The sequence below is a fragment of the Musa acuminata genome, chromosome BXJ1-7 (assembly GCF_036884655.1).
Source record: "Musa acuminata AAA Group cultivar baxijiao chromosome BXJ1-7, Cavendish_Baxijiao_AAA, whole genome shotgun sequence".
Taxonomy (NCBI): domain Eukaryota; kingdom Viridiplantae; phylum Streptophyta; class Magnoliopsida; order Zingiberales; family Musaceae; genus Musa; species Musa acuminata.
In genome coordinates this window covers 18,069,064-18,213,242 of record NC_088333.1, presented here as the reverse complement: position 1 = coordinate 18,213,242, position 144,179 = coordinate 18,069,064, and the positions used below count along the sequence as shown (strand labels likewise).

General features: G+C 41.4%; 3 protein-coding genes and 1 pseudogene across 6 annotated transcripts; 3 read left to right on the top strand and 1 right to left on the bottom strand.

The window, feature by feature from the left end:
• Window positions 1–31,676: 31,676 nt before the first annotated feature.
• LOC135678956 (uncharacterized) lies at window positions 31,677–35,646 on the bottom strand. Of its 2 annotated transcripts, XM_065192235.1 has the most exons (4): window positions 34,930–35,646; window positions 33,512–33,535; window positions 33,313–33,427; window positions 31,677–31,887 (listed from the first exon to the last, which is right to left on the bottom strand). In XM_065192235.1, the coding sequence occupies exons 1-3, from the start codon at window positions 35,169–35,171 to the stop codon at window positions 33,352–33,354; spliced, it is 342 nt and encodes a 113-aa protein (XP_065048307.1). In that variant the 5' UTR covers window positions 35,172–35,646; the 3' UTR covers window positions 31,677–31,887; window positions 33,313–33,351. The 2 variants fall into 2 exon arrangements, with proteins under 2 accessions (XP_065048307.1, XP_065048306.1); XM_065192234.1 differs by lacking the exon at window positions 31,677–31,887 and having other exon boundaries at window positions 33,222–33,427.
• Window positions 35,647–36,306: 660 nt separating this feature from the next.
• On the top strand, window positions 36,307–50,561 carry LOC135585844 (ABC transporter I family member 19-like). 2 transcript variants are annotated; one of them, XM_065192233.1, is made up of 6 exons: window positions 36,307–36,541; window positions 38,579–38,739; window positions 39,220–39,271; window positions 48,703–48,839; window positions 49,783–49,869; window positions 49,956–50,561. In XM_065192233.1, the coding sequence occupies exons 1-6, from the start codon at window positions 36,412–36,414 to the stop codon at window positions 50,250–50,252; spliced, it is 864 nt and encodes a 287-aa protein (XP_065048305.1). In that variant the 5' UTR covers window positions 36,307–36,411; the 3' UTR covers window positions 50,253–50,561. The 2 variants fall into 2 exon arrangements, with proteins under 2 accessions (XP_065048305.1, XP_018684911.1); XM_018829366.2 differs by having other exon boundaries at window positions 36,329–36,482.
• Window positions 50,562–51,192: 631 nt separating this feature from the next.
• LOC135679678 (pyruvate kinase isozyme A, chloroplastic-like) lies at window positions 51,193–99,694 on the top strand (annotated as a pseudogene).
• Window positions 99,308–125,701, top strand: LOC103992009 (folate-biopterin transporter 1, chloroplastic). 2 transcript variants are annotated; one of them, XM_018828401.2, is made up of 9 exons: window positions 99,308–99,695; window positions 100,997–101,238; window positions 101,487–101,551; window positions 101,622–101,784; window positions 101,980–102,128; window positions 102,211–102,462; window positions 115,182–115,350; window positions 115,422–115,514; window positions 125,217–125,701. In XM_018828401.2, exons 2-9 carry the CDS (start codon window positions 101,122–101,124, stop codon window positions 125,508–125,510), a joined length of 1,302 nt encoding a protein of 433 aa, XP_018683946.2. In that variant the 5' UTR covers window positions 99,308–99,695; window positions 100,997–101,121; the 3' UTR covers window positions 125,511–125,701. The 2 variants fall into 2 exon arrangements, with proteins under 2 accessions (XP_018683946.2, XP_009409836.2); XM_009411561.3 differs by lacking the exon at window positions 99,308–99,695 and adding an exon at window positions 100,062–100,355.
• Window positions 125,702–144,179: the final 18,478 nt, after the last annotated feature.

Genomic DNA, 144,179 nt, shown 5'->3' with positions numbered 1-144,179 from the left:
ATGCATCAAGCAATATAAAGTGAGAAAATACAATAATAATAATAAGCAAAAAGAGTGCATGTAATGTTACATGTGCCACCACTCATGTGATTAGCTTACGGGGCACTTATGCTTATTGGAGAATAAGTTTACTAATTGATCCGCTCCCAGAATGTCGGATGGTTGATGATACCTCATTGTCAGATAATGATTCCATCGTCCCAGTGGTGTCTCTAGTCTTTAGACTTGAGACACCAAAAATGTCATATATGAGTACTCCACTCTTTAATACCGAACTTATAGGTCTAGAAGTTCCAGATCTAGCACAACCGATCACCGAGAGTGGCAACCAACCTTATGAGGGCTATTGAGTATCAATAGAGGATTATCCGTTCTCGAGGTCATGAGAGGAATATCTGATGTGTTCTTGCTCGGGCAAATCCCTAGCCAAAGTCATTCGGATTGAGCGAGAAAGAGTTCTTCGGGAGAATCCGATTAGAGCAAGACTCGAGCAAATTTTGTGTGGGCCTAATAGCACCATACCTAGTATATGGTCTCTGAGATATTAGATAGATGATGGACTATAGATATATGGTAATTGAGGATAGATATGTCCAATAGATTAGATTCCCCTATATCGTTTGGGGAGTACGACGTAGTGGCTTAGTACGTTCGTAGTTGATGTGTCGAGTGAATCATTATAAAGATAATAATTCACTAAGCCAGAAGGAGTCCTGATAGGTATGACTCATGATCAGCTCAATATTGAGCCCAAAGGGTCACACACATATGATAAGTGTTACGACAAGTAAATGTTCGGATATAAGATATTCGCTAGAGCCCCTATCTTATTTGATATCCAATAGGCCCTTGAATTATTGGATCTTATGGATAAGATCCAATAAGAGCCAATAAGAGATTATTGGGTAGACATCTACTAATCCAAGAGGCCATCCGTCATTGCTCCTTCGAGACCATCATCGAGGTTTGTCCCAATGCTGTCCCACACAACCTCATTAGGACCTTCTTTGATGGCTACTGCAGAGCCTTTTGCTAAACTTGTTATGGGACCACTTAATGATGCTACCCTTGGGTTGTTCGGGGAAGTGGTTGCAAAGCCTTCACAACTTAGGACAAGGTATAAGGTGGTCATACGGAAGATGCCTAGGCTCTCCGAGGTGGATCTCATGGGCAACTTGATCCATGCTAGGGCACCTGGCGTCGGACTGGAGAGCCCGTAGCGAAGTTGTGGACCTTTTGTTGCTCGAGAGGAGGTGACTATTCTAGCTACCGAAGTGTGTCATCATTCACCGTAGGGTTCATGAGGTTTCGAGTCTTTAAATAACTTTTGTTTCTGCTAGCCAAGGTTATTCATGGCCTACAAAATGGCTGACCAACTTGCCCCAAACCCTAGTGCTCCTCTAACGGCTCGTTGGGAAGGACTCACTAAGGACCAATGGGTGTGGGAGCAGGCCACAATTGTGGGTGATTTTTGCTAGGGATCCCTCAGTTCTATGGGAATCTTCATAGGTATTGGCTCTTTTAGGAATCCCTTTTCTCTTATTTGGAGGAAGAACTTTGTTCTTATCATATTGAGTGGGATCAGGCCGGTCCTTCGTTAGGGTGGCTCGGGCCAAGGGGGTCTCTTCCCTGGTGAGTCTAAGGTTAAAGTCCGAGGGGGTCTTGGCATGGTCTTTTATGGGACTTCACATCAGTTGGAGATCATAGCCTCTATGGCCATATACCGGTTCACTCTTTAGAGCATTTTGGGATGGTTGCTAGTAGCTTTTCAATCAGTGACCAAAAGAAATAGGAGGGTCGTATACCCATCATGAAAGCCTATATCACTAACGATGGGTGGGCATCTTGAACCCCTCGGATTTCATTGGCAAATTGGGAGACGAAGCAAGAGAGAAGCTTATCCTCCTTTTGCGATAACCTAAGTAGCATGGTTGTTGAAGGTCTCAAGCACACATTAGCTAGGAAATAAAGCTTAAATTCCTTCATGAGCTATAAGAAGGAGACTAAGAGTGGCTTCAAATGACTAAATCACTCGCAAGCTAACCCCCTTAATATTGTTGGGAATGCTTGGCACATCAAGGCATCCGACATCCAGTATAGTGACATTTGGGTCCTAAAGGACGTAGTGTGCTTAATCGAATCGGAGCTGCCATTAAATCCCTTCAACATGGGGAGTCAAAAGTTGGTGGGGAGAGGCTCTTCCTGGATACTTTAGGCAAATGGGGAATGATGTGAGGTCAGGTCTGTAGGAAAATCTAGGGGTGACATCACATGCGCAACAGAAGAACAAAAAATAAAAATCTCAAATTTTTCAATGATGTGTTCATCGTCATGCGAAGATTGGTGCGCAAAATCTATAAAATCGAAAACTACGTATATGAAAGATTGTGTTTTACCTAGGGAGATCGTATATCCCTGAATCCCTAGAGATATATAGGAAAGGATGAAGGAGGTCAAGCGTCCTCCTCTCTATTGGTGATCCACACAGTAGGGTTGTGATGACGCTCCTCCAATCGCTGGCCAAATCTCCACACTTGTTATTTGTGGAGGAGAAGGGGAGAGTGTAGATAATGAAGTCAATTGTAAATTGTTTGATCTAATCTATATGTTGAGAAAAGTGTGCAGGATTAACTATGATAGCAGTAAGACATAAAACAGGGTTTGTGCTAGAGTCAAGATCGAGGTCTCATTGGGAGTTCGAGAGTTCAACGGAAGTCCGGACGTTCATCGAAAGTTCTGCCGGAACCAACCGAGAAGTCCAGGAGCTTGCCAAAGAAGATCATCGGAACTCACCAAAAAGATCGTCGTAAAGTCCAGGATCTTATCAGGAGTCCACCGGAACATTGCTGAATGTTTGCCGAAAGCTCGCTGAAAGAGCAATTGACGCACCGGAATAAGTAGCAATTTAATCATGTCTTAGTTATCGTAGTTAGAGCATAAATTAAGTTAGGATTGGGAGGTGATTTCACTAACTTAATTAGGGGCCAACTTGTCACGGCCTTAGCTGAAATTGCCTAAGGCGTGAGGCACCCTTGCGGCCAAGACGCGAACTTAGCTTGCGTTGCCTAAGTCGCGCTTCGCCCTTGCGATATTGCGCCACAAAGATCCGCCCACTTGCAACCTCTCGCAAGTCTCGAAGGACCTGTAAAAGAGAAAGTTGATTTGTTCAAAAGAACGAGCGATGGACAAGTCCCGACGTCTCACGAAAAGAGGGGAAGCTTTACAAGCAATTCAGCGAGCACCTTTCGTGCATAAGAGAAAAGAGGGAGAGGGGGAAAACAAGGGCTTTAGAAGGTTGAACGAACAGCTGCAAGCCCACAAACAACTGCTCACCAAGTCCCGGGCGCGACAACAAGTTCTTGTCAGGGCAACGTGCGAACTTGCGAATGAGTGTTCAACACTCGGTACTATACCGAAGCCCCATCCTGCCCTGTGTCACTCGGGGGGTTCCAAGGGGCTGAGATGGCTAACATTTTGGTGAGCGGAGGCAGATTCCAGAAATCAGCCCGCGGCACACGAAAACGGAGCTGATTTGGGTTGTTTTACTCGATTCGGTGAGCGGTCACTTTGTAACGCTGCAGCTTGTTCGAACTTACATTTTTACAAGCAAAATGACCCAAAACCAAGAGAAAACATGCTGTCAAGCAGCTATACATGTAGGTGTGAAAGACGAACGGTTCGTTGAATGGAGTTGTTGCGAGTGCACGACGACCGTTCGTGATTTCACTAACTTAATTAGGGGCCAACTGGGCATTTAATAGGGCTGAATTGGGCCAAATTGAGCACCCAATTCAGCCCCTGAATTCTTGGCCGGTGGTGGCACCGCTTGGAAAGCAGTGTCCCCTAGGATTTCTGGTCAATGGTACCGTTGGCAATTATTGCTGCCAACGGTGGTACTGCCCCGGTCAGGCGGTGGTACTGCCAAAGCTCGATCTCCGAGCTTTGTCAGGCGGTGGTGCCACCCAGTGTCAGGTGTTAGGCAATGGTACGGCCCAATAATGGCGGTGGTACGGCCAGGACCCCGAAAACCCAGGATTAGACACTTTTTAGCTCCATTTTTGAAGCCATTGGGGCCTATAAAAACCCCATCCTTTTCTGCATGAAAGAAAATGAAAAGCATTGAGATAATCTTGAGTTGTTGGGGTGTAAAAGTGTTGTAAACAAGTAATAGAGTTCTCCTCTTCCCTTTCTAAGTTTTGAAATCATTCAAGAGAGGTGTGAGACTTGTAAGGGTTCTCTCTTAAACCCGTGAAAAGGAAAAAACACTGTAAGAGGTAGTTGGTCTTCGCCTATTAAAGGAAGGTCTTTAGTGGACATCGATGACCTTGACGGAGGAGGAATCCGAAAGTGGATGTAGGTCACAAAAAATGAACCACTCTAAATTCTGGTTTACTTTTCAATTTTTGCAAGTTTCATTACTATAAGCTACATTACCTTTTTACTGCCTTCTCTACACTCACATGCGCTTTCAAGTTAAACTCCTTACGAAACGATTTTCGTCGGAATCGATTTTAATCGAAACGTAGACTTTTGAAATTGAATAAAGTTTTTCGCTGCACTAATTCACCCCCCCCACTCTTAGTACCACTCTTGATCCTAACAATTGGTATCAGAGTAATGTTCACTCTCGTTTGGTTTAAAACACAAGAGAGATGGTATTTGCCGGCAACTAAGAGGGTCATTCAATTACATGTCCGTCCATATTCAATGAGACGGATTACACATATTGAAAGACTCGAATGAGGATCTTCCTAATTTCAATGGATTTTGAGCTTTGGAACATTGTCGAAAACAGTTTTCAAAAGTTTTCTCTTCCAATGAACGATTGGAATGAGTTGGAGAAGAAGACTTTCACTTTAAATGCCAAGGCTATGAATGCATTGTGTTCTGCATTAGATAAAAACGTGTTTAATCGAGTGTCGATTTGTGAAACGACTTTTGATATTTGACACACACTCGAAGTGACTCATGAAGACACTAGTAGAGTGAAGGAGTCGAAAATTAATCTTTTAGTGCACACTTATAAATTATTTCGGATGAAACCGAGACCATTGGAGACATGACATGTTCACCCGATTTACTGATGTCGTCAATAGTCTAAAAGGACTTGGTAAAGGTTTCTCGGATTTTGAACTCGTTGATAAAGTTTTAAGACCCCTTCCAAAGAGTTAGGACCCTAAAGTCACGGACATTCAAGAGGCCAAAGATTTAAATAACTTTCCTCTCGAAGAACTAATTAGGTCATTAATGACCTATGAGATGACTTGTAAAGCTCATGAAGAGCTTAAGGACACCCTTCCAAAGAACAGGAAGGATATGGCACTAAGAACCCAAGAAGATCAATTGAAAGAAAACTCAAGTGATGAGGACCTTGATGAAGACTTGGTACTCTTAACAAGGAAATTCAAAAAATTCATAAGAAGGAATAAATTTAAAAATGATACTAAAAATAAATTTAAACCCAAGAAAGATCAAGTAATATGCTATGAATACAAGATGTCGGGACACTACAAGAGAGAATATCCATAAGCCAAGAAGAGGACACCAAAGAAGAAGGATCTCAAAGCAACATGGGATGACTTAAGTGAATCCGAAGAAGATGAGCCTACCAATACCGAGCAAGTTGCTCACTATGCACTAATGGCCATTAGAGATGTGGTGAGTAGTTCATTTGATACAAATTTATCCTTTGATGAACTTTTAAATGATTTTCATGATTTATTTGATGAATGCAAATTGATTAGTAAAAATTATACATTGTTAAAAAAAGAGCATGCTTCTCTTGTTAGTGATTTTGATAGATTAAAAGTTGAGCACAATGATAGTTTAGCTCTATGTACGAAATGTGATGAACCAGAAATACTTAGAAAGGAAAACTTACTACTTAAAGAAATCTTAGAAAAATTTGAGATTGGTAATAAGTCCTTGAACATGATCCTTGCCAATAAGGGTCACGTTCGTTCATAAAAGAAGTGGAATTGGATTTGTGAGTAGCTCTCACCAATATCCAACCACCTTTGTTAAAGGCCCTATCTTGCATATTTCACCCCAAAATAAATGTAATTTTTGTTGCAAACTTGGACATATAGCTTATCATTATCCATTTAAGAAGTGTAGTCCACACAAATTAATTTGGGTTCCTAAAGGAACCGTAAAGAACTCCATGCAAAATGATAAGTTAAGCCGATCGGTTTTAAGGCACCCAAGGTCAAATGGGTACCTAAAAAATCATCCTCTTTTTTAGAAACGTATACCATCACAAGCTAGGAGCAAAAGATGGTACCTTGATAGTGGATGCTCAAGGCATATGACCGGTGATCCATCTCAATTCTCTAAGCTCACTAGCCTAGACGAAGGATATGTCACCTTCGGAGACAACAACAAAGGTAAAATCATTGGCAAATGAACTATAGGTAATACATCTAACTTTTTTATTGAAGATGTGTTGTTAGTTGATGACTTAAAGCATAACCTTTTAAGCATTAGTCAATTATGTGATAAAGGATATATTGCTAGATTTGAATATAATGCTTGTATTATAGAAAAACTACACAAAAACATATCTATGATTGCTCTAAAATAAAATAATATATACACTATCAACATTAATGATCTTTATAATGAAATATGTTTTTCGGTTTTAAATGACGATGCTTGGCTTTGGCATAGGAGATTAGGTCATGCTAGTATGAAACTAATCTCTCAAATTTCATCTAAAGAACTTGTAAGAGGAATTCCTCATATCAAGTTCGTCAAAGATAATGTGTGTGATGCATGTCAACTAAGAAAACAAATAAAAGGTAGCTTCAAACCTAAGAACCAAATAAGCACCTCTAAACCATTGCAATTGATCCATATGGAATTGTTCGGACCAATTTCTACATCAAGCCTAAGAGGTAGCAAATATGCATTTGTCATCATGGATGATTATAGTAGATACACATGGACTTATTTTTTGATACAAAAAAGTGAATGCTTTAGGTATTTCTCCAAGTTTTGTAAACTTGTTCAAAATAAAAAGGTTTTTATGATTTCGTCAATTCGAAGTGATCATGATAGTGAATTTCAAAACCGTGATTTCCAAGAATTTTGTGAATCTAATGGATACAACCACAACTTCTCTACTCCAAGAAATCCTCAACAAAATGGAGTAGTAGAAAGAAAGAATAGAAATTTACAAGAAATGACAAGAACCATGTTAAATGAACATAGTCTACCCAAATATTTTTGAGCCGAAGCCGTAAACACGCCATACTATGTCATGAATAGAGTTCTAGTAAGACCCTTACTCACCAAAACTCCTTATGAGTTGTAGAACAACAAAAAACCCAATGTTTCATATTTTAAAGTTTTTGGGTGTAAGTGTTTTATCTTGAATGAAAAAGATGCCTTAGGAAAATTTGATGCTAAATCTGATGAAGGAATTTTTCTTGGCTATTATTCTATTTCTAAAGCATTTCATATATTTAATAAAAGAACTTTGATTATAGAAGAATCTATTCATATTATTTTTAATGAAGTTTCCAAAGTTAAGAAAAATAATTTTGATGATGATGTTAATTTTGATGCCTTGAATTTAAATGAAATAATTTCTCTATCTAGCAACTTGGATGCATCTACTTCTGAAACATCCTTACCCAAGGATTGGAAGTATGTAGATGCTCATCCTAATGAGCTAATCATAGGAGACACATCTAAAGAGGTTCAAACTCGTTCCTCTCTTAAGAATTTTTGTGCAGACGTCGTTTTTCTCTCTCAAATTGAACCTATATGCATTGACGATGCCTTGAAAGATGATTCATGGGTTATCGCAATGCAAGATGAGTTAAATCAATTTGAGAGAAATAAGGTGTGGAAGCTTGTTCCTAGGCCAAATGACCATTTAGTTATTAGTGCGAAATGGGTCTTTAGAAACAAGCAAGATGAATTTGGTATCATGGTTAGAAACAAGGCTAGATTATTGGCCAAAGGTTTCAACCAAGAAGAATATATCGATTACGAAAAAACCTTCGCTCTTGTAGCTCGATTAGAAGTCATAAGGATGCTCCTTGCCTATGATAGTAGTAATAATTTTAAATTATTTCAAATGGATGTTAAAAGTACTTTTCTTAATAGCTTTATTTCCAAAGAAGTTTATGTCGAACAACCTCCCGGATTTGAGAATGATGATTTTCCTAATCATGTGTTTAAATTGGCTAAAGCTCTCTATGATTTAAAACAAGCCCCAAGGGCTTAGTATGAGATACTTAGTTCATTTCTTATTAAAAATAATTTCTCTAAAGGTAAGGTCTATACTACATTTTTTATTAAAAATTTTAAAAATAATTTTCTTATTGTTTAAATCTATGTTGATGATATTATTTTTGGTTCCATGAATAAATCTATTTGTGAATCATTTGCTAAAAGTATGAATCTTGAATTTGAAATGACTTTGATGGGGGAATTAACTTTCTTTTTAGGCTTACAAATCAAACAACTAAGTAGTTGTATTTTTCTTAGTTAAACAAAATATACTTTATATTTACTAAAAAGGTTTAACATTGATAGCTCAAAGGCTATCAATACTCCCATGAGTACCTCCACTAAGTTAGAAATTAATGAAAGTGGAGAAAGCTTTGATCAAAAAGGTTATAGGGGTATAATAGGAAGTTTATTATCCCTCGCTACAACTAGACCGAATATCATGTTTAGTGTAGGTCTTTGTATTAGGTTTCAATCTAATCCTAAGATATCTAATCTTAAAGCAGTTAAGAGAATTCTTAGATATCTTAAATGTACCATTAATCTAGGATTATAGTATCCAAAATATGAAAACTTTGAACTAATTACATATGTTGATGCGGATTTTGCTGGATGTAAATTAGATAGAAAAAGCACATCCGGAACATGTCAATTTTTAGGGCATGCACTTGTTTCTTTGTCTTCCAAGAAATAAAACTCGGTTGCACTATCTACAACTAAAGCTGAGTACATTGTAGCTAGTGCATGTTGTGCACAAGTTGTGTGGATGAAAAATACTTTAGAGGATTATAAGATTTATCTTAAAAACATTCTCATAAAATGTGACAACACAAGTGCAATATGTTTAACAAAAAATCTCATTCAACACTCTAGAACTAAACATATTGATATTAGGCATCACTTTATATGAGATTATGTTAATAATTATGATGTAATCTTAGAGTTTATTAATACGAAACATCAATTAGTCGATATCTTTACAAAACCTTTAAGTGAAGAACAATATGATTTTATTAGAAGAGAGTTAGGAATGTTAATTTGTCCAAATATAAGAATTTGATGTATATGTTTTCCGGACTATCTTTTTGTATCTCATAAATGGAGCTTTCATGAACTTATTTCGTTTTTATCTTCCTTGGTATCAAGTTTACTTCATACCCTTGCTCCATCACTTAATTATTTTTTATACACTCAATCACTCCATGGATTTCAGTGACAAATGCATCTCTCACCGATTTATCTCTTGTGAATTTTTAATGAGAAATATATTTGATGTGATGCTCCTCTCATTATGAAGATTTATTCATGGAATTTCTTTTATCCTTCATATGATGATTCTTTCACATGAATTCTTTCTTAATAAAGGAAAATTTTTTATTTTTTTTATGAGATGAACACTTACAAGAGTGAGGATTTGATTTCAAATGAATATCTTGATCCTTATGAAAATTGAAGCATGATTTAATGAAACTCTATTATCATTTTTGACTTGATTCAAATCATTTCACAAAATTGGTTCTTAATAGATTTCCTCCTTACTTTCGTTCTTAATGCAAAGTTTTGATGATAAAAAAGGGGAGAAGTTGAGGGAAGCTATCTCTTTAAATGTTTATAACTTTTAATGTGAGAACTTTTGAAAGATACCATGTCATGAAAGCTTGAATATGATTGGTATCATCAAATACAAATTGAAATGTGGCACGAATTTTTACCACACGTGCATTGTTGAATTGTTCTCCTTTTTATTGATGACAAAATGGGAGAAATAATATCAAAATATGGTAAATTAACAACAAATGCATGCAATGTATTTCATCATATATACTTGAAATGTTTGCTTGATAAATTTCCTTCATTATAATAAGGTATCTAGAGCTTAATTTGCTATTTTACAATTAATATCTTGCCATACAATGATGAATTGCTATCTTTGTCATCTTTCATATTTGAAATATCATACTTGAAAATGGATGTCGTGCCTTGACATCATTTTTTAGAATATTAGATCATGATAGGAATCATGATGTGCATGTTGATAAGTTTAATGAACTTATTTTACCAGTTTGTTTCTTGAATTCAAAGGCCTTGAATTAAAGAACATCTTTTCTCTAGTGTAACATATAGATAGGGGGAGTTAAGGTTAACTCCGTCATCAATTGATTGTCATCATCAAAAAGGGAGAGATTGCTGAATCTCATATTTTGATGATAAAATCAATTGTAAATTGTTTGATCTAATCTATATGTTGAGAAAAGTGTGTAGGATTAACTACGATAGTAGTAAGACATAAAGCAGGGTTTGTGCCAGAGTCAAGATCGATGTCTCATTGGGAGTTTGAGAGTTCGACGAAAGTCCGGACATTCGTTGGAAGTTCTGTCGGAACCAACCGAGAAGTCCAGGAGCATACCAAAGAAGCTCGTCGGAACTCGCCAAGAAGATCGTCATAAAGTCCAGGAGCTTGCTAGGAGTCCATCGGAACATTGCTGAATGTTTGTCGGAAGTACGCCGGAAGCTCGCCGGAAGAGCAATTGATGCACCGGAACAAGCAACATTGTAATCATGTCTTCGTTATTGTAGTTAGAGCGTAAATTAAGTTAGGATTGGGAGATGATCCCACTAACTTAATTAGGGGCCAACTGGGCCCTTAACAGGGCTGAATTGGGTGCTCAATGGATTAGGAGATGATCCCACTAACTTAATTAGGGGCCAACTGGACCCTTAACAAGGCTGAATTGGGCCAAATTGAGCACCCAATTCAGCCCTTGAATTCCTGGCCAACGGTGGTATCGCTTGGAAAGCAATGCCCCCCAGGATTTCTAGGCAGTGGTACCGTCGGCAGTTATTATTGCCAACGATGGTACCGCCCCTATCAAGCGGTGGTACCACCAGAGCTTGGCCTCCGAGCTCTATCAGGCAGTGGTACCGCCCAATAATGGCGGTGGTACCACCAGAATCCTAAAAATCTAGGATTAGACACTTTTTGGCTTCATTTTTGAAGCCATTGAGACCTATAAAAACCTCACCCTTTTCTGCATGAAAGAAAACAAAAAGCATTAAGATAATCTTGAGTTGTTGGGGTGTAAAAGTGTTGTAAATAAGTGCTAGAGTTCTCCTCCTCCCTTTCTAAGTTTTGAGATCATTCAAGAGAGGTGTGAGACTTGTAAGGGTTCTCTCCTAAACCCGTGAAAAGGAGAAAGCACTGTAAGAGGTGGTTGGTATTCACCTATTGAAGAAAGGCCTTTAGTGGACACTGGTGACCTCGACGAAAGAGGAATCCGAAAGTAGATGTAGGTCACAAAGACCGAACCACTCTAAATTCTGGTTTGCTTTTCAATTTGTGCAAGTTTCATTACTACAAGCTACATTACCTTCTTACTGCCTTCTCTACACTCATATATGCTTTCAAGTTAAAACTCCTTACGAAACGATTTTCGTCGGAATCAGTTTTAATCGAAATATAGACTTTTGAAATCATGAAAGTTTTCCGCTGTACTAATTCACCCCCCCCCCCCCCCCCTTTTAGTGCTGCTCTTGATCCTAACAGAGAGGAGAATAGGAGATAGCAACCAAGAAACCTCTGGCCTATGAGTGTTTGGTTCCCTCTTATTTATAAAGGCTCCTTGTCAACTTAACTCTAATGGATCATGCCCTATTAGGTATTAGATCTCCATCCAATTACCCAAGCCTCTTAGATTAATGGATCTCTATTCAATAATCTCTCATTGGCTCTTATTGGATCTCATCCATATGATCTAATAATTCATGGCATATTGGATATCCTAAAAAATAGGGGGGCTCCAACGGATATCTCATCTCTGAACCTCTACTCGTCGCAACGGCTACCATATATGTGTGACCCTCTAGGCCCAAGCCATGAGTCATACTTGTCAGAACTCCTTCTAGCTTAATGAATTATTATCTTCATAATAATTCACTCGACTCATCGATTACGGACATACTAGGCCACTACTGTCACGGACAAACTTCTAAACAAGGTGTTTGATGTAATGCTTATGTATGTCCGTGTCTTTTGGCATGTTCATGCCTTGTACAGCATGTAGAGGGGCGGCCGAAGGCTTAATAGTCCCATTTTAGTTGGGTTGGTGGCCTCTTTAGGCTTGTAAATAAAGGTTGTGTCATGTGGACACGTGCAAGAGATTCTCGGTCTGTAATGGACCATTTTACCCTTTGTTGTGCCACTGTTCAGAGCTTGTAAAGTTTGTTTGTAATTTGCATTGTCTATGAAGTGTTTTTCGGAAATGTTTGCTTGTGGATCCCGATTGAGGCATTCTCTCTAACCCGTTCTCTCTTTTGTTGGTCCTAAGGGACAATGGGAGGCTTCGGGGAGGCTGACCTTTGCGGACGGACATGCAAGGGTGCCACAAGACTTAGGCAAAACCAGCTAAGTACGTGACAGATGGTATCAGAGCGGGACAAGCACTCATAGAAACACTTAGCATGCAAACGTGGGGGACCTAGCGGGGCTGCGTTGAGGGCAGTCAGCACACGCGCGACCGTTTGGGGGAAAACGGGCATGGAGATGTAGGGAAAAGGAGTCGCTCAGAGGAGCGGGCATCTGAGATTAGCATTCAGAGGAATGGCCAACCCTTCGCGCAAGAGGCACCACGAGAACATGCAAGCTTGGATGAATGTGGAGCGCACAAAGGTTGGGATGGCTGAGTTTGAGCTACGGCTCAACGTTGACAACCATACTTGATGGTGCTTAAGCCAAGCGAGGCGCTTGGTAAAGGATGAGACCATGCAAGGTGGAATGAGTTCCTCAACGACCAAAGGAGTTATGCAAAGCTCACAGAGGTGAGGGGAATTGCTAAGTCGAAGAATTTGGTACTCATGCATAGGCTTGTAAGCGGACGATGGAATGTTCGCGGCCATCCCAAGGCGATCGAAACTCGGCGCCATGGAGCATTGAAACTTTCTTTTCGGCATGTGAAGGATACGTCCGTAGGAAGCTGAAGTGTGCAACGAGTTTAGTATGTTGCTAGGCCTTGAGGGGTGCAACGGGGGTTGTATTGATTGGGAGTCGCAATCTAACAAGTGCGTTTGCAGAAGGCAGAACAATGCACAGTTTGTTCAGCAGATCGGAGTAGTCCAAGGGGATGGTGGTCTCCGAAACGAAGAGAGATGTTGCTCCAATGGGACAGTTATCCAGGAGGGATAAGTCCCGGCTCTCTAGAGGGAGAATCATGTGAGACGGACCTCACATGTTGAGGAGGAGTACCTCAACAAACAACAACTCCACGAAGCTCGATGGACTGAGCAAGCGGCGAGGAGTCGTCGTATGATCTCGCTTGAGAGAATGCATTGGTGGATGCATTGCGAGATCAAGTGGGGGAGCGACCCAAAGCAACACAAATGAAGGCACACTTGGAGTCGATGTGGAGATCGGACTCAAGGGAGGGCTGACCCGTGGAATGGTGGGCACGAGGACCACCATCGACTCAATGTGAAAACGAGGAGCAGAGCAACTTGGGTGTAACTTGGCGAAGTACCCAAGCCGCATGAAGGGAGCCAGCATAGAAGTTGGAACGTGGAGTAGAGGCACAGTGCTTTCCTTAGACAGAGGTCAAGGACATGAACTCTTACAGAGGCAAGAGTAGGATCATGTTGTTCCATGGGTCCTTCATTCTGACGGAGCGGACTCATCTTGCATGGTGCCAAAGACGAAGGGAGCTTCGGGGTACATGCACTTTATCTCGAAGAAGCATTTGATGGAGGAACTAAGGCGACTCAATTTGCGGAGGTGAAGTTGGGTTCAGAAGGCCTTAGCACGGGGCAAGAGGATGCAGAGGCAGGTACTCTTGAAGAATATGCCATAGTGTTGCCATTCAAGTTGCCATGAAGGAAGCAGTGCGCAGCGGAGATTGTGCTGGTAGGGGCAGAGGCCCAGGATCCAGACAATGGTGCACAAATTACAGTGAAGTCTGTGGACTTCGGGAGCTACTAGGCGACGGACTGTCCTAGAGCAGTGCTTTATCTAGGTGTGACCCAAGAGTGGGTGGATGAAGGTCGATTGCCAAAGGAGCGAACAAAATCGAAGGTGGAGGAGTCCCTGCGATGTATTGGCAGAGGCCACACATATGGAGGGTTCACAATTTGAGTTTATTCCATAAGGATTAGAATGCAATGGAGATGTCACCAGGAGGCGACATGGTGTAGTGGATCGTGGTGGAACAGTTCGATGGCAATGTGATACACACGACCTAAACCCGTGAGGGACTAGATCATATGGAGGTATGATCGGGAGCTACTGGAAGCTCCACTTCGGTGAACAACACGACGACAAGAAAGGCTATGGATTCAAGGAGTGAAGGCCATGGTACCGCAGAGGCGGGTCTTCCGTACGTGCATCGAATTTTGTAGCGGATGAAAACCTTGGTCATCAGCATATGGGGACTGGGTTCCACCAAGGGAAAAGTTCGAATGCAAGTACTAGTGAGTCTCATGGGAGGGACTCGATCATGCAGAGGTATGATCGAAGTAGCTAGAGAGTTGGACTACTCCAGAGCTCATATTTGCTTAAGGGAGCCCGGTAAGTCAGAGGACAAGGCCGAGTAAGCGAACGTTGCTACAAAGGAAGCTAAGGAGAATAGAATCGGTGCAAACCCTACAATGTGATGGCGGAGGCCATGCATGGGAGTTGCAGTCTGTCTTTCCATCGACTAAAGGGAGCTGCTTGGAGAACACATAGGTGTTGAAGTAGGGGGTCGAAAGGGGCGAGGAAGCGACGACGAGTCCAGAGGGACTCAGCTACCCAAAATCAAGCATCAGTTAGAATGGAGGTGGACTCAGAGGAGTGCTACGGAGACATATCTACTGATCGTGAAGAAAAGGGATGCAGATGCGAGGCAACGGATAGTAGGGCCATGGGCATGGCAGCGCCATGGTACCGTAGAGGCGGGACTTTCGTGAAAGTCATTGATCCCTTGCTCTCATGGAGGGAGAGCGCTTGGTCGTGAAAGGGGCCGAGGAGGTGGAGCATGAAAAGACAATCTCCAAGTATCGAGACAAGGCTGAAGGGCAGAGGCCGAGGAACTTCGTAAGACCGGTGTCAATGAACTTCTCATCAAGATAGCCGAAAGTGAAGGACTTCGGGTCATGCAAGAGTGCATAACCAAGGAACGAAGCAGGCAGCACGCAGTGTTGTACCTTTACTACTCAATGGAGTAGGCGGCAGGACTGATGGAGAAGACGGTACAATCCTAGAGGCGACCAAACCTATAAGAGAATTACTCCAAGTTAGGGTGAAAACTTCCCACATTCCAGAAGTTCGATGGCATTGAGAAGGTGAATCATAGTAACTAACTTAACGCAAGGAGTGCAAACACTTCAAGTGCTTCAGAAGTGTGAGCAAAGAGCAGGCGAAGGCTAGTAACCAGCTCGATTCATGAAGTATAACCTCGAGGAGGCGGGCGAAGTCAAGTAACCTTTGTCTTCTCAACTCTTAAGAGAATGGGCGAAACCGAGTACCCCAATTCTCTTATCTATCCAGCAGAAGAGCTCTACACAAGTTCAAAGACCCTTCGAAGATAATGGAAGATAATAGTTGTCAAATCCAAACCAATGGTGATCAGTGCTATTGAGAGTAGATTGTCCGCTTCATTTCCTAACGAAATGCCAATCGAAAGCGGAAGTGATGCGAACCTACTTGGATGTGACAACTAAGTGAAAGAAGAGTCAATGAGCAAATTTTGTGGAGGAAGGACTCAAAACTTCAGAAGTTTGCGAGACGATGCTCGATAAAGCTCCAACAAGCATCCACCTAGTTCAAGCAGCATGAGGAATTTGAGAGACTGGCGTAGTAAGGATGGTATTTTCCTTCATTTGGGGGATCCGCAGGAATCAACAAGGATCAACACAACTTAGCCAACCCCACACCAGAGTCAGAGTCATTGGTGAGTTGAAGTAGCATGGCGAATCAAAGGTTCGACTACTTAAAAACAGCATCGGAGAGCAGCAAGGAGCCAAGAGGCGCATTGTAGCTAGAGTAGAAGATTGAAGACTCAGCAAAGGCGAGGAGTTGCAGTGTCGACAAAGGCTTCAACGAGGACGTCGAAGGAATAAGTGGGGGAGAATGTCACGGACAAACTTCTAAACAAGGTGTTTGATGTAATGCTTATGTATGTTCGTGTCTTTTGGCATGTTCATGCCTTGTACAGCATGTAGAGGGACGGCCGAAGGCTTAATAGTCCCATTTTAGTTGGGTTGGTGGCCTCTTTAGGCTTGTAAATAAAGGTTGTGTCATGTGGACACGTGTGAGAGATTCTCGGTCTGTAATGGACCATTTTACCCTTTGTTGTGCCACTATTCAGAGCTTGTAAAGTCTGTTTGTAATTTGCATTGTCTATGAAGTGTTTTTCGGAAATGTTTGCTTGTGGATCCCGATTGAGGCGTTCTCTCAAACCCGTTCTCTCTTTTGTTGGTCCTAAGGGACAATGAGAGGCTTCGGGGAGGCTGACCTTTGCGGACGGACACGCAAGGGTGCCGCACGACTTAGGCAAAACCAGCTAAGTCCGTGACACTACGCCGCAACCCCGAGATGATACAAGAGAATCCAATTCTTTGGACCTATCTATCCTTAGTTACCGTGTACCTATAGTCCCTCATCTATCTAATATCCCAAAGACCATATACCGGGCATGGTGTTTTCAGACTCATGCGGTTTTTATTCGAGTCTCGCTCTAATCGGATTATCCCGGAGAACTCTTTCTCCTAATCTGAATTACCTTGGCCATGGATTTATCTGAGCAAGAACACATGAGATATTTCTTTTATGATACAGAGAGCAGATGATCCTCTATCGACACTCAATAGCCCTCGTAAGGTTGGCTACCACTCCCGATGACCAGCAATGTTAGATTTGGAACTTCTAAACCTTTAAGTCTGATATCAAAGAGTGGAGTACTCATATAGGACATCCTTGGTGTCTCAAGTCTAAGAACCAGGTACAACACTAGGACAACGGAATCGCTATCTGACAATGAAGTATCATTAACCATCCAGCATTCCTTGAGCAGATCAACCAGTGAACTCATTCTCCAATGAGTACCTATATTGTAACCCTAGTGTCCCCATACAATTAGCTATGAGACCAACTGCCTCCATCATATGGATGGGTGTATAGCACACCAATCTATTCGGTTATCTCGATGTCCCTCTCGAGTAACCTATGACCAAGATTATTTAGGGTGTGTTTAAAGGTGAATCGATCTTATTATTGTGATCTTATCACGATCTGATTCTCATTGCACAGATCCATCGACATCACAATATATATACGCATATATGCAACAAGCAATATAAAGTGATAAAATGCTAAAATATAATAAGCAAAAAGAATACATATCATGTCACACGTGCCATCACTCATGTGATTGGCTTATAGGGCACCTATGACTAGCAAGGTCATCAGCTTCCCCTTTTGAGTGCTAGAATTCTCGCTAGACCTCATCCAAGCATTGGTTGAGTCCTCGATTGAGTCGACGAATTGGGTATCTGATTTGAGTTGAACGGATTCCTAATGAAGGGGTATATTATGCTTTGTCGCGAGAGATAACCCCACTCATGGTGGCACCTCCCTTTGATGAGGGCTGTCGAAGAGGACTTGCTACTAATCCGCTGGAGATTCCTCCAAGGGGGGAGGGGTGAGGGAAGGTAGAATATGTGGCTGCGACTAGGCCAATTGTGGTAGTAGAGGGGTAATAGTTTGCATCATTCTGGCCGATGTTTGTACTTGGTGAGTGAGATTGAGAAAGGCATCGGCGACGACGATTATGTGCCCTATGCTTGACCCTGAAGGAGAGAGACTAGGATCATTGAGTAGATGCATATAGCATCCCAATATTTATGTTAAGGCAAAAGCATCCACCTATGGGAAGGGAGGCAATTGTCCTTCCTGTCCGGAGGGATTAAGTATAGGTGATGGTGCTTCCTCACTAGAACGTTCATTATGGGAATCCACGAGCAGGTGTTATTGTGATATTTAGGCCTTCCTTCTAGCACCAAATGTTAGTTCTTGGACGCTATTGATTAGAAAGTCAACACAGCCTAGTCCAGTCCCTAAAGCACGGACCCATCTTGGAAACCAAAGTGATTTTCTTGGGAGTGATTTGGACATGTGGTTGAGATAATGAGTTGGCTTCTAAGGCTACGCTGGCACGTGACAACCGACCCACGATCTTTTCCAAGTTTGGTTTACCTACTAAAGGATGTTCGGAGTCATCCTGAAGTGCTACTTGTCCCTGCTTGGTGATGCTCTGGATCACCTCGAGAAGCTCCTTAGATGCACCAGGGTCCTGCACAATTAGTTAATATCGGGGGGTTTCCCAACCCCACTCGTCCAATGCTGAAGTTAGTAAAAGAAGATGGAGAAGGTTTAACAAAGCTTCAGAGAGTTTTTTTCCCTCCTTTATTTGGTTTTGGGGGTTGGCTTTTATACCTAATTTGTGGGAGGAAGATGGTTGATTGCTCATCCTCCCCTTTAGCTTCTTGAACCGTTAGGGGTTCATGTTTAGATGTAAACATTGATATTGGTGACAAAATAGAGAAACTAAAAGATTGATCATTAACTTATATGACCACTATGATGCTAACTATAGTAGAGAATATAGTACTTATTGAATCCCAGATTTTAATGATGAAATTAATTGATGAGTTTATGGACTAATAAGTATTTGAGATAAGTTACGTAGGAGAAACTTTGATTATGGACTTGAACCATCAAAAGGTAAATTATTAAAGCAGGAGAATCATACATTGGGTTGGAGAGCATCATGTCAGAGATTGGACGTTAGGCCGAAGGATTGATCGACGTGTCGGATGATGGACTTCGTGCCATGAGTTTGAGCATTGAGTCGAAAGGATCGGGTATTGCACCAAGAAAATTGGATATTGTGGGAGGTCAACATATCGATGGATTGAACAATACGCTGAAGGAAAATAAGATGCGTTGGAGGTTCTAACGAAGTGTCAAATGAACATATGACATGCCTAACAACTTGCTGAAGACTTCATGATTATAATTAGAGTTGTTAAGTTTTGACTAAAGTCATTTAGAGTCTAATCAAGTTGGTTTTGGGGCGTACCATGCCAACTTGATTAAGAACCCATTGGGCTTGAACCAGGGTTGAATTGGACTTGTTGGAAGGTTAATTCAATGACATGGGGTTGGGTTAGGTTAGGAGATGGCACCACTAGGCTCAAGTGGTGGTACCTCTCCTTGAGTGTAGAGGTTATACTAACGAGGTGTGAAGTCTTGTGTAAAAGAGAGGTGTAAAGATTCTCTCCTAAGCTTGTTAAAAAGAGAAGAGATGTGTAAAGGTTCTCTCCTAAGCCTATGAAAAGGAGAAGGGTTGTAACAATGGTAGTTGATCTTCGTTCGTTAAAAAGAAGATTGGTAGTGAAAGCCGGTGGCCTCGAGGGAAGAGGAATCGAGAGTAGATGTAGATCAAGATGATTGGACCACTATACATCGGTTTGCATCCGTTTCTTGCTTTCCTTTGTCATTACTTACTGATTTACTTACTTACTACCCTTACTCATATTTTTAGTTAAACACATTTCTGATACGAGTTTTATCGATCGAAATTTTATTTCGATAATACTAATTCATACCCCCCCCTCTTAGTGTCTTCATGATCCTAACAATTGGTATCAAAGTCTAGTTCTCTCAATTAGTTTAACACCCAAGAGAGATTAAATGGTTTTTTCTAGTAATCAAGAGTGTCACTCTATCACTCATCCTCCTATATATAGTGGGATGGACTACACTTATTGGAAGACACGAATGTGAATTTTCTTGATTTATATGGATTTTGATTTGTAGAATGTTGTTGAATGTGGTTTTCAAAAATCTTCTAAACCGATAAATGAATGGAATGATCTTGAAAAGAAAATATTTTCTTTAAATACTAAAGCTATAAATGTTTTACTTTATGTTTTAAACAAAAATGAGCTTAATCATGTTTCTACATGTGACACTGCATATGACATTTGATATACACTTCAAGTTACTTATAAAAACATAAATAGAGTAAAAGAATCTAAAATCATTTTTTTAGTACATAGTTATGAATTATTTAAGATGAAACCAAGTGAAACCATTGGTGACATATATATCCGTTTTATGGATATTATCAATGGTTTAAAAGCTCTTTGTAAAAGTTATACTAATCTTGAATTAGTAAATAAGATTTTAAAATCTCTTACTAAAAGCTGAGATCCAAAAGTAACGACTATTCAAGAAGCAAAGGACTTGAACAACTATTCTGTTAAAGAACTCATAAGATCTTTAATAATATATGAAATGACATATAAAATACATTATGAAAAAGAGAAAAACCTTCCTAAGAAAAAGAATGATATTAAGAACAAAAGAAGATTATTAGAGCAAAAGCTCAAGTGATGATGATGACATGGTGAATTATGCATTGATGGCCTTTAACGATGAGGTATGTGACTTACCCGAAATATCTTTATCTTATAATGAATTACTTAATGCATTTCATGGTTTATATGATGAACTTAAAATAATTAGTAAAAAATATAAATTGCTATAAAAGGATCATGTATCTCTCTAATGAATTTAATAAATTAAAAAATAAGTATAACAATTACATGTTAACATTTTGCACTAAATGTGAAGAGTTAGACTTATTCAAAAAGTAAAATATGTTATTACAACAAACATTAAAAAATTAAAAATTAAAAATAAATCATTAAGCATGATTCTTGCTAACAAATGTTATGTATATGGAAAGGAATAAATCGACTTCATGAGTAGCAATACTCAACAAAAGCAAACAAAATCCGTAAAAGGACCCACACTACATGTTCCCCCTAAAGTTCAATATAATTTTTGTGGAAGATTTGATCACTATGCTTATGCATGCTTTTTTTTTAAATATAGCCCTCATAAATTAGTTTAGGTTCCTAAAGAAACTATAAATGATTTGATGTCAAAAGTCAAGAAAGGTAGATATAACCACGAAGGACCCAAAGTTAAATGGGAACCTAAAGCAAACCCCTCTTTTTTGTCGGTATGTCTCTAAAATAAAAACTATGAGCAAAAGATGTTATCTTGATAGTGGATGCTCGAGGCATATGACCAGAGATGAATATATCACTTTCAGATACAACAATAATAGAAAATTTATTAGTATTGGATATTTGGTAACAAATAGAATCTTTTAATTAAAGATGTTCTTTTAGTAAAAGGTTTAAAACATAACTTACTAAATATTAGTCAACTTTATGATAATGATAAAGGGATAAAATGTTAAATTAAAATGTAATGCTTGCATACCAAATAAGAATAGTTATATTGATGCTTTGAGAAGCAATAACTTTTATCTTGATGATTTTCGTAATGAAACTTACTTTTCAGTTTTAAACGATGATGCATAGCTTTAGCATAGGATATTAAGACATGTAAATACGAAATTAATCTCATAAATTGAAACTAAAGAACTTTATTTTTTTTTAATTTATAGGAATCTATCTATGTTGTTTTCAATGAATTTTCTGAAGGTAAAAAAAATGATTTTGAATTTGATAATTTGAATTTGAATTCTTTTCTGTAGAGCAACTTAGACACATTCACTTCTAATGAACCTTACCCAAGGAATGAATATATATATATATATATATATATATATATATATATATATGCACGTCCTAAGGAGCTAATTATTAGAGATATATCAAAAAGGTGTTCAAGCTTGCTCTTTGTTGAAAAATATTTATTTAAATACATGAAACGAGAACTTTTACTATTTGTTCTCATATCATTATATTTTTTTATTAAAGAAAATATTTATCCAAATGAATCATAATCTTTTACCTTCTTGAGATTCATGACTTAAGATTTATTTTGTATTCGATCACTTATAATTCTTTCTTTTCGCTAATGACTAAGAAGGAGATTTATCCAAACGAATCATGATCTTTCATTTGATATTTATAACTTGAGATTTATTTTATATGAATCAAGATTTTTTATTATTTGTTCTCCTATGATTCTTTTTGCTATTTATTAAAGTAGAGATTTATTTAAATGAATCATGGTCTTTCACTTGACTTCTTGATATTTACGACTTGAGATTTATTATGTATGATTCTTTTATATTTATAACTTATAAACTCAATTTTGTTAATAACAAACAAGAAGAAGAAGCTCATATTTATGTTGATAACAAAATAGGAGAAATAGAGATTATATTAAGTAAGGAGACTTATGATGCGTTTATAACTTTTCATTAGTAATGACTCATGCCTAAATTTTACTAGTTATTTTTTGAATTTTGATTAAATATTTGGACTTTTAAATTTTACTAGTAAATATTTTACTAGTAATTTTACTAGTCATTCCTCAGTCTCATTTCCGTTCATACATATGAAATACATATATACATTCCATGTGATTCAATAAACAAAATATACATTCCATCATTGCTAGATCGATCCGTATGGTTCGATAAATAGTGAGCTAACAATGAGATTTTTCAATAAGCAGAAAACTTAAGATTAAGATGCTTCGGAATGATGGAAATAAGGGAATGTCCACAACACCTGGATTTAGTCAGATCCAATTTAAGGGATTTCGTAGGTTCATTAATGAGGGCTTGACATATCAATTTGAATTTATCTCAACATGAATTCAAAAATACCATTAAAAAAGTTTTATTTTGGATTCAAGATAATCATATTTTTAAGATGATATAAAAAAAAAGAGTTTTGTCCATCAATTGACCTCTCATATCTTGAACTTATCTTTAATATTAATATCTTTTGTGTTATAATTGGAACATTAATGTAAAGGGAGAGAAGTAGCACCATGATACCATGGTATCCATCTCTTCTTTTTTATGATGACAAAGGGAGAGAGAGAGTAGCTTGCACATTTCAAAGAGAAATAGTAACTTGCACATTTCTCGTTTTTATTGATGACAAATGGGGAGAAATTAATTATACTCTTTGATGACATAAAAAATTATGATGTTGTGGAATTATGCATATGATATATTGTTAGGACTCTAGCTAGGAGAGTCCTAATTGAGAGGGATATTCATGTAAAACCTACCTAAGCCGACCCCTATTAAATAGGTGAAGAGGCCGGCTAGGGTTAGGAGGTTATTTCTTAGAGAAGAATAGGGAGTTGTAAAGGAATAAGAGTCTTGAGTAGGAGTCCTATTAGGAGTTGGTTAGAAGTATGAGTCTTGAGTAGGAGTCCTATTAGGAGTTGTTTAGAAGTAGGAGTCTTAAGTAAGAGTCCTATTAGGAGTTAGGGTTTAGAAGCCCTATAAATAGTCATGTATTCCATCTCTTTTCATAAGCAATAGATGAATCTTTTCTACAGCCTTTGAGCAGCAACTTGGAGGGAGAAACCCCTATAGAGTTCCAAGGAGGCCGATCCCTAAAAGAGATCAACCCCAAGTTTAGAATCCGCAAGGGTTCTAACACCTAGTATCCGAGCAGCATTCTTGGCATCTCGCTGCCCTTCCACTGCCATCCATCAGCCCTCCACAACCTCCCAAAGCAATTCCCACAATTGCTTAAAAGATCGTCGCCGAATTCCGCCATCATCTCCATCACCGTGGATCATCCTTTGATCTCCCCGTGAATTGCAACAAGTTCTGGTTTCCTACCTTACTGCTGCTGCAATTTAGTTATCCTTATTCAAAAATCCAAAAAAAAAAAATGTTCCTATATTGCTGCATAACCCTTTCGTCACAAAGTTTTCATCTCTACGACGAAAGATACATTGCAGAATTCCAACCGCATAGCACCATCTATTTGATCTTGCTACTGTGCTTTTTCTATCCAAATTTCTATGAATTTTTTATGACATCTTTGACACTTCCTAACAGCATATTTGCCTTTGATTTTTTTAAAAAATTCTCAATATAAACCATTGATCTTTTATGTCTAATCTGCTATACTTGAAAATCTACATTGTAAAATTTCAGCCGCATACCACTATTTGTTTGATCTTGATACTATATTGTTTCTATCCAAATCTCTATGAAATTTTTATGATAGCTTTGACACTTCCTAACAGTGGATTTCCCTTTGGTTTCATCAAAAAATTCTCAATATAAACCACTGATCTTTTACGTCCAATCTGCTATACTTAAAAATCTGTGCTGTAGAAAATTTCAGCGGCATATTGTTGCCTTAACCCATCTATTTGTAATCTTTTTTTAATGAAATTTCTTATACACTTCATAGATCATCTTTTCCATCTAAGATTGATATATTAAGGAATTCATCTCTAAAAATAATTTTGTGTTGCTGCAAATTTTCATCGTAACCCGTTGAAATTTTTCGACGACAATTCTGCTATCTCAACTTGCACCAATTTTCTTGTTGTTATACTACCGAAATTCTCTTGATTAAATTAGACATCCTTGCTGTCATATAATCTGTGATTTTGCTATCAATTCCCTCCTCAATTCTCTTAAGTTTTTGGTAGAAATTACATCGAGAAACCATTGTTTCTTCGACGACAATTCTACTCTTACAAGACAGCACATACTTGCTGCAATTTCCACTGATTTCTATCAAACCTTTGCTACCATCAACCACAGATCCAAAACTTTCATCCATAGCCCTAAAACTCCACTAAACCACACCCTCAAACTGCACCCAAAACTGCCACAAAACAAGCCAAAATCGTAGCCTACATCCACCGATCCACCAACCCTTTCGACCATCACTTCTCTCAACCTATACATGCCTTTAACCTAACAACAAAAGAGAGATCTTAACATCATAGATTTGGAGGCATATACTATGGTATCTAAGGAGGCAATCAATGCTAAATTCAAAGCCTTGGAGGCGCGAATGAAGGATAAGATTCGGACGCTCTTTACCGAACTCAGATTGGGCCGACCACTAAGCCCGAAGAAATCATATCAATGAGAGAGCTTTGCCCAATCACACCAAGCCCAAAGATATGACTTCCAAGAGAGGGGAAGCTCTATGACCAACCCCAACTATCCATGCATGAGAGTGGACTTCCCTAGATGGGAAGAAGGAGACACAATTGGTTGGATCTCGCGCGCGGAGTGATATTTTCGGTACCATAAAATCGCGGATGCATCTATGGTGAAAATTGTAGCTATAAATCTTGAATGTGATGCTATACAGTGGTTTGACTGGTTTGAACATACTTATGGAGTCCTTTCATGGCGATAATTCAAAGAAGGACTGCTGATCCGCTTCAGACCAACCGATTACGAGAATATTGACGGACAACTAGCAAAGATCTGACAAACCTCTACCATTCAGGAGTACCAAACCAGGTTTGAAAGGTTATCAAATCAAACTCATGATTGGTCTCAAAAACATCTATTAAGGACCTTCATTGAGGGCTTGAAGTCGGAGATCCGAGGAGAAGTTAAAGCGCGACAACCGTATACGCTTATGGCAACCATCTCTTTCGCACGACATCAAGAGGAGCAATTGAACCATGAAGCTCGGAGGATTAGGGTCGCTCCTCAACCAGTAATATTAAAGCACTTAGCCCCCCCTACTGTCGACCAAGTCCCTACACCAAAGAGGTTAACAAGAGAAGAGCTTCGGGAGCGATATGCGAAGGGGTTATGTTAGTATTGTGACGAGCCGTGGAGCCGTGAGCATCGCTGCAGTAAAGGGGGACTTCTTATGATTGAACCGATAGAAGAAGAGGTCATTGAACATCCAAAAGAGAGCCTTGAACATGAAGAAGAAGATGTAGAAGAAGAGCCACAACCGACCAAAGTTACGGTACATACACTAGTTGGCTACTCAATCCCGCAAACGATGAAAGTTGGAGGCCTTCTCAAACAACAACCGATCACTGTTCTCATCGACACGGGCAGCACTAATAACTTCCTAAACAGTAAGGTTGCTATCTATATGAACTTACCTATTGAGAATTGCAGCAGGTTTGTCGTTAAGGTCGCCAACGAATGGATTTTGAAGTGTGATCATAGGTGCCCGCAGGTGAAACTGTTGCTGCAGGACCAAGAGATAATTGCATATTTCTTCCTCCTCCCTCTTGGTGATCATGAGGCCATACTTAGAATTAAATGGTTGATGACATTAGGTGATATTTCTTGGAATTTTATGCAACTAATTATGAAATTTTACAGTAAGGAGAAACAGGTGATACTGCACAAGAAACGTGAGGGCGACGTAACGACGATTTGCACACAACAAATGGAGAAGGTTTTGCATAAAGCATGCAGCAGCTTTTTGGTACAACTTGAGCAACAAACTAAGGGAGAGCCAACAAAATTTGAATATCCAAATCTACTTCCTTTGCTTGCTGAATTTTCAGATATATTTGACGAACCGCGCAACCTACCTCTTACCCGTCGGCATGATCATTGTATAACGATTCTTCCAGGCAAATCTCCAGCAAATGCTCAGCCATATCAATATCCACATCTCCAGAAGGATGAAATAGAAAGGATTGTAAAAGACATGCTCAAAACAAGAGTTATTTGGCCATGTTGCAGCCCCTACTCTTCACCGGTGCTCCTCATACGAAAGAAGGATGGAATATGGCGATTATGTGTTGATTACCGAGCTCTCAATGACATAACCATCAAGGATAAATACCCTATTCCAATAGTAGATGAGTTGCTAAGGGAGCACAAATCTTTACAAAGCTGGACCTTCGATCCGGGTATCATCAAATACGAGTATGCGAAGAAGACATACCGAAAACCACCTTTTGAACACACAACAACCACTATGAATTTTTGCTTTCTTCAAAAGAAAGTGGAATATCTTAGGCATATCATATCAGAGGAAGGTGTGGCAGTAGACCCCTTCAAAATTGGAGCAATGCAAAACTGGCTGACCTCGAGGAACATAAAATTGCTACATGGCTTTTTGGGTTTAACAGGCTATTACTGCAAGTTCGTGAAAAACTATGGAGAGATCAGTGCACCACTTATTTCCTTACTGAAAAAAGATGTCTTCCAATGGTCGGACAGAGCCTCCACTGCCTTCGACAAACTTAAGGCAGCCATGACGACGACATCGGTGCTAACACTACCAGATTTCAACCGACCCTTCATTATTGAGGCCGATGTATCTGGAGTCGGAATTGGAGTCATTCTCATGCAAGATGGTCGACCACTCACATACACTAGCAAGGCATTATCTCCCTCCCATCAAAATAAGTCAACATATGATAAGGAGATGCTCGTCATTGTGCGCGCAACAACGAGGTGGAGACCCTACTTGATTGGCCGACGATTTCAAATTAAAACCGACCATAAAAGCCTCAAGTACTTTTTGGAGCGAAAGATACCATCCCCTGAGCAGCAAAAATGGGTAACAAAACTTCTTGGATTTGATTTTGAAATAACTTACAAAAAGGGGAAAGAGAATGTTCTTATAGATGCGCTTTCGCAACTACCCGAGCAAGTTGAAGTTTCGGCCGTTTCACTTCCGACCAGCGACTCCTTGAGGATATTAAGATGGAATGGTAGGAAGATTCAGATACTAGTAAGATTATAAAAAAATTGGAGGAAACACCAAGCCCCATGGCTCATTACAATTGGGACTCAAAAGAATTACACTATAAGGGACGCATTGTGCTTATGATAAATTCTACTTGCATCTTCACGAGCAGATTTTGGACAAAGTTACTCCGTATGTAGGGTACTAAATTGAAAAGGAGTACGACATATCACCCACAGACCGACGGCCAAACGGAAGTTGTAAATAGGTGCTTGGAGATAGCCCAAAGCCACCCACCAAATACGACTACCCAAGGAGAACTTCAGACTCAGCCAAGTGCTATTATTGGTCGACAGATTGTGACTCAACGACGATGATCCACTACTGAATTGCTAATACAGTGGGCAAACCTACTAACAAAAGATGCCACTTGGGAGAATTATGATGACTTGAAGATCAAATTCCCAAAATTCATGAATCGTCAACCTCGAGGACAAGGCTGATTTGAAGAGGGCGGGTCTGTTAGGACTCTAGCTAGGAGAGTCCTAATTGAGAGGGACATTCATGTAAAACCTACCTAAGCCGACCCCTATTAAAGAGGTGAAGAGGTTGGCTAGGGTTAGGAGGTTATTTCTTAGAGAAGAATAGGGAGTTGTAAAGGAATAGGAGTCTTGAGTAAGAGTCCTATTAGGAGTTGGTTAGAAGTAGGAGTCCTATTAGGAGTTCTTTAGAAGTAGGAGTCTTAAGTAAGAGTCCTATTAGGAGTTAGGGTTTAGAAGCCTTATAAATAGTCATGTATTCCACCTCTTTTCATAAGCAATAGATGAATCTTTTCTGTAGCCTTTGAGCAGCAACTTGAAGGGAGGAACCCCTATAGAGTTCCAAGGAGGCCGATCCCCAAAAGAGATCAACCCCAAGTTTAAAATCTGCAACGGTTCTAACATATATGTAATGATTACTTTGACATTTAACTATGTATAAAAGTGTGCAATGATTATTTTGATATTTTAACTATGATGTTTTACATATGAACTTCACAATAATTATTATTAAAACTCACTATGATTTCTTATTAAAATTCTTTTGACTTAATTCAAAGAGTAGCATTAAAAGGTTATCATTTTTTTAAATTTTGAGTTTATTTCAAAATGACATATAGATAGGGGGAGTTTAGTTAAAACTTCGTCATCAATTGGTTGTCATCATCAAAAAGGGGGAGATTGTTGAATCCCGAATTTTAATAATAAAATCAATTGATGAGTTTATGGACTAATAAGTGTTTGAGATAAGTAACGTAGGAGAAACTTCGACCATGGACTTGAACCATCGAAAGGCAAATCGTTGAAGCAAGAAAATCAGACGTTAGGCTAGAGAGCATCATGTCAAAGATTGGACGTCAGGCCGAAGGATTAGTTGACGTGCCACAGGATGAACTTTATGCCATGAGTTCGAGCATCGGGCTAGAAGGATCGAGTATTAAGCCAAGAAGATCATGTGGAAGGTCAACATGCAGATAGATTGGGCAATACGTCGAAGGAAAGGACAATGCATCGAATGTTCGGATAAAGTGTCAAATGAACAAATGATATGTCGGACAACGTACTGAAGGTTTCATGATTGTAATTAGAGATGTTAAGTTTTGATCGAAGTCATTTAGAGTCTAATTGAGTTGGTTTTGGGGCATAATTATGCTAACTTGATTAGGAACCCATTAGGTTTGAACCAGGATCAAATTGGGCCAATTAGAAGGCCAATTTAGTGACCTGGGGTTGGGTTGGGCGGTGGCACCATCAGGCTCAAGCGATGGTATCGTTTAAGAGCTGGAAAGCACTATTTGTGCTTTTCCTGGAATCCTAGCGGTAGTACCGTTAGTGCTGATGGTAGTATTGCCCAAGTGATGGTGGTACTACCTAGGTCAGTGGTGGTATCGCAAGAGCCCTGATTCCAAGTTTTATTCGGTAGTAGTACCACTAGTACCTTGAAAACTTGAGGATTTGAATTTTTGACTCTATTTTTGAAGCTTTTTAGGTCTATAAAAACCTCACTCATGCTTGCTTGATAGAGTAGAAATTCTTAAGCGTAAAAGTGTTGTAAACTCTCTTGAAAAGTGGTTGAGTCTCTTCCTCCTTGAGTGTAGAGGTTATACTAAGGAGGTGTGAGGTCTTGCGTAAAAGAGAGGTGTAATGGTTCTCTCCTAAGCCTGTTAAAAGGAGAAGAGAGGTGTAAAGGTTCTCTCCTAGACCTATGAAAAGGAGAAGGGTTGTAACAATGGTAGTTGATCTTCACCCATTGAAAAGAAGATCGACAGTGAAAATCGATAGCCTCGAGAGAAGAGGAATCAGGAGTGGACATAGGTTGGGACAACCGGACCACTATAAATCGGTTTGTATCCTTTTCTTACTTTCCCTTATCATTACTTACTGATTTACTTACTACCCTTACTCATATTTTTAGTTAAACATATTTTTGATATGGGTTTTTTCGATCAAAATTTTCAAATCGAAACTTTATTTAGAAAATAGTAATCTCATCCCTCCCCTCCCTCTTAGTGCCTTCACGATCCTAATAGTACTTACGAAACTTCTACATCTACGGATCAAGCTAGTGAGGATAGTAAAATCTTTAAGAGAAAAAAATATTATTATAAAACATACTAAAGGCGTCATCAAGCTCGAACTCCGAGCTTAATATGCCATATGATAACTTCTTGAGTTTGGTGATAGTACAAGTATAGTAATAAGTATAGTAATGGTGGGTGCAATACACAATAATATTTCTAATTTTGACAATAATTACAAGATAAATACTAACAACTTCAATGTCAATGATAATTGTGGAGTAGGCCTTTTATCATGATAAGATGCATCCTAGATGAAATTGAATCAAGAATGACCCTCAAATCACTTGAAGCTCAAGCATAAATCGATGATTAAACAAAGATGATGAGACGAAATTAGGAGATCTTCCCGGAAAATGGTAACCTCGTATTCCACATATCGATTGAAGGAATGATCAAAATGTCCAACACTAAAGTGATTAAAAATTTATAATTTTGCACAATCTGATATCAACTTTTTTATATCTACTTTTCCAAATTTTAAAAATAAAATTATAATATATATATATATATATATATATAATTTTTAAATTAAAATAATAATAATAATAATACTATCGATTCAAATCGAAACCAAACCGAGATCAATCGAACCGGAATGAAAACAGGCTCTTGCCGGTTCAGTTCCAATTTCTTGGAAAACTGAAAATTACCTATTTCGAAACCATAGTCATGGCTTTTGAAGACGGTGGTCAAAGGTCGTACTTTTGTTAAGTATTAAGACAAGTATAATTATTTGAATTGGGAGTGAAAAGGGTATTTATCATGATCATGATAATTTTTGGATAGATAATCTACTAGGGTGCAAAACAAAGCAATCATCTTATTTTAATTGCAGGGGAAGGATGTATGACACAAGTCAAACGCGAACGTTTTTGCATCTTCACATTAACACCACGACCAGTTGACTTTGTATTTGAGAGACGTAACAAATCATAACGTTTCGACAAATCTGGACCAAACTTTTCTTAGAAAAAAGAAAAAAGAAAAAAGTCAACTCCTATACGAGAGACGTGACACATCATAATGTTTCGACAAATCTGGACCGTACTTCTCTCAGTAAAAAAAAAAGAGGAGGGACAACTAAATACTAACCTTTTCCCAACCAAGGCATTAGGGGAAACTCTCCTCTATATTATACTTCACTCTTCTCTGTTTCTCTTTCATTTTAGGATGTTACATAGCTCGTTCTATCTAATTCGAGCATCGAATAAGATTGTTAGTTGGTCGAGATGGGTGCACATCGACAACCTCAAGTTATGACTAAATTGATGGAAATGGACCCACCATCTTATAGATGGATGATATCTACCTGATGCGATGGATCAAGTGACGCCCCATCACTACTAATATTGTTTTTTCAATTGATGCCAAAAGTTAAAACATACTTAATGGTACCTGTTCCTTGATGCACGTGGGACATGAACCATCCGCTACTAAATTTCTCACTTTGAAGCCTTCCTTTTCTCCACATGATACCTCTAGTAGTACTGTAGGCCTTAGAAGGCCTAGCAAATGATTCTCCTTCCAGTGAGGAGCCATACCTAATCATCCTGCATTAGGTGGGACATTATTTCCCATATTATCAAGTTCCAATAGGATTTTGATGATCATAAACTCAGTTGATGAGTTGGTTAACAATGGTTTGTGGAGTGCTTGACTTTAGACTTTCATAACCATTAAAATTTTGTATAAAATTTCAATATGATCAAGCTTAAATTTAATCTACTCTACCAATGCTGCGAAATAAGATGGACCATCATGCTCATCCTAAATGCCTAATCATTTCACCTCAACTTTGAGCTCGTGGTATTAAATTAGTTGCATTGAATTATGAGCATATAAATGGCACATCTCATGTATGACAGTCAAGAAGAAAATGACAAAAAGAATACTGCCTTGTGAGCCAGTGTGTAATTATAAAGAACAAAAGCACTGTAGAATTTGAAGTTGACTAATTAAGTTGCCAAGATTCTTTGTGGACTTTTTGTGTTATAGATCAAAAAAGCAAATCAAATCAAGTGTAATTTGGCAACTGTAGCAACCATGGCAAGTGTAGAAGATGACTTTCCCTACGCCTCTTAAGGTTTCTTGGTTTGACCATAAAATGCTAGATGACCTTGGGTCATCGATAACATGAATGAGGATAAAGGTGATCTGTCACCATACTACAAAATCTTCTATGAGATTGTCTTCTTCATGCCCTTATTCCTTTAGTATTTGGTACTACATATAACTTGTTTTTCAGGAACAGTATGGGAAAAGGACATGAAAAGTTAGTCGGCAGTACAACTGTGTCGGACATAATTGCTAGTATAACATAGTTGCAACCTAATGGGGCACAAATCTGCCACAGCTACAAATTGTCAGGGACTAAATCAATCAGAGATGTGCAACTTCCTACAATTACAATGTTTTGGTTACTTGCATATTTCTCAGCACAGATTTGCTAGTTCTTCAACTATTTCCAAGATGAATTTTCTGAAGCATGCAATGGAGCCAAAACTCAATACTCTACCACTAACAGGTAACTTTTACAGAGGGAATGGACCCTCTTAGGCCCACTCAATCAACAACACCATAACCTTCATTCTTCCATTGACATGCATACTAACAACTTATCGAAGCAGATAAATAAAACAAACTACCTAAGCATTGTGATAATCATAATCAGGCTATCTAAATAAATTCAGATACGATGGCTTGTGCAAATGAAGTTGTTCTAAGTTATATGAATTGCTACCATGTAATGTAAAGATGTGATTTATATTAAAAAGACTTGTATGTCACCATTTTTCAGTTCTTCAAACATACACAACCTCAGCTATCATTTTCCTGTTCCTACTGTTCATCCAATCTCAGTCACCAGTGCATTCACAAGACCAAATGATAAATTCAAATCACCAATTAATATGAATGTGATGACAAAAGGGCTCTTAACTTAAGAATCTTCCATGTAGGAATACAAAAGGAATCACCTTGAGAGGAATGATGCTATTACTTCATGAGTGAGACCATCAGGAACCCAGGCAATAGCACAATCGAAAGCAACAAGTAATCAGCTTCTCCATAGTCGAGATATTGTTGCTGGAGCTGTGACAACAGTAGATCGCCAATTATTATGACACATATATGCAAGAGTTCTACATTATATTACAGATACAAGAATCCCCATACTCATCCTCTGAGTCGCTTGAATCACTGTGGACAAGAAAATAAAACAAACAGAAGCAATTCAGAACAGACGGATAGCCAAAAGTGTTCTTTTTCATAAATCTCTACAAGAAATGTAAAATTCAGGACTAATGGAAGGAAAAAATTATCAAAATATGCTACCAATACAATCAAGACATCCTATTTTCGATTACATAATGCATCAAGTCAGAATAAGAGAGAGCACAATGTCAGCAGATAATTGAGAGGATGCTGTCTCTGACTTCTAATTAATGAACAAGCTGAAGAGTGTGTTACTATGTCTTCAAATTATAAAAAAGATGGAGAGCTACTGCCGATTGATACTATTGTTGCAGAAGTACAAAAAAATATTGATTATTAAACAGGTTGCATATCTGAAGGTGGGAGATTTCCAGAATTTTTAACTAACAAAATAAGGAGTTTGCCTTTTATTGGGAACTAAAATTCTTCCAGAATTTTTAACTAACAAAATAAGGAGTTTGCCTTTTATTGGGAACTAAAATTCTTGTCCTAGAAGCCACTTTAATTCTAAGGCTATGACATTATTCTTTTGCAGGTGGTGCAAGTGATCATCCTATTGTTATTGATGAAGCGACGATCATCCAGCAACAGATCCAAGTTGATGAAGGGATGTCGTTTATCATGTTCATAGTTTTGATCAATTTTAATTTCTTCTTTGGAATGTATTATGTATTGTTTTTTGGAATGATTCTTCATTAGGTCTATCCCTTCTTTTGGACTCGTAGCAGATGTATCTGAAGTGGAAAGTTTCCTGTTTCTTGTGTTATTTATTCCATTTCCTTTTCTCCTTGTTCTTCTTTTAATAACTCATCTTTGATGGCCAGTCAATTAATTTTACGGTGAGATATACAGCTCACAAAAGGAGGAAAATTATCCATTATCCAGAAACAAATACAGAAGATGATTTATGCTTTGACTTATATTTAAAGAGCTCATTGAATGTTTCAAACTGAAAATGTTTTCAGAAATAAGATCAAGAAAATATATGCATCAGGAAAATGACTTATCCTGCAATTTTATGTTTCAAACAAGTCATGAGTGTCTGAGAAAGAAGTTTCGATGCATTACATACAATAAGTTTATCATAAGAAGTCATATATGCATGTGTAGCAAAGAGAATTTTAGTTTAATTGACATCTCAGCAAGGACAAAGAATTATAAGGGAAAATGTCGTACAAGAGAATCTCATGTACATATAGGATATGCTTGTTCAACCAAATACAATGAGATGGATGAGATAGAAGGCTTTGATCAAGCAAACCAAATTTGCTAGATCCTTTAGGCATGCATATAAAGCTATCACGAAGGCACAGTAATAGGGTAGGAACAACAAGGATCATGAAGTGTTAAGAGGAAATGAATATGAGAGGATCTCTAACCTTGGCTCGAATTCCAGCACTTCGACGAGCTTGTTGCCATTGCGATCATTCCACTGGACTTTCCTCCTCGAACTCTTCTGCTGCTTTCCTTCTAAGCCTCCATTCACAGACGATGACGTTAGAAGAGAGTCCGTCTCCCTGTCCTCCCCCTCCTCATCAGAAAGTCCCTCGTCCTTAGTATCCGGAACAGCTGACGGCTTGATTCCATCGCAGATATCAGCGTCCACTCCACGCACATCCATCTAAATCCACAACACCCTTTTCTGGAACTCAATCCACCCACCAAGGCAACAGGAGCTCGAGATCTTGATCTATCGGCCGGGAAGAACGCAAGAAATTCACCAAGCTATAATCTTCTTCGAACATCAGCGAAACCAAATCCAAGAACAACACAACTTCAACTCCTCGTCGCCTAAACAAATAAGAGGAGCCCAAAACAGTCTGACCCAGAGGCGAATTCGGCACAAGGGTTAACATGAAAGGGCAAAACCGATGCTTTTGTTCAGGAATGAGAGGGATTCGGAGAAAACATCATTCGTGAAGCCCACAGTACCGCGATGAGAAATCAGAAGGATTCGATTCTTGGGAATCCACGAAGGAAATCGACAGAAAATGGAGGAATGAGGAGGCGACGCGGGAGGTGGAAGAAGTTCTCCGCGCACTCACCCTTGTGTACAGCTACGCACGCAATCCAGCGACGGCCACCGGAACCAAAACTTCCCCTTTTGTTTTCTCCTTCTCTCTAGAGTGGGGTCCATTTACCTGCATGTTCTGGGCCGTCCGATCGCCATCAGGCCCAAATGGTGCGAGCGTCGAGTTTGTCTTTGGCGTCCATCAACAATTTAGAATTTTTTACCACCGCCAATGGAGTTCACTAGTAATATGAAGTTGAATAATAAGTCCATTAATTTTCGTTATCCTCGGTTGACTTGACTTCCGAGAAATGGAATCTTGCTCGCTTGTTTGTGATAAAGTAGCCTACCATCGAAATGTGTCTCCTTGTTTTTGGACGTTGATTCTGACTAGAAGTCCAATCTTTTTTTATACTGATATTAATGAAAGTCTTTTTTAAAAGAAGAAGAAAAATTTTAATTATTTTTTTATTACCTCCTCAATTGGTGTAATTTGTGTAATTAAAAAGGGAGAACAACATAATTTGCACCTTTTGATTAATGTGCTATTAATGGTGTCGATTGGATCGAACTCGAGCCAGATTACATCATTGCTTACATCGAGAATGGCCCCCACTCCTCCTTCCCGGTAATCCAATCGACCTTAGGTCATCTTGATAGGGATGGTAGTTACGACCATCTGGTGTGGGGTGGGGCCACGATGTGACCATATTGAATTTTCCGGTTTTGAAGGGTACACAACCGAACACACACGGAGCAAAAAGTGTGTTTTGCTGTGCGTTTGTCCGAGGCATTCGCGGGTGTAGTTTTCCTTCTCTGTGTCGGCAAAGAAGTCAGTCGCGTGGAGGAGATGGACGGCGGTGGCATAGAGGTGTCGAGCCTCAACTTCGCCTACGAGGGCCTGCCGCCTCTTTTCACCAGGTTTAACCTCGACGTCTCTCCCGGATCTCGATGCCTCCTTGTTGGTGCCAATGGATCCGGTGATTCTTCCCTCCCCCACCTTCTCTTTTACCCTTTGAACCCTAAAATTATACCTCAAGGTTTCGCGTCTTTTTTGTTCTTGTTGTTGTTTGTTACTTTAGATATGCAGGGTTCTCGCTCCATTCGTTTTGATGATCCCTTTTTGATGAGGTAAATCGAGCGCCTATTCTTGGAATTTAGACTCAGTTATTTCCGAAACTTTATTGTAAAAGAGAAATTCGGTTGATCATCCTATATAATCAATTGATTGAATTGAATTCGTCATTGTCTTGTTTATATGCTATGATGGTTTGAAGCGACTGGTCACCATTAGGTCCAGTAGTACGTGCAATTGAGAAATGGGATTATAAAAATTGGATTTACTATGCATCTTGTTTGGGTCGATAATCGATACAATTATCAAATTCAAATTCACTGTTATAATATGGAAAAAAATGTATTACTTACTTTTGATAAAAAAAAAAGTTGAATTGTGCTTTTCTGAATTTAAAAGTTAGAAAATAGAGGGAACTAGAAGAAAGGTAGGAGACAAGGAGGATGAGCAGGAGTGAAAGAGAGAACAAGAATTACATCAACTGAGGGCCAATCAAGATTTCTAATGATCAAAGCCTCCAGTCTCCACCAATCTGAGTTCGAACATTCTGAGAAATTTTTTGGTTGTTCTCGTTCTAGAAGTGGAAATCTAAACCTAAGAACAATCATGTTTCTACTAACATTTCTACTTGTTTAAATTCTCGGCTTCAACTTATTTAAGGACCGAATGCCTTAGGCAGGTGATCGGTGATTTTCTATGGGAGGAACAAAGACCATATTTGCTTTTGCACTTTGATTTCTCTTTTTTAGATTTGTCTTTCAAGGTTTTTGATGAACTGCTAATGTATGAAAAATTCTAACTCTGCCACTTGAGGAGGTTTCTATAACTGCTTAATACAGCCTGAAATTGCTCTGCTGTTACATTGAAACAAGCAGAAAGAACATGATGCTGAAGCCTTAGGCACTTCCTGCCCTCCAAAATTTGCTATTAGAAACATAATCTCCTCATATGAGCTGAGAATAGTTCTTTAACTGGAAAGCATACAAGGTGGATTTATTTATCTGATGATGAGTCGTTAATTAAATGATCCATTAAAAACCAGCTGAAAGGTGATCTTAGACCAAATGCTAAAGAAACAATCTCACTAAAGATATTTGAAAGAGTGAACTTTGAAACAGTTGGTCTGTATTTTTGAAACTTTAATCATTTGCCATTTTATTTAGAGAATTAAGTGCTGTGAATAGCACTTTACATAAGTCCTTATTGAGAACATTGTGATTAATTAATGTGAAAACACAGATGCCTCCATTCCAATAATTTGATTGAAAGGAATAGCTTGTGTAGGTTAAGCTGTCAGGAAGTATCAATTCTGTTACTTTCTCATCATGCAATATATAGATCCGAGTTTGTCAAGCAAAAGCACCAGTTGTAAGATTGCTTATATCCTCATTTGTCATGATCTTAGTATCTTCATGTGACTAGTGAATTAAATTAATTAATAAACAAAATTTATGGTGGTATACTTTGCTGACATAAGACAGAAAGAACACCTCGAGTACTTCTAGAGTAGTGTTGAAAGTGCTCTGTGACAAGCTTTACATCAGCCTCAACGAGTGCAAATTTATGATGAACCAACTTTAATATCTGTGCTTTATTATTACTGTATGTGCATTGAGGTGGTTGATGAGAAAGTCAAAGCGATTGAGATTAGTGTTCAACCATAACTGTAAGTGAACAATAGAGTTTTCATATGATAGGAATTTTTTTATCAGCAATTTATCTGTAACTTTAGGAGCATAATGGACCCATTGGTGAGTGTTTAAGAAAGAAAATTCAACTATACCATTTTAGTCCTTCCCAATTTTTAGTCGTTGAGTGCAATGCATGAAGTGTATCATAATATCCTATGCACTTTCTCGATATGCATGCTAATCAAGAGGTCATCCAACTGTTAGTAGTGGCTGGTGTTTACCAACCTCATATTTCTTTCATACTTCTGCAGGTAAAACTACACTTTTGAAGATTTTGGCGGGAAAGCACATGGTTGGAGGAAGGGATGTAGTGCGTGTTCTTAATGCTTCTGCATTTCATGATACACGGCTTGTCTGCAGTGGTGATCTTGCTTATCTAGGGGGCTCATGGAGCAAAACTGTTGGATCTGCTGTGAGTTCATAATCTTTCTTGATATCATCAAACAGAAGAATATTGGAATATCATGATTGTTTTTTATATGTCTTTTAACCTTATGACATTATTCCCATAATTTATTTTAATCAGAGACCCTTATCAATTAGAAACAGGGAAATTTTTTATGTAGCATTCTAGTTAATTAAGCTTATATTATCTAAATTTAACTTGGAAACTCCTGGTATTTGACATATGCAGTCTGGATGACTCTAGCAATTAACAACATAAGTATCTTGTTAGATGGTAAACATCTTATCGAAGTCCCTGATTTACAAATACTTGGACATGTGACACAAAATTCAAGTTAGTAGAATGATAAAGTAACAGATCATCTGTAACAATATTTGCTAAACCCTATACAAACTGATATATAGGCATGGATTAATAAATTTATAAAAATAGTTTGGTTTAAGAGGATAGATTATCTCACTCAAAGTTTTCCTGTCATTTACCCAGGGAGATATTCCACTCCAGGGTGATTTTTCTGCCGAGCACATGATTTTTGGAGGTATGATACTAAATGGGAATTTGTATAATGAGAGATAAACAGTTACGTACTTGTTAGCCTTGTGCTTTTCCAAATCTTTAAGAATTTATGTGTACTATTACGTAAATATTTTTAAATTATAAAAAATTTATGCTAAGTTGACCACCATAGTAATTGCCTATAGAAGTGATATATGTATATGTTGAATCTTGGATTCTGATGATGAAACTAATTGATGAGTTTATTGAACTAATTTGCTTTTGAGATAAATGACGCAAGAAATACTTCGATCATGGACTAGGATCATCGAAGGGCCAACTGTTGAGAAAGAGAGTTGAATGTTGCGTCGGAAAATTATCATGTCAAAAATTGAATGTTGAGCCGGAGGATTGGTCAACATGCCAAAAATCAAACTTCGAGCTAAAGGTTTGGGCATCATGCTGGAAGGATCGGATGTTGCACCAAAAGATTGGATATCATGAAAAAATCGACATACCGATATAATGGGCGATGTGCTAAAAGAAAAGGCGATGTGCCGAAGGTCGGATGAAATGCTGGAAGATCGGACAACATGCCAGAATAGTGTACAATGTGTTGAAAGCTTCGTAAATGTGTTGTATATGTAGTTGATTTATCGAAGTCTTGATTGAGGTCATTATGGGTCAATTTGAATTGGTATTTAGTCGAAACCAAGGATTTTAATTTCGAATGATACCGCTCGTACTGAGCAGTACGTACCAGTTCGCTAGCAGATCGGTACACAGACTGCCCATTACCGGGTGGTATCAGCCTAACTGCGGCGAGGGAAGAAGAAGCATCGAGGGACAACCTGGTTGCGGCCTGGTTGCAGCAAGGGAAGAAGAAGTTGTTAGGACTTTAGCTAGAAGAGTCCTAATTGAGTTTCATTGAAAGGGGCATTCATGTAAAACCTACCTAGCCAATCCCTATTAAAGAGGTAAAGAGGTCGGCTAAGGATATGATTAGTTTGGAGGTTGCTTCTTAGAGAAGTATTAGGAGTTGGTTAGAAGTAGGAGTCTTGAGTAGGAGTCCTATTAGGAGTTGGTTAGAAGTAGGAGTCTTGAGTAGGAGTCCTATTAGGAGTTGGGGTTTAGAAGCCCTATAAATAGTCATGTATTCATCCTCTTTTGCAAGGAATAGATAAATCTTTTTGGTAGCCTTTAAGCAGCAACCTAGAGGAAGGAACCCCTATAGAGTTCCAAGGAGGTCGATCCCATAAAGAGATCAACCCTAAGCTTAGAATTCGTAAGGGTTCTAAAACTTGGTATCAGAGCAGCGTTCTGGGCGTCTCACTGCCCTTCCACAACTATCCATCAGCCCTTCACAACCGCCCAAAGCAATTCCCACAATTGCTTAAAAGATCGTCGCCGAATTCCACCATCATCTCCACCACCACGGATCATCCTTTGATCTCCCCGTGAATTGCAACAGGTTCTGGTTTTCTACCTTACTATTGTTGCAATTTGGTTATCCTTATTCAAAAATCCAAAAAAATTGTTCCTATATTGCTACATAAACTTTTCGTCGTAAAGTTTTCATCTCTACGACGAAAGATGCACTGCAGAATTCTAGCCGTATAACATAGTTTGTTTAATCTTGCTACTGTGTTTTTTCCGTCCAAATCTCTACGAATTTTTTACGATAGCCTTAACACTTCATAATAGCGGATTTCCCTTTGGTTTTGTAAAAAAATTCTCAATATAAACCACTGACCTTTTACGTCCAAACTACTACACTTTCGACGTAAAAACCTACTGTAGTACCTTTCCGTGATCCTCAATTTTTTCGAACCTTCCACCACCCCATGCCATTAACCCGTCAACAGAATCAATTTAAGAACACATGTTCCTGGACCTCCTCCTCCATGGGGCTTCGACGTGGAATCAATTTAAGAACACATTGCTGAATCGTTTCGGACCTATGAAATATGAAAATATCGATGGCTAACTCGCAAAGATTCGACACACCTCTACGATTCAAGAGTACCAAACCAGGTTTGAGAAGCTATCCTACCTTGCTTTTGATTGGACTGGCTGTCAATTGTTAGGAACATTCATCAAAGGACTCAAGCTAGAGATAAAAGGGGAGGTTAAGGCGCGACAACCCCGTACCGTGACAGCTGCGATTTCTTTCGCCCGAATACAAGAAGAATGACTCAACTAAGATGCTCGGAGGATGAGAACCTCTCCTGCCCATGACATATCAACCTCCTTCTGCTACCAGCTGTCATTCGTTGCCAAAAAAATTGACAAGAGAAGAACTACGTGACCGATCAGAAAGGGTCTTTGTTGGCATTGCGACAAGCCGTGGAACCACGATCATTGCTGCAAAAGGGGCCGCCTCCTACTGATTAAACCTCTTGAAGACATGGAGGAGGAGGTCCAGGAACATGAGGAAGAGGTCGCAAATGAAGAACAGCAACAGGTTGATATTACGAAGCATGCCCTTGCCGGTTACGCGAACCTGCAAACGATGAAAATGGGTGGACTTCTGAAGCAACAACCTATCATCGTTCTTATTGACACCGGGAACACTAATAATTTTATGAACAGTAAAGTTGCTGTCCGGATGGCCTTACCTATCGAGAATTGTAGTAGGTTTAACGTTAAGGTCGCCGACGGACGAATTTTGAAGTGTGATCATAGGTGCCCGCGGGTGAAACTATTGCTATATGAGCAAGAGATAACTGCAGATTTCTTCCTCCTCCCTCTTGATGATTATGAGGCCGTGCTCTGCATCGAATGGCTGACGACATTAGGTGATGTTTCCTAGAACTCTGTGAAACTAATTATGAAATTTTATAGTAAGGGGAAACATGTGATATTGCACGAGAAACGTGGGGCCGACGTAACGACGATTTGCACACAACGAATGGAGAAGGTTTTGCACAAAGCATGCAGCGGCTTTTTGGTACAACTTGAGCAGCAAACTAAGGGAGAGCCAATAGAATTTGAAGATCCAAACCTACTTCCTTTGCTTGCTCAATTTTCAGATATATTTGACGAACCACACAACCTACCTCCTACCCGTCGGCATGATCATTGTATACCGATTCTTCCGGGCAAACCTCCAGCAAATACTCGGCCATATCAGTATCCACATCTCCAAAAGGATGAAATAGAAAGGATTATAAAAGAGATGCTCGAAACAGGAGTTATTCGACCAAGTTACAACCCCTACTCTTCACCGATACTCCTCGTACGAAAGAAGGACGGAACACGACGAATGTCCGTTGATTACCGAACTCTCAACGACATAACCTTCAAGGACAAATACCTTATTCCAGTAGTAGATGAATTGCTTGATGAATTAAAGGGACCACGAGTCTTCACAAAGCTGGACCTTCGATCCGGGTATCATCAAATACGAGTGTGCGAAGAAGACATACCGAAAATCGCCTTTCGAACACACAACGACCACTGCGAATTTTTTATAATGCTCTTTGGTCTCACCAATGCTCCCTCCACCCTCCAGAGCCTTATGAATGATATTTTTCGGAATTATCTTTGTAAGTTTGTGCTGGTTTTCTTCGACAATATCCTTATTTACAGCCCTTCTCTTGAAAGTCATTTTCAACACTTATGACTTGTTTTTATGATTTTGCGAGAACATGTTCTTTTTGTCAAAAAATTGAAGTGCAGCTTTCTAAACAGAATGTTTGATGTAATGCTTATGTATGTCTGTGTCTTTTGGTATGTTCATGCTTTGCACAACATGTAGAGGGATGGCCGAAGGCTTAATAGTCCCATTTTAGTTAGGTTTGGTGGTCGTTTTAGGCTTGTAAATAAAGGTTGTGTCATGTGGGCACTTGTGAGAGATTTTCGGTCTGTAATGGATCATTTTGACCCTTTGTTGTATAACTGTTCAGAGCTTATAAAGTTTGTTTGTAATTTGCATTGTCTATGAAGTGTTTTCGGAAATGTTTGCTTGTGGATCCCGAGTAAGGCGTTTTCTCTAACCCGTTTTCTCTTTTGTGGGTCCTAAGGGACCATGAGAGGCTTCGGGGAGGTTGACCTTTGCGGACGGACACGCAAGGGTGCCGCACGACTTAAGCAAAACCAGCTAAGTCCGTGACAAGAAGGTGGAATATCTTGAGCATATCATATCAGAGGAAGGTGTGGCGGTGGACCCCTCTAAAATTGAAGCAATGCAGAACTGATCGACTCCGAGGAACATAAAATCGCTACATGGCTTTCTCAATTTAACAGACTACTACCACAAGTTTGTGAAAAACTATGGAAAGATCAGTGCACCCCTTACTTCCTTGCTGAAAAAAAATGCTTTCCAATGGTCGGACAAAGTCACCACCGCCTTCGACGAACTTAAAGCTACAATGATGACAACGCCCGTACTAGCGCTAACCAACTTCAGCAAGACTTTTGTTATTGAAGCCGATGCCTCCGGAGTCGGAATTGGTGTTGTACTAATGCAAGATAGCCGCCCCCTCGCTTATACCAGTAAGGCATTATCTCCTTCCCATCTCAGGATGACTATTTACGACAAGGAGATGCACGCGATTGTGCATGTAATGACCAAATGGAGATCGTACTTGATCGGGCAACGCTTTCAAATCAAGATCGACCATAAAAGCCTAAAATATTTCTTAGAGCAGAAGATATCTGCCCCCTAGCAGCAAAAATGGGTAACAAAGCTTCTTGGATATGATTATGAAATAACTTACAAAAAGGGGAAAGAGAATGTTGTTGCAGATGCGCTTTCGCGGCTACCCGATTGTTGGTGAACCTTTACGCCGTGGTCGAGATGTCAGCACGGCTCGGTCCGGTCCCGGATGCACAAGGTCGCCCACGCGGATGCTCGGGTGATGAGGGCGAGTGTCGGGTCGGGTCGGGTTCGAGCCTCGTCCCCTGAGCACGGTCTTCTCTCTTGGCAAGTGGCATGCTTCTTCGTCGCTGAGCTCCTGCACATAGGTCAAGGTCGGGAGGGGGATTTCTCGACTTGACCCCTCTGAAACTTAAGTTAGCTTTTGGTGGAATGAGAGAGAGTTCAGTGTTCGAAGTGCCTCCCCTTCCTGATTAGGGAGGGTTAGCTTTTATACCTGCGAGGATGAGTTGGTCGTACGGGGTCAATTTACTGTGGCCGGCTCCTCAGGCAGCCGACTTAAGTTTTTGTACGAGCGTCGACCGACCTGCACGGATTGGCGTCGCTCGGCGTCGACCGACCTGCACGGATCGGCGTCGCTCGACGTCGACCGACCTGCACGGATCGGCGTCGCTCGGCATCGTCCCGAGCTTTCCGGGGTGGCTGTACTGTGATGATGTCGTTCATATGGAGGGGGCGGCAAGTGGTTGCCCGCCACGTGTGTGCTGCATGCCACATCGTACTTGAGGTTTCATGTCTGCATTGTCGTGTCTGCTTGCTTGGGTCCACGTGGGCGATGCCAAAATATGCCATATCATTCTCTCCCCCCCCCCAAAGAGGCGTGCCCCGGGTTCCGTATAGGGGGCTCGGGGTATGGCTTGGTGCCTTTTGTTGGCTGGGTTGGTTGTCGTGTTGGGAGTGGTGGTTCGATCGTCGGTTGATCATGAGTTTCTATTCAGGAGATGGACTGGTTGAGCAACACTACTTGGGCGCTGGACTTGCCGAGATGTAATTTGGACATTGGACTGGCCACGAGGCGTGGCTTGGGCATTTGACTAGCAACGAAGCGTGGCTCGGGCGTTGGATTTGGCCGAGATGCGACTCGGGCATTAGACTGGCCTCGAGGCGTGCCTTAGGCATTGGATTGGCTGAGATGCGACTCGGACATTAGACCGGCCGCGAGGCATGGCTCGGGCGTTGGATTTGGCCAAGATGCGACTCGGGCATTGGACTAGCCGCGAGGCGTGGCTCGGGCGTTAGACTGGCCGAGATGCGACTTGGGCATTGGACTAGCCGCGAGGCGTGGCTCGGAAAGCTGCAACCTTTACCCGTCTTGGACTCAATATGGACTGATATATCAATAGACTTCATCGAAGGGCTTCCCTTATCACAAGGAAAAAGGTACAATTTTTGTCGTGATGGATCGCCTTACAAAGTATGCTCACTTTTGCGTTGTTTGTACTCCCTACACTACTTCTAGTATGGCTCGAATCTTTATGGAGAATATTGTAAAATTGCATGGGATGCCGAGATCTATTGTAAGTGATCGTGATAGGGTCTTCACGAGTAGATTTTGGATAGAGTTAATCCAGATGCAAGGCACTAAATTGAAAATGAGTACGGCGTATCACCCACAAACCGATGGCCAGACTGAAGTGGTGAACAGGTGCTTGGAGACATACCTCAGATGCTTCACTAGTGACTGGCCAAAAAAGTGGACAAAGTGGCTTCCCTAGGCCAAGTGGTGGTATAATACAACTTATCATTCATCCACAAAATGTACTCCCTATAAGGCTATGTATGGTTGACCTCCCCCTGTGATCTCAAAATATGTGTTGGGCACCTCTAAAGTAGAACAAGTAGATAGGGAACTACAGGACAGAGACAAAATGTTGAAGTTGTTAAAAGATAATCTCACTGCAGCTTAAGCAAGAATGAAACAACAATATGACCAACACAAAGGTGAAAGAGAATTTTCAGTAGGAGATTGGGTCTTCCTACGGCTCCAACCATACAAGCAAACATCAATCCAGACTAAGAGCATCTATGAAGCTTTCACCTCGGTTCTATGGACCTTACTAAATTTTGGAGCGCATCGGAGCGGTAGCGTACAGATTGAACTTACTTGCCAGCTCCCGAATCTATCCAGTCTTTCATGTGTCATGTTTAAAGCTCAAGCTGGGACAAAACGAGACAACCCAAAGCCATCTACCAAATATGACTACCTAAGGAGAACTCCAAACCCAGCTGAGTGCCATTATTGATCGACGGATCGTGACTCGACGACGATGACCCACTACTGAAGTGCTAATACAGTGGGTGAATCTACCGACAGAAGATGCCACTTAGGAGAAATATGATGAAGATCAAATTCCCAGAATTCATGGATCGTCAACCTCGAGGACAAGGCTGATTTGAAGAGGGCGGATCTATTAGGACTCTAGCTAGGAGAGTCCTAATTGAAAGGGGCATTCATGTAAAACCTACCTAGCCGACCCTTATTAAAGAGGTGAATAGGCCAACTAAGGATAGGATTAGTTTGGAGGTTTCTTCTTGGAGAAGCATTAGGAGTTGGTTAGAAGTAGGAGTTTTGAGTACGAGTCCTATTAGGAGTCTTGAGTATGAGTCCTAATTGAGTAGGAGTCCTATTATGAGTTAGGGTTTAGAAGCCTTATAAATAGTCATATATTCATCCTCTTTTGTCAAGAAATAAATGAATCTTTTTAGCAGCCTTTGAGCATTAACTTGGAGGAAGGAACCCCTATAGAGTTCCAAGGAGGCCGATCCCCTAAAGAGATCAACCCTAAGCTTAGAATCTGTAAGGGTTCTAACACATTCATGTAAAACCTACCTAGCCGACCCCTATTAAAGAGGTGAAAAGGTCGGCTAAGGATAGGATTAGTTTGAAGGTTGCTTCTTAGAGAAACATTAGGAGTTGGTTAAAAGTAGGAGTCTTGAGTAGGAGTCCTATTAGGAGTTAGTTAGAAGTAGGAGTCTTGAGTATGAATCTTGTTAGGAGTTGGGGTTTAGAAGCCCTATAAATAGTCATGTATTCATCCTCTTTTGCAAGGAATAGATGAATCTTTTTAGCAACATTTGAGAAGCAACCTGGTGGAAGGAACCCCTATAGAGTTCCAAGGAGGCCGATCCTCTAAAGAGATCAACCCCAAGCTTAGAATTCGTAAGGGTTCTAACAGAAGTGTCGAGGGAGAAGAGGGAGAAGGCGTTCAAAGAAGAGGGGGGAGAACCTCGATGCTTTTCGATCCGGCGTCGCCCTCCCTCGATGATCCCGATCCAGGAGGTAATGGAGAGGCAACTGCTCGACTTCTTTACCATATCCTTCGCCGAAGGCCAGAGACGCCTACGACCTTCATCGCGTTCTTCGCCAAAGGTCGAAGATGTTTGCGACCTTCGACGTCTTTGCCAAACGCCACAGGTGAGGAGAAGATTGCATTCTTCTCCTCGTCGTGTCGCGCCAAAGGTCGGAGGCATTTGCGCCCTTTGACGTCTTCGTCAAACGTCGTAGATGAGGAGAAGATTGCGTTCTTCTCCTCTTCACGTCGTGCCGAAGGCTGGAGACGACTGCGGTGTTTAACGTCTTCGCCAAACGCCGCAAATGAGGAGAAGACCGCGTTCTTCTCCTTATTTGACACAACGAGGAGAAGAAAAGGAGACAACATCGTTGAGGCAGTGTTCGCTTTCTTTTTTTAATATTATATTTATATATATATGTGTATATATATATACATATATATATACATATATATATATACATATATATATATATACATATATATATATATATATGTATATATATACGTTTCGAGCGGTATACCTTGGCGTACCGCTCGGTATGCCCGTGCCGAATAAAGCTCAAAATTAAGAACCTTGGTCGAAATTATGCTAACTTGTTAAGAAAACCATTGGGCTTGAACCAGAGCTGAATTAGGCCTATTAGAAGGTCAAATCGATGGTCTAAACTAGGCCTGGGCAGTGGTACCATTAGGCCTAAGCGGTAGTATCGCCTGAGTCAGCTGACAAATACTATTTATGTTTTGTCAATGTTTCCGTCAGTGGTACTGCTTATGTTAGTGGTAGTACCGCCTAGGCTACAATAGGACTGTCAAAGTCGATATTTGTAGCTTGGTTACGACGGTAGTATCGCCCAGTGCCGGCGATAGTATCATCCGTACCTTGAAATTTTGGATTTGAATTTTTAGCTCTATTCTTGAAGCATTTTGGGTCCTATAAATACCCCACTTAGGCTTGGTTGATGGGGCATCTATTCCTGAGCAAAAAAGTGTTGTAAACGCTCATTTTGAGCATAGTTTGAGTTTCCTTCTCCTCTTGAGTTTAGTATACAGCCTGAAAAAGGAGGAAGTTGTAACAAGGGTAATTGATATTCACCCATTGAAAAAAAAATCGATACTGAAAGCTAGTGGCTTTGAGGAAAAAGGAACCGAAAGTGGACGTTGGTCGAGAAGATCGAACTACTATAAATTGGTTTGCCTCTCTTTACTTGTCCTTTATTTGTGACCTAGTTTTATTCTCTTTGCTTGCAACTTTAACTTGATCAATCAAGTTTCTGAAAGATGTTAATTTATTGATTGAGTTTTAAAATCAGTTAAAAACGCTATTGCATTAATTCACCTTCCCTTTTAGTGTCATTAATATATATATATATATATATATATTTTTTTTTTTTTTTTTCTTTGCTGATGTCATTTCATATATCTTAATATATGTAGTTTTCCCTTTTTAGTGCGAATTCTGCTGATTGTTAAAACAAATGAAAATATAAATTATTCTTTTGCCATTACTTTTTTCTTGAACAGTTGAAGGGATTGATCCTGCCAGGAGAGAGAAGTTGATTGATCTTCTTGATATCAATCTGCAGTGGAGGATGCATAAAGTTTCTGATGGACAACGCCGCCGTGTCCAGATATGCATGGGTCTTCTCTACCCATACAAGGTTAATTTCTTTACTACTAATAATCTGCAAGTGATAGTGCATGCCATAGATATCACCAGGCTTATAGTTATATGGCTTATGTGGTAATAAGTGAATTAGTCGAAGATTTTTTGCTTAACATGATTTAGAAATCTATACTATTTTTTATACTGTTCTGCAGCACATCGGCTCTTAAATACTTTTGGGCAGAGAGGAGATAACATGCAAATTTTTTATTGAATAGGCCTTAATTTTCTGTTCTTTGACCAGTGAACTATGAAATAGCAATTTCCTTTTTTTTTTTGAACGAACGATAAAGAGCTATTGTATTAAGGAATCAACAAGAAAAAGCATCCAGATATGCTGCATTACATCTGAAGGAAAATCCTTGGGACCGACCACAGATCGTGAACCTATAAGCAGTGCCATTGAGTTCTCTAGGCAGGTGGCAAAAAGACACTATGGAGAAAAGGTTGCATTGCTCTAATATTAAATATTATAGCCTGACGAAACCATGGGCCTTTGGCAAAGTCAAAGATTTGTTAGGCGTCTAGCGGAATCAAAATTCTGGAGATGCTGCAACACAATGCCTCGTTTATCCCCTCCAAAAGAGCAATACCCTGGGCCATTGCTTCATTGGATGCTTTGCAGGGGCCTCCAAAAATGGAAGCATTGGTTTCATTTCTGATGATGAAACCATACCCTGCAGAGGCAGAATTAGCCAAATATGAGCCGTCACTCTCTAAAACAGTCATGCTAAGAATCATCAGCATAGGTGTTAGTCATTTCACTCCTTCGCTTAGCAATTTCCTTGTTGATTACATGACTTAGCCATGCAAACTTTCAGATTCTGTGATTGTTTTATAAGAAAATCGAATTAGTGATAAGGATTATATAAATCAATTTGATGTTAAATCTTATTCATAGCCATAATATTGCTTCTTAAGATCTGAAAGGAATACAGGTTCTTCTGCTTGATGAGGTTACAGTTGATTTAGATGTTGTCACAAGAATGGATCTCCTCGAGTTCTTCACGGAAGAATGTGAACAGGCATGGTTATCCAAACAACAACTTGCATTGGTCATTCTTCTTTTTCACTTGTTTTCATTTCCTGATGTACTACAATCTTGTTGTAGAGAGGAGTTATCATTGTTTATGCAACCCATATTTTTGATGGACTGGAAACATGGGCAACGCATGTGGCATACATCCAAGATGGTGATTTGAAGAGGTCAGGAAAACTTTCAGACATCATTGAACTGAAAAGTGCCAACAATTTGCTATCAGTTGTTGAGTCATGGCTTCGATCAGAGTCAAAACTCCCAAAAAAGGAACTCATCAAACCTATCAGCGCTGTTGCCAGATCAAGTACGCTCTCTCCTTTTGATTCATCTCCTTTTAGATCATCTCGGCATATGGCATACTACCGCTGATTATAGAAAGCTAGTGTTCAGTTCATCTATGGCTATTTCACTATTTCCATCTCATTTCTTTGCTATATGATGTGGATTTTTTTTTTTTTTTCCGTTCTCTTCTGAGTTCTTCCCACTGAAAGAATCCAAGTAAGATGGACCATGAAATACTGATGTACTTGAGAAATTCTGTGGTAGCAAGATATGCTGCGATGATGCTTCAGATTGTCTTTAGTGAGTAAAAAAGATTATCTTATTTTAGTTGTCAATTTTTACTATGAGTGAAAAATTGGATGATATGGTTTAAGATAATATAAATTTTATTCATCAGCTTCTTGAGTCAATTACCTCTGATTCTGTCGTGTGTTGGAAAATTGCTGCTGCTAGTCAAGATTTTTTTACCTTTTACACCTGTGTCATCTTGCATGCTGTTGACGATGATGGCACATACTAAATATTTTCTAGGAAATTCGCCCAAACACCAAATAACAAAACATATAATACCTCCCACTAATAGTCACAACATATATTCTATATATATTGTCACTATATATATTCTATATTACTCCTGTGTCGATGACTTTCATATTTATTGATATAGTGGTGTTACTAACCAGAATAATGAGGGTGGTGTTATGGTTAATATATAAGAATAGTGACCATCAGAGATGATAGTAATATTTGTGGAAGCATGTAGTTGTCCCAACAAGGACAGGAATGAAATACCCATGTTATTACGAAGTATGCCAAATCGGGAAGAAGTTGACATTTATTTTTTTTTAAATGTAATAATTCTTTTGTAAAATTTTCTCAATTTACGAGTATTTTTCAAAAAAATATATAGTATAATTTTAACGAGAAGAAGAATAGATTATAGAGAAATAAAAAATAATACCCACAATGCGTCAACAATAAAGATATAATGAGGAAAATTGATGACGACGGTGGTGTCAAGCATGATAAAATGATGAGGAAAATAAAAGTCAATTAAATTAAATAAATTACTTTAAAATTTATTAATGATTTTTATATCATAAATCCTTTTTTTTATGATAAGCCAGCGATGAATACAAGTGGAAGCCTCCAAAAAAAACCCTCTCGTCGTGTGCTTCGTTATCTCCGTACCCCGCCACTTCCAACTCCCGACAACCGCCGGAGTCCCGCCTCTCTCGCCGCCGCCCCCAGGGCTTCTCCAATCGAAGTAGAGAATGGCTCAAACCGTCCACCTTCTCTCTCCTCCGACGCCTTCCCGGCCCCTCTCCAATCTCCTTCTCCGCCCCCCTTCTCCCCCTGTCCTCCGCCTCCTTCCCCACTTCTCATTCCACCGCCACCTTTGTCGCTTCCATCCTTGTGGCGCCTCCACCACCCCTTCCTCACCGCTGGATCTCAGCCTCCGTGCCTCCGACAACGGCGCCAGTAACCTCGCCGCAGCGGCCGTGGCATCGGCAACGATTGATGTCGACGCCGTGACCGAGGCCGAGCTGAAGGAGATTGGTTTCCGGAGTACTAGGCGGACGAAGCTTGTGTGCACGATTGGGCCGGCCACCTGCGGGGCTGAGCAGCTGGAGGCGCTCGCCACTGGTGGGATGAATGTGGCGAGAGTAAACATGTGCCACGGCACTAACGAATGGCATCGACAGGTCATTCGCCAGGTCCGACAGCTTAACAAGGAGGTTTGCGGTCGCTGTGATGATGGATACTGAGGGCAGTGAGATCCACATGGGTGACCTTGGTGGCGCTGCCTCTGCTAAGGCCGAGGTGAAGTTTCCTGACCCTGTAAAAATAAATCTGCTTCCTCTTTGATTGTTATCAATTTGTCTAAATGATGTTATTGCCACTTTTGATAGTGCCACAGACCTAGATCCTTTTTCTTTTTTAATGGGTGCAAAAATGTTAGTTGATGACCTTACCGTATGATTCATGATGTTTATCTTGTTTTATATTTTAATCATTACCACATGCAAGTATATATATATATATATGTATATATATATATATATGCAAATATGTATGTATATGTATATGCATATATGTATGTATATATATATATATATATATATAAATGGGCGATTGCTTGGGAAAATATCCATTTTTTGGGATTTTCCGGGTTGGTACCCCCTTTTTAAAATTCTCAAACCATCACCCCCTATTTTTAATATTCCAAAGATTCCCCTTAAAAATTGTCATTTTTTCCTGTCCAAATCTAAAGTTTTCCCGTCAACTGTTTATAGTGTTTTGCTTTAAAAACACTATAATAGTGTTTTGTGGATAAAAAACAACCCACAAAACACTGTAAATTGTTGGTGAGAAAGCACTGTGAACAGCTTTTTTTTGGGGGGGGGGGTATTTTGGGGATTTTTTAAATAGTGGGGTGATGGTTTGGGAATTTTGAAAAGGGGGTACCATCCGAGAAAAACCCAAAAAGAGGGTATTTTCCCAGCAATCGCCATGTGTGTGTGTGTGTGTGTGTGTGTATGTGGGAAAAATGAGTTTTTCGATTTAGTTGGAAGATTTTGACCCATGATATTTTGCTTTCTTTATATTTTGCACATGTCAGATGCAAGAATAAGATATTGTAAGTTATTTCCATTAGAATATATATTTATCAGGGAAAATTGAGTTTATTCATTTGATTGGAAGGTGCTACACATTATATTCTGTATTTTGTTTTTTGAGTTCATTTCGTATTTTGGTCTCCGTCACTGAATGATTCTTTTTTCTCATCCTCCAATTCCAGCCGCCAATGCTGCATCTTCTCATGTTTCTCACCAAGATTTTGACTTAACTCTTAACTAAATTAACATGTTTGTCAAATAACCTCCAATCATTTGTGGCTTTGATTGGAGGAGATGAGGTTGCGACAAAATTATTAGTAGCCACAATATGTATTTAGCTCCTGGACGCCATTACTTACTCAAAATACTAACTTTAGTTAGTGAAAATAAAACGAGCAATAACTATGCTATGCCACATTGCACACCTTTAATTGCTAATATCATGATTATAGGAATTAAGCCATATTCTTATTATAGTTAGTATTACATTTCATGTTTAAAATTTAAAGTTTCTAAATATGTTGACAACCTTCATGTTAGTCTTTGGTAAAAATATTATAATAAATCATTTGAATGTAGCTTGGTTTTCTTCTTCTTTACGCTTTTCTCATCTTGCCCACACTTTTATTCAAATTATGCTTGTAGGCATCTGAGACAAGAGCTTTTAACTAATTTTGGACTCAATCCCTTGTAGAAGTTTTGTAAAATTGGAATTTGGTTAGGGAGCTAGCACTTGAATGGATTGGGTCGCTATTGAGTAGATCAGGCTCTAAATTTGGCTTTTTTTAAAACAATATTAAATTAGTTGGAAAAGCTTGAAATTGTATGAGATTGCTTTATGATCAGATCTAGTTTGGTGTATCCCATTGGTATATTCAAAGTAACTTTACCTTCTCAGCACCTGTCAAAATTCTACTAATTATTTTCATAGTTGATGTAGAAAGTAGGATCTGGGAAACATACAAATATATAGTTGATACAGGGTGTGTTAAGTAACTGAGTGCCAAATTGTGATTGCAGATGTACATTTATGTATTTTATGTATCATTATCCAGGGAATGCTTGATTTCTATTGATATTCTAGATTCATTTTGTAGGTGCTGAGGATCTTTGAATGTTTTATACACCTTTTTGCTGCAATGTCAACATGTTTTTGGAGGAAAATAGCATGTTGTTAGGATCAGTATCATTTAAATAACTTTATGTACTCTAACACAGTATTTTTTCATACTGGAAAAGACTAGCCTGAAGTTACATATCACATGCTGACACTTAAAGGGTTCCTTCCTACCATGGGTCAGTTTGGATTTTACAATCATTTTAGATGCAAGAACTAGCTTTGCAAGCTAATACTACATTGAACTTTTTTGGCATTCATGTGATATTTAGGTGTTCTCATTGATATTAAAATGTAACTCCACTTTTTTCCTCATCGACCGAGTAACTACTGTTAGTGCTAGCATCATCCATTGTCACTTTCATGTTTGTGGTCATGTACATTTCCCTTGAACAATTATACTGCTATATCAATTAAGAGAGAATTCAAATAAAGCTAAAGCTATTCTATTGACCACATTTTTTGTTTCAGGTGGAGAAAAAGATGGATTCGTGCTAGCTTGAAATAAAATATCATTTTAAAAAACATATTCTTTTTTGCTTTTCACATTTTAGTTCTCTTTTTGATAGTTCAGAAAATTTTGGCTGGAAATTTCTTTTCCATATTAAGTTTAAGTTGGAATTTTGGAGTCCACATGCTGTTGAGGGATTACCTTGTTCTTGAAACATTCTTAATAAATATTGCTTCAAATTTAGAAGTTGTGTGCCATTGAATGCGATAACCTTGTTCCTGAAACATCCTTGATGGATTTTGACCGTCTTACTTTTGCTGCTACTGTGAATTGTCTTAAATCCACTGGCTTCTACATGCTAGACTGATTAAAGTTGCTACTACTGGTAAATTAAGGCATATTCAGGTATATCAAAATCCATGTTTCTGATACCTCACATTTTATCCATTTGGATGAATAGTTATTTAAGACATTGCTTTATGCAGGATGGTGAAATTTGGACATTTAGTGTAATAGCTTTTAACTCGCCTCTTCCAGAACATACGATCCATGTGAATTATGATGGCTTTGCTGAAGGTTAAGGCCTTAAAATTCCATCTTTATGTTGGAGATAAATTAATAGTTTTTTTTTTCTAAATGAAGAAACTAATCCAACTTCTGATTTGATTTTCAAAATAATTTGGACATACTTCAGATGTAAAAGTGGGTGACGAACTTCTTGTGGATGGAAGAATGGTCAGGTTTGAGGTGATTGAGAAGATTGGTCCAGATGTGAAGTGTCGCTGCACCGATCCTGGGTTGCTACTACCACGCGCTAATCTTACAATCTGGCATGATGGTAGCTTAGTGCGTGAATCTAATGCCATGCTTCCTACAATTTCTTCTAAGGTTGTTGCATCCTTGTCTATCCTCATTTTGTTAGAAATTTTCACAAACAAACTAGAAGCAAATGTACTAAGCACATGTTACCATTGTCTTTTATCAATCATTAAATTACAGTTTTTTTGTTACATTATGAATTTCTTTTCACTAACATGTTTGAGTAAAGATTGATTTGATTTATACAGCCTCCTCGAAACCTCTTATGGTCTCTTAGGACCTACAAAAGAGAAAATGCCTCACTCGGGATCCACAAGCAATCATTTCACTAAACACTTCATAGCTAATGCAAATTACAAACAGACTTTACAAGCTCTGAACGGTCGCACAACAAAGGGTCCAAAATGGTCCACTACAGATCGAAATCCCCACAAGTGCCCACATGACACAACCTTTGTTTGCAAGCCTAGGACGACCACCAAAATCAAAGAAAATAGGGCTGCTAAGCCTACTGCCAACCCCTTATATGCTGTGCAAAGCATAAACAAAACCAAAAGACACGGACATACATAAACATTACATCAAACATCCCGTTTACAGTTTTGTCCGTGACATTCTCCCCCACTTATTCCTTCGACGTCCTCGTTGAAGGCTTTGTCGACACTACAACTCCTTGCCTTTGTTGAGTCTTCAATCTTCTACTCTAGCTGCAATGTGCCTCTTGGCTCCCAACTGTTCTCCACTGCTGTTGATGAGTAGTCGAACTTTTGATCCGCCATGTTGCTTTAACTCGCCAATGACTTTGACTCTAGTATGGGGTTGGCTGAATTATGTTGGTCCATGTTAGTTCCTGCGAATCCTTTAGATGAAGGAAAAGACCATCCTTAGTGTGCGTTAGTCTCTCAAATGCCTCATGCCGCTTGAACTGGGTGGATGCCTATTAGAGTTTTAACGAGCATCGCCTCGTAAACTTTTAAAGTTTTTTGGTCCTTCCTACACAAAACTTGCCCATCGACTCTTCTTTCACTTAGTTGTCACTTCCAAGTAGGTTCGCATCATTTCCGTTTTAAATTGGCATTCTATTGGGAAATGAAACAAACAATTTACTCTCAGTAGCACCAATCACCATTGGTGAAGATTTGATAAATATTGTCTTCTATTAGATTTCTTCAAAGGGTCTTTGAACCTATGCAGAGCTCCTATGTTGGATAGCTAAGAGAATTGGGGTACTCGGTTTCGCTCATTCTCCTAAGAGTTGAGAAGGCAAAGGTTACTTGACTTCGCCCGCCTCCTCGAGGGTTATACTCCATGCATCGAGCTGGTTACTGGCCTTCGCCTGCTCTTTGCTCATACTTCTAAAGTACTCGAAGTGTTTACACTCTTTGCGTTGAGTTAGCTACTGTGATTCACCTTCGTAATGCCATCGAACTTTTGAAATACAAGAAATTTTCACCCCAACTTGGAGCAAGTCTCTAGTAGTTATGGTCACCTTTGGGATTGTACTGTCTTCTCCATCATCTTTGTCGCCTACTCCTATGAGTCGCAAAGGTACAGCACCGCGTACTACCTACTTCGTTTCTTAGTCGAGCACTCTTGCATCAACCCGAAGTCCTCCACTTTCGGCTATCTTGATGAGAAGCTCGTTGACACCGGTCTTACGAAGTTCCCTAACCTTTGCTTTTCAGCCTTGTCTCGGTACTTGGAGTTTGCCTCTGCATTCTCCACCTCCTCGGTCCCTTTCACAACCAAGCGCTCTCCCTCCATGAGAGCAAAGGATCGATAACTTTACAGAAGTCCCACCTCTGCGGTACCATGGCGTTGTCATGCCCATGGCCTTACTATCTGTCGCCTCGTATCTGTATCCCTTTCTTCACGATCGGTAGATCTGTCTCTGTGACACTCCTCCGAGTCCACCTTCATTCTAACCGATGCTTGGTTTTGAGTAGCTAAGTCCCTTTAGACTCGTCGTCGCTTCCTCGCCCCTTTCAACCCCCTGCTTCAACACCTCTGTATTCTCCAAGCAATTCCCCTTAGTCGATGGAAAGACAGATTGCAACTCTCATGCATGGCCTCCGCCATCATGTTGTAGGGTTCGCACTGATTTTGTTCTCCTTAGCTTCCTTGGTAGTAACGTTCGCTTACTCGGCCTTGTCCTCAGACTTGCCGGGCTCCCTTAAGCGAATATGGGCTCTGGAGCAGTTCAACTCTCCAACCGCTCCGATCATACCTCTGCATGATTAAGTCCCTCCCATGGGACTTACTAGTACTTGCATTCGAACTTTTCCCTCGATGGTACACAGCCCCCATATACTGATGACTAAGGCTTTCATCCGATGCAAAATTCGATGCATGCACGGAAAATCCGCCTCTGCGGTACCATGGCCTTCACTCTTTGAATTTATAGCCCTTCTTGTCGTCGTATTGTTCACCGAAGTGGAGCTCCCAATAGCTCTCGGTCATACCTCCGTATGATATAGTCCCTCGCGGGACCCGCGGGACCAGATTCGTGTGTATCGTATTGCCACGAACTGTTCCACCACGTTCCGCTACACCATGTCGCCTCCTAGTGACATCTTCATTGCATTCTGATTATTATGGGATGAACTTAGATTATGATCCCTCTATGTGTGGTCGCTACCAACACATCGTAGGGCTTCTTCTATCTTCGATTATGTTCGTTCCTTTGGCAATTGACCTTTGTCCACCCTATCACGGACTTAGTTGGAATTGCTTAAGTCGTGAGGCACCATTGCGGCAAAGATGCGAACTTAGCTTGAGTTGCCTAAGTCGCGACACACCCTTGCGCCATCTTTTCGGACTTAGCTAGGATTGCTTAAGTCATGAGGTGCCCTTGCGACATATGCGTCCGCAAAGGTTCAGCCTAGTTGCAACCTCGTATAGGTCCCGAAGGACCTGTAAAACAGAAAGTTAATTAGATTGAAAACGAGGGACGGACAAGTCCCGACGTCTCGCGAAGAGGGAAGCTTTACAAGCAATTCAACAAGCACCTTGTGTACACAGGAGAAAAGAGAGGAAGGAGGAAAACAAGGACTTTAGAAGGTAGAACGAACAGTTGCAAGTCCACATACAACTGCTCACCGAGTGCCGTGCGAGAAAGCAAGTTCCTGTCAAGTTAACGTGCAAACTTGTGAAAAGTTTTTCAACGCCCGACAGTATACCGAAGCCTCATCTAGCCCTGTGCCACCCGGGGAGTTCTAGGGTGCTGAGATGGCTGACGTTTCGCGCGCAGCTGCGGCTTGCAGAAAAGAAGCCGTGACACGTGAAAACGGAGCTGTTTTGGGCTGTTCGGCCCGACGCGGCAAGCGGTCGCACTGCAGCACTGCAACCTATTCGAACATGCATTTTTACAAGCAAAATCACACAAAACTAAGGCAAAACATGCTGCCATATTTCGGTACAAGCATGCAAAAGCGACAAACGGTTCGTTAAACGATGTTGTTGCTGGTGCGCGACGACCGTTCGTGACAACCCACTCTCGGGTCACACTTAGACGAAGCACCGCTCTAAGACAATCTGTCACCTAGTAGCTCCCGAAGTCCACCGACTTTGTTGAAATTGGTGCACCATTGTCTGGATCCTGGGCCTCTGCCCCTACCATCACAATCTCCGTTGCACACTGCTTCCTTCATGACAACTTGAATGGCAGCACTAGAGCATATTCTTCAAGAGTACCCACCTCCATATCCTCTTGCCCCGTGCCAAGGCCTTCTGAACCCAACTTCGCCTCCACAAGTTGAGTCGTCTTGGTTCCTCCATCAAATGCCTCTCCAAGATAAGGTGTCTGTGCCCAGAAGCTCCCTTCGTCTTTGGCACCATGTAAGATGACTCCGCTCCATCAGAATGAATGACCCATGGAACGACATGATCCCGCTCTTGCCTCTGCAAGAGTTCATATTCTTGACCTCTGTCCAAGGAAAGCTTTGTGCCTCCACTCCATGTTCAATCTTCTATGTCGGCTCTCTTCATGCAGCTTGGGTACTTCGCCAAGTTACACCTAAGTTGCTCCGCTCCTCGATTTGCATTTAGTTGATGATGGTCCTCACGCCCACCATTCCACGGGTCAGCCCTCCATTAAGTCTGATCTCCATATCGACTCTAAGTATGGCTTCATTTGTGTTGCCTTGGGTCGCTCCCCTACTTGATCTTGCAATGCATCCCCCCAATGCATTATCTCAAGCGAGATCATACGACGACTCCTCGTCGCTCGCTCGACCCGTTGAGCTTTGTGAATTTGTTTTTGAGGTACTCCTCAACATGTGCGGTCTGTTGCACATGGTTCTCCCTCTGGAGAGCCGGGACTTATCCCTCCTGGATATCTATCCCGTTAGAACAACTTCTCTCTTCGCTTCCTTCTCTTTGAAAGTTTCGAAGACCACCATCCCCTTAGACTACAATGCCTTACTGAACAAACTGTGCATTGTTCTGTCCCTCGCAAACGCACTTGCTAGGTTGCGACTCCACGTCAATACAGCCCTCGTTACACCTCTCAAGGCTTAGCAACATGCTGAACTCGCTGCACACTTCAGCCTCGTACGGACGTATCCTTCTCATGCTGAAGAAAAAGTTTCAATGCTCCATGGCGCCGAGTTTCAGTCGCCTTGGGATGGCCACGAACAATCTATCGTTCGTATACAAACCCTTATATGAGTACTGAATTCTTCAAGTTAGCAATTCTTCTCACCTTTGTGAGCTTTGCACAACTCTTTCGATCGCTGAACAACCTATTCCACCTTGCATGGTCTCATCCTTTACTAAGCGTCTTGCTTGCCTTGAGCACCATCAAGTATAGTTGCCAAAGTTGAGCCATAGCTCAAACTCAGTCATCCCAACCTTTGTGCGCTATGCATTCTTCCCAACTTGCTTGTCCTCGTGGTGCCTCTTGTGTGAAGGGTTGGCCATTCCTCTGAATGCCAATCTTAGATACCCGCTCCTCTGAGCGACTCCTTTTCCCTGCTTCTCCATGCCCATTTTCCCCCAAATGGTCTGCGTGCTGGCTGCCCTCAACACAGCCTCGCTAGGTCCCCACGTTTGCATGCCAAGTGTTTCTATGAGTGCTTGTCCCGCTCTGATACCACATTGTCACGGACTAGCTAGTTTTGCCTAAGTCGTGCGGCACCCTTGCGTGTCCGTCCGCAAAGGTCAGCCTCCCATGGTCCCTTAGGACCCACAAAAGAGAAAACGGGTTAGAGAGAACGCCTCACTCGGGATCCACAAGCAAACATTCCAGGAAACACTTCATAGACAATGCAAATTACAAATAGACTTTATTAGCTCTGAACAGTGGCACAACAAAGGGTCGAAATGGTCCATTACAGACCGAAAATCTCTCACAAGTATCCACATGACACAACCTTTATTTACAAACCTAAAGCGGCCACCAACCCTACTAAAATGGGACTATTAAGCCTTCGGCCGTCCCTCTACATGTTGTACAAAGCAAGGTTCGTCGTACCGTACCGTACCGGCGTTTCGACTCGGGCTTGGTACCGGTACGGTACGGTATACCGCTCGGTACACCCAGGTGTACCGAGCACTGTACACTGCTACAGTGTTACTGTACACTGCTACAGTACTCGGTACAGTACGGGGCGGTCCGCGTACCGCTGGCCTGTCGGACCGGTACGTACCGCCCGTACCGGGCGGTACAGTCCGGTACGGCAAACCTTGGTACAAAGCATGAACATACCAAAAGACACGGACATACATAAGTATTACATCAAACATCCTGTTTCGAAATTTGTCCGTGACATTCTCCCCCACTTATTCCTTCGACATCCTCGTCGAAGCCTTTGCCGACTCTACAACTCCTTGCCTTTGTTGAGTCTTCAATCTTCTGCTCCAGCTGCAATGCGCCTCCTGGCTCTCAACTGCTCTCCGCTGCTGTTTTGGAGTAGTTGAACCTTTGATCCGCCATGTTGCTTCAACTCGCTAATGACTCTGACTCTAGTGTGGGGTTGACTGAGTTGTGTTGATCCCTGTTGGTTCATGCGGATCCTCCAGATGAAGGAAAAGACCATCCTTACTGCGCTAGTCTCTCAAATGCCTCATGCTGCTTGAACTGGGTGGATGCTTGTTGGAGCTTTAACGAGCATCATCTCGCAAACTTCTGAAGTTTTGGGTCCTTCCTCCATAAAATTTGTCAATTGACTCTTCTTTAACTTAGTTGTCACTTCCAAGTAGGTTTGCATCACTTTCGCTTTCGTTGGGAAATGAAGCGAACAATCTACTCTTAGTAGCACTGATCACCGTTGGTGAGGATTTGACAACTATTGTCTTCCATTATCTTCGAAGGGTCTTTGAACATGTGTAGAGCTCCTCTGTTGGATAGATAAGAGAATTGGGGTACTCGGTTTCGCCCATTCTCTTAAGAGTTGAGAAGGAAAAGGTTACTTAACTTCGCTCGCCTCCTCGAGGTTGTACTCCATGCATCGAGCTGGTTACTGGCCTTCGCCTGCTCTTTGCTCACACTTCTGAAGCACTTGAAGTGTTTGCACTCCTTGCATTGAGTTAGTTACTATAATTCACCTTCTCAATGCTATCGAACTTCTGGAATACATGAAGTTTTCACCCCAACTTGGAGTGATTCTCTCATAGGTTTGGTCGCCTCTGGGATTGTACCGTCTTCTCCATCAACCCTGCCGCCTACTCCATTGACTAGCAAAGGTACAGCACCGCGTACTGCCTGCTTCGTTCCTTGGTCATGCACTCTTGCCTGACCCGAAGTCCTTCACTTTCGGCTATCTTGATGAGAAGCTCGTTGACACCGGTCTTACGAAGTTCCTTGGCCTCTGCCCTTCAGCCTTGTCTCGGTACTTGGAGATTGCCTCTGCATGCTCCACCTCCTCGGCCCCTTTCACGACCAAGCGCTCTCCCTCCATGAGAGCAAGGGATCAATGACTTTCACGGAAGTCCCGCCTCTACGGTACCATGGCGCTGTCATGCCCATTGCACTACTCTCCGTCGCCTCGCATCTACATCCTTTTTCTTCACAATCAGTAGATATGCCTCTGTGGCACTCCTCCGAGTCCACCTCCATTCTAACTGATGCTTGATTTTGGGTAGCTAAGTCCCTCTGGACTCGTCGTCGCTTTCTCGCCCCTTTCGACCCCTTGCTTCAACACCTCTGTGTTCTCCAAGCAGCTCCCTTTGGTCGATGGAAAAACAGACTGCAACTCCCAAGCATGGCCTCTGCCATCACGTTGTAAGGTTTGCACCGATTCTGTTCTCCTTAGCTTCCTTGGTAGCAACGTTCGCTTACTCGACCTTGTCCTCTGACTTGTCGGGCTCCCTTAAGCGAATATGGGCTCTAGAGCAATCCAACTCTCCAACTGCTTCGATCATACCTCTGCATGATCAAGTCCCTTCCATGGGACTTACTGGTACTTGCATTTGAACTTTTTCCATTGGTGGAACACAGCCCCCATATACTGATGACCAAGGCTTTCAACCGATGCAAAATTCGATGCACCCACGGAAGACCCGCCTCTGCGGTACCATGGCCTTCACTCGTTGAATCCATAGCTCTTCTTACCGTCGTGTTGTTCACCGAAGTGGAGCTTCCAGTAGCGCTCGATCATACCTCGTATGATCTAGTCCCTCACGGGACTATGTCGTATGTATCGCATTGCCACGAACTATTCTACCACGATCCGCTGCACCCTGTCGCCTCCTGGTGACATCTCCATTGCATTCTGATCCTTGTGGGATGAACTCGAATTGTGATCCCTCCATGTGTGGCCTCTGCCAATACATCGCAGGGTCTCTTCCACCTTCGATTTTGTTCGCTCCTTTGGCAATCGACCTTCATCCACCCACTCTTGGGTCACATCTAGATGAAGCACCGCTCTAGGATAGTCCGTCGCCTAGTAGCTCCCGAAGTTCCCCGACTTCGCTGTAATTAGTGCACCATTGTCTGGATCCTGGGCCTCTGTCCCTACCAACACAATTTCCGCTGCGCACCGCTTCCTTCATGGCAACTTGAATGGTAACACTATGGCATATTCTTCAAGAGTACCTACCTCTGCATCCTCTTGCCCCGTGCCAAGGCCTTCTAAACTCAACTTCGCCTCCGCAAATTGAGTCGCCTTAGTTCCTCCATCAAATGCTTTTCCAAGATAAGGTGCATGTGCCCAGAAGCTCCCTTCGTCTTTGGCACCATGCAAGATGAGTCTGCTCCGTCAGAATGAAGGACCCATGGAATAACATGATCCTGCTCTTGCCTCTGCAAGAGTTCATGTCTTTGACCTCTATCCAAGGAAAGCACTGTGCCTCCGCTCCATGTTCCATCTTCTATGCTGGCTCCCTTCATGCAGCTTGGGTACTTTGCCAAGTTACACCCAAGTTGCTCCGCTCCTCGTTTTTGCATTGAGTTGATGGTGGCTCTCGCGTCCACCATTCTACGGGTCAACCCTCCCTTGAGTCTGATCTCAATATCGACTCTAAGTGTGCCTTCATTTGTGTTGCTTTGGGTCGCTCCCCCACTTGATCTCGCAATGCATCCATCAATACATTCTCTCAAGCGAGATCATGCGACGACTCCTCGCCGCTTGCTCAGTCCATTGAGTTTCGTGGAGTTGTTGTTTGTTGAGGTACTCCTCCTCAACATGTGAGGTCTGTCTCACATGATTCTCCCTTTGGAGAGCCGGGACTTATTCCTCCTAGATAACTATCCCATTGGAGCAACATCTCTCTTCGTTTCGGAGACCACCATCCCCTTGGACTGCTCCGATTTGCTGAACAAACTGTGCATTGTTCTGCCTCCTGCAAACGCACTTGCTAGATTGTGACTCCACGTCAATACAGCCCCTGCTGCACCACTCAAGGCCTAGCAACATGCTGAACTCATTACACACTTCAGCCTCCTACGGACGTATCCTTCACATGCCGAAGAGAAAGTTTCAATGCTCTATGGCGCCGAGTTTCGGTCGCCTTGGAATGACCACGAACATTCCATCGTCTGCATACAAGCCCACGCATGTGTACCGAATTCTTTGAGTTAGCAATTCCCCTCACCTCTGTGAGCTTTGCACAACTCTTTTGGTCGCTGAGCAACTCATTCCACCTTGCATGGTCTTATCCTTAACCAAGTGCCTCGCTTGCCTTGAGCACCATCAAATATAGTTGTCAACGTTGAGCCGTAGCTCAAACTCAGCCATCCCACCCTTTGTGCGCTCCACATTCTTCCAAGCTTGCCTGTTCTCGTTGTGCCTCTTACGCGAAGGGTTGGCCATTCCTCTGAATGTCAATCTCATATGCCCGCTCCTCCGAGCGATTCTTTTCCCTACATCTCTATGCCCGTTTTCCCCTAAACGGTCGCGCGTGTACTGACTGCCCTCAACGCAGCCCCGTTAGGTCCCCCACGTTTGCATGCTAAGTGTTTCTATGAGAGCTTGTCCCGCTCTGATACCATATGTCACGGACTTAGCTGGTTTTGCCTAAGTCGTGCGGCACCCTTGCGTGTCCGTCCGCAAAGGTCAGCCTCCCCGAAGCCTCCCATGGTCCCTTAGGACCCACAAAAGAGAAAACGGGTTAGAGAGAGCGCCTCGCTCGGGATCCACAAGCAAACATTCCAGGAAACACTTCATAGACAATATAAATTACAAACAGACTTTACAAGCTCTGAACAGTGGCACAACAAAGGGTCAAAATGATCCATTACAGATCGAAAATCTCTCACAAGTGTCCACATGTCACAACCTTTATTTACAAGCCTAAAGCGGCCACCAACCCTACTAAAATGGGACTATTAAGCCTTCAGTCGTCCCTATACATGCTGTATAAAGCATGAACATACCAAAAGACACGGACATACATAAGTATTACATCAAACATCTGGTTTCAAAGTTTGTCCGTGACAACATGTCACGGACTTAGCTGGTTTTGCCTAAGTCGTGCGGCACCCTTGCGTGTCTATTCGCATATCAACCTCCTCGAAACCTCCTATGGTCTCTTAGGACCTACAAAAGAGAAAACAAGTTAAAGAAAATGTCTCACTCGGGATCCACAAGCAATCATTTCAGTAAACACTTCATAGCCAATGCAAATTACAAACAGACTTTACAAGCTCTGAACGATCGCACAACAAAGGGTCCAAAATGGTCCACTACAGACCGAAATCCCCATAAGTGCTCACATGATAAAACCTTTGTTTGTAAGCCTAAGACGACCACCAAAACTAAAGAAAATAGGGCTGCTAAGCCTACTGCCAACCCTTTATATGGTGTGCAAAGCATAAACAACATCGAAAGACACAGACATACATCAGCATTACATCAAACACTCTGTTTACAGTTTTGTCCATGACAATTCGGTGATTCATCAACTTTACCTATACAAATATTTTGTTCTCAACTTTGGTTTCATCTAAACAGAACTTTGCAACTTCAAGTACTCTAGCATATTCAAATGAATCAAATTTATCTCCATCAATATCTCATATCTTAGTCTCTCCCTTTAAGTATCGTGGAGTTCTCCTAAAAAAAGACAAAGATTTCACTAAATGAATACCGAATCATCTACATGTTGTGAGAAGTCATTTTGTTTCTTTTACAACAGTGCACGAAAGAATAAATACTCTAGTTTCTCTATATGGTAATGATTGGTTAAAGAATCATAATCAGCAAGTGTCTAACTCTACTAGAGTAATTAGCATATCAATGAAAAGAACATTTTGGTTGTGAGGTTGTCCATAATCTAAGTTAATGTTTGTTTTGTGACTATTAATGGGCATCTCATGTATTGGAAGTTTAAAGATGTTAAATTTGATGTTTTTGATCCATATGAGGTTCGGGTTCAACGATCTGTCGACTCGATACCACCTTTTGAATGGAAGTTTATAGAAGTTTTGGCGGAGGAGAGAACCTTCGCAGAAAGACCAAGCGTAAAACCGAAAGAAAATAACATCTATTGCTTGTAAAGTCAAAATACTAGTTACATTACTTAACATAACGGAATAAAAACGTGATAGAAAGCTTATAGGTGCATGAAAACATAGGCTGTCTTTGGACAGCATGTCAGTGCTCTCGGCAGATTACGGTTGCTATTGGTTCTTGGTCTCCTCCTCTCTTCACTATTGGAACCTCCTCCTGAGGTTTAGAAAATAGGCAATAGGCATTAGGGACTTCTCATAGCAGCTAGACAAAGCTTTGGGTTGTTGGAACGCGAGGAAGAAGGCTACGGCCGTAAGAAGTTGGCTGCAGTGGTGCAAAATTCTCTCTCTTCTCCTTGCTGCTCTGAGGCTGTAAAACTAGGGCCAGTTGGTCTTTTTACTAAAGGATTGCTTGGTTTCTTTGATGGGGGTGCACCCTTTATTTTATAAGGTGAAGGTTGGCCTAATCCGAGTCCTATTAGGACTTGGATTGTGGTGAGAGGGCTGCCGTTTCTTGGGCTTGGTCTTTGCTTGTCCGAACAGGGCTGAGTAGTGTTGAGATCATCCCTAATCAGTTTCATATGTTTTGATGTGAACTTGTGGTAAATTTTTGGCTTATAGATTTGGTGTTTAATTGATCTTGTGAGTTCATAAATGATTGTTACAAATCTTTGAGTTGGCTTTGGGATTTATGGATTTATCAAGAGATATATTGAATGATTTAGAAATTGCACATGTTTTATAGTATGTAAATGAGAGCTGCATTCATTTTTTCTCTCAATCTTATCGTTTGGATCCTGGGATTTGATTGTGGATGGTTGAAAATATTTGATGAATTTCTTGTTTAAGATAGTTCACACCTCAATATTATTTTTCTGTGACTGTTATTTTGGGGTGTGACAATGGTGCTCATGGTTCAAGTTGGGATTCCTACCCAATATATTAGAACTGTATTGATCCAACCATATCTGACCAAAATTTAAGATCTTGATGTTTGTAGATCCTCATAATTGAATTAGACTAGCATGTGTACATGTGCATCTACTAAATGGTGATGTTGGATGAAGCAAGAGCCCCTCCCAAACCAAAGTTTTCAAACTGGTTGAACACCAATCCGGTGATTGACCAGTATTTGCGATCTAGGCGACTTTGCCCTAATCTGATTCAATACTGGGTATACTGCCTGATATGTGCCATCAGAAACATATCGTGCACCAAGAAATGTTGGGCGCTAAGCCTGCACCATGTACCAATACTACTGTTTTTCTAATTTTAAACCTCCAAGTGTTCACAACCTGTTTAGCTTTTTTAATTCCTCTCTCTCTCTCTCTCTCTCTCCCCGCCTTCATCTGCACCTCCACACTGTCTGCACTTCACTCTGCTTCAGCATCAGTCATGATACCAAGTGGTCGTCTTTTGCATCTACATCTTCCTCGGTCTGTGATGCTACTGGTGGGTTCGGCTCAAGACACAATGTCCTCCTTGCCCTCGCCACCCTTTGTTACCCTCCTTGCACGGCATCGTCTCCGCCAACAAGATAGTCGGCTTTGTCTTTGTTTGATGTTCGGACAGTGACCTCGTCTCCCTCCATCACTGCCAGAGTGAGATGTTCTCGAACAATATCATTTGATGTGTCTGTTCCCTCACTAGCTCCTTCTTACCCTTCTTTCTTTCTTAGGTGGTATTGGCCAATACCAATTGGTAATAACCTGTACCGAGGCTTCATACACTGTACGGTACCAATATTATATCAGTCTAGCTGTAGATCAATATTGGTACATCAAGATTTCAATCCTTGCCCTGAACAATGGGCTGGGTGTGAGATTTGTTATTTGGATTAGGGTATAGACCTTTATTGAGCTTCATTGAGCTATGCAGATGAGTGCCAGCCGATCAATACTTAATATGCATCATGCTCTTTCATTGGACTGATATGCATTATATGAAGCGAGCAGTAGGAGTTGGCACTACTATTCATGAATGAGATAGTACATGTTCTGTCTCGTGGATTTGCTGATAGCCTGATTCTAGGTGACTAAAACATAAATTGATCTTTCTTTGCCTTCGACATTTTGAGTTGTTTGTTGCTTTTGGTATTAAATCATGACAAGCAAACCTATGGAACATAGGTATACTTGTCTAATTTTTTCTTCCAGATTATCATACATCACCAAGATTTTTAAGGCTTTTAAAGTCTGTAAGTACCTGCCATTTTCATGCAAAATCTCTTCCATGTTTTTAAGTTTGTCTCATATGATTAAACGCAAAAATGTCAAAAGTTGCCTGACCCTGTTTGTCTTTCCCATCTTCTTGTCAAAAACAAAGTTGATCCTTGTGTGAATAATCTGCATTTTGTTTTACAGAGAAATTGCAGTCATTGCAAAGATTGAGAGCATTGATTCCTTAAAAAATCTGGAAGAGATAATTCGTGCATCAGATGGAGCAATGGTTGCCAGAGGTGACTTGGGTGCTCAAATTCCACTTGATCAAGTGCCTTCAGCTCAGCAAAAGATTGTCAAATTTTGCAGGCAGCTAAACAAGCCGGTCATTGTGGCTTCTCAGCTTCTTGAATCTATGATTGAGTACCCTACACCAACTAGAGCTGAAGTTGCTGATGTTTCTGAAGCAGTTAGGCAGCGGGCAGATGCTTTAATGCTTTCTGGTGAGTCAGCTATGGGCCAATACCCTGAAAAGGCTCTGACTGTGCTTAGAAGTGTAAGTATCCGGATTGAAAGGTGGTGGAGAGAGGAGAAGCGCCACGAGGGAATGGAACTTCCTGGTATTGCATCTTCCCTTTCTGACAAAATTTCGGAGCAAATTTGTAATTCTGCTGCCAAAATGGGTAAGCTTTATCATGTTGTTTTATCTATCTGAATTTTGCTAACAATTTGTTGTTCATTGGTAGTTTTTCATTTCTGAAAGTTACGTATGACACTTGTTAGTGATGAGAATTGTTTCAGCTTTATAGCTTGGAGATATTTTCATGTAGTAAATTACAAAATGTCTTGGCTCTTAGTTTCTAACTGTTTGCATATGGTTGCATAAACTTCTCTTTAAATTTTTGCCAAACCATAAGAGATTGAATAACTAACTTTGATGAATTCTATCTTGTCCTTGTGGAGTTATTCCATATTTCAAATCTTTAAACATAACTGCTAGTAATGGAAGTTATCTTGTCATTCTGGAGATATTCCTTAGCTAAATTCTTGAAACATAACTGCTACTAATGAAAGCTATCTTGTCCTTGTTTTTTTTTTTCTTTGCAAAGAAATACTACATTAAATTAAATTAAGGGGAGTTAATACACTGAAAAGAGGGTGAAGCACCCTGCTCTAAAACTGAAGCAAGAGCTTCTTGATAGCAAAATGGAGGTGGAGTAAGTCGCACAAATAAAACTGGAGGTGGAATACCTCGGTCAAAAAATGAACCTTGAGCCTCTTGACAAAAAAATGGAGGTGGTTCACCCTCAAAAAATGAAGAGGAAGCTTCATGGCACAATAAACGAGGAGAAGCTCTTCGCTGAAACCGGGGGTCATGCTGCCTTCCCTAGTTGGCCAAGTTGTGAGCCTTGGTGTTGTTTCTGTTGATGTGTGTCCACTGTGTTACTGAGACTTCCTTTGCATGGTAGAGGATGTCTTGGCAGATATAGCGTACTTCCCAAGGGGCTGGATGATGGCTTGAGAGAATGTTGGATAGTGTCTTTGAATCAGTGAACGCTCTAATCCAGGAGGTATTGTTTCGCTAAGCTGCCTTCGAGCCATCAAGAATAGCATAGGTTTCTGCCTGGAGGGGCATGGAGGAGGGATGCATGTCGCAGCCTTCTAACACTGGATTGTTTTCCTTGTGTGTTAGACAGAAGCTGGTACCTACGAAAAGAGAGGAGGGGTCGTGTGAGCCATCACAAAACAAATTGTAAAGGTGATCTTTTGGGGGGTAATCACTTTAGCCAATCCGAGTAGGGTCCCTTTGGTCTCTGGAGCTGAAAATTCAATCATCGATAAGGGAGAGAGCCCTATAACATATGGCTCCAATTTGGCATTGGGGTTGTGAAAGTGACAGTTGTTCCTGTGTTTCTAAAGCAACCAAAAACTGCTTGTTATTAGGGCTATGAGGCAAGTCTTGGAGGGTGGGTCAAGATCTGATCCCTCCTCCAACCTAGAGCCATTCAACCAGGTGTCAAAGGACTGGAAGTAGTAGTGGAGTTTTGTTTCAGCAAGGTGCCAATAGTTCTGTATGAAGATGCACTCAAAGAATATATGTTTGGTGGAATCCTGGCTTGAGTTGCAAACTAGGTAGGGAGAAATGTAATTGTGGAGGAAGTTGGGTGTCCGTTCAGGGTAGGAAGTCTTTTCCAAAGGAGTTTCCATAAGAAGCTTTTTTGACTATGGGTATAATAGGAAGACTCCACATCATCATCCACCCATGCTAGTTGGAGTTTTCTAGTAGGGATCTCTCTCTAATGTACTTATAAGTACTCCTTGGGGTGGCTAATCCCAAGGGGTGAGGAGCCCACACCCAATTGTCATCACAAGGGACGTCGGGGAGGAAGATTTAAGAGATGGAGGAGACAAGATCCGGTCCAAAGAGGTTGTGCAGTGTGCAGGTTCCTTTTGCCGTGATCCAACAGCTCATGGACCTTGCTGAAATTAGAGATGAGACTGATATTTAGATATGTTGATCAGTGGGAAAAAGAAATGTTGCCACCCCATGGGTCATCCCAAATGAATGTTTTGTGCCCATCACCAACGATCATCATAAAACCCTCTTTGGTATGGGCCAAAACCTAGAGAGACCCTTCCAAGTGCAAGAGGCTTTAGGTGGGGAACTAGACCAAAGACAGATGGGGCCATATTTGGCCAATAACAATTTGTCCCAGATGTAGTCCTCCTTGTTTAGAAGGGGCAGGAGTTTATAGGTTCCGGTGGTGGATTTAACCGGTGATTTAAAAAGCGCTAGGCGCCAAAAGGCACCAAGGTCCAAAAACGTCCGAGGCGCTAGGCCCTCACCCAAGCGCTCGCCCGAGCGAAACGAGACGCTAAAATATAAAAATATATAATATAATTAATAAATATAATTATTTACAATTTTAAATAAAAATATGCTATTAAATTAAGAAAATCTAAGATTCCTTCCACTAAAATTCAAAACAATAAAATTTTACATCAAAGTCATTCATCATAATCAATATCATCGTCATTTTTCCATAAATTATCTTCATTGAATTCGTCTTCTTCCTCTTGTCTTTTGATTCCTTCCTCTTCATCAAGATATGTTTCATTCTCTATGTCTTCAACAATAGCAGGAGCCGAACTTGATGCTTTTGCACTCATTTTTCTCTTTGTCATTCTGTCTTGTATATTTTTGTAATTCTCCCGCACTTGAAGCTCTTGCCACATCTCCCCATGTCAATTTATCATCTTCAAATATAATCTCGTCTTCGGCATCTTGCAAGTTAGCACCCATTTCTCCTACTAACCACCCATTTGAATCATCAATATCTTGCAATGAGATTGAATCAAATTTATTTTAGAAATCATGACGAGCTTTCAAAGCTTGATTATACTTTATGTAAACAAGATCGTGCAATCGTTGATGTTCCAATCGATTTCTTCTCTTCGAGTGAATCTGTCATGTCATATAATTTAAAAATATATTAATACATTTATCTAAATAAATTAATTAATTAAAACAAAAATATTTAGTGATCCTTACATGCTCAAAGACACTCCAATTTCGCTCACAATCCGAAGCACTACAAGTCAAACTAAGTACTTTGATAGTAAATTATTGTAAATTCGGGGTGGAATTTCCAAATAGACTGCATCATTCAGCTGCAAAATTTATGTTATCATTAGCAATAACATAGTAACATAATATATATGAAATTAATTATATTAAATTATTAATATCTAGAGACGTAGTTGTCTTGGATCGAATGGCAATTGGAATTCCAAAAAGACCTTCGGTATTTTTATATAAAGATAATTCACGAATAATCTTATCTTGAACCTCAAGGCTGGGAACTAATCTTGCAACGCACTGATATAACCCATCCAAAATTTCTGCATCAAACCCAACAGATTTAATCTTATAAAAGAATTCAGGGTTCAAATAATATCCTACTGCATGTAAGGGACGATGAAGTTGATAATTCCATCTTTCATCAATGATTGTAAAAATTATCTCATATTTTTCTTCATTTTCATTAAAATATCTTTTAATCGTCTCCTTTGCTCTATCCATAGTCTCATAAATATATCCTATTGCAGGTTTATTTTCATTATCCACCAACCGAAGGATTCGAACAAGAGGGCTCATTACCTTTAATATATAAACTACATAATTTCAAAATGATAGCAATAAGATGATATCAGCACCCCTCTTGCCTTTTACTTCTTTTGCCCATTTGTTTGTCACCCATTTCTCAGAGATAAACATGTTTTTCAGGTTATTTTTTTGACGATGCACGCTCTGTAATGTCAAGAATGAAGTAGCAAATCGAGTGACACCATATCTCACTAATTCTTTGTTCCCTATAAATTCTTTCATCATATTCAAAGCCCCAATATGATTATAAAAAAATCCAACAACAAAAATTGCCCTTTCTAAGATTTTCTTGATGTCTAAGATCTTTCCAATATCCTCCAACATTAAATCAATACAATATGCTGCACATGGAGTCCAATACAAGTGTTGTCTTTTTGTTTCAAGCAATTTACCTGAGACAAAGGATAACAAAAATGATAAGACTTAAGAGTTTAACACATTTAATTGAAGATAAAATAATTAACAAATTCAAAAGATGAATATTACCAACTAATACATAGTTGCTTCCATTGTCGGTTATGATTTGAACGATATTTTGTTCTTCAATTTCTTCCATGAAGTTGTCAAGTAAATCATATATCTTGTCTCCAGATTTTACAAGAGATGAAGCATCTATTGACTTTACAACCATAGTCCCTAAAGAATAATTAATCATAAAATTAATTATACTCCTACGCCTTCTGTCAGTTCAAACATCTGACATAATAGAGCAACCATGTGTTGTCCATGATTCTTTATGACCCTTTAGTAAGTTATTTGTATAATTCAACTCTTTTTGCAACAATGAAACTCGCATCTCATAATAACTTGGAGGTTTTAATCCTACACCATATCTTCCAATAGCTTCAATCATATCCTTAAAATTGTCTAAACGAGTTGTACTAAGGGGAAGACTAGCCTGATAGAAGAAGCGAGCAATGTGTTGAATTGTTCTTCCTCTTATTTCTTTATCACAAGCATCACTTATATTTGTTTGTCTAAATTTTGAGCCTCCTGCTTGCGCTTGTTGTTTATGGGATCCTTGAAACATATATAGATCCATCGGTCCTTTTTTACCCTTCTTAGTACTCGTAACTTCTTTTCCTTTTTTGTCGTATACTTTTTTCCCACTTGGGTTAATACTCATAGAATAATCTTCTTCTTCATCCCTGAGATGTTCAACATTGTCTTCTGGTAAATTCCCGTAAGATTCATTCTTTTGTGTCTTCTTTTCATTTATATAACTCAGCAACTCTTCTTTTACCTCAGGTGGACACTTTTTGCAAGCTGTTGCATTCTTGAAATTTCCTACTAGATATTGTTTTGTACGAAAAATACCACCTCTAGTAGTCTTATCGCAGAATATGCAAGTCACTGCATTAGGATCTTTCGGATCCTTCAGATAATTATACTTCCATGCAGGATCTTTTTTTTATGCCATTGGAGACTCTATTGAGTTGCTCTGTACACTTGCCATTTATCTTGAAACCTAACAATAATTTCAAATAAATAAAAATTAACAGTATTAAAATTAAAATAATATATTATTAATCTATTAACAGTATTGAAAATTAATAATTTTAAATAAACCTAACAATATTAATAGTATACAGTATACTATTAACAGTATACAGAAAAAGAAGAAGGAAGAGTGTAAAGGGGTGCTGACTGAGAAAAGAGGAAGCGGCAGCGGCAGCGGGAGCGGGAGTGTAAGGAGGCAGCGGCAGCGGGAGCGGGAGTGTAAGGAGGCAACGGCAGCAGGAGCGAGAGTGTAAGGAGGCAGCGGGAGTGGCGAGCGACGACAACGACAGCGGCAGCAGTGAGCAGGAGCGGCGACAGCGGTTGCAAGCAGCGACAACCGCAAGCAGCGGGAGCAGGAGCAGCAGCAGCAACGAGCAGGGTTAGGGTTGGGCAACGACAGCAGATAGCGGTTTTAGTTGGTTCGATTGAACCAACTAACCACCGGAGACCGAACCAGACCTAAAATCCTGGTTCGATCGCCTGGTTTAACCCAGGCGCTCACCCGAAGCGCCCAGCGCCTGTGCTCGGGCGAGCTCCCAGGCGGCGCCTCTTTGAAGCGCGCCGCCTGGAAGTTTAGCGAGGCTCTCAGGCCTCGCCTCGCCCGAGCGCCTATGCGAGCGTCCAAGCGCCTTTTTAAATCGCTGGATTTAACAAGGTGGAGGTCCCTAAGCCTAAGCCCTTCCTCCAATTTTGGACCGGTGACACAGTCCCAACTTAAGAGGGGCATCTTTTTATGGGAAGGGTTGTTATTCCACAAGAAATTTCTGGAGAGTTTAACGATGTTGTTGATATTGGAGTCAGAAATCCATGTGTTCATAAGTATGTGTAAGGGAATAGTGTTGATCATTGAGTTGATAAGAATGGATTTATCGATCTAGGAAAACATAGTATAGTTCCAGCCCTGAAATCTTGCAAGGACCTTTTCGATCATAACGTCCTGATACCTATTGGGCAATCTGTTGTAATGGATATAGGCGCCTGGATAGTAAAGGGGCCAACTGCCATCTTTTATACCTTGGTTGTTGTTGATGTGGTGTTTAGTGGTCGGATTGTTACTTTTAGGAAATAGGATCTCAGATTTGCCCTTATTGACCTGAAGGCCCATAATGGCTGAATATGACTTCAAGGCCTTAAGGAGATGTCTGCAAGATTTGTCATTAGCTCTAATGGAAAGGATAATATCATTGACAAACATCATGTGGGTGATTTTAAAGCCCTTTATGTTGAAAGGAGAGATCTTTTTTCAATCGAAAAGGTCATCTAAAATGTCGGTGAAGATCTGTTGCACTATGACAAAGAGCAGGGGGGATAGAGGATCCCCATAGCTAATGCCTTTGTGTCTATGAAACCATTGGGATGGAGAGTTGTTGATAATACAGGAGAAGCTAGGTGAAGAGATGCATTCATTGACCCAATCGATAAATGGGAGGGGAAAGTTCATACGCTGCAAAGCAACAGTGATTGCCTCCCATCGAGTCAAAGGCTTTAGTCAGGTTAAGTTTAATAAGGGCTAGAGAGGACTTGGCCTCAAAGTAGTACATGGTGTGGACCAATTCGTAGGCGATGGTAATATTATCGTGTATGGAACGGCTCGGTATAAAGGGGCATTGGTTTTGTGCAATTAGGTCATTTAGCAGGTGCTTCATTGTATTAACAATAACCTTATAGAGGAGTTTATACAGGACGTTACAAAGAGAAATGGGTCTAAAGACAAAAATTACAGTAGGATTAGATTTCTTAGGAATGAAAACCAAGTAGGTTCTAGACCAAAAGAAGGGAATTCTAGGGTGAGAGTGGAAATCTATGAAAGCCTTAAGGATGTTTGGCCCAAATGAGCTCTAGTAGCTCTTGTAAAATTCCACGGTGTATCCGTCAACGCCCGGGCTCTTCTTGAGGCCCATATTATTAAGAGCTCTTGTGATTTCAGAGAGGATAAACTAAATTGTGAGCCCACTATGGGAACTAGATGAGATAGTTGGCAAGAGAGGCCAGGAGGGATGGGTGGTGGAAAGGAAAGGGGAGTTTCGTAGGTCTATATACCACTTTGTCACGGACTTAACTGGAATTGCTTAAGTCGTGAGGCACCCTTGTAGCAAAGTCACAAACTTAGCTGGAGTTGCCTAAGTCGTGAAGCACCCTTGCGCCAACTCCTCGGACTTAGCTGGGATTGCCTAAGTCATGAGACGCCCTTGCGATATATGCATCCGCAAAGGGTTAGCCTAATTGCAACCTCGTGCAGGTCCCGAAGGACCTATAAAACAGAAAGTTGATTAGTTTGAAAATGAGCGACAGACAAGTCCCGATGTCTCGTAAAGAGGGAAGCTTTATAAACAATTCAACAAGCACCTTGAGTGCAAGAGAGGAAGGAGAAAACAAAGACTTTAGAAGGTTGAACAAACAATTGCAAGTCTGCAAACAACTGCTCACCGGGTGCCGGGCGCGAAAGCAAGTTCCCGTTAAGTTAACGTGCGAACTTGTGAAGATTGTTTAACGCTCGACGCTACACTGAATCCCATCCCCCCTGGTGCCACTCGGGGGGTTCCAGGGTGCTGAGATGACTGACGTTTTGCGTGAGGCTGCGGTCTACGGAAAACAGGTTGTGGCACGTAAAAACGGAGCCATTTTGGGGCAGTTCGACCCGACGCGACGAGTGGTCACACTGCAGTGCTATGAACTGTCGTTGCTTACATTTTTCAAGCAAAAACACATAAAACCAACGCAAAACATGCTGTCATATTTCTGTACAAACATGCAAAAACGACGAACGGTTCGTTGAACGAAGTTGTTGCGGGTGCGCGACGACCATTCGTGACATTCTCCCCCATTTAAATTGTCGACGCTTGTTGGTAGTTTTTTATGACTGCTTCTTCATGTCGTAGGACATCTTCGGGCTCTCAACTGGCTTCGGTTCAGGGAAGCTTTCGCCACTTCACCAAGTACTCGGTCTGCTCAGCTTCATTGGGTAGCTTTATGTTGCGATCCGTTAAAATGGTTTCAACTCACTTCTCGTAGGAGGCTCTGGTTAGGGGTAACCGAGTTGGAACACTTTGGGAAGCATTTTGCAAATCTGAGTGGTAGGCTTTTAAGTTGCTAGCATGAAAAACATTGTGAATTTTGAGCCACGCCGACAGCTACAACTTATAGGAGACATTGCCCACCCTACTGATAATTGAGAAGGGCCCTTCATATTTATACACCAATCCTTTGTGTACTTTGTGCCTAAAGAATTGGAGTAATGCTGGTTGGATCTTCACCAACATTAAATCACTAACTTTGAACTCTTGCAATCACCTTCCCAAGTCTACCCACTTCTTCATCTTTTTGGTCGCCTTCTCCAAGTAAGCTCGTGCAATATCTACATTTCGGTGCCATTCTTTTGCAAAGTGATATGCTGACGGACTACTCCCAATATACCTGATAGCCAAGGAGTGAGGAGTCGATGGTTGTTATCCCATAATGATCTCGAATGGGCTCTTGTTGGATACAGAGCTCTACTGCAAGTTGTAGGAGAATTGGGCCATGTCCAATAGCTTCACCCAATCTCGTTGGTTGGTACTCACGTAGTGCCGAAGATATTGCTCAAGGAGTGAGTTTATTTTTTCAGTTTGGCCATCCGTCTAGGGGTGGAGGCTTATGGAGAAGTATAACTTAGACCCCAATAATTTGAATAGCTCGGTCTATAATCGTCCCAGGAACCGAGTGTCTCGATCATTGATGATATTGTGCGGAACTCCCCAATATTTCACCACATTCTTCATCATCAACTTGGCCTCTACCCTCCAGCTGGAAGGCATTCACCTGCTCCACTTTCAGGCTCAACGCATTGGCTACGACATTTGCTCTTTCGGGCTTGTACTCCATTGCCATATCAAATTCGGCCAGGAAGTCCTACCATCGTGTTTGCTTTAGGGAGTTTTTTTTTTGTTTAGAAGTAACTCAAAGCAATGTTGTCCGTCCTCAGCATAAATCGCGATCCGAGAAGGTATTGCCACCAATCTCGTAGACAGTGGACCACCGTTGTCATCTCCTTCTCGTGCATCGGATACCGCCACTTGGTCTCGTTGAGCTTGTGGCTCTCGTAGGCCATCGGGTGACCCTCCTGCATGAGTACTCCCCCGATAGCGAAGTCTAAAGCATTTGTATGGACTTCAAAGGGCTCCCCATAGTTCGACAATTTGAGCATCGGTTCTTCTAACATAGCAACCTTTAGATCTTGGAATGTCGCTTCACATTTGTCAGACCATCTCCAAGGCTGCTCCTATAGCAACTCTATCAGTGGAGCTACGCACTTCGAATACCCAGCTATGAAGTGTCGATAGTAGTTGACGAAACCAAGGATCTCAGCTCCGGCACCTTTGGAGTCCGTCATTTCGCAATAGCTTGCACTTTTGATTTGTTCATCCGAATTGAACCATTATCGATTCGATGCCCCAAGACTAAGATATTTGTCTGAGCAAAGTAGCACTTCTCCCTTTTCACGAACAAAGTGTTCTCCCTGAGAGCCTTGAAAATTGTCCGAAGGTGCTCGACATGCTCCTCGAGCGTTTAGCTGTAGACGACGATATCGTCCAAGTAGACGACCACAAACTTATCCAAATACGCCTTGATAGTTGGTTCATAAGAGTGCAAAATGTGGTCGGAGCATTGGTTAAGCCGAAAGGCATCACCAAGAACTCAAACGCTTCATACCTAGTCATGTAGGCAGTCTTCGCTTCGTTGTCATCAGCAATGCGCACCTGCCAATACCTCGACCGAAGGTCGAGTTTGGAGAAATACTTTGCTTTGCCCAGTTGGTCGAACAAGTCCACAATGAGCGGGATGGGATACTTGTTCTTCACTGTCACCTTATTGAGGGTTTGATAGTCGATGCATAGTTGGAGGCTGCTAGTCATAAGTGCCCAGCAAGCCAATCACGTGAGTGATGGCACGTGTGACTTGATACAGAATCTTTTTGCTTATTATATTTTGGCGTATATCACTTTATAACTATTGCATAAATGCATATATATTGTGATGTCCTTGGATTTGTGCAATGGGAATCGGATCGTGATGAGATCACGATAATGAGACCGATTCACCTTTAAACACATATCCTAAATAATCCCGGTCATAGGTTACTCGAGAGGGACATCGTGATAACCGGATAGACTAGTGTGCTGTATACCCGTCCATATGATGGATGCAGCTGGTCTCATAGCTGCTCGTGTAGGGACACTAGGGATACAGTACAGGTGCTCATTGGAGAATGAGTTCACTGATTGATCCGCTTACGGAATGCTGGATGGTTGATGATGTCTTATTGTCAGACAACGATTCCGTAGTCCTAGTGGTGTATCTGGTTCTTAGACTTGAGACACCAAGGATGTCCTGTATGAGTGCTCCACTCTTTGATACCAGACTTATAGGTTTGGCTGTTCCCATATCTAGTACAGCTGGTCATTGGGAGTGGTAGTCGACCTTACGAGGGCTATTGAGTGTCGACAGAGGATCATCCACTCTCGGCATCATGAGAGGAATATCCCATGTGTTCTTGCTCAGACAAATCCCTGGCCAGGGTCATTCGGGTTGAGAGAGAAAGAGTTCTCCGGGAGAATCCGATTAGAGCGAGACTCGAGTAGAAACCGTATGGGTCTGACAGCACCATGCTCGATATACGGTCTCTGGGATATTAGATGGATGAGGGACTATAGGTACATGGTAACTGAGGACAGACAGGTCCAATGGATTGGATTCCCCTGTATCGTCTGGGGACTACGGCGTAGTGGCCTAGTACTTCCGTAGTCGATGAGTCGAGTGAATTATTACAGAGATAATAATTCACTGAGTTAGAAGGAGTTCTGACAGGTATGACTCACGGCCAGCTCGATATTGGGCCTAGAGGGTCACACACATATGGTAGGCATTGCGATGAGTAGAGGTTCGGATATGAGATATCCGACGGAGCCCTTGTCTTATTGGATGCAGATCCAATACCCACTAGGGAAAGGACCCATTAGGGTTTTGACACGGGATCTCTATAAATAGGAGGGATTCACAGCCTCATAGGCTAGAGTCTTTGCTTGCCCTCCCTATTCTCCTCTCCCTCTCCACCTCAGAGTAGGCCTGGAGTTTTGAGGAGCGTCGTCGCAACCCTGCTGTGTGGATCACCGCTAGAGAGGAGGACGCTTGACCTCCTTCACCCTCTCCTAAGGATCTGCAAGGAAACAGGGATATACGATCTCCCTAGGTAACACAATCTCTATACGCAGTTTTGTGTTTTGCGGATTTTTGCGCACCAATCTTCGCACGACGACGAACATCTTTTTGGGAAAAGGGGATTTTTGTTTTCTTGTTCTTCCGCTGCGCATATGATGTCGCCCCCTATGATTTCCCAACAGTGGTATCAGAGCCAGGTTGTTCGTGCGAATGATTGGTTTTGAACTGCGTGTGTTGTGTTTAGGAAGAATTTTGACGTCAAAATCGTTGACGCAAAAGCGAGGAAGGGCAGCAACAGTTGCTGCCCTCGATCTGCCACCTGCAGCGGCAGCCGCAGCTGCAGCCGCAGCCAGGCAGCACAGCGCCGGCGCCTGCGCAAGCGCTGTGCCTGCAGCAGCCGGCCGGCGGTCTGCTTGCAGCAGGCTTGCGGCCGGCGGGGCTGGCAGCCCGCGGGTAGAGGCGCCTGCAGCCGCTGAGCCCGCGGGCAGAGGCGCCGCGGGGCAGCAGCGAGGGCTGAGGCACCGCAGGGCAGCGGCGCCTGTGGCCGCTGCTCCCACTGGCAAAAACCCCGCAGGGGCGGCCGCCAGCAAGGCAGCACCGCCTGCGGGCGCTGCCTCGCGGGCAGAACCGCCCGCGGAGGCGGCGGCGCCCGCGGGGGCGCCCACCTGCAACGGCAGCGCCCCCAGCGGGCGTGCCGCCTGCAGGCGAGGGCAGTGCCCTCGCCCCGCCGCACAGGCCGCCGCCGGCAGGGTGGCGGCGGCGGCAGCAGCGAAAAGGGGAAAGGGTATTAGGGTTTTCTGGGCAAAAGACAGTTTTGCCCCTCGGAATTTGAGAAATTCCAGTTTCTGTCTTTTGTCCAAATTACGAAAATACCCTTAGGAATTGAGAAATTCCCTATATATCCCTGATTTCAGAAAATATTAATTAATTAAAAGGTTTAGTTGATTATTATTTTTATTATTATCTAGTAGTCCTACATGATGATGATTATTTATACATGTGATGTATGATGTGTGGACGGATGATCATGGACCGTGTGATGTGTGTACTTGTGATTATTATTATTGAGGTCTGCGAACCTCCATTATATTTCTCGTTTATTGTCGGGCCTGCGTGCCCATGATTAAGTTGTAATCACATGAGGAGGCGCAGCGGGAGCGTGGATGCCATAGCGGGACCCACGAGACGGACGATCGTGATGCATGGAGATGCATCAAGATGTCGACGGAACCGACGAGGACGAGATGGACGATCACAAGGCATGGAGATGCACCGTTGCACACATAAATCTTGATGTGAGTGATTAGGCCTACTGGCTCGGGCCTAATCATATTAGGTTGTGGTCCATGATCATCTGGTGTGATTGCTTATACACATACTAGATATGTATATATATTTGCATGCGATGTAGATATATATTAAATATGCATATGTGTGACATGTCATATTAGGAGACCAAATCATAGAAACATCTCTCGATAATATTAAGTCGGTAAACGTGAGGCAATTAGATTGACCCACGTGGCCTTCCATCGTTATGAGTAGGAACCGAATCCCGGTGTAGGTTGAGTTGGTCGAGTCCCTCGAGACTCACCTATATCGTGATTCGCTATCTTGCTTACGACATAGAGATGTCACCGGTGACCTGAGGGCATGATATGCTTGGTCGAGTCCCTCGAGGGTATATCATCAAATCAGACTCATCTTGTAACGAAGGTGTTGACTTAACCGAGCATCATGGTTGGTCGAGTCCCTCGAGGCCATGGTGATTCGGAGGCCGAACAGGACGGGAATCACAAGGAGTTGTGATCGGCAAGAGTCGTCTACCTTTTAGGCTTAGTGTGATTGGTCGAGTCCCTCGAGGTTACACTAAGACGCTGATTGGATCCTGATCCCCACTACAAGTCTGCCGGAGACTTCCGTTTCACGTGCTGAGGGTGTCGCGTGACTCGTTAGTAAAATAGTGGGAGCATATTAAGATAGAAGTCCATATCTTGATAGTTTATTTCTTGCAAAATCTGCATGTTATTCATTTTTGCTACATCTTTATTTTCAGAAAAATGTCGCTTTCAAATCCCTTACGTGGCATACTTGATGTCAACCGCCTCACTGGTCCAAATTATACGGATTGGCTCCGTAACTTGAGAATTGTTCTCACAGCGGAGAAAATCGTGTACGTCCTTGATACAGTGATGCCTACGCCCGAAGAAGGGGCAAGCGAGGATGAGATCGCTCGCTACGTGAAGTACATTGATGACTCCACTCTTGCTCAGTGCTATATGTTGGGCTCTATGACTCCAGAGTTACAGAGACAACATGAAAAGATGGATGCCAGATCCATTCTCCTACATGTCCGTAAATTGTTTGAGGAACAGGGAAGGACTCAACGATATGAGATATCCAAGAGCCTTTTCCGCGCTAGGATGACTGAGGGGACACCGGTTCAGAACCATGTCCTAAAGATAGAGAAACTCACAGGTCTAGGAATGGTCCTAGAAGGATAACTTGTGTGTGGACATTGCGCTTCAGTCCCTACCAGATTCCTTTTCAGAGTTCATAATGAATTTTAATATGAACAAGCTTGAGGTGACTCTCCCAGAGCTCCTCAATATGTTGAGGGAGGCAGAGAGTACTGTTAAGAAAGAGAAGCCAGTTCTCTACACTGGTGAGACCAGAAAGAAAAGGAAAGCAGAAAGGTCCCTTAAGAAGGGAAAGGGCAAGGGCAAACAAGGTAAAGCAAAGGTTGCTAAGAAAGACCCAACAAAGGACAAAGGCCAGTGCTTCCACTGTGGTAAAGATGGGCACTGGAAGAGAAACTGCAAAAGAGTACCTTGCAGAAAGGGCGAAACAAAAGCTTGATGAAGCTTCAGGTACATTCATGATCAGTCTCCATTTGTCAGACTCTTATGATAACACATGGGTATTAGATACCGGTAGTGCTTATCATATATGCAATTCGTTGCAGGTTCTGGCAAGGCCTAGGAGACTAGAGAGAGGCGAGATGGACCTCAAGATGGGTAATGGAGCAAAAGTTGCTGTATTAGCTGTTGGCGAGGTCGCCCTACATCTGCCTAGTGGAGCTTTTATTGCATTAGATGCATGTTATTTTGTTCCTTCAATTATCAAAAACATTATCTCCATTTCATGTTTAACAGTTAGTGGATATAAATTTGTTTTTGAGAACAATGGTTGTTCGATATTATTAGATGATAAGATCATCACGAAAGGAACATTGCATAATGGTTTATTTATGTTAGACACCACTCCACATATCATGAATGTAAATGTGTCCAAAAAGGAAACGAGATGAGTTGAACAGTGCATACCTGTGGCATTGTAGGCTAGGTCACATCCATGAAAGAAGGATTCAAAAGTTGCTAAATGATGGATATCTAGATCCATTCGACTATGTGTCATATGCAACTTGTGAGCCTTGCATTCGTGGAAAACTGACCAACTCTCTATTTAGTGGAACTGGAGAGAGAGCCACTGAGTTGTTGGAACTCATACATAGTGATGTATGTGGACCCATGTCAACTCATGCCATTGGAGGTTACTCCTACTTCATTACATTTACTGATGATTTCTCAAGGTATGGATATGTGTACTTAATGAAGTACAAGTCCGAGGCCTTTGAGAAATTCAGAGAGTATAAGAATGAGGTGGAGAACCAGACTGGAAAGAGTATCAAAACTCTTCGATCAGATCGAGGAGGTGAGTACTTAAGTACAGAGTTTACTCACTTCCTCAAGGACCATGGGATATTATCCCAATGGACACCTCCTTATACACCTCAGCTCAATGGTGTCTCTGAAAGGAGAAATCGTACATTATTAGATATGGTACGGTCCATGATGAGTTTCGCTGACCTACCCATCTCATTCTGGGGATATGCCCTAGAAACCGCAGCTTACCTTCTGAACAGAGTTCCAACTAAGTCGGTGGTGTCTACACCATATGAGATATGGAAAGGGAAGAAGCCTGATCTTAAGGTTGTTAAGATTTGGGGATGCTCTGCCCATGTTAAAAGACACAACCCCGATAAGTTAGAATCAAGGACAGGGCGATGTAAATTTGTGGGATACCCCAAGGAAACTTGTGGGTATTACTTCTATCATCTCGAGGACCAAAAGGTCTTTGTAGCTAAGAGAGCAGTGTTCCTTGAGAAGGAACACATTCTTGACGGAGACAGTGGGAGAATGATAGAATTGAGCGAGGTTGGAGAACCAAGCTCAAGCACCACTCTACAGCCCGAGTCTGTTCAGGTATCTAATACACAAGTTTCAACTTTACGCAGGTCTGATAGAGTATCCCATCCTCCTGAGAGATATGTGGGACATATTAGAACAGAGGATGTAGAGGATATTGATCCTCAGACCTACGAGGAGGCTATTATGAGTATAGACTCCGGGAAGTGGAAAGAAGCCATGAATTCTGAGATGGATTCTATGTACTCCAATAAGGTTTGGAACCTAGTTGATGCACCCGAAGGTATTGTACCCATCGGTTGCAAATGGATCTTTAAGAAAAAGATCGGAGTAGATGGAAAGGTAGAGACCTATAAAGCAAGGCTAGTGGCTAAGGGGTATCGTCAAAGGCAAGGTGTTGACTACGACGAAACTTTCTCACCCGTAGCAATGCTAAAATCCATCAGAATTCTATTGGCTATTGCAGCACACTATGATTATGAGATCTGGCAGATGGATGTGAAAACCGCATTCCTCAACGGGAACCTGGAGGAGGAGGTGTATATGATGCAACCTGAGGGATTCGTGTCCAAGAACTGCCCAGATAAGGTGTGTAGGTTGCTTAGATCCATTTATGGACTAAAGCAAGCTTCCCGAAGTTGGAACATAAGATTTGATGAGGCAATCAGATCTTATGACTTCGTTAAGAACGAAGATGAGCCTTGTGTATACAGAAAGGTAAGTGGGAGCGCTATTAGCTTTTTGGTGTTATATGTGGATGACATCCTCATCATTGGGAATGACATAGGAATGCTATCCACTGTAAAGACTTGGTTATCTAGACACTTCTCCATTAAGGACTTAGGGGAAGCATCCTATATCTTGGGGATTAGAATCTATAGAGATAGATCCAAGAGGATGCTTGGCTTGTCCCAGTCCAAGTACATAAAAACCATTGTCAAAAGTTTTGGCATGAAAAATTCCAAGAAAGGGCGAACATGGATATGATACCTTATGCCTTAACAATAGGGTCTATCATGTATACCATGCTATGTACTAGGCCTGATATAGCGCATGCTCTGAGTGTCACGAGCAGGTATCAGGCGGATCCAGGCTTGGAGCACTGGAAAGCAGTAAAGTGTATCCTTAAGTACTTGAGAAGGACTAAGGATCTTTTACTAGTATATGGAGGTAATAGCCTTAAGGTTGAAGGCTACACTGACTCAAGTTTTCAGTCTGATGTCGATGATAGCAAGTCGAATTCAGGGTATGTGTACACCTTGAATGGAGGAGCAATGTGCTGGAAGAGTTCCAAGCAAGATACCACTGCTGACTCGACCACAGAGGCGGAGTACATTGCCGCATTAGATGCAGCAAAGGAGGGAGTTTGGGAGTCGATACAGATAGCGACAAGTCGACTTCCTTATATTGCGACAACTATGGGGTGATTACTCAAATAAGGAAACCCGGGTCTTATCAGAAGTGTTCTGAGGAGGTTTCAGCTTATAAGAGAGATCGTAACCCGAGGAGATGTAGCAGTGGAAAGAGTTCCATCCGAAGATAACATTGCAGATCCACTGGAAAAGCCGTTGTCTCAGATTGTCTATGAGCGTCACAGGAGTCTGATGGGGATCAGACACATAGGTCATTGGCTTTAGGTCAAGTGGGAGATTGCTAGTCATAAGTGCCCAGCAAGCCAATCACGTGAGTGATGGCACGTGTGACTTGATACAGAATCTTTTTGCTTATTATATTTTGGCGTATATCACTTTATAACTATTGCATAAATGCATATATATTGTGATGTCCTTGGATTTGTGCAATGGGAATCGGATCGTGATGAGATCACGATAATGAGACCGATTCACCTTTAAACACATATCCTAAATAATCCCGGTCATAGGTTACTCGAGAGGGACATCGTGATAACCGGATAGACTAGTGTGCTGTATACCCGTCCATATGATGGATGCAGCTGGTCTCATAGCTGCTCGTGTAGGGACACTAGGGATACAGTACAGGTGCTCATTGGAGAATGAGTTCACTGATTGATCCGCTTACGGAATGCTGGATGGTTGATGATGTCTTATTGTCAGACAACGATTCCGTAGTCCTAGTGGTGTATCTGGTTCTTAGACTTGAGACACCAAGGATGTCCTGTATGAGTGCTCCACTCTTTGATACCAGACTTATAGGTTTGGCTGTTCCCATATCTAGTACAGCTGGTCATTGGGAGTGGTAGTCGACCTTACGAGGGCTATTGAGTGTCGACAGAGGATCATCCACTCTCGGCATCATGAGAGGAATATCCCATGTGTTCTTGCTCAGACAAATCCCTGGCCAGGGTCATTCGGGTTGAGAGAGAAAGAGTTCTCCGGGAGAATCCGATTAGAGCGAGACTCGAGTAGAAACCGTATGGGTCTGACAGCACCATGCTCGATATACGGTCTCTGGGATATTAGATGGATGAGGGACTATAGGTACATGGTAACTGAGGACAGACAGGTCCAATGGATTGGATTCCCCTGTATCGTCTGGGGACTACGGCGTAGTGGCCTAGTACTTCCGTAGTCGATGAGTCGAGTGAATTATTACAGAGATAATAATTCACTGAGTTAGAAGGAGTTCTGACAGGTATGACTCACGGCCAGCTCGATATTGGGCCTAGAGGGTCACACACATATGGTAGGCATTGCGATGAGTAGAGGTTCGGATATGAGATATCCGACGGAGCCCTTGTCTTATTGGATGCAGATCCAATACCCACTAGGGAAAGGACCCATTAGGGTTTTGACACGGGATCTCTATAAATAGGAGGGATTCACAGCCTCATAGGCTAGAGTCTTTGCTTGCCCTTCCTATTCTCCTCTCCCTCTCCACCTCAGAGTAGGCCTGGAGTTTTGAGGAGCGTCGTCGCAACCCTGCTGTGTGGATCACCGCTAGAGAGGAGGACGCTTGACCTCCTTCACCCTCTCCTAAGGATCTGCAAGGAAACAGGGATATACGATCTCCCTAGGTAACACAATCTCTATACGCAGTTTTGTGTTTTGCGGATTTTTGCGCACCAATCTTCGCACGACGACGAATATCTTTTTGGGAAAAGGGGATTTTTGTTTTCTTGTTCTTCCGCTGCGCATATGATGTCGCCCCCTATGATTTCCCAACAGAGGCTCCCATCTTGTTTCTTTTGAAAGAGAACTGGAGCTCCGAATGGTGCTTTAGAACTGCAGATGAGACCACCGCTTAGCAATTCGTCTAGCTGCTTTCTAAGTTCTACCAACTCTAGAGGGGACATGCGATATGGTAGTCTTGCTAGAGGCTTCACTCCCGACTCCAGCTCAATATGATGATCCACGCCTCTGTGTGGTGGCAGAGTTTTCGGCAACTCGGGTAGCATACGTCTGTGAATTCCTTCAGAACGTTCGCCACCATAACAGGTTCAGAAATGGCCTCTCCATCAAGTGGCTCATGCTTCACAGCAGTCACGAAGGTTAATTCTCATTTTCGTACCTCTTTAATTATAATGCCGATATTTATTTGGGGTCCTTGGTTCCTCTCCTAGAGATGGGAACCACACAAGGGTCGTCACCTCCCATCAAACATAGGGAGTTCAGGAACAGCATTGGCACCAACTTCGTTGCGTGCATGAACTCCATTCTTATAATCATTTGGAAGTCGTCTAATGGCACCGCCATCATGTTTATGCTCCCGCTCCATGTTCCGATCTTGATGGAGACTCCCTGTGCCAACCCGAGATCCGCTTGGCCTCCGAGTTCACTGCCTTCATCCGACTTGAGTTCTTCTCTAAGATCAGCCCAAGTCTCTTTGCTTCTCGATCGACAATAAAGTTGTGAGTAGCGCCCGTGTCCACCATTGCATGGGTTGTTTGGTTATTGAGCTTAATGTTCACATACATCAGCTCGTTACTCCCTGCTTTTTGTAGCTTTGCCTTCATATTCTCCCCCACTTGACCTCGCAATGTATTCAACAAACACATTGCTCCCATCTGTAGACCTTGCGACTTTTCATCATCGCTGTTGGATTCTGAACTACTTGAATTGAGGGCGAAGACCTTGACCTTGTCTGATTTAGGGGGATGGATTGATGCTATTAAGGCATTGAGTGTTTGTTTTTGTGGGCACTCCCTCACCATGTGCGACCCTCCGTACAAAAAGCAACCGTCAGGTTTTGGGGAATTGTCTTTTGAGCTTAGCCCTTTGTGGGAACTCTTCTTCCTTTATTCGCATCGGGGCTCCTTCCCTCGAGAATATTTTGGAGGGTGATTTCCTGACGATCGTCTCCTTTTCCTTGAGTCCTCTGAGGAAACAAAGTCGGTGAGCCTTTCTGCAGTCGCAATTGCCCCGATCACATCGGTGACATTCTTTCGATACAGTTCCTATTGAGCCCATGGCTTTAAGCCATCGAGGAAGCTGAATAGCTTATCCTTCTCGGACATGTCCTATATATTCAGCATCAGTGCAAAAATTGCTTCACGTAGTCTCGAATAGAAGTACTTTGGCGGAGTTGTCTCAGCTTTCTCCTTGCAACGAACTTTGTGTTCTCGGGTAGAAACTGAGTTCTCAACTCTCGCTTCAAGTCCTCCCATATGTCCACTCGACACCGACCTTGTTGGATCTCCTCCTAACGGGTTTGTCACTAAAGTTTTGCATCCCTATTCAAATATATTGTTGCTTTTGAAACTTTTGTATCTTCAGAATCGGGCGTTGTAGCTTGAAAGTACTGTTTCATGTCAAACAAGAAATTCTCGAGCTCCTTTGCGTCCCTAGCACCTTCATAGCAATGTGGCTCAAGTGCCCTCAAGTTTTGTGGCGGCGCAACGTGGGTGTTACTCCCTCCCGCATTTAGTGCCCTTGTGAGCACTATCATTCTGGAAGTGAGTTCCGCCACGACTTCGTGCAAATGTTGTACGGAGTCTTTGGTATCGTCCGTCGGTTGATCGACTAGGGCTTCAACCTTGTCGATTCGGGATTCAGCTTCTTCTTATAAACTCTCTACCCCAAGAAGCCTTCGTTGGCCTTGGTAAAGTTCCTCCAAGCTCGCTTCAAGAACATCCAGGCGGGTTTCCACCATTGAGTCTCTCCTTATGGCTTTTTTTCCCGGTTGGTGCTCCAGATTGCGCCTCCTCCGCTCACGGAGAGTAGCCAACTTCTCGCTCATCATGTTCGCTGTCGCGCTCCTCCTAAGCGGCTCCAACAGCATGAGAGCGAGTTTACACTTGCAGCCCACCTGCGGTTGCTTGGGGCAATGGTCCGGCTTGCCCCGTCTTGCTCGATTCGCCACGATGCTTTGCCATGGTGAGATTGTGAAGTTTCTTCGCTGCTTGCTCGAATTGCCTGCCCACTCTGATACCACAATGTCACGGACTTAGCTGAAATTTCCTAATTCGTGAGGCACCCTTGCGACAAAGTCACGGACTTAGCTAGAGTTGCCTAAGTCGTGAAGCACCCTTGTGCCAACTCCTCGGACTTAGCTGGGATTTCCTAAGTCTTGAGGTGCCCTTGCGACATATGCATCCGAAGGGTCAGCCTAGTTGCAACCTCGTACAGGTCTCGAAGGACCTGTAAAACAGAAAGTTGATTAGTTTGAAAATGAGCGATGGACAAGTCCCAACGTCTCACGAAGAGGGAAGCTTTACAACCAATTCAGTGAGCACCTTGAGTTCAAGAGAGAAAGGAGAAAACAAGGACTTTAGAAGGTTGAACGAACAATTGCAAGTCCGCAAACAACTGCTCACCGAGTGTCGGGCGTGAAGGCAAGTTCTCGTCAAGTTAACGTGCGAACTTGTGAAGATTATTCAACGCCCGACACTATCCCGAAGCCCCATCTCCCCTAGTGCCACCCGGGGGGTTCTAGGGTGCTAAGATGGCTGATGTTTTGCGTGAGGTTGCAGTATGCAGAAAACAGGTCGTGACACGCGTAAACGAAGCCATTTCGAGGCAGTTTGGCCCGACTCAGAGAGCGGTCGCACTGCAACGTTGCGAACTGTCATTGCTTACATTTTTCAAGCAAAAACACATAAAACCAAGGTAAAACATACTGTCGTGTGCCTGTACAAGCATGCAAAAGCGACGACCGTTCATGACAACTTGGTGAAGGCATTTCTAATGTTGTCAATATTTTCATTAGTGACTTTGTTGTCCAACTTGATGGAGTGGATTGTGTTGGCTCTCCTCCTTTGTCTCACAATATGGTGAAAGTATTTTGTGTTCTTATCGACTTCTTGGAGTCATTTAGTCTTAGTTGTAGTGCTCCATTTGAGATGGATTTGTCTAGAGAGAGTTGTAAATTTGTTGTGGAGGCATCGGAGCTTAGTGTGGTCTTTCAGGGTGAGGGTAGAGTTATTCTCTTTAAGCTCAAGGGCCTTGATCTCAACCTCAGTATTAATCAAGGCCTTATTAATGTTCCCAAATCTAAATGGTCTATAAGTATTCTTAGCATGATCAGAGTGGTCGAGGGAAATAAGTAGGGGTGTGTGATCCGAAAATTTCTGGGGGAGATGTTTAACATGAGCATGCAGGAAGGAATAAAGCCAAACATCATATGCAAGAGCTATGTCTAGGCCAGTGGAGACCTGAGAGACACCGAACCTGTTAGTACACCAAGTAAAAGTTGATCCCAAAGAGTCGATGTCATTAAGATTGTAGTCCAAAAGGAAATCTCGAAAAGCAATTACAAAAGAACTAAGCATAATTTCTTTGCCATCAGACTTCTCAAAAGCCAAAGTAATACAGTTAAAATCCCCACAAATCATCTAAGGAATGTTAGAAAGTTACAAGTTAGAAAGATTATTCAAGAGAGACATATGAAGACCAGCATGAGTTCTAGCATAGACTGCCATAAGAAGCCAAGGAAGCGTACCTTGTTGTTCCACTATTAAGTGAACACATTGTTGATTCTTACATATTGGGTGCGTTCTTATTTGGTCGAATCTCCAAGCAACCAATATTCCATCTGCTTGACCTTGGGCTTGGGTGATATCCTCGTGCCATTCCTTGCCAAGCCTTCTAGTGAAGGCCACGGCCTCCCTGAGCGAAAGGTAGGTCTCCAAGAGAATGAAGATTGAGATATGGTTTGAGCCTATCAGGTGTCGGATGTGTCCTGAGGCATCCTTCTTTTGGACCCCTTTATAGTTCTACAAGAGGATATTAGGATGTTTGATCATTTGGGTTTAAGAGGGTGATCGTGGTACCTGTGACAATGGTAGACTTAGTAGTGAGATTTTAGTTGTCTACCTTCTTCTTGGATTTATATTTCAATGTAAGGAGTGAGGTGTGGGGACTTCCCTAAATCGGTGGTTTCCGCACCTTCGAACCTTGTTTTTGTGAGAGCCTCATCCATTCAGGGTCATCTTCATCGTGCAGGAAAGCACCATCGTCTTTCGTGGAACAGGATGTTTTATCATTTGGGTTTAAGAGGGTGATCGTGGTACCTGTGGCAATGGCAAACTCAGTAGTGAGATTTTAGCTGTCTACCTTCTTCTTGGATTTATATTTCAATGTAAGTAGTCAAGTGCGGGGACTTCCCTAAATCGGTGGTTTCCTCACCTTCGAACCTTATTTTTGCAAGAGCCTTATCCATTCAGTGTCATCTTCATCGTGCAGGAAAGCGCCATCGTCTTTCTTGGAACAGTTCGTAGCTCAGCGGAACGCCTGCTCCACCTTGTCAATGAGGTTTCTAAAGAGATCATTTTGTGGAGGCGAAGGACCACGTGGTTAGGGGCTCTGAAAGCACTGGGGAGAAGCTTTAAAGGTGAAGCGGCCATCAGTTGAATTAGGTGGGTGGATTAGAAAAATATAGGGGGGAGTATTGAAGGGATTAACTAGGAGGATTTGAGGGATTAGAGGGGTGGCCAGCCCTTTTTGGAAAGGGAGGGAAGGTGGATAGGGTTTCTTTGGGCGCTCGGTTATGTGGCTAGGGGAGCGGAGGGAGGGAGGGAGGTTTGACGGGTTAGGGTGGCTGGGCAAAGCTCTGACCGAGGAATATGGTTAGGATTCACTCCTTCAATTTATGCATGTTATATGTTAAAGATTTAAAACCATGTTTTGGTATCATGTATATCTAAGAAATATTGATGTGACAAATTGAATAAGTTGAAAATGAATTATGATTTTTCTCTTGAATATAACTTGTGATATTTTTTATATAAATCATCATTTTGATTTCTCGACATTCGATACATGAGATTTTATTATAAATCAAAATTTCTCATTAATCAATCTTCTACGATTTTACTTGATATTCTCTTGAGAGGAGATTTTCTAAATGAATCATGATTTTTCTTGATTTTTCTTTTAAAACAAGATGTCTTCTTTGTACTCCTATGATTTTTCTTGATATTTTATTTAAAGAAGATATTTACTATATGAATCATGTCTTTTGGTATTCAAATGATTTTATCCTTCATGACATGATTTCTTTGTATTTATGGCTTGCATGGCTTGAAATGTTTTGGTATAATGCATGCAATGAATATTCATAAAGTTAAAATGATGTATACAATACTTATGATAATGATGTACATGATGTATTTATTGCATATGATGTGTATCATGAATGCTTTAAATGATGAATGTTTGGTATCATGATCAACATGTTGATAAATGCTTAAAAATTTTAATGTTTGAGTATCATGTATGATATGCTTATTAATGATGATTGATTTATTTTTCGGTATCGTGCATGAAAAATAAGGTTATTGAAATTGTATATATTTTAATTTGAATATATAATGATGCACAAATAAGAATGATACTTACCTTTGTCATAATATGAAAATTGATATAAGGGTCTTCCCTTCTTTTTGACAATGACAAAGGGGGAGCAAAAATTTCTAAAGTGGACATCATGAAAAGAGGCAAACTAACTAGCTTGCATAATTCAAGATGAAAGCAAAAATTACACTTCTCAAAAGAGAAGATGCAAATGTAACATTTGTCAAATTGTTTGCTTACCTCATGTAAAACATTATCTCTTGCTAGTTTGGAATTTTTGCTAGCTTGTATGTTGCAAAACTTGATCACTTTTTCAAACATTTTGCTAGCTTACACTTTGCAAAGAAAGCAAAAATGGCACTTCTAGAAGAAAGAGCTTGTTATTTTGAACATCACAAGCTTGCCTATCTCAAGAAGCAAAACTTGCAACTTGCACATTGCAATAGGAAGCAAGAATTATGAGCTTACACAAGAAAGCTATCTTGCATTTGCTTTCGAAATTTTTGCTAGCTTGTAGTCTAAAGAGAAGCAAAAAGTTGCTATCTCAAAAGAAGCAAATGTGCTATCTTACCTATCTTAAGAGGCAAAAATGCTAACTTGCACATCTAGCAAAACTTGACAAATTTACATATTTCAAGAAGCAAGAGTTGCTTTCTTGAACATCTCAAATATTGCGAGCTTGCATGATGTAGAACTTGCTATCTTGAACATTACCAAAAGTGCTATCTTGTATGCTGTAAAACTTGCATATCTAAAACTTGATAGCTTGAATGTCCTAAGCATGATGCAATACTTGCTAAATTTTCTAGCTTCAAAACTGCATGATGATAAAACTTGATATTATGTTTTTTATGCAATGAGTTGAACTTATATTAAAAACACAAAGAATAGTTGTACTTCTCCTTTTTGTTGATGACAAAGGGGGAGAAGTATGTTGATGACATGATATGCATAAGTTTATGCATATGTTCATGATGATGTGTTGCAAGTATTCATGATGAATATTGCAATGACTTGAATTCAGTTTGAATTCAAGGTTCTATCAATATGGCATATTGATAGGGGGAGTTTGTTTAAACTCCCGGAGTTAAGGTTAACTCCGTCATCAAGTGGTTGTCATCATCAAAAAGGGGGAGATTGTTGAATCTCGTATTTTGATGATGAAACCACTTGATATGTGTTTATGATTTAAACTACATTTTGAGCAATGCAGGTCTACTCGATCAGGTTTAGACAGTTGACGCAGGAGGAATTGACGTTGCGCCGGAAGAGATCACGTCAGGATATTGGATGGCTGAATGCTTCGAACGTCGGGCATCGGGCCAAGGAGAGCGAAATTGCGCCAAGGATATCGGGGTTGCGGAGGTCAACCGCCGATTGGGCAACAAGCCGCAAGAGAGGACGATGCACCGAAGAATCGGACGAAGCGCCAACCAATGACGTGCCGGGCAACAGACTGTCAATTCGCGTTGTAATAATTGTCTAGATCGGAGTTGAGTTTTGGTTTGTGTGTGCAGGATTAACTACGATAACGATGAAGACATAAAGCGAAACAAAGTGCTGGAGTCGAGCGTGAAGGATTTATTGGGAGTTCGAGAGTTCGACGGAAGTCCGAAGGTTCGTCGGGAATGTTGCCGGAACTAGCCGAGAATGAGTAGGGAGCTTGCCGAAGGGTTTTTCGGAAGCTCGCCGGAAGGTTCGTTGGAAGTTCGCGGAACTCACCGAGAAAGATCGGAGCTTGCCGAAGAAGCTTGTTGGAACTCGCCAAGATCAAATCGTGAAGTCTAGGAGCTTGCCGGGAGTCCGCAGAATGGTTTTCGAGAGTTTATCGGAAGTTCGCCGGAAGAAGTCTTGACTTACGGACTTTGTAATAGCTTAGAAAATGTCTTTAAATTCGTAGTTAGCACGTTAATTAGGGTTAGGATTAGGTGTTAATCCTATAACTCAAGTAGGGGCCAATTGGGCCCGAGTTTGGACTAGTTTGGGCCAAGTTTGGAGCCCAACCAGTGAGCTGATTTGGCTTAGGCGGTGGCACCGCCCAACACCCGAGAGCTGGGCGGTGACACCTCTTGGGCTGGGCGGTTGCATCGTCCAGCACCCGAGCGCTGGGCGGTGGCACCGCTTGGCTGGGCGGTGGCACCGCCAGCATCGGGAACATAAGAGAATTCAAATTTTTGGAGCCCAAATTTGAATCCTCTTGAGGCCTATAAATACCTCTCAAGTCTCAGTTGAGAACACAACTTTTTGAGCAGCAATTGTTTGAGAGAAAGGTCTTAGAAAAGTCTTTGCTAGTCTTGTTTTCAATTTTGTTAGTGTTCACCTCCTTCTTTCTTGCTGAAAATCTGTAAGAGAGTGAACCGCTCGTAAAAAGTTGTAAGAGGGGTATTTGCCCTTCCATTTCAAGAGATTTGCTAGTGGAAGGTGGGAGCCTCATCGAAGAGGGGCCTCGCAAGTGGATGTAGGTCATTTGACCTAACCACTGTAAAATCGGCGTTATCTCTGGTTTGCATTTACTTATTGTCATTTACATTACTGCAAACCATTTGCACTTTAATGCTCTACTTCTTTGTCTCCGTCTTACTTATCTCTTCAAGTTAAAACGCAATCGAAATGGTTTCAAACGAAAACGTTACTTTTATCGTACGAAGTTTCCGAAAGTGTTTAAATCGTCAAAAGTTTATCACACTTTACCGCTGCACTAATTCACCCCCCCCCCTCTTAGTGCCGCTCCGATCCTAACAGGAAGGGGTGGTGCAGACGAAGAGGTTGATGCAGCTGAGGTTTATGGTTTCGAGGGCAGCACTGACGAGGTGATGTGGGGTTTCACGTGGGTGGGATGCCTTGTGCTGCTTGTGTCCTTTGAAGAGGACGCTTTAGCCAGTGTAGTCTCGGGATGGAGGGGGAAGTATTAAATGCGGCAAGTTTAGGTATGGGGGAGTGTGAGCTGGCCTGGTCGACTCTAAGCGTGTTGAGATTTGGGTGTTGTAGAATGTAGTTGTGGTTTCGGGTACTGGGCCCTTGTTAAGCCCTCATCCATGAGATCTGGATTAGGAGCGGGATTAGAGGCCTTGTTGTAATGGGCAGTGGGTGCATGACCGTTGTGAGAGGGATGATTGCTGTTACAGGTCCTTTTGATTTTGATCTGAGGCCCGTACATCTCCTCAGAGGCCTCGGTGTCAACCTGAACAAAACGTTCTTCTTTGTTGCTGACCAACAGTTCACGAAAGCCCTGCCTGCCGGAGCCCTCCTTGCCCGTCGGGGTTGGTTGCTCCGACGGCTTGCTGCAGCCATACTGATTGACATTATTGGCCCACCACACCACTGGAAGAACAGAAATTTGGTAGTTTTTCATAGGCGATAGTTTGGAAGAAGTTGGTATCCTCTGTTCTAACCCAGATGCCCTTAGGTAATGGCTATGAGTAATCAAGCATAATGCAGACGCGAGTATACCTTCCTCATGCACTCGAGGCTGTCATTGCATCTACCTTTAGCGGGTTTCCTATGCAGGTGACGACTCGGAATAGGATTATGGGGAACATCAGCTCGATGGGGAGTCCTGGTAGTTGGATCCATGTAGATGCTGTCATCATTGTCTCCGTGAGTGGCTGGAAGTTTTCACGCTAAGGAAAGAGGTTTAACGCCACTCCCCGTAGAAACTAGGGACCTCTTGTTAGCGTGTTCATCATGTCTTGCTCGTTCTGGAAGTGGAAGCACAAGTACCCACAGGTGAGGTCGATGATCTGGAGTGTTGATTGTAGCTTCCAGAGGGAAGGGGGCTTTGCTCTAAGAACCTCCAAGGGTGGGGCTTTCCCAAAGAATTTCCCATATAAACAGAGCTTCAAGTTGTGCACCTCCATTGGATCTAAGATCTAACATGCCTAGAATGTTTCTGGATCTTCGCTATCTTTGCAACCAAGTCTGCATCGAATTGCCATGGGTCTACAAAGGATGTTTGTCAGAAAAGACTAGCCCAGAAAGAGGGAGGGGTTTTGGAGACTGGGGGAGAACTCTGGTTGGGGGCAGGGTTCTTTTCAGTGGAGTTTTCCTGATTCAGCGGCTTAGAGGGAGGTGTTGCCTCAGAGGTTTGTGTAGCAGCGGGGGAAGAAAGGGGGATCGGGGGGCCTGTCCGCCTCTGCAGGTGGAGCCTCAGCTAGGGGAGGGGAAGCAGAGCACATGCTCTCCAGCACTCAGGTCCTAAGTCTTTATGCAGCTTCCTCACTACAGTATCTTGTCCTTGTGAAGTGATTCCTTAGCTTAGGCTCTTTAACAATAGCATGGCATTGATAACCATTCATCGGTACGTGTTATCTGAATTTCTTTGCTTCAATGAGTTATGTTGTTCTAGTGATGAGTTATTTTGGCTTGCTATCTGTATTTTTTCCTTCTTCTGAGTTATATATTCTTTTTTTATACATGGAGATGTTTTTTGGACTTTGACATTTAGTGATGATATTCTAAATGTAAGTAATTGTTTCCAGATTTGCTGAATTTAAGCTCCTGCGATGGGAAAATTTATATTTTTGAACCCCAGTTGATTCCTTGCCAAGACTGTTTCTATTGAAAATTTTATGTTGTGCTGTATGAATTTGTATGTAACATGAATAAAATATCTTTTTATTTTTTGATTGATTTACTGTCTAAAAAGATGCTCTCAATTCAAATAAGACCTGGTTAGTCTATGGCAACCTTTTAAGTAATATTTTATCTGCAGCAATAATATAATTTTAGTTGGCAATGCCATCCATTTGTGCCTGATTACTGGACAACAGAAATATGCTAATTTTGTGCCACCTTTTTATGCATTTGATTTTATTGTCTTTTTCTAGCCAATCCCCGATATGCTTTATGCAGTTAGTCTAGTATCATATCTTCGTTCCAGTGCTTATGATAAGAACTTGTTTGTTGCTCCTGATCCTGTCAATCATGCTTCACAGCTAACAGCTTGGAAGTGGATGCAGTCTTTGTGTACACAGAGACAGGTCACATGGCTTCTCTTCTTTCACGGTGCCACCCTGATTGCCCGATCTTTGCATTTACATCCTCAACATCTTTGAGGCGACACCTGAACCTTCAATGGGGTCTCATACCCTTCCGTCTTAGTTTCTCCGATGACATGGAGAGCAACCTCAACCGCACATTTTCTTTGCTCAAGGCAAGAGGAATGATCCAGCCTGGTGACCTGGTCATCGCACTGTCCGACATGTTGCAATCTATTCAGGTGATGCATGTACCATGAGGCAGATTTTATCGAATGCTAATAAGTTGTCTGATCCTATCGGCAAGCTTGGGAGAGGTAGTTGGATGCTTTGCTCCACAGTATTTGTTGGTTCTTTCATCGGTGGCTATCCCAATTGATTTATCCTTCATAAATCTGGGTACTATCATCTGCTGCTATTTTTTGTATTTCTTAAAATATCTAAAACATGTAGAACTATCCTTACATCGTTAAACAACTATGATGGTCAACCCTAATGGCTAAAGCACTTATTTTTCAGCATGCTGTTGCTCGAACCATTGAACAGATTTTGGGATTTTCGGATAATGGATCTGTAGGAGTCTCCAAGCCATGTCTCTTGTTTCACTTCTGTCGTTCACTGTGATCTGCAAGCCCTGCTATGTAATCTTCTTACTCATGATAAAGATTGCGTGAGAAATGTCAAATCTGTTCATCCTCTTTATATCTCAATACGTTGGACAATGGTGGATGATATGATGATTGGGAAAACTGCTTGAAGTTTTTTAAATGAATTTGTTACTTAGAATTATCCTTCTTCATGTACTTAACGTAACTGATCACTCCTGCTGGGTTAATGTGTGATCACTCCTGCTGGGTTAATGTGAGTGAATGCTTCTCAGCGTTATCCTCGTTTGGAAGAACAAAGAAGACAGAGAACATCTGTAAGTCTTTTATTATTCTTTTACCATTCAAAAACGAGGTCTTGCATATATGTGTGTATATATGCCTTCGAAGACTTTTAACTCTGTCATCTGTCACTTACAGATTCATCATGACAGTAAAGGGACCAAAAACCACGCCATAGGATCTCGCAACCTAAACACCACCGACTCCCAACCGCCACCGCTTGCAGCAGTAACACGCGTCCTACTTAACCTGTTGCACACGTGTGTTCGTCTCCGCCCGTCCACCGTCGCTGCCATGCATGGCTATACCAGTTTGCTCGCGTGCATGATTCGACGAGTGCCTCTTCTTTGACGTCACTCACCAAAAGGGTAGCAAACGTTGCCCGTCTCCTCTCCTCTGTACTACTTGGCTGCTACAAAGAGATCTCGTCCTCCGCCCTTTTCTTCCGCCTTCCGCGGCTTCTCGCCAGCGTTGCACTGCGGAGAGCTGCGTTCGTCGGGCACCGACGGACGGGCAGCAGCAGGTCGACCCTTCACAAAAATCGACGCCCCGGCCGCCGGTGCCACCTCGTGCGGCACCGATCCCTGGGCCCGACCCTTCGCCCGACTACGCGGGCCCGCCGCCGCCGGTGATTCTGCCTCGAGACGACGTCGTCAACCCCGAGGATAACCTGCCGTTGCGGGGACAAACTTTGGTAGCGGAGTTCTAGCTTTTCTGTTGTCTTCTATGGAGCCAACACAGAGGATGGAAAAGATCTGCAATTGTTCATGCTGTGGCTTGTAAGAAACTGCAATTAGTTCTGCAACGAGGATTCTAATCTTGTTCGTGAGGTGATTACAGTGTAATTTAGGACCATTCCTAATGTTTGATCTGTGGAGAACTTCATAAAGAACTTTCATGCTTAATTATAGTTTATATATTATAAATAATAATAATAATAATGATGTGAATCAGCAATCATTTGATTGAAAATGATTGCACTTATAATGTGTGGGAGATGGAGATTAAGAGAGGATTTGAGGATAATTTAAAGAGTTATAAACTGTATTTAATTGTTTAAGTTGTGTATTGGTGTCTGAACTGATCTCCGATGTTTGATTTATTCATATAATAACTATGTTTTTATTTAAGCTAATTTTATAAGGGTAGGCGTGGAGATTTCGGGTTGAAGAGGAATATATTCGTCATTTTGCGTAAAAGAAATGTATTGGTACGTTCCACAGCTTACGGTGAAGTCCTGCGTTTCTTCAATCGCCGCCCCTTTCCTTCGTCCTCGATCCCCCCTTCGGTTCTCCCTCCACTACCGCCCGCCGCCGCAGAAACGGAAGGCGGCGGCATGACGTCCCCCTCCGCCGCCACCCTGTCGCCTCTCCGCCGGAAGGACGGCGGCGGCGGTATCGGCGAAAGCCGCGACGAGGAGGAGGCCTCTCGGCGCCCGCTGGAGCCCGAAAGTGTCGGCATCGAGATGCCCGAATCCGACCGCAGGATCGGTGGGTTTGTTTCTTTGGCCGATTCCCTTCTCTGTTCCCGACCTGTCGGTGGCGATCCCACTAACCTTCGGTCAAACCCGCTGATTCCCCCTGTCCCAACATCTCGAATATTTATTTTCTGTAAATTTCTTTGATTAATTTCACCTCGGTAGTCCGAATCTTTCTGATTGTGGTGTCTGAACTCAATTTGGGTGAAACCATTTACAAAGAGTTAAATCGCCCACCGGTTACGTAACAAATATACAAAAGTAGGTCTTTTTCTTTGCTCCAGGCAAAATCTTTCTAGTAATTGTACCTATGATGGGGAGCACATCGGGTTTTATCTGAGAAGTATCATCTGTGATTAGTTGTCATATTTTTGTCTCTCTGGGCAGATAATTCTTAACTGTTTTCAAATAGTTAATAACTTCTGTCTTCTCTGAAATGAACATGATGGAGTGATACATTTATTAGGATGACAGGTGATTTATGAATTTAACTTGGGTACTGATCCTGAGCTTCAGTTTGACATTATAGTCCTATGAGCTATAGTCATTTTTAAATGCTGAATGCTGAATGCCTTTCAGTTTGACATTATGTTATTCTTAAGCTTCTTATGGTCAAAACTATCCATGGTAAAAAAATCGATGTGCTTATTGTAGGTACTTCCGGATCAAGGAATCAGCTACTTTCTGGTGATGCTACAGGAGGAGCATATTTCTCCAATATAAATCTTATCCAGAGGAACAAGTCCAAGATTAGCAGCTTAACATGTTTTGGAGTGGATATGACCCCCGAAAACTTTGCAGTTGCAATAGTGTATTTTGTGCAAGGAGTTTTAGGCCTTGCCAGGCTTGCTGTGAACTTTTACTTGAAGGACGATCTTCATCTTGACCCAGCAGAGGTCAGTCACCTTCTTTTTTAAAAAAAATGTAATATATGTTGGTTCCAAATTCAAGTTTGGGTAGCATTCCTGTTTTCCTTCTCCTGTTTTCTTGGTTAATAGTTTATAATATAATTATCATTGTACATTTCCTTTCCATCTTGTGATTAGCAGATGTTGCTTAATTTAAATTTATGACTGATAACATGATATCCTACTTGGAAAGTAATCTTCACATAAACATTGACTCTTTTTTCCATCTGATTTAGACAGCGGTTGTGACAGGTCTGTCTTCTTTGCCATGGTTGATCAAACCTGTTTATGGTTTTATCAGGTTTGCGCATCTGTAGTATTCCTTTATCATCTTTTGCAATATGGTTGCTTAAATATTCATCTAATGGCAGTGACTCGTTCCCACTTTTTGGCTACCGAAGGAGATCATATCTTTTTCTGTCTGGGCTTCTTGGAGCACTTTCATGGAGCTTAATGGCTATGTTTGTCAACAGCAAATATAGTGCTGGACTTTGTATTCTTCTTGGATCTCTTTCAGTTGCCTTTTCTGATGTTGTAAGTGTTATAATTACTTTGGCACACTTAATCTATGAGTTGATCTCTTCTATTTACTATGCAAATTGATGTCAAGATGTATTAAAAAAAATTATATTTATCTAGTTAATGAAACCTGCCATCCTGATAAGCTCTCCTAATTATTCTTTTTCATGCTTAGATGAGTGCTTTTGAAGTCTGAGACATGTATTATAGGTTGTTGATTCAATGGTTGTTGAAAGGGCTCGTGGTGAATCACAGAGCACATCAGGATCCCTTCAGTCTTTATGTTGGGGATCTTCAGCCTTTGGGGGGATTGTGAGTGCATATTTTAGTGGTTCACTTGTGAACAAATATGGTGTGAGGTTTGTTACAGCATCTGGAGTCTTGTCCTCTATATTAAAATTTTTGTAATTCTTTCTAATTTATCATCGTCGTGTATTGCAGATATGTTTTTGGCATTACTGCTTTTCTTCCATTGATGACATCAGCAGTTGCTATTCTTGTAAAAGAACATGCTTCGAATGCTACCAGAGGACATAATCTCTCAAGCACCAGTTCAGGCTTTCTAAAGAGCTCCAAGCAAAGTATTTTCCAGTTGTGGGCTGCCATTAAGCAGCCTGACATCTTTTTGCCGACATTATTCATTTTCCTGTGGCAGGCAACACCACATTCAGAGTCTGCCATGTTCTTCTTTATGTAGGTTTAAGAACATACACATTGCATTTCTGACTGATTTACACTAATTTCTTTCCATTTCATTTGAGATATGGTGCCTCTCATTTTATACTTTCTGATTAGGCATTTCTTGCAATAGTCTTATCTTGGGAAAGTCGCATTAAGTTCTTCATTACCATGATTTTTTTTCTTGTTCGATTGTGATTGCATAAAACTCACAACAAAAGGTAAGGATGTATGAATTGATCCATGTCCATTTTATGGCCATATATTATAAACATAAAACTGCTAAAAATAAGTATTTATTGTTGTTGGGATAGTGGGTGAGATGTAATAGTTGTGATTGAAATTTTTATTGACACTTACACCCGAAAATATGTCTATCTTTGGCCACACTGCCACAATTTTGTTGAACTTTTTAAAATGATCTGATTGCAAGTTGGATTCTTTGATCATTAATGTGGTTTTACTTGATTAGATGGGTAGAAGTTCTGAGTCTTTTCAGGATTCTCTTTATTTGAGCTTTAAGCCTAGAATTGCTTTAATAAGTATCCATTACATCTCCTTTGTGATAAAATGCCCTTACTGAACTTTTCTTTTTTGGGTAACCCCTGGATATCTAATCTGACAACCCAATTGCTTCTGTTTTGTAAAAATATTTCAGAAAACAAATATTTCAGAAAAATATTTCAGAAAATATATCTATCTTTGGCCACACTGCCACAATTCTGTTGAACTTTTTAAAATGATCTGATTGCAAGTTGGATTCTTTGATCATTAATGTGGTTTTACTTAATTAGATGGGTAGAAGTTCGGAGTCTTTTCAGGATTCTCTTTATTTGAGCTTTAAGCCTAGAATTGCTTTAATAAGTATCCATTACATCTACTTTGTGATAAAATGCCCTTACTGAATCTTTCTTTTTTGGGTAACCCCTGGATATCTAATCTGACAACCCAATTGCTTCTGTTTTGTAAAAATATTTCAGAAAACAAATGCTTGATCGTAAAAATCAACCGAATTTTAATGTATTTCTATCCCCTAGACCATGTCAAACTTTAGAAAAACATATATAAAGCTCATGCCTCTTACAATTGTACATTACATATCAGAAGTATTAATTTATAAGGAAGTTTATGGCTTTGAGGATTATCTTTACGTCACATTTCAATATTTCAGCAAGCCACTTTAGATTCAAATATTATTACAGAGAAGTGTGAATCTGTAATTCAAAATTGATATGTAAACAAATTTGGATTTCCTACATTTTTCAACTAAAAAGACGATCAAATGCATAAGACTCTTGCTAATGCTGGATATAGGGAGGTCCAATTTATGCGGTCTTACCCTTTTAAGCAAAGAGGTTGTTTTCATGACCTGAACTTTGATCATTTTGTTAGGACTCTAGCTAGGAGAGTCCTAATTGAGAGGGACATTCATGTAAAACCTATCTAAGCCGACCCCTATTAAAGAGGTGAAGAGGTCGGCTAGGGTTAGGAGGTTGTTTCTTAGAGAAGAATAAGGAGTTGTAAAGGAATAGGAGTCCTATTAGGAGTTAGGGTTTAGAAGCCCTATAAATAGTCATGTATTCCTCCTCTTTTGATAAGCAATAGATGAATATTTTCTGCAGCCTTTGAGCAGCAATTTGGAGGGAGGAACCCCTATAGAGTTCCAAGGAGGTCGATCCCTTAAAGAGATCAACCCTAAGTTTAGAATCTGCGAGGGTTCTAACATCTGGTATCAGTGCAGCGTTCTTGGCGTCTCGCTGCCTTTCCACAACCATCTATCAACCCTCCACAACCGCCCAAAGCAATTCCCACAATTGCTTAAGAGATCGTTGCCAAATTTCGCCGTCATCTCCACCACCACGGATCATCCTTTGATCTCCTCGTGAATTGCAATAGGTTCTGGTTTTCTACCTTACTACTGTTGCAATTTAGTTATTCTTATTTGAAAATCCCAAAAAAATTATTCCTATATTGCTGCATAAACTTTTCGTCATAAAGTTTTCATCTCTACGACGAAAGATACATTGCAGAATTCCAACCGTATAGCACCGTCTGTTTGATCTTGCTACTGTATTTTTTCTATCCAAATCTCTACGAAATTTTTATGACATCTTTGACATTTCCTAACAGCAGATTTCTTTTGGTTTTGTCAAAAAATTCTCAATATAAACCATTGATATTTTACGTCTAATCTGCTATACTTGAAAATCTGCACTGTAAATTTTCAGCCGCATAGCACTGTTTGTTTGATATTGATACAATGTTGTTTCTATCCAAATCTCTACAAAATTTTTATAATAGCTTTGACACTTCCTAACAGTGGAATTCCTTTTAGTTTCATCAAAAAATTCTCAATATAAACCACTGATCTTTTACGTCCAATCTGCTATACTTAAAAATCTGTGTTGCAGAAAATTTCAGTCGCATATTGTTGCATTAACCCATCTATTTGCAATCTTTTTTGAATGAAATTTCTTATACACTTCATAGATCATCTTGGCTTCCATCTAAGATTGATCTATTAAGAAATTCATCTCTAAAAACGATTTTGTGTTGCTCCAAATTTTCGTCGTAACCCGCTGAAATTTCTCGACGAGAATTCTGCAATCGCAACTTGCACCAATTTCATTGCTGTTATACTACCGAAATTTTCTTGATTAAATTAGATATCCTTGCTGCCATATAAACTATGATTTCGTTATCAATTCCATCCTCAATTCTCTCAAGTTTTTGGTGGAAATTACGTCGAGAAACCGTTGTTTCTTTGACGACAATTCTACTCTTACAAGACAGCACATACTTGCTGCAACTTCCACTTATTTCTATCAAACCTTTACTACCATCTACCACAGATCCAAAACTTTCATCTACAGCCCTAAAACTCTACTAAACCACACCCTCAAACTGCACCCAAAATAGCCACAAAACAAGCCTAAACCGTAGCCTACATCCACCAATCTACCAACCCTTTCGACCATCACGTCTCTCAACCAATACATGCCTTTAACTCGACAACAAAAGAGAGATCTTAACATCACAGATTTGGCAGCATATACTATGGCATCTGAGGAGGTAATCAATGCTAAATTCAAAGCCTTCGAGGCGCGAATGGAGGATAAGATTCGGACGCTCTTTATCGAACTCAGATTGGGCCGACCACTAAGCCCGAAGAAATCACATCAAGGAGAGAGCTTTGCCCAATCGCACCAAGCCCAAAGATATGACTTCCAAGAGAGGGGAAGCTCTATGACCAACCCCAACTATCCATGCATGAGAGTGGACTTCCCTAGATGGAAAGAAGGAGACCCGATTGGTTGGATCTCGCGCGCGGAGCGATATTTTCGGTACTATAAAACCGCGGATGCATCTATGGTTAAAATTGCAGTTATACATCTTGAAGGGGATGCTATACAGTGGTTTGACTGGTTTGAACATACTTATGGAGTCCTTTCATGGCAACAATTCAAAGAAGGACTATTGATCCGCTTTAAACCAACCGATTACGAGAATATTGACGGACAACTAGCAAAGATCCGACAAACCTCTACCATTCAGGAGTACCAAACCATCTTTGAAAGATTATCTAATCAAACTCGTGATTGGTCTCAAAAACAGCTATTGAGGACCTTCATTGAGGGCTTGAAGCCGAAGATCTGATGAGAAGTTAAAGCGTGACAACCATATACGCTTATGGCAACCATCTCTTTTGCATGACATCAAGAGGAGCAATTGAACCATGAAGCTCGGAGGACTAGGGTCACTCCTCAACTAGTAATATTGAAGCCCTCAGCCCCCCTTACTATCGACCAAGTCCCTACACTAAAGAGGTTAACAAGAGAAGAGCTTCGGGAGCGATATGCGAAGGGGTTATGTTGGCATTGTGACGAGCCGTGGAGCCGTGAGCATCGCTGTAGTAAAGGGAGACTTATTATGATTGAACCAATAGAAGAAGAGGTCATTGAACATCCAGAAGAGAGCCTTGAACATGAAGAAGAAGATACAGAAGAAGAGTCATAACCGACCGAAGTTACGGTACATACACTAGCCGGCTACTCAAACCCGCAAACGATCAAAGTTGGAGGCATTCTCAAACAACAACCGATCATTGTTCTCATCGACACGGGCAGTACTAATAACTTTCTAAACATTAAGGTTACTATCCAGATGGCCTTACCTATCGAGAATTGCAACAGGTTTGATGTTAAGGTTGCCGATGGATGGATTTTGAAGTATGATCATAGGCGCCCGCAAGTGAAATTGTTGCTGATCATGAGGCCTTACCAAGAGATAATTGCATATTTCTTCCTTCTCCCTCTTGATGATTATGAGGCCATACTCATAATTAAATGGTTGACGACATTAGGTGATATTTCTTGAAATTTTATGCAACTAATTATGAAATTTTACAGTAAGGAGAAACAGGTGATACTGAACGGGAAACGTGGGGGCAACGTAACGACGATTTGCACACAACAAATGGAGAAGGTTTTGCATAAAGCATGCAGCAGATTTTTGGTACAACTTGAGTAGCAAACTAAGGGAGAGCCAATAGAATTTGAAGATCCAAACCTACTTCCTTTGCTTGCTGAATTTTCAGATATATTTGACGAACCGTATAACCTACCTCTTACCCATCGGCATGATCATTATATAACGATTCTTTCAGGCAAACCTCCAGTAAATACTTGGCCATATCAATATCTACATCTCCAGAAGGATGAAATAGAAAGGATTGTAAAAGAGATGCTCGAAACAGGAGTTATTCGGCCAAGTTGCAACCTCTACTCTTTACTAGTGCTACTTGTACGCAAGAAGGACGGAACATGGCGAATATGCGTTGATTACCGAGCTCTCAATGGCATAACCATCAAGGACAAATACCTTATTCCAATAGCAGATGAATTGCTAGATGAAAGGGAGCACAAATCTTCACAAAATTGGACCTTTGATCCGGGTATCATCAAATATGAGTATGCGAAGAAGACATACCGAAAATCACCTTTTGAACACACAACAACCACTACGAATTTTTGCTTTCTTCAACAGAAGGTGGAATATCTTGGACATATCATATCAGAGGAAGGTGTGACAGTGGACCCCTTCAAAATTGAAGCAATGCAAAACTGGCCTACCCCGAGGAACATAAAATTGCTATATGGCTTTCTGGGTTTAACAGGCTACTATCGTAAGTTCGTGAAAAACTATGAAAAGATCAATGCACCACTTACTTTCTTACTGGAAAAAGATGTCTTCCAATGGTTAGACAGAGCCTCCGCTGCCTTCGACAAACTTAAGGCAGCCATGACGATGACGCCGGTGCTAACACTACCAGATTTCATTCGACCCTTCATTATTGAGGTCGACGCATCTAGAGTCGGAATTGGAGCCATTCTTATGCAAGATGGTCGACCACTCGCATACACTAGTAAGACATTATCTCCCTCCCATCAAAATAAGTCAATATATGATAAGGAGATGCTCTCCATTGTGCGCGCAACAACGAGGTGGAGACCCTACTTGATTGGTCGACGATTTCAAATTAAAAACCGACCATAAAAGCCTCAAGTACTTTTTGGAGCGAAAGATATCATCCCCTGAGCAGCAAAAATGGGTAACAAAACTTCTTGGATTTGATTATGAAATAACTTACAAAAAGGGGAAAGAGAATATTCTTACAGATGCGCTTTCGCAGCTACCCGAGCAAGCTCAAGTTTCGGCCGTTTTACTTCCGACCAACGACTTCCTTGAGGATATTAAGATGGAATGACAAGAAGATTCAGAGACTAGGTACTAAATTGAAAAGGAGTACGGCATATTACCCACAAATCGATGGCTAGACAGAAGTTGTAAATAGGTGCTTGGAGACAGCCCAAAGCCACCCATCAAATATGACTATCCAAGGAGAACTCCAGACCCAGCCAAGTACCATTATTGATCGACGGATCGTGACTCGACGACGATGACCCACTACTAAAGTGCTAATACAGTGGGTGAACCTACCAACAGAAGATGCCACTTAGGAGAACTATGACGACTTGAAGATCAAATTCCCAAAATTCATGAATCGTCAGCCTCGAGGACAAGGCTAATTTGAAGAGGGCGGGTCTGTTAGGACTCTAGCTAGGAGAGTCCTAATTGAGAGGGACATTCATATAAAACCTACCTAAGCCGACCTCTATTTAAGAGGTGAAGAGGCCGGCTAGGGTTAGGAGGTTGTTTCTTAGAGAAGAATAAGGAGTTGTAAAGGAATAGGAGTCTTGAGTAGGAGTCCTATTAGGAGTTGGTTAGAAGTAGGAGTCTTAAGTAGGAGTCCTATTAGGAGTTAGGGTTTAGAAGCTCTATAAATAGTCATGTATTCCTCCTCTTTTGATAAGCAATAGATGAATATTTTCTGTAGCCTTTGAGCAGCAACTTGGAGGGAGGAACCCCTATAGAGTTTCAAGGAGGCCGATCCCCTAAAGAGATCAACTTCAAGTTTAGAATCTGCAAGGGTTCTAACACATTTAAATTGTAAATGAATTATTTTACTGGGAATTTCTTGTGATAGATTTTTTTGACAGCAAAATGCAATAACGGATAACACTATTAATTTATGCTTGTTATGGATTCAAAATGAGACTCGTAATTGTTTCATGTCACTGGAATCAAAAGTCTATACTCTCAATATGCAAGAAATGTAGGATGAATTTCTTGAATTTAACAAAACAAGTGAAATGGAAATTGCTTTAGCTTTCTCACATGGGTATTCTTAGATTTGACTACTAGGTTCATTTGCACTTAGTTGGCATTTGTTGGTGGAGAATGAGTGTTATAAAATATTTATCCATTTGTTTCAACTTTCAACTTAGTTTGAAGCTGACTTCTAAATACATATGAGAACATAGTTTTTTTTTTTCCTATCCCATTTTGTCCAAGTTTTTTGATATATTTGTTTGATTAGATTTTGTGTTACCTAGGAAAAACGGCAACCTAGTGCACTAGGCTCCCACTAATGTGAAGTTTAGGAAGGGTCAATATACATGCACCCTAATTTAAATATTGGTCATGTGGGTGTCCCTTTCTATGACGCTAAACCATGGTTTGCAATATCATACCGTACCGTTTTGTCACGGACAAACTTCTAAACAAGATGTTTGATGTAATGCTCATGTATGTCCGTGTCTTTTGGCATGTTCATGCCTTGTACAGCATGTAGAGGGGCGGCCGAAGGCTTAATAGTCCCATTTTAGTTGGGTTGGTGGCCTCTTTAGGCTTGTAAATAAAGGTTGTGTCATGTTGACACGTACGAGAGATTCTCGATCCGTAATGGACCATTTTACTCTTTGTTGTGCCACTGTTCAGAGCTTGTAAAGTTTGTTTGTAATTTGCATTGTCTATGAAGTGTTTTTCGGAGATGTTTGCTTATGGATCCCGATTGAGGCATTCTCTCTAACCCGTTCTCTCTTTTGGTGGTCCTAAGGGACAATGGGAGGTTTCGGGGAGGTTGACCTTTGCGGACGGACACGCAAGGGTGCCACATGACTTAGGCAAAACCAGCTAAGTCCGTGACAGATGGTATCAAAGCGGGACAAGCACTCATAGAAACACTTGGCATGCAAACGTGGGGGACCTAGCGGGACTGCGTTGAGGGCAGTCAGCACACGCGCGACCGTTTGGGGGAAAACGGGCATGAAGATGTAGGGAAAAGGAGTCGCTCAGAGGAGCGGACATCCGAGATTGGCATTCAGAGGAATGGCCAACCCTTCGCGCAAGAGGCACCACGAGAACAGGCAAGCTTGGAAGAATGTGGAGCGCACAAAGGTTGGGATGGCTGAGTTTGAGCTACGGCTCAACGTTGACAACTATACTTGATGGTGCTTAAGCCAAGCGAGGCGCTTGGTAAAGGACGAGACCATCCAAGGTGGAATGAGTTGCTCAACGACCAAAAGAGTTATGCAAAGCTCACAGAGGTGAGGGGAATTGCTAACTCGAAGAATTTGGTACTCATGCATGGGCTTGTATGCGAACGATGGAATGTTCGCGACCATCCCAAGGCGACCGAAACTCGGCGCCATGGAACATTGAAACTTTCTCTTCGGCGTGTGAAGGATACGTCCGTAGGAGGCTGAAGTGTGCAACGAGTTCAGCTTGTTGCTAGGCCTTGAGTGGTGCAGCGGGGGGCTGTATTGACGTGGAGTCGCAATCTAGCAAGTGCGTTTGCAGGAGGCAGAACAATGCATAGTTTGTTCAGTAGATCGGAGTAGTCCAAGGGGATGGTGGTCTCCGAAACGAAGAGAGATGGTGCTCCAATGGGACAGGTATCCAGGAGGGATAAGTCCCGGCTCTCCAGAGGGAGAATCATGTGAGATAGACCTCACATGTTGAGGAGGAGTACCTCAACAAACAACAACTCTATGAAGCTCGATGGACTGAGCAAACGGCGAGGAGTCGTCACATGATCTCGCTTGAGAGAATGCATTGGTGGATGCATTGCGAGATCAAGTGGGGGAGCGACCCAAAGCAACTTAAATGAAGGCACACTTGGAGTCGATGTGGAGATCGGACTCAAGGGAGGGCTGACCCGTGGAATGGTGGGCGCGAGGGCCGCCATCAACTCAATGTGAAAACGAGGAGCGGAGCAACTTAAGTGTAACTTGGCGAAGTACTCAAGCTACATAAAGGGAGCCAGCATAGAAGTTGGAACGTGGAGCAGAGGCACAGTGCTTTCCTTAGACAGAGGTCAAGGACATGAACTCTTACAGAGGCAAGAGTAGGATCATACTATTCCATGGGACCTTCATTCTGACGGAGCGGACTCATCTTGCATGGTGCCAAAGACGAAGGGAGTTTTGGGGCACATGCAACTTATCTCGGAGAAGCATTTGATGGAGGAACTAAGGCGACTCAATTTGCGGAGGCGAAGTTGGGTACAGAAGGCCTTGGCACGGGGCAAGAGGACGCAGAGGCGGGTACTCTTGAAGAATATGCCATAGTGTTGCCATTCGAGTTGCTATGAAGGAAGCGGTGCGCAGCGGAGATTGTGCTAGTAGGGGCAGAGGCCCAGGATCCAGACAATGGTGCACAAATTACAGTGAAGTCGGTGGACTTCGGGAGCTACTAGGCGACGGACTGTCCTAGAGCTGTGCTTCATCTAGGTGTGACCCAAGAGTGGGTGGATGAAGGTCGATTGCCAAAGGAGCGAACACAATCGAAGGTGGAGGAGACCCTGCGATGTATTGGCAGAGGCCACACATGGAGGGTTCACAATTCGAGTTTATTCCACAAGGATCTGAATACAATGGAGATGTCACCAGGAGGCGACATGGTGCAGCGGATCGTGGTGGAACAGTTCGTGGCAATGCGATACACACGACATAGTCCCGGGAGGGACTAGATCATATGGAGGTATGATCGGGAGCTACTGGAAGCTCCACTTCGGTGAACAACACGACGGCAAGAAGGGCTATGGATTTAATGAGTGAAGGCCATGGTACCGCAGAGGCGGGTCTTCCGGGCGTGCATCGAATTTTGCATCGGATGAAAGCCTTGGTCATTAGCATATGGGGGCTATGTTCCACCAAGGAAAAAGTTCGAATGCAAGTACCAGTGAGTCCCATGGGAGGGACTTGATCATGCAGAGGTATGATCGAAGCAGCTATAGAGTTGGACTGCTCCAGAGCTCATATTCGCTTAAGGGAGCCCGACAAGTCAGAGGACAAGGTCGAGTAAGCGAACGTTGCTACCAAGGAAGCTAAGGAGAACAGAATCGGTGCAAACCCTACAACGTGATGGCAGAGGCCATACATGGGAGTTGCAGTATGTCTTTCCATCGACCAAACAGACTGCTTGGAGAACACAGAGGTGTTGAAGCAGGGGGTCGAAAGGGGTGAGGAAGCCACGACGAGTCCAGAGGGACTTAGCTACCCAAAATCAAGCATCAGTTAGAATGGAGGTGGACTCAGAGGAGTGCACGGAGACATATCTACTGATCATGAAGAAAAGGGATGCAGATGCGAGGCGACGGATAGTAGGGCCATGGGCATGGCAGCGCTATGGTACCGCAGAGGCGGGACTTCCGTGAAAGTCATTGATCCCTTGCTCTCATGGAGGGAGAGCACTTGGTCATAAAAGGGGTCGAGGAGGTGGAGCATGCAGAGGCAATCTCCAAGTACCGAGACAAGGCTGAAGGGCAGAGGCCGAAGAACTTCGTAAGACCGGTGTCAATGTGTTTCTCATCAAGATAGCCGAAAGTGAAGGACTTCGGGTCATGCAAGAGTGCATAACCAAGGAATGAAGCAGGCAGTACGCGGTGCTGTACCTTCGCTACTCAGGGGAGTAGGCAGCAGGGTTGATGGAGAAGACGGTACAATCCCAGAAGCGACCAAACCTATGAGAGAACTACTCTAAGTTGGGGTGAAAACTTCCTGCATTCCAGAAGTTCAATGGCATTGAGAAGGTGAATCACAGTAGCTAACTCAACGCAAGGAGTGCAAACATTTCAAGTGCTTCATAAGTGTGAGCACAGAGCAGGCGAAGGCTAGTAACCAGCTCGATGCATGAAGTACAACCTCGAGGAGGCGGGCGAAATCAAGTAACCTTTGCCTTCTCAACTCTTAAGAGAATGTGCGAAACCGAGTACCCCAATTCTCTTATCTATCCAGCAGAGGAGCTCTGCACAAGTTCAAAGACCCTTCGAAGATAATGGAAGACAATAGTTGTCAAATCCTCACCAATGGTGATCAGTGCTACTGAGAGTAGATTGTCCGCTTCATTTCCCAACGAAATGCCAATCGAAAGCGGAAGTGATGCGAACCTACTTAGATGTGACAACTAAGTGAAAGAAGAGTCAATGAGCAAATTTTGTGGAGGAAGGACCCAAAACTTCAGAAGTTTGCGAGACGATGCTCGTTAAAGCTCCAACAAGCATCCACCCAGTTCATGTAGTATGTGGAATTTGAGAGACTAGCGCAGTAAAGATGGTCTTTTCCTTTATCTGGGGGATCCACATGAATCAACAATGATCAACACAACTCAGCCAACCCCACACCAGAGTCAGAGTCATTGGTGAGTTACAGCAGCATGGCGGATCAAAGGTTCGACTACTCAAAAACAGCAGCGAAGAGCAGTTGGGAGCCAAGAGGCACATTGTAGCTGGAGCAGAAGATTGAAGACTCAGCAAAGGCGAGGAGTTGCAGTGTCGACAAAGGCTTCAACGAGGACGTCGAAGGAATAAGTGGGGGAGAATGTCACGGACAAACTTCTAAACAAGATGTTTGATGTAATACTCATGTATGTCCGTGTCTTTTGGCATGTTCATGCCTTGTACAGCATGTAGAAGGGCGGTCGAAGGCTTAATAGTCTCATTTTAGTTGGGTTGGTGGCCTCTTTAGGCTTGTAAATAAAGGTTGTGTCATGTTGACACGTACGAGAGATTCTCGGTTTGTAATGGATCATTTTACCTTTTGTTGTGCCACTGTTTAGAGCTTGTAAAGTCTGTTTGTAATTTGCATTTTCTATGAAGTGTTTTTCGGAGATGTTTGCTTGTGGATCCCGATTGAGGCGTTCTCTCTAACCCGTTCTCTCTTTTGGTGGTCCTAAGGGACAATGGGAGACTTCGGGGAGGCTGACCTTTGCGGACGGACACGCAAGGGTGCCGCACGACTTAGGCGAAACCAGCTAAGTCCGTGACAGTTCGGTACGGGCAGTATATACCGATCCGATAAAAGGCTGGTACGGGTGGTACATTGGTATACTTTAGTGTATCATGTGTCGATATGCTCGGTACAGCTCGGTATAGTTTGGTACATACCGTACTGACAGCTGATCGGTACATTGGTACAGTACGGCATTCAGAACCTTGCACTAAACCTCTCCCAAAGATTTTGTGTTACTTGCAAGACAAACTACAGGTGTAGAGTTAACTTTTCTGGACATCATAATCTGACTGATACAAGACAACATGGCCCTCTTTCATGCAGACATCTAGCCTCGTGTGATCACACTTATTCATTATTGGGCATTCACGACTGCTAGTAAAATTTTTTATATTGATTGCAATTCTTCACATTGCAAATAAAAATCTGAGATAGATTACCATGGTGCAATAAATCCATGTTTGTAGTTGTTTACATACACCTTTAGAACTTCATTACCTGAATCTGAAATTACAACAAGGAGATAAATTAGTATTGATATCTATGCCAAGGCTATTTAATCTGCATTCTCCATAGTGTAACCAAAACTTTTATGACGAAATCTAAGTGGAGAAGATGCATCTGTATCGTACCTAGAACAACCAAATGCTCTATTTTTTTTTTTTTTCTTTCCTCCTGCTCTTTGAATTGCATACGCTTGAACTTGTTACACCAAATTTGTAGTGCCAACACTCATCTCGGTATATAGTTATACCCTTGTAAGATTCTGGTTTTGACCTATGATTGATTGTTAAATGCTCTTTGTCTAAAATACATACACTAGCAATATATGCAACCTGAGATCACATGTTGTGCCTGAATAATATCGTACTTAATCTAAGAACAAATTTGCACTTAATAGTCTTTGTAGCTTGCTGTTCCACTAGCAATGAAAAAGGCTCAGTGCCAGTCCTTTTCTTTTTCCAGTTTGAAGTGCTTATTGACCACTTGGTCTTCTTTTCTCATGTATACTTGCTAGGTAGTTTGCATATTAAGCTCTTTATTTATATTCTGAGAACTAAACTTTTTGTGTTGTCCCTTTGCATCCATGCTTGGATTAAGAACAAATCAACTTCGATTTACTCCAGAATTTCTTGGCCGTGTCAAGCTTGTTACTTCTGTGGCATCCTTGGTCGGGGTTGCATTGTATAATTCGCTTCTAAAGAATGTTCCGCTAAGAAAAATCTTTCTTCTGACAACAATTTTTGGGTCAACCCTTGGGATGACGCAGGTGTGCATCATGTAATAACTTAGAATGTACAAAATTCAGTTTTCTCTCAAGTAACTTTGGTTATTTCACAGGTCTTTCTTGTCACTGGATTAAACCGACAGTTTGGTATTAGTGATGAATGGTTTTCCATCGGGGACTCTTTGATTATAACAGTTCTCAGTCAGGTTAGTGTGAACAACATGAACTGTATATTTTACTTGATTGCAATCAATCAAAATACATGCTTATATTTGGTCAACTTTTTAATACCAACACCATGTGTAGAAAAAGTGAATGTGTGCAGGATACATAGATGAACTTTCTACCTGCAGAAAGTTAAATCATGTTGTTCACGAATAAATTGGAATTACTCAAGTCCTTTGTTTTCTGGTTGTAGTTTGAGATCAATTTGTTTATCTTCTTACTTTGTTGCAAGATTTGCCGTACCACAGCATACCGCTCGGTACAAGCAGTATATATCAGTCCGATAGAGGACCGATATGGGTGGTACATTGATACACCTCCATATACCATGTGTCGATGCGCTCTGTATGGTTCGATATAACTCTGTATGTACCGTATCGATAGCTGGTTGGTACATTAGTACGGAACGATAAAGACAACCATGCTTTATTATTCCTGCATTGACTAAACAGTAAGCTTATAACAGATGCATTTACATTTTTCTGTTGTCAGACAGCAATTTCACTGCCTGATTTACTCTCCCTAAACTTGAGTTGACTACCACGTGTTTATTTATCAAGAGTCAACTCAAATCTGAGACTCATTCATGAATTGACCTCCTTGAATGGATCTGGGCCCAAAGGATCATGTGATCCTACAATCTGGATTGCAAGTTTGACTACGATGGTGTGATCTAGGGAGATAATCTTTGAGATGTCGAACCATTCATCTACAAAAGCTTAAGCCTAAGAGGAAGACCTTAATTTTGGAGATGATAGCACACACATTGATGCACAACTTCAAGAACATTTGAGCGATGAGCCAAGTTGAAGATGAGAGAAGAAATCTGATAGTGATGCTCGTCTCTGCTCTTGTTTCAGCTGATGAAAATGTCTCTCAACTTCCTTTACATACTGTTCAAGACTCTTCTATGGCTCTAAAGAGGACTTTTTCTGAACTTGCCTTTCAGTTTTAGAGACACCAAGACCACATGTTCCATCTCCTCACATGCCGAAGAACCCAAGTTTACCAAAAGTTGTTTTTCAAAATTATGCCTTTATCCCTCCATTTGTGGTTTATTAAACCTACTGCTCCTTCACAATCTACAAATCGACCACTGCCCCAAGCTTAACAGCAACAACAACAACAGCCTTCATGGGGCTACGCCTTGGCCATCCAAAGTCTAAGGAGGGGTTAGCCAATCGGTGGATGAAAAGGAGGTTTTATGCTCTCTGGATGATGAACTAGTAGATGATTAACCTCTTGAACCTCCAGATCCTCTGAACACTTCTACATCAGCTTTGTGACACTACAAATGGAGACTAGAACAATGTTAGGCCCTTGTGCATCCTCCTTTGAAGGCACAACAGGAGAGACGACATGCATGTTACAATCCTCAGGTGATTCTTTTGCTAATTGGAGATTTTTCTCAGTACCTTGACCAGCAGAACATGATGTTACACATTGCCAATTGCATATCCACTTTCCAAAAGTCACTGAGATTTTTTACAACTTGGTTCTTTCATGTGGAATGATTTTTTAATTTTATAGGTATCTTGGATGCCAAAATGGTGACATTCATAGAGAAAGAAAAAAAAGGCAAATCTCAAAAAAAAAAAATCAGTACTGGTGCCATGCGGTAAGCTTACCTCCCAGTTAAGTTTGATATCAATCTGCGTGCCCACAGTAAGACCAGTGCAATGAACTTATTGGGTGGTACAGCCAATATCAGACCAAACTGAGTGAAAAATCACCTGGCCACCAATGTATACCTGCTTGTACTGATCAAGGAAAGCAGTATTTTAAACCTCAGATGAGACCATAACTATTGCTACTTTATTATCACTAGTGGTAGATGCCGCGGGCATGGTTTCAAAGCTTGCCTGTGGCAGACCATACGGATCAGTATTTATAGGTCTAATACTCGGTACTGGTATAATACCATTCTATGATTATATCAGCTGCCTCTTTAGCCCCCTTGGGAGTCCAAACATGATCCGCTTCTTTTACGAGATTTCCCACCACTACAACTCATTGAACCTCTTGTATAGCATCTTTAGGACAAGAGACATACTTTTACTTTCATTACAATGAGAAACAGATTATTGGATATTAATGTAATAGCTAAATAAATGTCCTGTTGGTGTTAGGCTATGAGGAGCCCAAGGAGGGAGAGTTTATAGATCTATATGAAAATGAAGTTTAACTTGTGCGATATTGTGGTGGAAGAAGAACCACCACCTGTTGAAGTTTCGACGTTCCAGTTGTTGAGAGATACTTAATGCCATCTCCATCAGCTCTTAAACATAAAACGATGGGATTTACTTCCCATGTCAAAAGCAACTTGTTTTCATATCGGTAGACGCTGATCAACATATTCGTTATTGCAACTAATGTGGCAAAAAGAGTAAACACATTATTTGGAGAGACAAGAGAAAGCATGTGCAAGAGGCTAAAATAAAGGTCTTGTGAGCCCCTATGAGACATTGCAACTTGAGTTTTAAAAGTTTGTGCTCTCTATTTTTTTTCTATATTCCTCTCCTCTTCTTTCTCTTCTTGGAGTGAATTTGGTGGCAAGAAAGGATTCATGTAGCCAGTCCTAGATAGTTTAGATTTTTTGTTGATTAGCAAAAACAAAAGATAAAAATTAAGCTGTGCCTCCAGGTTTTATGGTTGTGATTTTTTTTTATCCTTTCTATGTTACAAGCAAAAGGTTCAAGTTGCTACAGTCAGTGGTGCATCACATTTCTAGACTATGTAATCACTGGACTGAACACATCGAGAATTTCAAAATCATTCATCATCATCTTTCAATGAGTAAAATACAACAAAGATGTGAATAACACAATTTAACTTTTACTTGTTGTTTTGCTCTATTTTAATGTAATATCAATTTAACAGAACATGGAAAAACATGGTGGTGCACTTTTGTTATTGCTTTGAATCTGTAGTACATTTCAATGAAGCACCGTATTGTCACGAACTTAGCTAGAATTGCCTAAGTCGTGAGGCACCCTTGCGGCAAAGTCACGAACTTAGCTGAAGTTGCCTAAGTCATGAAGCACCCTTGCGCCAACTCCTCGGACTTAGCTGGGATTGCCTAACTCACGATACTCTTGGGGCCGGGCTTGACTTGCTCATAACAGGAGCAGCCTTAAGCTTGGAACTCGCTACCGTTTCACTCAGGCTCCTCTCCTACCTAGCCTAGGTCGGCTTGGTCTAGCAAGTTTATTAAGAGTAACAGCTGCACTCGGGAAGATACCTCCTTTCGAAATGTTATTTGGGAACCTTACTGCTGGCTCTTCACCAATTACATTTGGCTCTATTCTGCCTAAGCCACGAGGCGCCCTTGCGACATATCCGTCCGCAAAGGTTTAGCCTAGTTGCAACCTCGTACAGGTCCCGAAAGACTTGTAAAACAGAAAGTTGATTAGATTGAAAATGAGCGCCGGACAAGTCCCGACGTCTCGCAAAGAGGGAAGCTTTATAAGCAATTCAACAAGAACCATGAGTGCAAGAGAGAAAAGAGAGGAAGGAGAAAACAAGGACTTTATAAGGTAGAACGAACAGTTGCAAGTCCACAAACAACTGCTCACCGGGTGCTGGGCGCGAAGGCAAGTTTCCATCAAGTTAACGTGCAAACATATGAACATTGTTCAACGCTCGACAATATACTGAAGCCCCATCCAACCCTGTGCCACTTGGGGGGTTTCAGGGTGCGGAGATGGCTAACGTTTTGGGTGTAGCTGCGGTTTGCAGAAAACAAGCCGTGGCACACGAAAATGGAGCCATTTTGGGGCAGTTCGACCCGGTGCGGCGAGCGGTCGCACTGTAGCACTACGAACTGTTGTTGCTTACATTTTCTAAACAAAAACACACAAAACCAAGGCAAAACATGATGCCATGTCTCTATACAAGCATGCAAAAGCGACGAACGGTTCGTTGAACAAAGTTGTTCTGGGTGCGCAATGACCGTTCGTGACATTCTCTCCTACTTAAACTGTCGATGCCCTCGTCGACGCTTGTTAATAGTTGTTGATGATTGCTTCTTCATGTCGTAGGGCATCTTCGGGCTCCTAGCTGGCTTCAGTTCGGGGAAGCTTTCGCAACTTCACCAAGTACTCGATCTGCTCTGCTCCATTGGGTAGTTTTATCTTACGATCCGCTAAAATGGTTTCAACTCGCTTCTTATAGGAGGCTCTGGTGGGGGGTAGTCGAGTTAGAACACTTTGGGTAGCATCTTGCGGATCTGAATGGTAGGCTTTCAAGTTGTTGGCGTAAAAATCATGAATTTTGAGCCACACCGGTAGCTACAACTTGTAGGAGATGTTGCCCACCCTACTGATAATTGGGAAGGGCCCTTCATTCTTACACACAAATCTTTTGTTTACTTTGTTCCTATAGAATTAGAGTGATGCTGGTTGAAGCTTTACCAACACCAAATCGTCGACTTTGAACTCTTGTGGTCGCCTTCCCAAGTCTGTCCACTTCATCTTTTTGGCCGTCTTCTCCAAGTAATCCCGTACAATATCTGCATTTCGGTGCCCATTCTTTTGCAAAGTGATATGCTGACGGACTACTCTCAGTATACCCGATAGCCAATGTGTGAGGAGTCGACGATTGTTGTCCTGTAATGATCTCGAAGGGGCTTTTGTTGGACGCAGAGTTCTATTGCAAGTTGTAGGAGAATAGGGCTATGTCCAATAGCTTCACCCAATCTCATTGGTTGGCACTCACGTAGTGCCAAAGATATTGTTCAAAGAGCGAGTTTATCCTTTCGGTTTGACAATCCTTCTAGAGGTGGAGGCTTGTGGAGAAGTATAACTTAGACCCCAGCAATTTGAATAGCTCGGTCCAGAATCGTCTCAGGAACCGAGCATCTCGATCACTGATGATATTATGCGGGACTCCCCAATACTTCACCACATTCTTTATCATCAGCTTGGCCGCCTCCTCTGCTGAACAGTGTAGGGGTGCAGCAATGAAAGTTGCATACTTGGAAAATCGATCGACCACCACGAGTATCGATCCGAGTCCCCCTACTGCCAACAAGCTTGTTATGAAGTCCAAGGAAATGCTCTCCTACGGCCTTTCTGGTACGGGCAACGGCTCCAAAAGTCCCACCGGCTTCCGCTACTTCACCTTGTCTTGTTGGCAAGTCAGGCACTTCGAACATATTCCTCCACATCAGTCCCTATCTTCGGCCAGTAGAAGGCCCTCTCCGCGAGAGCTAAGGTTCTGTGAATACCCGGATATCCAGCCCAAAGGGAATCGTGACACTCTCTTAAGAGTTCACGTCTCAAATTGTCCACTCGAGGAACATAAACTATATTCCCTTTTGTGTAAATGAGCCCCTCCTGGACCCAAAATCATCGTGCCTTGCCTTCTTTGATGAGCTGCATCAAGGTTACTATCTGGGGATCAATGTACAGTCTATCCCTGATCCTAGAAAGGAAGTTGGAGTGCAACTGAATTGCTTGGCCTCTGCCCTCTAACTGTATGGCATTCACTCGCTCCACTTTCTGACTCAATGCATCGGTCACGACATTTGCTTTTCCGGGCTTATACTCCATTGCCATATCAAACTCGGCCAGGAAGTCCTGCCATCGTGCTTGCTTTGGGGAGAGTTTCTGAGTTTGGAAATAGCTCAAAGAGATGTTTTCTGTCCTCTAACACAAATCATGATCTAAGAAGGTAGTGTTGCCAAACTCGTAAACAGTGGACCACCGCTGTCATTTCTTTCTCGTGCACCGGATTTTGCTGCTCAGTCTCGTTGAGCTTGCGGCTCTCGTAGGCCACCGGATGACCCTCCTGCATGAGTACTCCCCCAATAGCGAAATCTGAAACATTTGTGTGGACTTCGAAGGGCTCCTTATAGTCCGGCAATTTGAGCACCGGTTCTTCCAACATAGCAGCCTTTTGATCTTTGAATGTACTTCACATTTGTCGGACCATCTCCAAGGTTGCTCCTTCTTCAGCAACTCCGTCAGTGGAGTTGCGCACTTCGAATACCCAGCTATGAAGCGCCGATAGTAGTTGATGAAACCAAGGAAGGATCTCAGTTCCGACACCTTCTTTGGAGTTCGCCATTCCGCAACAACTTGCACCTTTGATTTGTCCATCCGAATAGAACCATCACCAATTCGATGTCCCAAGAATAAAATCTCCGTCTGAGCAAAGGAGCACTTATCCATTTTCACAAACAAAGTGTTCTCCCTGAGAACCTTGAAAATTGTCCAAAGGTGCTCGACATACTCCTCGAGCGTTTGGTTGTAGACGACGATATCGTCCAAGTAGACGATCATAAACTTATCCAAATACTCCTTGAATAGTTGGTTCATAAGAGTGCAGAACGTGGCTAGAGCATTGGTTAAGCCGAAAGGCATCACCAAGAACTCAAACACTTCGTACCTAGTCATGTAGGCAGTCTTTGCTTCATCACCTTCAGCAATGCGCACCTGCCAGTACCCCGACCAGAGGTCGAGTTTGAAGAAATATTTTGCTTTACCCAATTGGTCAAATAAGTCCGCAATGAGCGGGATAGGATACTTGTTCTTCACCGTCACTTTGTTGAGGGCTCGATAATCGACACATAGTCAGAGGCTTCCATCTTGTTTTTTTTGGAAGAGAACTGGAGCTCCGAATGATGCTTTGGAACTGCGGATGAGACCATCGCTTAGCAGTTCATCTAATTGCTTTTTGAGCTCTGCCAACTCTGGAGGGGACATGCGGGAGGGTGCTCTCGATGGAGGCTTCACTCTTGGCTCCAGCTCGATATGATGATCCATGCCTCTACGTGGCGGCAGAGTCTTCGGCAACTCGGGTGGTATAACGTTTGTAAACTCCTTCAGAACGTTCACCACCACAACAGGTTCATGAATGGCTTCCTCATCGAGTGGCTCTAGCTTCACAGCAGCCATGAATGTTAATTCGCCTTTTCGTACCCCTTTCTTTAATTGTAATGTCGATATCTGTTGGGGGTCCCTAGTTCCTCTCCAAGAGACGGGAACCACACAGGGGTCGTCACCTCTCATCATACATATGGAGTTTAGGAACGACATTGGCACCAACTTCGCCGCGTGCATAAACTCCATTCCAAGAATCACTTGGAAGACGTCCAATGGCACCACCATCATGTTCGTGCTCCCGCTCCATGTTCCGATCTTGATGGGGACTCCCTTTGCTAGCTTAGAGATCCGCTTGGCCTTCGAGTTCACCGCCTTCATCCGACTTGGGTTCTTCTCCAAGATCAGCCCAAGTCGCTTTGCTTCTCAATCAACAATAAAGTTGTGGGTAACGCCCGTGTCCACTATTGCATGGGTTGTTTGGTCATTGAGCTTAATGTCCACATACATCAGCTCGTTACTCCCTGCTTTCAATGGCTTTGCCTTCATGTTCTCCCCCACTTGACCCCGTAATGCATTCAACAAACGCATTGCTCCTATTCGGGGACCTTGTGACTCCTTATCGTTGCTACTGGATTCTGAACTGCTTGAACTGAAGGCGACAACCTTGCCCTTGTCTGATTTCGGGGGGTGGATTGAAGCTGTTAAAGCATTGAGTGTCTGTTTCTGTGGGCACGCCCTCACTATGTGCGGCCCTCCACACAAGAAGCATCCGTCAGGTTTTGAGGTCTTGCCTTTTGAGCTTGGCCCTTTATGAGAACTCTTCTTTGTTCGCCCTCGGGCTCCATCCCTCGAGAATATTTTGGGAGGCGGTTTCCTGAAGATTTTTTCCTTTTTCCCGAGTCCTCCGAGGAAACAAAGTTGATGAGCCTTTTTGTGGCCGCAATTGCCCCGATCACATCGATACAGTTCCTGTTGAGCCCACGATTTTAGGCCATCGAGGAAGTTGAACAACTTATCCTTCTCGAACATGTCCTGTATATTTATCATCAGTATAGAAAATTGCTTCATGTAGTCTCAGATGGAAGTACTTCGGCGGAGTTGTCTCAACTTCCTCCTTGCGACGAACTCTGTGTTCTCGGGTAGGAACTGAGTTCTCAACTCCCGCTTCGAGTTCTTAACTCCCGCTTCAATTCCTCCCATGTGTCCACTCGACACCGACTTTGTTGGATCTCCTCCCAACGGGTTCGTCACCAAAATTTTGCATCCCTATTCAGATACATGGTTGTTATTGAAACTTTGGTATCTTTAGAATCGGGCCTTGTAGCTCGAAAGTATTGTTCCATGTCAAACAAGAAATTCTCGAGCTCTTTTGCGTCCCTAGCACCTCCATAGCAATGAGGCTCAGGTGCCCTCAGGTTTTGTGGCGACACAATGCGGGTGTTGCTCCCTCCCGCATTTAGTACCCTTGTGAGTGCTATAACTCTGGAAGTGAGTTCCGTCACGACTTCGTGCAAATGTTGCACAGAGTCTTTGGTATCGTCCGTCGGTCAATCGACTAGGGCCTCAACATTGTCGATTCGGGATTCAGCTTTTCTTGTGAGCTCTCTACTCTAAGAAACCTTCGTTAGCCTTGGTAGAGTTCCTCCAAGCTCGCTTCAAGAACATCCAAGCGAGTTTTCGCCGCTGTGAGTCTCTCCTTATGACTCTTCTTCCCAGTTGGTATGCCAGATTGTGCCTCCACTCGCGGAAAGTAGCCAATTTCTCACTCATCATGTTCGCTGCTACAATCCTCCAAAGCGGCTCCAATGACATGAGAGCGAGTGTGCACTTGCAACCCGCCTGCGGTTGCTTGGACAAAGGTTCAGCTTGCCCCGCCTTGCTCGATTCGCCACGATGCTTGGCCATGGCGAGATTGCGAAGTTTCTTCGTTACGTAGTCGAATTGCTTGCCTGCTCTGATACCATAATGTCACGGACTTAGTTGGAATTGCCTAAGTCGTGAGGCACCCTTGCGGCAAAGTCACAAACTTAGCTGAAGTTGCCTAAGTCGTGAAGCACCCTTACGCCAACTCCTCGGACTTAGTTGGGATTGCCTAAGTCACGAGGCGCGTTTGCAACATATGCGTCCGCAAAGGTTCAGGCCCCGAAGGGCCTATAAAACAGAAAGTTGATTAGATTGAAAACGAGCGACGGACAAGTCCTGACATCTTACGAAGAGGGAAGCTTTACAAGCAATTCAACAAGCACCTTGAGTGCAAGAGAGGAAGGAGAAAACAAGGACTTTAGAAGGTAGAACGAATAGTTGCAAGTCCACAAACAACTGCTCACCGGGTGCCGGGCGCAAAGGCAAGTTCCCGTCAAGTTAACGTGCGAACTTGTGAAGATTGTTCAATGCCCGACAATATACCGAAGCCTCATCCAGCCCTGTGGCACCTGGGGGGTTCCAGGGTGCTGAGATGGCTGACGTTTTGGGTGCAGCTGCGGTTTGCAGAAAACAAGCCGTGACACGCGAAAACGGAGCCATTTTGGGGCAATTCGGTCCGGCACGGCAAGCGGTTGCACTGCAGCGCTGCGAACTATCGTTGCTTACATTTTCCAATCAAAAACACACAAAATCAAGGCAAAATATGCTGTCATGTCTCTGTACAAGCATACAAAAACGACGAACGATTCGTTGAACGACGTTGTTGCGGATGTGCAATGACCGTTCGTGACAGTATGGTGGTGAGAACTACCTGTTCCTTTGCTCCAAATCTGTATTTCTTTTTAAGATATTAATCCCTTTGCTGTTCTGAATGTGGTTAATTTCCTAATTTTTTCACATCAAGTATAATTGAGATCTTGATCTGTGACGCAGGCTTCATTCATGCCTGTACTGGTCTTAGCAGCAAGATTATGCCCATCTGGAGTCGAAGCCACACTGTTTGCTACTCTGATGTCCATCTCCAATGCAGGCAGTGTCACTGGAGGTCTCATAGGTGCCGGTGTCACTCAGCTTCTCGGTGTCACAAAAGACAGCTTCAAAAACTTAGCTCTGTTGATCATAATTTGCAATCTCAGCTCACTGCTGCCTTTGCCGCTCATTGGGCTACTTCCTGACGAGAAAGAAGAATCAAAAAATGTGGATATCGAACAAGCAAAATTGAATTGAGAATTCCATAAATGTTGAACGTACAGTGCAATAGCTAACACATACAGTGCCCTGCTATATCCTATTTTCAAGGCTTTTGTACGTATTGAAGAAAGGAAATCTCATCCTTCAGAGACTTCTTGTATTATTTTCCTTTCAGGTAGTGTTTTCATGCTTTTTGGAAGCGAAAAAATTTTCTTGTTGATTTTTTATGCTTCTGTATTGCTTTATATTCTGGTATTTTGCTACAGTTATTCAATAATTTTAAAAAAATATATAAACAAATTATTCATCCTCCAATATGTGAAGGAACATGTTTTAATAATAGTATATTTGAAGTAATATGTTGAACAAAAGTCGTGTGGGAGGATTGGATAGATAGTCATCAATTCAAAGAAATATTAAATAGTCAATCAAATGGTCAGCACAATAGATAGTCATCAATTCAAAGAAATATTAAATAGTCCTACCAATTAGCTTCCTAAAACCTTCTTTAAGATAAAGCAAAACAAAGCAAGCCTCTCCCAAATCCAAAAAGTTCTTTTAAATGCATTCGTGCTTTTGGGCAACAAGTAGGCGAGCCCAAAGGTTACTGTCACAATTAAGAATAGGAAGAATCCGTTGGTAAACTTGAACAACTTGGATATCATGAGTGCCTAAACCTTCAGCACTCTTAGAATATATGTGATGCAATTCCAACTCGGTGAGTTAATTTTATTGTGAGAATTGTCTGTGTTCCAAAGGAATTTATAAAAATAATTTCTTTATTATACAAATAAGTTTGTCTGAGACCCGAGAGTTTATAAACATATGAGTGAGAATAGCATCAATGAGGAAATTTACAAGGATTAGCTTCTTATCACCCCTGAATTCTTCCCAAGATTTTATTAATAGGAGGTTGCTGGAATTTGTCAGGGATCGTAATTTGGGTTAACAACAGGACCCAAGATATTTCAGGGCCACCTGCCCCTTTTAATTTCAAAAAAATTATAAATTTTGTGTTTGGCTTATGGATTATAATTTTTAGAAAAAAAAAATGATTTTAGATTTTTATGTCGATTACAAGGTTGGAAAAGGAGGAAATAAATTTAACATTTTGATAAGTTGAGAACAAGATTTTTGATCCGCATGAATGAACAAAAGAGTATGATCTGAGAAATTTTGATCCATTTAATATTAAAAAGAGTGAACTTGATTTGAAAGCTAGATGATTTATCATGGTGGAGAGTAACTTGTAAGACCGGATCCCCTTGTCTAACCCCTTTATTATTGCAAAACGAATTTTCATTAATCAAACAGGTAAAATTAAAATTTATCTGTTTAAACGAATAAGGGTCTCATTTAAAGCTAGTCAAGAAAGATTGTCAAATCAAATGTCTTGTTTAAGTCAAGCTTGATGAGGATTGATGGAGTGTTAGATCTAGACTTAAACATAGAATAAGTTAATTTGTAAGGAATGAGAATATTATCTTGGGTGTTTCATGAAAGCAAATTGCTCAAAGTATATGAAAAAGTTTAAGCCCCTTAATAAAAGCAGATCATGGACTTTATGAGAGATCTGATGTAGTGTCCGGGTCTCACATACATTAAATCACAATTAGTATATTAATAAATACATAAATAATATGTATATATTACTCAAAAATATGATTTGTAATATATATGCTTCGATAAATGACATGTTTAGCTTGCCTATTAATCTATCAAAATAGTATAACTTGTTAACCTCAAACAAGTTTAAGGAGTCTTGATTTGTATCTCACATGGTTAGCACTAATGTCACACTCCAGAATTTTTTTTAAGACACTGAGAAAATATTCAAGTCATTTTTATATATTTCATAATCCATAAGACCTGTGTAGTTTAAAATCATATACCATATCATTTAATGATATATAGAATACAAAACCAACGCAACTAAACCATAACCACATCATAAATCCATAGTTGTGGGAATCTATACAATCACAAAAACCAATGTTTACCATATATTCATATCATTACACAAATTAGCTTAACACGCCAAAATCCATGAGAGGTTCTTTAAACTTTTACAAAACTCATATTTACCATCAACATTTTCATTATACACCAAGTGTATTTATATAACAAAAACATCATCCACAAAAGGTTTTCTCAAAGTCTTCTAGCTTTCCACTGTCGTAACTTAATTTAAACATTCTAGCGATCGACTAACTATCCTGAAAAATTTACATAGCAACGAAGTGAGCACATAGAGCTCAGCAAACGACTAACGATCACTGTCAGTTGAATCATTTTAGAGCATATCAATGGCATATAAAATATTTCGGAGCATATCAAAGAACAAATACAAAACAAAAGCTCAAATGTCATATTTGACGTTGTACACATTTCATTCTTATCCAGAGCATATATAGAAGCACATAACCAAAGCTCTAGATATCATATCAAGCAGATAGAAGGTGAAGTGGGATCCCAAACATAATTTAGAGCATCGCGGGCTCTAAGCACATACCCATTACCATTTTTGTCAAAGGTCCAGATAATCCCTTTACCATTTCTAGCAAAGGTCCATTAATCCCTTTACCATTTCTAGCAAAGGTCCATTAATCCCTTTACTATTTCTAGCAAAGGTACAAATAATCTCACAAACACCATAGTACAAAAGGGTATTATGAACAATAAAGTTGAGACATATTGAAACACATGCGAAACAACGGAATGCATGTGCCTATACGAAACATTATGATACAAACATGAAGTTTACATAACAGATTTGTTAGGAAAAGAGTCGTAACTAAGAGGGGAGGGGGTGAATTAGTGCAGTAGTAAAAATTATGTTTCTGAAAATTCTTCGTACATTAAAATTTGATTTCGAAAATATGCTTAGATTGAAAGCGTACGGAAGAACATAGCAAGTAATGAGAAGGCAGTTTGCAGTTTAAAGTAAATTGCTCAAAGTAAAGGCAAATCAGATTTTTATAGTGGTTTGGTCATCGTGACCTACATCCACTCCACTGATTCCTCTTCCGTCGAGGCCACCGACATCCACTATCGGTCTTCCTTCAATAGGCGAAGACCAACCACCTTTTACAACTCGATTCTCCTTTTATCGAGTTTAAGATATAACCCTTACACCACCCCCCCCCCCCACTTACTCCTCTCTCAAACTATTCTAACACTTAGAACTTTTGAGAGGAGTTCACACAAGATTGCAGCAGCATTTCTCTCTATTTTTATTCTCAAGTCTTGTGTAGTTTAACCAGGGATGAGAGGGGTATTTATAGGTCTCAAGTTAAAAACATCTCATCCTGGGTTTCCTAGGTTCGAGCGGTACCACCGCCTGTGCTAGCGATACCACCACCAGTGTCACTCTAACACTGACACTACACTAGACGGTACCATTGCCTAGGAGGTTATTCTAGGTGGTACCACCGCCTAAACTGGCGGTACCACCGCTTGCAGCCTCTCGGAGGCTATGTCTAGGCGGTATCATCACCCAGACCGGCGATACCACCGCCTGACATAGTCTTAGAGACTATGCCACGACGGTGCCACCTCTTGGGTCACTATTTGGGCCTTTTCATTGAGCCTAACATAGTTCTTACATGGGCCCAACTGGCCCCTAATTGGGTTGGCCTAATTCCAATCTCAATTATATGCTAACTATGAATTCTAAGACATTTCCTAAGCTAAACAAATTCGTAAGTCTAGTTTCTTCCAGCGATCTTCCGGCGAACTTCTGATGACCTCTCGGCAATGTTCTAGCGGACTCCCGGTAAGCTCCTGGACTTCACGATGATCTTCTTAGCAAGTTCCGACAAGCTTCTTTAGCAAGCTCCTAGATTTCTCGGTTGGTTCCGGCAGAACTTCCGATGAACTCTCGAACTCCCAACGAAATTACGTTCTTGACTTCGGGACTTCATTTTTCTTTATGCCTTACTATCATAGTTAATCCTGCACATGTAAAAACACACTTCGATCTAGACAATTATTACTAAGCTTGAATCATGTTGTCTGGCATGTTATTGGTTCATCGATGCTTCGTCTGATTCTTCAGCGCATCATCCTCTCTTGCAGCCTATTGCCCAATTGGCCAGTTGACTCCATAACTTCGATATCCTTGGCGCAATATCCGCTCTTCTTGGCCCGATGCCCGAATCCATGGCCCGAAGCCTTTTGTCGATACATCGATCGATCCTCCAGCTCGACGTCCAATCTTCTAACATGTTCCACCAGCCCAACATGATTCTTCCTGCTTTAATTGTCTCATCCTGATCGAAGCATCCTACGTCACTCAAAATGCAGATCAAACTATAAACACTTATCAATTGGTTTCATCATCAAAATATGAGATTCAATAAGATTCAGGTATGCAAATATTTATAGGACAAGAGTATATAGAAATTTAAAGTAATAATGTAAAGCTCAACTAAAGTAAGGATTTTAGCTGAAATCAATTTCCAAAGAGACGAAACAAGAATAGGCGAAATCGATCGAAGCTCGATTCTGATAGAATTTGAGAGGCATATTGTATAAATTGTTTAGATAACCAATTACACTCCAATTTACATAAATTATGTGTTATTTGAAAGATGTATCAATCTAGTTTTCGATAACTCAAGTTTTTATGAATCGGAGTTCCCAACAATGAGTTATAAACAATTTAGTAACCAAAGGTCAGAGAATATTATCTTTGTTTTGCAAAATTAATAGAATTGATTTGAATAGATGATTCAATAGGTAATTATGCTCTAAATCATTCAAATCAAATATTCATAGAAAGATTTATGAGTCTAGTTTCCAATAAATCATGTTTTACACAAATCAGAGTTTTGAACAAAAAATTAGAAGCAAGAGTATACTGAATGGTCAAAACTGACAGTCTCTATTTCACAGATTTCATAGGGTCAATTGAAATAATAGTTTCAATAGGTCAATAGACTCCAAATTTATCTATAAAAAAGAAAGATCTGTGAGTCTATTTTCGGATGCATTTGGTTTCTTCTAAATCTTATGTTATGGCTAGAATAATAAAGAATGGTCAAATCTTAAAAAATTCCAGATTCATAGTTTTATTCTCAAACGATAGAATAATCAAGTATGGAGCTAAAATCTTTCAAAGTTTTCAAAATTAAGATGAAATCAGATATCAAGATTTTTGTAGGAAGGGGTTAGAATACTTGCCTTAAATAAATTTGAGTCTCAAATGTGTGGAATTGATGCAAAACCTCATGCAAGACAAATCTCTTTCTTCTTCTTCTTCTTCTTCTTCAATTCCTCTTCCCTTCTCATCTCAAACGCTTCTTAAGTTTTCATCCTTTTATTTCTCTTCTAATGTATTAGATTTAGCTAATATAAGTATTGCAAGGTGGCAAACATGCATGAAAGAGCCCTATGTGTCATCCTTAGAACAAACATAGGTGGTATCAACCTTAGGTTAGCTAGTGACACATGTCCACCATTTTTTTTTTCTTTAACTTAAATCTGAATCTTTCATAAATCATATCAAATTTTTAATATTTACTCTTAGGTTCCTTCATTATAAATAGACCCTTACAAAATTAAAAAAAATGAGGAATGTTACAACTAATATCTTAAAGGTAGATCAATTTCTATAAGAACTCAAAACAAAAATTTATCCTGAAGATAACAATGAATATCTAACCTTGGAGGCCTTGGAGGCACAAGAGATTGAGCAAAGAATTTTTCAAGCTCAATAGATGATACGCTAAGGAAGGCTATTATTTTTTGTAATAGGCCCCCACAATCATTTTTGGGCAATACAAGAAAATGACACTTAGGTCAAGGACCACAAGAGGGGCTACCCAAACATCTTACATATGAAGAAATATGTTAAACATCCCTATGTTAAAAAATCATAACATTTAGCAAAAACTATACAATAATCTTATCATGACAAAAAAGAGTACCTGACAGTTATCTCAGAAGCATAGGTTAACCGCTTAGTTATCTCAAGTAAATTATTTATTTATGATATTTTTTATTTTAATTGATTTTGGCACCACACATTCTTTTACATTACTAGTTTTTATTAAAAAGCTAGGTAAATCAACTAAAGCATTGGATATGATGTATTATATAGTTGTTTCATTAAGAGATAAAATATTCAAGTTAGGGATTGAGATCTTATTCAATTCAAATTATGGACAAAGAATTAGTTGAATATATAATAATATTGAGCATACAATATTATATTGGGCATGGATTGTTTGTCTAAACATCATGTTTTTATTAACTTTAATAAAAAAATTGATAGTATTTCAACCTCCAAGATCAATAGAGATTGTATTTGCTGGTATGATAATGTTAAACATAGAAGAATTTGATATTATATTAGAAATGGACTAATTGTCTAAACCAAGGTTTTCAATTTCGAATAATACCACCTGTACCGGATGGTACCATCGATTAGGGTTGTTTTTGTCTCATTACCGAAGTGAGTGGTATTAGTTGAGAGAGAAGAAAAGAGAAAACTTGAAGATCCGACGTCGCTCTCTCTCAACGATCTCGATCCGTCGCCACCCTCCCTCGTCAAACCACAAATGAGAGGTGACGAGGCCTCGGCGTCATCAGCGACTTCTTCTCATCCGCGCGAGGCCTCGGTGTCATTGACGACTTCTCCTCATCCGTGCGAGGAGAAGAAACCACCTCTTCTCCCTGTGATTTCTTCTCCCCATGTGAGTGTTGAATCTCGTATTTTGATGATGAAACTACTTGATATATGTTTATGATTTAATCTGCGTTTTGAGTGACGCAGGATGCTTCGATCAGGATGAGACAATTAAAGCAGGAACATCATGTTGTGCCGGAGGAACATGTCAGAAGATTGGACGTCGGGCCGGTGGAACGGTCGACGTATCGACAGAAGGCTTCGGGTCGTGGACTCGGGCATCGGGCCAAGAAGAGCGGGTATTGTGCCAAGGATATCGGAGTTGCGGAGTCGACTGGCCGATTGGGCAATAGGCTGCAGAAGAGGACGATGCACCGAAGAATCGGACGAAGCGTCGAGAGACCAATGACATGCCGGACAACTTGGTTAATTGCTTAGAACTAATTGTCTCGATCGAAGTTTTTGTTTTGTTGTGCAGGATTAACTACGATGAAAGTTAGACAAGCAGCAGGTGTTGCGCCGGAGTCAAGATCATGATCACGTTGGGAGTTCTAGAGTTCGACGGAAGTTCGGACGGTCGTCGGAGGTTCAGCAAGAACAGATCCGAGAAGTCCAGAAGCTTGCCAAGCGAAGCTCGTCGGAACTCGCCAAGTGGATCGTCGCAAAGTCCAGGAGTTTGCCGGAAGTCCGCAGAAGCATCACCGAGGGTTCATCGGATGATCGACGGAAGTTCGCCGGAAACTCGCCGGAAGAAGCGATTGACGTACCGAAGCAGAGCTGCAGAATTTGTCTTAGATTTAATCGTAGTTAGCACGGTGATTAAGTTAGAAATGGGAGGTGATCCCATTAGCTTAATCCTGGGGCAATTGGGCCCCTGATGAACTCAAGTTGGGTCGAATGGTTCAACCCATTCGAGCCCAAGTAGCTGTGGGAGGTGCAACCGCCCAGGCAGGGAGGTGCAACCGCCCAGGCTAAGTCTCCCAGCGAGACTGGGCGGTGCAACCGCTCCAGCCAGGAGGTGCAACCGCCCACGGCTCAGTCTCCAAGTGAGACTGGGCGGTGCAACCTCCTCTGTCAAGAGGTAGCACCGCCAGAGCTCAAGTTCCGAGCTCTGCCGAGAGGTGCAACCACCGAGCTCGGTCTTCGAGCTCTGGCAGGGTGATGCAACCTCCTTGGACAGGTGATGCATCGCCTGAGCTCGGTCTTCGAGCTCTGGCAGGAAGGTGCAACCACCCCTGACAGAGAGGTGCACCCGCCTGAGCTCAGTCTTCGAGCTCTACCAGGCGGTGCAACCTCTCCAGTCAAGAGGTGCAACCGCCTGATCCCAGAATTCCGGGATTTGATGGTTTTGAGCTCAAATTTTGAACTGGGTTGGGGCCTATAAATACCCCACCCATTCAGCATTGAAAAGATACAGACCTACACCGAAATCTTGATCTTTTCTGTGATTCTAAGAGCTCAAAAGTGTTGTAAAGCCTTTAAGTCTCCTCCTTCTGTTCTTCAAGTTTTCAGTTGTAAAGTGAGGAGAGAAAGGTCTGTAAAGGTTGTCTCCTGAGCCTGTCAAAAGGAGAGAAATTGTAAAAGGGCAGTTTGGCCTTCGCCTATTGAAGGAAGGCCCCTAGTTGACGTCGGCAACCTCGTCGGTGGAGGAAGCCAAAAGTGGAGTAGGTCAAGGCTGACCGAACCACTCTAAATCTCTGGTTTGCGTTTATTTTCGAGCACTTTATCATTACTGCAAACCTCCTTCATTACTACTGCTCTCTGCGCTTTCACGAACAAGTTCTAAGTGCTGTTCTTCCGAATCTGCATTCAGACGTAATTTCGTATTTTCATACATTACAGTTTACGTTTACGTTTGATTCTGCAGAACTGTTTTTCGTGCCTTTACGAACGAGCTTCCTTGCAGTTTACACTTACATTTTGATCCTATTGATAACTGCAAACTGTCCTCTACAATTTTACGAACGAGTTTTAACATTTAGACGTAAAACTGCATTCAAACGTAAATCGGCTTTCCTCGCTTAATCATCAGTTCTCAGTTCACATTTACGTCTTGATTTCAACTGCATACTGCCTTCTGCAAGTATACAAACGAGTTTCAAAGTTTACACGTAAATCTGCGTCTAGACGTAAAACTGCGTTTAAACGTAAATCTGCGTTTAGACGTAAATCTGAGTTTAAGACGTAAATCTGAGTTTAGACGTAACTCTGAGTTTAGACGTAAATCTGCGTTTAGACGTAAAACTGCGTTTAGACGTAAATCTGCGTTTAGACGTAAATCTGCGTTTAGACGTAAAACTGCGTTTAGACGTAAATCTGAGTTTAGACGTAAACTGCGCGTAGACGCAAAACTGCGCTTAGACGCAATCTGCGCTTAGACGCAAACTGCACTTAGATACAAACTGAGAATTTGCTTTTGCATCGTAATAGTTTTGAACAAACGCAGCTTTTGGTTTTTAATCGCTGTAAGATTTCCGCTGCACTAATTCACCCCCCCCCTCTTAGTGCTCTTGATCCTAACAATTGGTATCAGAGCAAGGTTAACTCTCTAAAGGATTAAAACCCAAGAGAGATGGCATACGCCGGAAACCAAGAGGGGCATTCGATTACACGTCCACCCATGTTCAGTGGAACGGACTACACTTACTGGAAGACCCGAATGAGGATCTTTCTTATTTCTATGGATTTTGAACTATGGAACCTTGTTGAAAACGGATTTTCAAAGTCTTCTCTTCCAATGATCGATTGGAATGAGTTGGAAAAGAAGGCTTTCGCTCTTAATGCAAAGGCTATGAATGCCTTATTTTGCGCACTTGATAAAAACGAGTTTAATCGTGTTTCAACTTGCGAAACTGCTTTTGATATTTGGCACACACTTGAAGTGACCCACGAGGGCACAAGTAGAGTGAAAGAGTCAAAAATCAATCTGTTGCTGCATTCTTTTGAACTTTTCCGAATGAAACCGAGTGAAACCATTGGCGACATGTTTACCCGTTTCACGGATGTCGTCAACGGTCTAAAAGGACTCGGAAAAAGTTTTTCGGATTTTAAACTCGTAAATAAAATACTGAGATCCCTTCCTAAAAGTTGGGATCCTAAAGTCACTGCCATTCAAGAGGCAAAGGATCTGCGCAACTTCCCTCTTGAAGAACTAATCGGGTCATTAATGACCTACGAAATGACTTGCAAAGCTCATGAAGAGCAAGAAGACATCCTTCCAAAGAACAGGAAGGATATGGCACTTAAAACTTCTGAATGCCACTTGAGAGAAAACTCAAGTGATGAGGACTATGATGATGACTTGGCACTTTTGACAAGAAAGTTTAAGAAATTCTTCAAAAGAAATAAGTTTAAAAATGATGTGAAAAATAAACTTGAACCCAAGAAGGACCAAGTGATCTGCTATGAATGTAAAAAGCCGGGACACTACAAGAATGATTGTCCCCATGTCAAGAAAAGAACAACAAAGAAGAAGGCGCTCCAAGCAACATGGGATGATTCGAGCGCATCTGAGGAAGAGGAGTCCAACACCGAGCAAGTTGCTCATTACGCCTTTATGGCCATCGAAGAGGAGGTAACAGATTTATTAGATGCTGATTTATCTTTCGATGAATTATTAAATGCCTTCCATGATTTATTTGATGAATGCAAAGTTATAAATAGAAAATACATGTTGCTAAAAAGGGTACATGATAATCTTACTTGTGAGTTTGATAAGTTAAAAGTCAAACATCATGATAGTTTAAATTCATGTATCAAATGTCATGATTTAGAAACCATACAAAAAGAAAACTTGCTACTTAAGGACACCTTGAAGAAATTCGAGGTTGGTAGCAAGTCATTAAACATGATCCTTACAAACAAGGGTCATGCTCCCAAAAGAAGTGGGATTGGATTTGTGAGGAGTCCTCACCAAAATCCAACTACCTTCATAAAAGGCTCTATCTTACATGTTCAACACCAAACCAAGTGCAACTTTTGTTGCAAGTTTGGACACAAGACACATTGTTGTCCTTTCAAGAAAATAAGTCCAAACAAATTAATTTGGGTTCCTAAAGGAACCATGATAAACTCTATGCAACATGATAGAAAATGTAGATCTATTTATGAGGCACCCAAAAGCAAATGGGTTCCTAAAGATCATCCCTTCCTATAAAAACATTAAAAGTCTAGGCCGGAGCAAGAAATAATATTCTGCTCCTTGACTCTCAATGGTCATAAACTAAGAATCAAAAAGGAACTCGCAACGCTTAAGTAACAAGTGGAAGTTGTGAAATCACAAATACGATACAACCTTATTAGAAACGTATGATATCCAAATATGTCATGATCTTAAAAGGGATACCAAACAAACATACGTATGCACGTTAAAAGATCTATCTTGATCGTACAAGAGCTTCTTCCTTAAATAAAAACTCATACGAAATCATGTAACAAACATTAATTGCTCTGAAACTCTCCTCAAAGCAAAGGCTCCCTAAATCAAATCAACTTAGGTGCTCACTGGCTGCAGGCGGTGGCACCTCTCCAGCTGGCGGTGACACCTCCAGCTATCACGGGTTGCCAGAGGTTGCACCGCTCCAGCCAGAGGTGCAACCGCCAGCAGTTCTGCTCTTTAAACCCATACTAGGGCCGGCTAAGGAACCGACCCCAACTCACCCCCATTTCCTCCTCTACTCTTCCAAGTCTCCTCCACTCCCATTTCACTCCTCTAAGCCTTCCAAATACCTCCCATTTCGGAGCAAAACTTCAAGAATCCTTCCTTCTCTTGAAGATTTCACAAAGGTACTCTCTAAGAAGCTCTTAAATTCTGTTTTGTTCTTCATTTACTTTAGCTTATCATCATCCCTCTAAACAGCAGTAGTTATGGGATCTAGAAGATCCTCAAGGGACAAGGGAAAGAGGAGATTAGTAGAAGAGTTTGATTTCACTCTTTTCGATTCAAAATACCATGCTGAAAAATTTCCCTCTTTCGAACTTAGATGTATTACTAAGGGAAAATACGTAGATCTAAATGAACTAAGAAACTTAGAGACCATCCAATGGTTTGCGAACCTAGATCTACTCCCAATCTTGCAGATTAATGAACCCATCTATCTTAGGCTTGTTAGATTATTTTACAATAACATACAAATAGATGATGAAGGAAGAATGTCCACCTATCTTTTGGGACAACACATCTCAATCACTGATAAATTCATTTGTGATATGATAGGCATTCCCATAAAAAGCATAGGACTCTACTTTAGAGGATCTTGGGATGATGAAAGTATTGGAACATCCTATGTTGAAGCCTTAGGAACAATCTTTGCCAATCCTAACATAGCAATGGTTCCTAAAAGTTGTGAACATCTATTGCCTTTGAACACTAAGATACTTCATTATATCATGACTAGTATAATTCTTCCTAAACAATACCATCATGATGAAATAAGTCAACTAGAATTAGGAACTATGTACTCTATCTTGAAGGGTCATGACATCTGTCTTGGCTATCTTATTCAACAAAATATGTTAGAATTATCTACAAAAGATATGATGCTCCCATATGGTGGTATAATCACTAGAATAATAAAAGCTTACGACATTCTAATATCACCAGAAGAAGAAGTAATGAAAGTAGATCGATACAGCATAATAAACAAAAATCTACTTCACCGACTAAGATGCTACTATAGAAACGGTAACTGGGTTAGACTCCCTAGAAGGACAGATTCCCCTCAGCCTAAACCTGAACCTGAACCAGAGCCGGAAACCCCAGTCTTTAGGAGTACCCAATCTCCTCCGATCCTTCCCCTTGAGGAAACACATCCAGCTGAGCAAACTCATACATCCATCGAAGAAATTGGGATTCGTATGGATCGATTCGAACAGAGGCAAGAACGGATTGAACAAAGACAAGATCAAATCCTATCTGAGCTGCAGCAAATTCATAGTCAATTTGACTCTTTGATTAGGCACTTTAATTTTCCACCGCATCAATGAACTTATTGAACACCTGTTGTTGTTGTAAACTTCTTATGATACTCACTTTTGATGAACTGGCTGTAAACATCTATTGTGGTAAAAGTTACTGTTTGTGATACTCACTTCTTATCATTACTATTTGTAATGTGTGCAAATTAAGAATGTTGTGCTTTGAAACTAAAAGTTCTGAAAATCTTGTGTTTTAATTTCATTCGAAGAGAATTAGGAATGTTGATATGTCCGAACAGATAAATTTGTTAAAAAATTATCCGGACTATGTTGTATGATCAAATCACTTGATTTCCATGATTATATGTGAAAATCTGCAACAAAATCTTGTCCGAATGCATCTTATTTATGACACAGATTTTCTCGTACACCTTCATGAAAATTGAGTTTCTGAAATAGATTTGATGAAGTGATTCATGTGTATGTATTCCATCTTGCAAAATCTTTACAATGGATTATAACACAAAGGGGAAGAAGTATTTAAAGCAATCTATGTAAAATTCCTCAATAAGCTTGCTATTATTATTTTCTGGTATCATAGTTACTATGCTTTTTGTTGATAACAAAGGGGGAGAAACATATGAATTGATAAACACTATGTCATAGCTGAACTGCCATGATGAGAAATATATGAATTGATGCTATGATTGCCAAACTTGTATTATACCATGTGATGCAATGCTATAATTGATAAACACTTGAAGTGTTTGCATTATGATATCAAAAGCTTACATCGCAATTTTTCATGTTGGTATTTGATATTAGCAAACTTGCATGATGATAAAACTTGACATTATGATTTTCATGCAATGAGTTGAACCAATATCACACACACTTGATTGTAGTACTTCTCCTTTTTGTTGATGACAAAGGGGGAGAAGTATGTTGATGACATGACATGTGATGCATAAGTTTATGCATAAGTTCATGTTGACGTGTTGCAAGTATTCATGATGAATATTGCAATGACTTGAATTCAGTTTGAATTCAAGGTTCTATCAATATGGCATATTGATAGGGGGAGTTTATTTACGTGTTGCAAGTATTCACGATGAATAGTGCAATGACTTGAATTCAGGTTGAATTCAAGGTTCTATCAATATGGCATATTGATAGGGGGAGTTTATTTAAACTCCGGGAGTTAAGCTTAACTCCGTCATCAAGTGGTTGTCATCATCAAAAAGGGGGAGATTGTTGAATCTCGTATTTTGATGATGAAACTACTTGATATATGTTTATGATTTAATCTGCGTTTTGAGTGACGCAGGATGCTTCGATCAGGATGAGACAATTAAAGCAGGAACATCATGTTGTGCCGGAGGAACATGTCAGAAGATTGGACGTCGGGCCGGTGGAACGGTCGACGTATCGACAGAAGGCTTCGGGTCGTGGACTCGGGCATCGGGCCAAGAAGAGCGGGTATTGTGCCAAGGATATCGGAGTTGCGGAGTCGACTGGCCGATTGGGCAATAGGCTGCAGAAGAGGACGATGCGCCGAAGAATCGGACGAAGCGTCGAGAGACCAATGACATGTCGGACAACTTGGTTAATTGCTTAGAACTAATTGTCTCGATCGAAGTTTTTGTTTTGTTGTGCAGGATTAACTACGATGAAAGTTAGACAAGCAGCAGGTGTTGCGCCGGAGTCAAGATCATGATCACGTTGGGAGTTCTAGAGTTCGACGGAAGTTCGGACGGTCGTCGGAGGTTCAGCAAGAACAGATCCGAGAAGTCCAGAAGCTTGCCAAGCGAAGCTCGTCGGAACTCGCCAAGTGGATCGTCGCAAAGTCCAGGAGTTTGCCGGAAGTCCGCAGAAGCATCACCGAGGGTTCATCGGATGATCGACGGAAGTTCGCCGGAAACTCGCCGGAAGAAGCGATTGACGTACCGAAGCAGAGCTGCAGAATTTGTCTTAGATTTAATCGTAGTTAGCACGGTGATTAAGTTAGAAATGGGAGGTGATCCCATTAGCTTAATCCTGGGGCAATTGGGCCCCTGATGAACTCAAGTTGGGTCGAATGGTTCAACCCATTCGAGCCCAAGTAGCTGTGGGAGGTGCAACCGCCCAGGCAGGGAGGTGCAACCGCCCAGGCTAAGTCTCCCAGCGAGACTGGGCGGTGCAACCGCTCCAGCCAGGAGGTGCAACCGCCCACGGCTCAGTCTCCAAGTGAGACTGGGCGGTGCAACCTCCTCTGTCAAGAGGTAGCACCGCCAGAGCTCAAGTTCCGAGCTCTGCCGAGAGGTGCAACCACCGAGCTCGGTCTTCGAGCTCTGGCAGGGTGATGCAACCTCCTTGGACAGGTGATGCATCGCCTGAGCTCGGTCTTCGAGCTCTGGCAGGAAGGTGCAACCACCCCTGACAGAGAGGTGCACCCGCCTGAGCTCAGTCTTCGAGCTCTGCCAGGCGGTGCAACCTCTCCAGTCAAGAGGTGCAACCGCCTGATCCCGGAATTCCGGGATTTGATGGTTTTGAACTCGAATTTTGAACTGGGTTGGGGCCTATAAATACCCCACCCATTCAGCATTGAAAAGATACAGACCTACACCGAAATCTTGATCTTTTCTGTGATTCTAAGAGCTCAAAAGTGTTGTAAAGCCTTTAAGTCTCCTCCTTCTGTTCTTCAAGTTTTCAGTTGTAAAGTGAGGAGAGAAAGGTCTGTAAAGGTTGTCTCCTGAGCCTGTCAAAAGGAGAGAAATTGTAAAAGGGCAGTTTGGCCTTCGCCTATTGAAGGAAGGCCCCTAGTTGACGTCGGCAACCTCGTCGGTGGAGGAAGCCAAAAGTGGAGTAGGTCAAGGCTGACCGAACCACTCTAAATCTCTGGTTTGCGTTTATTTTCGAGCACTTTATCATTACTGCAAACCTCCTTCATTACTACTGCTCTCTGCGCTTTCACGAACAAGTTCTAAGTGCTGTTCTTCCGAATCTGCATTCAGACGTAATTTCGTATTTTCATACATTACAGTTTACGTTTACGTTTGATTCTGCAGAACTGTTTTTCGTGCCTTTACGAATGAGCTTCCTTGCAGTTTACACTTACATTTTGATCCTATTGATAACTGCAAACTGTCCTCTACAATTTTACGAACGAGTTTTAACATTTAGACGTAAAACTGCATTCAAACGTAAATCGGCTTTCCTCGCTTAATCATCAGTTCTCGGTTCACATTTACGTCTTGATTTCAACTGCATACTGCCTTCTGCAAGTATACAAACGAGTTTCAAAGTTTAGACGTAAATCTGCGTCTAGACGTAAAACTGCGTTTAAACGTAAATCTGCGTTTAGACGTAAATCTGAGTTTAAGACGTAAATCTGAGTTTAGACGTAACTCTGAGTTTAGACGTAAATCTACGTTTAGACGTAAAACTGCGTTTAGACGTAAATCTGCGTTTAGACGTAAATCTGCGTTTAGACGTAAAACTGCGTTTAGACGTAAATCTGAGTTTAGACGTAAACTGCGCGTAGACGCAAAACTGCGCTTAGACGCAATCTGCGCTTAGACGCAAACTGCACTTAGATACAAACTGAGAATTTGCTTTTGCATCGTAATAGTTTTGAACAAATGCAGCTTTTGGTTTTTAATCGCTGTAAGATTTCCGCTGCACTAATTCACCCCCCCCCCTCTTAGTGCTCTTGATCCTAACAGTGAGGAGAAGAAATGAGGCGATGTCGTTGAAACTCTGGTATGGTGTGTGTGTACCAAACTGAGATCGAAAATCCAGTATGATATAAAATTACAATCCTCGGTCTAAACATCATTCTTGATAATGTTGAATATATAAAACTTTGATATTATATTGGGCATGGGTTGATTGTCTAAACATCATGCTTTCCTTGAATAGAGTAAAAAGATGATAGTATTTCAACCTCAAGATCAGTAGAGTTTGTATTTACTGGTTTTGAGAGAAAAAAAAATCAATCCCTTTTATCTTAGTAATGAAAATCAAAAGACTCCTAAAGAATGGATGCTTAGGATATTTGACAAATGTAAAAAAACCGAAGGTCAAAATCAGAGGTTATGTCGATTGTGAGTAAATTCCTTCAAGTGTTTCTAGATGACCTCTCTAGATTACTACTAAATAGGAAGATTGAATTCATCATATACTTAATGTCGAGCATTGAACCTATTTCTAAAGCACCATATAAAATGACTCCAATAGAAATAAAAGAGTTAAAGATACAAGTATAGGAGCTCGTTGATAAATGGTTTATTTGCCCTAGCTTTTCACTATGGGGAGCATTAGTTCTATTTGTAAAGAAAATGAATGGAACAATGCTTTTTCACAATTGATTTAAGAATAAGGTATCATCAACTGAAAATCAAGGTGTAGATTCTCATGACTGCCTTACGACCAGATATGTGCACTTTGAAAATTAGTCACCTTTATGGGCTTAATGAATAGGATATTTAATGAGTATCTAGATAAATTTATAATAAATTTTATTGATGATATTTTAATATACTCACACTTTAGGGAGGAACATGCAAAATATTTAAAAACCTTAAGTATTTCGAAGGAAAAGTAATTATATGTAAAGTTTAGAAAATATGAATTTGGGCTAGAGAAGATAACATTATGACATAATGTATTCAAGGAAGTAATCTCTCAGGATTCCGCTAAGATGAAAGTACTTACTAACTAGCTTAGACCGACTATTGTAATCGAGGTAAAAAGTTCTTTTAGGAACAATAGTTTATTATAAATGTTTTGTGAAATGATTCTCTAAGATAACATCACCTCTCACCCAATTAACAAGAAAGAATTAAATTTGAATAGATTAATGCTTGTGAAAATAATTTTCAAGTACTAAAGAGAAAATTAATCTCAATTTAAATTCTTATTGTACCATCCAAAAATGATCAGGAGAATTCAATGTGTATAGTGACACATCCAAAAATGATCTAGGATGTGTTTTGAAACTGAATGATAGAGTTATATCTTAGCCCCAAAATAACTAAAATATTATGAGAAAAACTATCTAACCCATTATTTAGAGTTTGTAGTGATGGTGTTTGCCCCAAAAATTTGATGATATTATCTTTATAGGGAGAAATACAAAATATATACTAATCATAAGAGTTTGAAATATTTCTTTACTTCAAATGAGCAATGAGACAGAGAAGATGGTTGGAGTTAGCAAAAGGTGATGATTATATGATCAATTACCATCTTGGAAAAGCAAACATAATTGATGATATATTAAGTAGAAAATCAGCCAATTTAGTTACTTTATTAATAGTTCAAAGACCTCTTCATATAGAAATACAAAATTTTGAATTTGAGATTATCCTTAAAAGTTTAATTAATAGATTGGCAGCGTTATCAGTATAGTAAAACCTTTTGAAAAAAATTAAAAAAATTATAAATTAAGGATCCTTATTTAAACTTATTGAAGTATGACATTAAGGTAGGAAAAAGAATAAATTTTTAAATTGATAAAGAGGTAATTAGATTTCAAGATAGATTGTGTGTACAGGAGAAGACTAGCATAAAGCAAAAAATTTTAATAAAAGCATACTCATCTTTATATTAAGTGCACTTAATATAGTGCACTATTAGTGGTCAGGAATAAAACACAATCTGATCCAATTTGTTGAGAAGTGTCTCAAATTACAACAAATCAAAATATAATATAAGAGACCAATTACCTTAAATCTATTGTAAATACCCCATGGAAAATGAAAAAATTTCAGTATGCATTTTGTCATGGGTTTACCTAAGGCCAAGACGGGACATGATGCAATTTCGGTCATTATGGATAGATTAATTAAGACGGCTCATTTTCTACCTATTCATGCTAACTATTTCATGGATCAATATATTCAATTATATATCTAGGAGATAATTAGACTCCATAGTGTGTCCATATCCATTGTGTCACATACAGACTTTAGATTCACATCAGGATTTTAGAAGAGTCTTTATTAGGAACTAGAAACAAAGCTTTTACCAGTATTTTTTTTATCCTCAAACATATAACCAATCAAAAAAAAACTATTCAAATATTGGAAGATACACTAAAAGCTTGTGTCTTAGACCTTAAAAGATCATAGAGCAAATATTTACTTTTAATAGAGTTTGCCTACAATAATAGTTAG

Excerpts from the sequence above, each read along its gene's own strand:
- LOC135678956 (XM_065192235.1), bottom strand. The coding sequence starts at position 35,171 with ATGGATGTGCGTGGAGTGGACGCTGATATCTGCGATGGAATCAAGCCG. Across the intron at positions 33,536-34,929 it reads GTGCTGGAATTCGAGCCAAG|TGATTCAAGCGACTCAGAGG; the intron begins GTTAGAGATCCT and ends TCTTGTCCACAG. Across the intron at positions 33,428-33,511 it reads TCAAGCGACTCAGAGGATGA|CTCCAGCAACAATATCTCGA; the intron begins GTATGGGGATTC and ends CTGTTGTCACAG.
- LOC135585844 (XM_065192233.1), top strand. The coding sequence starts at position 36,412 with ATGGACGGCGGTGGCATAGAGGTGTCGAGCCTCAACTTCGCCTACGAG. Across the intron at positions 39,272-48,702 it reads CGAGCACATGATTTTTGGAG|TTGAAGGGATTGATCCTGCC; the intron begins GTATGATACTAA and ends TTTCTTGAACAG. Across the intron at positions 49,870-49,955 it reads TCACGGAAGAATGTGAACAG|AGAGGAGTTATCATTGTTTA; the intron begins GCATGGTTATCC and ends ATCTTGTTGTAG.
- LOC103992009 (XM_009411561.3), top strand. The coding sequence starts at position 100,202 with ATGACGTCCCCCTCCGCCGCCACCCTGTCGCCTCTCCGCCGGAAGGAC. Across the intron at positions 101,552-101,621 it reads CCTGTTTATGGTTTTATCAG|TGACTCGTTCCCACTTTTTG; the intron begins GTTTGCGCATCT and ends ATCTAATGGCAG. Across the intron at positions 115,515-125,216 it reads TTATAACAGTTCTCAGTCAG|GCTTCATTCATGCCTGTACT; the intron begins GTTAGTGTGAAC and ends TCTGTGACGCAG.